This window comes from Watersipora subatra, chromosome 9, assembly GCF_963576615.1.
Source record: "Watersipora subatra chromosome 9, tzWatSuba1.1, whole genome shotgun sequence".
NCBI classification, from domain to species: Eukaryota; Metazoa; Bryozoa; class Gymnolaemata; order Cheilostomatida; family Watersiporidae; genus Watersipora; species Watersipora subatra.
Window position 1 is genome coordinate 25,772,332 of NC_088716.1, and position 133,573 is coordinate 25,905,904.

At 34.6% G+C, this 133,573-nt stretch overlaps 4 protein-coding genes across 6 annotated transcripts; 1 reads left to right on the forward strand and 3 right to left on the reverse strand.

The window, feature by feature from the left end:
• The first annotated feature begins 2,341 nt into the window (after positions 1–2,341).
• LOC137403793 (aquaporin-5-like) lies at positions 2,342–21,761 on the forward strand. The gene is made up of 7 exons (XM_068089840.1): positions 2,342–2,433; positions 11,324–11,589; positions 14,216–14,363; positions 17,869–18,044; positions 20,152–20,232; positions 20,956–21,022; positions 21,239–21,761. The coding sequence occupies exons 2-7, from the start codon at positions 11,335–11,337 to the stop codon at positions 21,361–21,363; spliced, it is 852 nt and encodes a 283-aa protein (XP_067945941.1). The 5' UTR covers positions 2,342–2,433; positions 11,324–11,334; the 3' UTR covers positions 21,364–21,761.
• A 2,471-nt stretch (positions 21,762–24,232) lies between these two features.
• On the reverse strand, positions 24,233–77,980 carry LOC137404280 (aquaporin-5-like). 2 transcript variants are annotated; one of them, XM_068090464.1, is made up of 7 exons: positions 77,930–77,980; positions 34,277–34,561; positions 33,132–33,279; positions 31,005–31,180; positions 30,319–30,399; positions 29,331–29,397; positions 24,233–24,701 (listed from the first exon to the last, which is right to left on the reverse strand). In XM_068090464.1, exons 2-7 carry the CDS (start codon positions 34,541–34,543, stop codon positions 24,577–24,579), a joined length of 864 nt encoding a protein of 287 aa, XP_067946565.1. In that variant the 5' UTR covers positions 34,544–34,561; positions 77,930–77,980; the 3' UTR covers positions 24,233–24,576. The 2 variants fall into 2 exon arrangements, with proteins under 2 accessions (XP_067946565.1, XP_067946564.1); XM_068090463.1 differs by lacking the exon at positions 77,930–77,980 and adding an exon at positions 36,537–36,679.
• Positions 66,714–77,201, reverse strand: LOC137405428 (aquaporin-5-like). The gene is made up of 7 exons (XM_068091685.1): positions 77,066–77,201; positions 75,156–75,440; positions 74,151–74,298; positions 72,065–72,240; positions 71,383–71,463; positions 70,407–70,473; positions 66,714–66,885 (listed from the first exon to the last, which is right to left on the reverse strand). Exons 1-7 carry the CDS (start codon positions 77,129–77,131, stop codon positions 66,761–66,763), a joined length of 948 nt encoding a protein of 315 aa, XP_067947786.1. The 5' UTR covers positions 77,132–77,201; the 3' UTR covers positions 66,714–66,760.
• A 39,347-nt stretch (positions 77,981–117,327) lies between the features above and the next one.
• LOC137404279 (aquaporin-5-like) lies at positions 117,328–133,135 on the reverse strand. Of its 2 annotated transcripts, none has more exons than XM_068090462.1 (7): positions 133,079–133,135; positions 130,241–130,525; positions 128,819–128,966; positions 126,943–127,118; positions 124,905–124,985; positions 124,034–124,100; positions 117,328–117,739 (listed from the first exon to the last, which is right to left on the reverse strand). In XM_068090462.1, exons 2-7 carry the CDS (start codon positions 130,505–130,507, stop codon positions 117,615–117,617), a joined length of 864 nt encoding a protein of 287 aa, XP_067946563.1. In that variant the 5' UTR covers positions 130,508–130,525; positions 133,079–133,135; the 3' UTR covers positions 117,328–117,614. The 2 variants fall into 2 exon arrangements, with proteins under 2 accessions (XP_067946563.1, XP_067946562.1); XM_068090461.1 differs by lacking the exon at positions 133,079–133,135 and adding an exon at positions 131,445–131,548.
• Between the last annotated feature and the right edge of the window lie 438 nt (positions 133,136–133,573).

Sequence of the window (133,573 nt, forward strand, 5' to 3'; positions counted from 1 at the left end):
TTTGATAACCTTTAAAAAATTGCATATCTGCCTTTCAGGAACATCTTAACAAAGTAGCGGATTCTAAAAGTCTATTTTAGTTGCTATTAGTAAACCAGCGGAAAACTTTGCAGCTATAACTCGAAATTGAATAACAGCAAATATATTTATAGCAGAGATATCGCCAGGATGATATCATATTGGTGTCCTGTAGATAACACGAAGGTTCAATGAAGATGGTAGTTTTTGTAGGCTACTAAACTTCCTAGATAATTTTTTTGCTAGTGAAGTCGTAGATTTTATTTTTGCAGAGAACTATTTTTGTCATGTGCGCAAGGCAAATCTAATTCTAAATATATTTTTGCATTTCGTTAAATATCTAACATGCTGGGCAAAAAATGGTATTATATGGCCTGTCAATGAATCACATCATGGAATTGGTTTTCGAAATAAAGTTTTGAGTCGAAATGCATTACAAAAGTTGCTAAAATTTACAATTATGCTGTTAGGTACAATATAATACATGATAGCATCATTTTGGACAGCTAAAACCCATTAACTGCAGCTATATTGTATGTCAGGGTAGTAATATAAATTATATAAATCTATATATATATAAATCTCACAGTTTGTCATTCATCTGAATCTGTACAAATGCATACCACAGAAGATTTGATCTCTGGAAGATTTACTAAATCAGAAAAGTGAAATGAGTTTGTATGTAAGGATATGTAAAGAAGGTCACTTATACATCTAGATGATATATATATACATCTAGATGGTGTGTATATACATCTAGATGGTATATATATACATCTAGATGGTATGTATATACATCTAGATGGTATGTATATACATCTAGATGGTGTGTATATACATATCATCTAGATGTATATACATATCATCTAGATGTATATACACACCATCTAGATGTATATACATACCATCTAGATGTATATACATATCATCTAGATGTATATACATATTATCTAGATGTATATACATACCATCTAGATTCTGACTTCTCCTGTCAATCCTGAGGCTGTTACTAAAATTCAACATCTTGAATTTTAGTAGCAGCCAGATGATTGACAGGAGAAACCAGAAAACTGCCAGTAGCTGCAAAGTTAAAGGTTGATATGCAACAAAATTCACATTACAGTTATTTGATATCAAAAGATTTACACCATATCTTACTCTGCTGTGTTGTAGGTGCAAAATATGTGGAAATGTGCTTCCAAGCTCTTAAAAGCTAACAAGCGAACAGTTAATCGCAGCCACAGGAGACTGCCATAGTTTGGATTCTCTTTCCAAAACCGCTCAAATGTGACGTAGTTGTGGGAGATGGTTTCTGTTTACACTTTCATGCAACCTTGTTTGCCGAAATATTTTCACAAATATACTTCACGCATTCAATAAAACCATGTCTATTGTTCTTACGCGTCTATTTTATTGTCAGTGTAATGCTGTCATTTTTAGCAGTGATATCTTATAACTCACTTGAAAAATGCATTTAATTTTTTAACCTTACCTCGAAGGAGTACATATCATTGTATGATAATCACGACGAGCCTGTTGGTCACCTGTGATAGTCAAAAAGTGCTGCAAAAATTATTTGCGAAGTATTGGGTCACATGATCAGATTACGACTTGACGATTAGATAAAGCCGAAACAAAACTGTAAAGTAGCGAGCATCTATATTTGATACGGGATCTCCGGTAAAACCCGAAGTGTTTGTCATAAACTAGCGCTACGATAAGTTTTATATTGAGCTTTTTATTGGCCTTTCAATTCACGTGAGAACATCACGTGACAAGACGATAACCAAACTGTAATGACTACGTCAGAGAAATAAACAGATTCCAATCTACCGCGACTTTTTGTTTTTGAGCTTTTAAGAGCTTGTAATCACATTTCCACACATTTTGCACTTACAACACAACAGAATAAGACATGGTGAATCTTTTGATACCAAATAACTGTAATGTGAATTTTTTTGCAAGTCAACCTTTAAGTAAAACTATTTTCCATGCCTAGAAATATATATACAAATATTATATACAAACGTTCATACGCAGGTATTTGTCTGTGTGCATACGTGTGTTTCTGTACAGATATATATTAGTGTGCTTATAAATGTTTTTGCACATGAATATGACTTTGAACCTATATATCAATGTGTAGATGCATGTATGTGTACACGTTTCTTTTCATGTACATATATGTTTCTATGTGCATCTTCAGCAACAGCCAAGGTAACTAACATTACCTTCAGCATTGTTATTGATTGGCTGACCCAATGACCAATCACAGCCTAGAGATATCTAATTGGCATCAGATAAGCTGCTGCTCTCATGTTGGTTAATACACAATAATCAAAGGCAGTACAGCCATCAACATATTAGTCCACATCACTGTCCCTTGCTCTGTCTAGCTCCGCTCAATCTGTACAGGTTAGTAGGTTTTTCACTAGTTTAATGTTTTGTGTTGTTTTGTTCACTTGCTGTAACTTGTCAAGTCAGTTGTCACTTGTCGGCACTTGTTGAAAACAAGCTCAGCTTCAAAACTCTAATAAATCTACCATTTCGAGAGAACTGGCGATTTGAATACCAGCAAAGTACCGTATGAGTGAAGACAAAACAATTTTATGAATGGATAAAAATGCATCTCGTATATACAACTAATCACGAAATCCTGCTGTCTCGCTGCAATAAGACGGCCAACCAGCTAATTGCATTTTGGTTTTATGGTGATCATACCGCTTGTTTATCAGCGTTACCGTCTGCCAATTACTGCTAGATCGAATTTTTTAGCTTTAATGCTTGATTACGACGGCTACCGTAGGAGCTGACTGTGCCGTAAGAAATCGCCAGGCATAATACGACTTGTACAGCTGCTCCTAAATACAACCTGGTTGATTGCTGTAAGTGTTAGAGCGTTGGTCTACCAAGCTGAATGTTGGAAGATCAAATCTTGTAGGATGTACTTTTTTTCTCAACATTTAATCGTAGATTTGGTCAGATGGACAACACGGCTCTTATTATAGTAAAGATTAGCTAAAGATTAAACAGATATGAAAAGAAGGCTCTGTGAATGAGTGCATCACTCAACCATCTGAGTCATGGTCTTCTCAAGTAATTTGAACGCCATAGCTGTACAGTCAGTCTTGATTTGTGAACATTTTAGGGCTTGAAGAGGTCAGAGTTTAAACAAAAGTTCAGATTTTATAGCTTTGAATGCCGAACAAAAATTTAAAACTCAGTTGGCCCTGAGACACTCCTGTGACACCTCTAAAACACATCTGAGACAGTACTACAGCAATAAGATGCCTCTCAGACACAGCTGAGACACCCCTAAGACGCACTTGAGATACCTCTGAGTCACATCTGAGACACCCCTAAATACAATACAATAACACCCCTGAGTCATCCCTTAGACACCCCTGAGATGCCTCTGAAACACATTTGAGTCAGTACTACGGCAGTACTAAGACACCTCTCAGACATGTCTGAGACATATCTGAGACACCTCTAAGACACCCTTGAGACACCGAGTCACATCTGAGTAATATCTGAGACACACCTAAGACACTTCAGAGTCATTTCTTAGACACCCCTAAGACACCCTTGAGACACCCCTGAGACACCCTTGAAACACATCTGAGACACATCTGAGACGCTCATATGACACACCTTAAATACCTGGAATAAGTTGAGCAAAGCTGCAACCCCTGTTACATACTCTCCCATTATCTGTATTACTCACAATTGGATGCATAGATTTTCATTGTGATTTACAAGACTGAATGATTTTTGGGTTTTGCGGAGAGTATTGATATGTCATTTTATTTTCTTATCTTTTATGGTAATGAAACCAATATATTTCGACACGTTTTCATGTTGCAGTAAAGTCTAAGGAAATGAGGCTAGGGTATGAGCTACCACAGATATGACAATACATTTCCCAGCCTAACTGTTTCTATATGTAGAGTATTTATAAAAACTCAGTCTGTCTACTGCTATTTCTTATTGAATAGTTTCAAATAAAATTACTTCAAAAATTAATGAGAAAATCGTTTTTATGTATAGAATGGATAAAATTATTTGTTGCAGGCAAACTTGTTTTAAAATTCGAAAAGTCATTTTTCGAATAGCTTTCTGGAAGGGATTGTGGTCAAAAACTGAGGTTAACCTATATTTACAAATTTCTAAGCATGACTCTTCGCACTTACAATATTTATATGAGCCAATATATCACATTTGAAATATATTATTTGCTATAATATGCAAGCCGCGTTCATTCATTCAAAGTCACGCTAAGAGGGTTAGGAAAAACACATTCGAGAAGAATTGGACATGGGTACCCATGTTTTGCAGCCAAGAGTATTACCAACGGCTCCACTGGACCACCTTGCAGCACCATGGAATAGTTGTACACATAGTTATTACACATGACACTCTCTCATGGCTCATGGAACTGCCAGCACACTAGTTTTTATGAGTCTACTTGGCAGCATTAAGTTAAACCGTTTCTTAGTAAAGCAAACAAAAATAAGACAGCAGCGCAAGTACTTATTTTACCATTCATCAAGGTGCTGCCTTTCATCAAGGTGCTGCCTTAGGTAACTTTGATTACAATGAAAGCCGAGATTGATTTTTCAACAACTCTAGAAACATTGTGTATGTGTCAGCCTTTTGATTTGTTTTGACTTGTTTGCATCAGCTTTCAGCGGAAGGGTCAACATAAGGACCTTCCAGCTTCTCTGCCTGGCTACAACAGAATAATTGACAGTTCTAGTGATGTGTAGAGCTACTACCAAGCTATCAGCTACAGTAAATACGAAAATCAATTTTAATAATGTCTGAAGCCTTGGTAACAGAATTAGCAAAAAATTGCTTCATTTGAGAATTGAACTCTGACCCCCATGTTACAAACCGGTGCCCTAACCACTAAACTACTTGGCCACCTTACTGCTTCTGGTGCGCAAGACAAACCATCATACTAGTGAATAGCAATAAATCAGAAATGTTGATGTGGTTCAACTTGGTGGCCTGGATACAAATGCATGTAAAAATGCTTTATGGACTGTGTCATGTTATTACCTCATATTATGCTATACTAAATTATATCATATTATATTATCCTGGTATACATTATTTTTATTGTATTATTATATTATTTTTATTGTATTATTATATTAATTTTTATTGTATTATTATATTATTTTTTATTGTATTATATTATGCTATATTAAATTATATTACAGTGCATTATATAATACTAACATGCTTGGCAGTTCAGTGCACAGTTAATTCATGTGGTGGATAGTTGGATGAGTGGTGTAGTGATGTTGCACGCCGGCCTATAAACTGGAGTATCTGAGTTCAATTCTTGTGCGAGGCATTTTCTTTTCTAATGCTTTTCGCTTGGCTTTGGACAGATGGACAGACATTATATTATAGTGAAAATTATGATATAGTATATTACATTATATTGTGTGATAGTATATTATGTAATTTCTATACAAACTATGTTGTATTATTTTATAATACTGTACATCAAATTATATGGTACAAGTTTAACGTATCATACAGTGTCACATCATATTATGTTGTGCTATGTTATAAAAAGTTTTATTATAATATGCTAATATATTTTAAAATAATATTATATATACAATAATATCATTATATAAAAATATTATTACATAATACTATAATATATATTATAAAATATAATATTATAATATAATATGCCCAACTATATTATATTATGATTTATTATATTATATGTTATTATGATAATAATACATAATAACACAATAAATTATATTATATTGTATTCAATTATTTTAAAGATATATTTTATTGATTTTATACTATTCCATATTATGTTGTATTAGACTATACTTTGCTCTATTTTTTGTATCATAACATATTTATGTCACATTTTATGTCACATTTTGTGTCACATTTTATGTCACATTTTGTGTCACATTTTATGTCACATTTTATGTCACATTTTGTGTCACTTTTTGTGTCACATTTTATGTCACATTTTGTGTCACATTTTGTGTCACCTTTTATGTCACATTTCGTGTCACTTTTTGTGTCACCTTTTATGTCACATTTCGTGTCACTTTTTGTGTCACCTTTTATGTCACATTTCGTGTCACCACTGTAATCAGATAATACTTTTCTGGTAATTGAACCTCAACTTGTTGTGTGCAGGTCAGAAGTCCTCGGCCAGTTGGTCATAGCTGCTCTGCATGCCAGGGACCATGTGAAGAACTGACTATCACAACACGCAAACTCTCTGTAGAAATTTTTAATTTGATTGTTGGCTAATATAGATTGAGCTAAGATGACAAAAAACTTCCTACCGTCTAATAAACCTAAATTATCACGAAAATATTTAGTTTATGATACAATGTAAGTTTACTTTACTATGCAAAACTTTAATTAGGCAGAAGCTGGCTGTGATAACCAAACCTGTTTTCTGTGACAGCCCTCCAGTTGTTAAAAGATAGTTACACTCGTCTAATGTTTGAATATAGCTTCAAGTTACTGATATTTTACAATACATTACTCACTCCTTTCATTGAAAGGTTATCCAACATTTGTGGTTTAAGGATAATGATATATTACAATGTGCTGTGACATGAAATGAAATGTGACATAAAAGGTGACACAAAATGTGACACAAAATGTGACATAAAATGTGACACAAAAAGTGACACAAAATGTGACATAAAATGTGACATAAAATGTGACACAAAATGTGACATAAAATGTGACACAAAATGTGACATAAAATGTGACATAAAATGTGACATAAAATGTGACATAAAATGTGACATCCAACATTAAATTGCTTTCTGCAACTGAGTGTATCTCCAGTCATTGAGGTTTCCTTGCCACTGGTCTCAGACATGTCCAGACAAGTTCTTGCAAGTCCTCTACTTGCATTAAGAAGACCTCATACACTGATATGTTACATGAGACGCTTTCTGCTTTCTAGACCAACAAATTTAAAGATGAGCTAGCACAAAACTTTAGTATATTTGATCAGAAAGCATCGATATTTTTATTTTTTATTTTTTTGAAGTTCAAAGAGATTTTACTGCCAGAATGTATCAAGATTAAAATCAACAAAACTTCATCACGAGAAAAACGATCAGAAGAAAATACGCCAGAATTCTTTTTGATGTTTGAAATAATCTGACCGCTGGGATGTTTCAAAATTAAAATCGATAAAATTTGATAGTGGTTAAAACACTCAGATCAAGAGGAAGTGTGATTATGACATCTATAGTTGCAAAGAGACCGATAGAATAGAGACTTGTAATACTGCAACTTGAACATAATGGCTGATATCAAGTAAAGCAACCATAACAACTAGTCACCTCATTTCGCAGGAATTCTTCTTCTGAGCGTTTTATTGCGATTAAGTTTTGTCAATTTTAATCTTAAAACATTCTGGCAGTCAGAGCAACTCAAAGAATAAACAATTGTAAATAATAAAACATACTAATACTTTTAAATAGCAACTATGAAAATGCCGTGTTGAGTTCATATGTAAACGGTTGATTGAGTTATATTCATATATGAGTATGAGCTTATTCAAAATCACCCCCAGTTCAGTTTTGAAGTGAGTGAATTTTATGTAGCTCTCTATACAATTGATCTTGTGTCGTTACTGTATGTTACCACTTGAAGTTTAACAGACTTCATGCTTATATATAATTATTATCTAAAGTCAAGCACGTCTTAGTGTCAGGTTCTTCATCCGCTATTAGGCAACATTTCTAAAGCCCGAACAGATTTAAAAGAACTGAGTTTACATCAGAAGCAAAGCATTCAGACTTTTGTTTGGCGGTTGCTAAGGTAAACAATCTGTGATTTAAAGTAAGTAATACTTAGTGAACTATATTTCTGAATGAAGATTTGAGACAATATTTTAATGCGCATGATGGTCAGATCATTACATGATCTTCGCTGTCGTGAGAGTTGTGTCCATTCGAAACCATTTCAAGAGCATGTGAAGAAAAGATTGCACTGCAATGTTTGGCGCAATTCTAGATATGCTTCAATATCTGGAATTGATGCCAGATATTCAGATTTCCAGCCGAGTGCGCTACCATCCGCGCGACTCGACCCCAATTACATATCTTAGAATATCTATGCACATAGCTATTACACATGATGATCTCTCAAGGCACACAGGATTGCCAGTATAATAGTAGTATGATATGGAATTGCAACTTATAATTGCATTTAACAGGCCTTTCAAGCAAAGTGGCTAAATTTTCCTAATCAATCATCCTCATTACGAATACTCAGTAATGTGTATGTCTAAGCTCTATGTGTGCGCAAAACAATTACACAGCGCTGTATCCATCATAATTTCTATTTAATGAGTACAAAAGAATTTTCTCGCCTTTTTAATATTTTTAAGAAACCCATTAGTTGACCCGCTTTAATTACTAACTGAAAGTTATTGATTTGTCTGCATCCCAGTCACATGCATGGGGGAAAAATCCGACTTATGAAAAATACTTTTAGCATGTGGGACTGTAAACTCATTTTATACAACTATTCCATTGTGCTTATTTTTAGCATTCACATATTTTTTCGCTTACTCTGAATGTGTAACAAAATGAACGCATGTGATACACTTGATGTTGTAGCGATAAAGATTATAGAGTAAAAATTAATTCATTATTGTTTTCGCTTTTTAGTTTATGTATAAGTTACATCAAAATGTTATCTTTTGACTGAGTAGAACAAAAACTAATGATGCTGACTATCATTATTAATATTACTATTAATATTACTATTAATATTACTATTAATATTACTATTAATATTATTATTATTATTGTTATAAAAGTTTTTCTTCACAGTCGTGTGGTGGTAGGTGACTGGTTGTAGTCCATGTTGAGTCCGGGTCTTAACAAAAGGCCAAAGGATCCAACATCTTCCTCAACTCCACTAAGAGAGGACTTTCCTCAAAATGTGAGCTGTTCCTAAGATGGCCGTTTTCTGTATAGTCTCAAAAGACATGTTCACTCCCACCTCGGCCAAGTATGCTATTATGCCTCATTGATATTGTTCCGAGTGCACCAATTACTATTGGTATCACTTCATTCTTCACCTTCCACAGTCTGTTTATCTCGAACCCAAGCTCTTTGTATTTACCAATCTTCTCATCTTCCTTCTGTACTACCCTTGTGTCTCCAGGTATTGCTATGTCTACGAACTGACACTGTTTGGTTTCTTTATTTATTAGTATCAGGTCTGGTCTTCTAGCTTCAACAACCCTGTCTGTCTGCACGTTGAAGTCCCATAGCAGTTTCACTGTCTCATTCTCCAATACAGCTTCTGCGCGGTGGTCGTACAAATTTTTGTGTGGGGCAACTCATGTTTCTTGCATATGCTCCAGTGCACTGCACTTGCCACTTTGTCATGCCGCCCTTTATATTCTGTCTGTGCGATCTTACTGCATTAGCTGACTATGTGGGACAATGTTTCATCTTTCTGCTTGCACAATCTGCATTTCGGATCGTTTGTTGACTTTTCTATCTTGGCCTTCCTATAGTTGGTTCTTAATGCTTGATACTGGGCAGCAATGATCAGGCTTTCAGTCTCTCGTTTGAGACATCCCCTCTTCATCCATTGCCATGTCTCCTTTGCTGCTTGATTCTCTGTCTGTCTTAGATGTTGTCCGTTCATTGGCTTATCAAGCCAGTTTTGATTTCGTTCAGTTTTCTGATGGTTTCTATACTCTTGTCTTCCATCTTCACTATTGGTATTTATGATCTTACCTGCTGTTCTTATAAATTTGACTGGGCTGTCTTCTGTGTACTTTTTCAGACTGTGACTTTCGTAATTCACAGTTTCCTCAACACTCATTAATCCCCTTCCTCCTTGGTCTCTTTCAACATATACTCTATCTACATCAGATCTTGGATGAAGACCTTTATGCATTGTCATCAGTTTCCGCGTCCTTCTGTCCAGTTGCTGTAACTCAGCCTTCGTCCACTGAATAATCCCTGCTCCGTATCTGTACAAGGACACAGCCCATGTATTAATAGCGGTAATGAGATTTCCAGCAGTCAGCTTTGACTTCAGCACTTTCATAAGCCTGTGAATGTATTCCTTCTTGATCTTAGCTTTCATTTCAGATTGTTTTATGTCGTCTGCCTCCATTATTATTATTATTATCATTACTATTATTATTAATATTATTATTATTAGTATTATTAACATTATTATTATTATTATTGTTGTAAAAGTTTTTCTTCACAGTCGTGTGGTGGTAGGTGACTGGTTGTTGTCCATGTTGAATCCGGGTCTTAACAAAAGGCCAAAGGATCCAACATCTTCCTCAACTCCACTAAGAGAGGACCTTCCTCAAAATGAGAGCTGTTCTTAAGCTGTTCCATAATATTTTTATTATTAATATAATTATTATCATTACTATTATTATTAGTATTATTATTATTATTAATATTATTATTAATATTATTAATATCATTATTATTTTTGTTCTTGTTGATTTTCTCAGCTCTTCCGCCGGTGGCACATTGGCATCTGGCTAGGGCCCCTTAACCTAGGAAATCCAACACCTTTCTCAGTATCCTCGCTGATCCTAGTAGGGCAAAGAATCATACTCTATCTACCTCCTTTTTCTCTATGTCCAGCAGCTGCATTTGCCCGTGCAGGTTTGCCACTGCTCCTTGTGCCCCCACTATGATTGGTACTATCGTCGCTGATGTTTTCCATATTCTTCTTATCTCTCTTGACAGGCCTTGATGCTTCTCCACTTTCTCTTTTTCTGTTACTCTTGCTCTTTGGGCACGGCCAGGAGATGTAAGGGATTACATAATTACTATTATACATAATTATTATGAGTATTATTACTATTATTCGTATAATAATAATGATTGTTATCATTATATAATAATAATAATTATTATTATTACTAGTATTATTATTATTGCTGATAGCTATCACAGCAGGGTGTTAAGCTGGTGATGGGATCTTTGGAACTCAGGTCAGAACAATTAACCTGGAGATCTAATACCTTCCTTAGTATTCTAGCTGGTTCTAGCACTGCAGAAAATTGCACTTTTGAGATTTCCTTCCTGTCGATATCCAGTTTGATCAGCTTCCCTTCCAGATTCTCAACTGCACCTAATGCCCCAACCACAATAGAGACAACTGTCACAGATGTCCTCCAGATCTTCCTCAACTCCATTGCCAAATCTTAATAATTTTCCACCTTATTCTGTTTTTTGTTTTATTATTCTGTTTAATTATTATTTGATTTATTCATTAGCAAAAATCGAAATGGACTGTATTACAAGTAACACTGATGACCTCAAAGATGCTAAATTCTACCGAGCGCTTATCGGTGAAATGCTTGGAGTTATGTTCCTTGTATTCGTTGGCTGCAACAGTCCATATGGAGCCACAGAACTAGATCACACAAGAGTCAGCCTATCATTTGGTCTCTCCGTTGCGACTCTTGTCTGGATTCTAGCGGATGTTTCAGGAGGTCACATAAATCCAGCAGTTTCCATTGGCATGCTTGCCGCTCGCAAGGTAAGACTGCACATATGCCAGATGTTTTTATTTGAAGCAAGGGTTCAAATGTTGGATTTTTTCAAAAAGTCAGCATTTGCAACTTTTTAACAAACCTAAAGTTAACTATAATAAGAGCAATGCTTGTTTGTCCGAAGCCACCCTGAGAGCGCTAGAAAAAAGGATTGCACCAAGCAGGAATTGAACATGGATACTCAGATTCCCAACTATGCGCACTACCATCTGCACCACTTGACCAACTTTCTATACCTCTGAATAAGTGTGCACACACTTATTATAAACATAATGATCTCTCATGGCACAGGACACGACCAGCATACTAGCAAATAGCAAATAATCTTTTTGTGTTTGTCTCCTCTGATCACTCTCCCATTCTGATATTGATTATCTCCCTTGAACCAACATTGTGAGGAAAGCAAAGCAAAACAGCGAAAACTACTTGAAAATACTTCCAATTTTGTTGTTCACATTGTTCGTGGGCAAATATAAGCAATATCACAAAAGTGCTTTACAATTAATTGCTTGCAAAGTGTGTTCTATATCAGTGGCAGTAGATCGAATACTTCTAGTATGCCAACTAAACATTCATGTTGCTGAGTAGGAAATGACGAACTCATTTACTTTTGAGCTATTGTATGTGTTTAGACTGTGTTCTTCAAGCAAGAGTTGTTATATAACTTAGCTGAAAAAAGCTAATTAGTTAATAGTACATCACGCTTGTAAATATCCCGGCACAGTACTGAAAGCTCTAACAAGCTCTGATTGCAAGCACAGGTCACTTGTCAAGCCTGACCATTCCAACAAAGATGTTTTTTTTATTAAACCATCTATTTTATCAGTCATGTTGAAACCACACGACAAAACACTGAAGTCACATCTAAAAGCACCTTTTCAACGTGACCAAGCAGCATTGGCAGCTCATTATTTGCAAACAAAACTATTTGGCTAATTGCATGTCATGCTGCCAAAAGTCAAGGTCAAACATAGCAATTGTTACTTCAACTTTCAATTGTAATCAGTCACTGACTACCATAGAGCATACATGTAGATGAAAACTCATAGTCAGGGATATGGATGAAAAAGCTTAATCATCCTTGACCTATATATATATTTGAATGTTTGTCTGTTGTTTGTGTATCCAGTTATAGTAATAAGTTATTAGGAAATTTCTACTTCGAAGAGGATTTGAACTCAGAACCTCCAGGTCTGCAGACAGACGAGCCAACCCATTAGACTATGTGTCCAATTGGCCACAACGATTAATAACCGTGGACATATTCATTACATCAGTTAAAATAGGCATTTGGAACATACTATTGGTTTTAATATTAACTAGCATGTTTGATCATTATGTGTAACATAGCGTGACAAGCTAGCTTCAGATGTACGGCACGGCTCTTATTATAGTATGTCACAAACTTTACTAGCTTAAGTTACTCAAAATCATGCGGTAATTATTTCATTGCTCATGCAATGTCGGGCATTCAGTAGTTTATACATATACTACTGAATGCCTGGCATTGCAGTATAATACACACATATATATATATATATATATATATATATATATATATATATATATATATATATATATATATATACTGCAATGCTAGGCATTCTCATATATATATATATACTAGCTGTGCTACCGGCATTGCCTGGGTATTAAAAATCAGCTTATAAACAATGAGAGGTAATGAGAGTTGCCTGCTACTTGCTATTAGCCTGGCACATTGCCAATGAATAATTTGAGTAAGCTTACTAATAAGGGCTACCGCTTCTCATGGTGTTGCGCCATCACCTTGCATCGTGATCCAAATATACTTGCTCTCATATAGCGACATATATTGCCCAAGAAAGTTTATCAAGCTTGTGTGGTGTAGTTAGTAAGGTGGTGAACTGGCAAACTGAAGGTTGCAAGATCTAATCTTCTGCTTTGTAGATTCTTTGTGCAAAGATTTTAATAGCTATAGATGGACATATACAACAACCGATGACCAACTATGAGAATATATATATAGATATGTACATATATTTTAAATTTAGTAAGAAATTTATGCCGACTTTTAACCTATACCTTTAGAAATATATATATCTACATATATATAAATCAGCATTGCAGGAACACAATCTTACAGCTACTATTGTACTATTTCCTACAAGCTTATGCAATGAGAAGTTAAAAAGGTAGGTGGTAATATTGTCAATGCGATTAAAACTGAGGATTTGTATAACTTTTATTTTTTTAACATTTAACTAATAAAACATTGCAAATAATTGTAACATTGTGAAATATTGCAATAATGGAGCACTTGATTATGTAACCATTGTGAACACACTGAGAAGCTGAAACAGAGTAACTTAACAATTCATTTTTTCTTTAGACTTCTTAACAACTTTTGTAATTTTGGTTACATAAAGGGATGTTTTGGGGAAGACATTAGAACAAAATTAAACTTTTCGGTGCAAGCAAGGCTAAAATGTTATTCATATAATACTCTAGATTAAAGATTGCTGACTGACTTGTAATTATTTTTAAAGAAGGGTTCAAGCCTGGCACCCTTCCAATATCTGCAAAACTACTTTTTGTAATAGTGTTTATAGCATAGATATTGTTTATTCACAGATAAGCATGGCACGCTTCTTTGGGTATGTGATAGTCCAGTGTGTTGGTGCTATCCTGGGCTCGTTACTACAGAAAGGATTGACATGCAATTGGCAAGTAGCATATGCTGCTGACTCGCTGTCGGAGATGAACTCAACATGTGGTCTGGGTAAGTCATCATTATCATCTATTATTACCAGTTCGATGACAATGGATATAAACTTGTATCAAAGCCTGTTCTTTGTATGTTGTCAACCAACTGGGATGCTATTACTGAAGCACAGCTAATTTGTTCAATATTTTATACCTTTCATTTACAAATATAATTACAGTTATATTATAATTGTATTATATTAGAATTACTAATTACAAGATCAATTTATTTAAAATCTGTTATCTCTTATTGTTCCTTTTAATAAACAGTTTGGGTTGGTTTCTCATCAAAGATGATTACAAGTTCGACATAATTTAAGCCAATAAATTAAACTCAATATCAATAGAAATATATAAATATGAGGGCAACAAATGCTGAGTCTATGTCTATGTATGTGTATATCTCTGTCTAAACAGTTGTAGTTCAGTTTTCTGTGTCTGCAACGGATGTCGGTGTTCGCAACTGATGTCTGTGTCTGCAACTGATGTCTGTGTCTGCAACTGATGTCTGTGTCTGCAACTGATGTCTGTGTCTGTGTCTGCAACTGATGTCTTTGTCTGCAACTGATGTCTGTGTGTGCAACTGATGTCTGTGTATGCAACTGATGTCTGTGTCAGCAACTGGTTTCTGTGTGTGCAACTGATGTCTGTGTGTGCAACTGATGTCTGTGTCTGCAACTGATATCTGTGGGTGCAACTGATGTCTGTGTGTGGAACTGATGTCTGTGTGTGCAACTGATGCCTGCCTGTGCAGCCGATGTCTGTGTCTGCAATTGATGTCTGTGTGTGCAACTGATGTCTGTGTGTGCAACTGATGTCTGTGTGTGCAACTGATGTCTGTGTCTGCAACTTATGTTTGTGTCTGTAACTGATGTCTGTGTGTGCAACTGATGTCTGTGTGTGCAAGTGATGTCTGTGTCTGTAACTGATGTCTGTGTCTGCAACTGATGTCTGTGTGTGGAACTGATGTCTGTGTGTGGAACTGATGTCTGTGTGTGGAACTGATGTCTGTGTGTGCAGCTGATGTCTGTGTGTGCAACTGATGTTTCTGTGTGCAACTGATGCCTGTCTGTGCAGCTGATGTCTGTGTCAGCAACTGATGTATGTGTGTGCTGCACGAGTGTGTGCGCATTTTATTTCATCAATTAGTAAAAATATAACATAGGATATAGTTACAATACTGATTATGTTAAATGAAATAAATGAAAGCTTAGTTCCTACTAGGGTTGCATGATAGCTCGATAGTCGATTGCGATAGTCGATAGTTGTGTTCTAGATATGAATATGGTTGCCTATTTTTAGCCTATCAAAACATCCGAAACTAATATATCGTTATCGAAAAATAAAAAATAATATAACCCGATAATTATCGCCCTGGGATAGCTCGAACGCATGGTTAACTCGAACGGATTTGTTTGGTCCGTTTCTCACGCAATGACAAATTGCTTCAGATAACGCGACCTCAACTTGGTTAACTCGAACAGTTTTTTGCCCAACGGCTACTGCGACGGTTGTTATTGCTTTTGAATATAACTTTATTCCAAGCCATAGAGGTAAACTTCAACTTTTAGTAGTTCTCAGGCGTCGTTATTACCATCATCGGCAAAACATTTTCGTTAACGACTTTTCTAAAGGTTTTCAAAATCAAATTTTGCCAAACATTCGCTTAGCGATGGCCCTCCGAAAGATAAGAAAAGTGAGCTAACCTTCGAATAAACTTAAAGAAAAATCGGCAAACTTGATCTTGGTTAAAACGTTTAAAAGAACAAGATGTCGTTTCTTCTGAGCATTTCAACAGCGATCAAGTTTTGTCAATTTTAATCTGAAAACGTCCTGGCAATCACATCACCTAAAACAAAAACCAATCTCAAGTGATAGAAAAATCTATACGTTCTGATGAAATTTTTTTTAGACTTTACACTACAAGCCTTTTAATTTGCAGCAAGCCATCTGTGCGTTTAAATTATATAGAGTTTGTATATGTACATTTATCTACTAATAAATACATGGACTTGTGACAGTGCTCTGATAACTTGAACGCTCTGATAACTCGAACACCTTTTCTTATCCCTTCCCACAATCCTCGATCTTTTCAGTCACGATAATTCAATAGTTTTACCAGCTGCGAAGTCACGCGATAACTATCGGTGAAGTCTGTCTGCTCATTGATAATTCGATACTATCGATATCGGTGGGAAAACTCCAACGATAGTCGATAACAACTTTTCAAATGACGAATGCCATCCCTAGTTGCTACTTGTTAAGGCATGATGAGGCCCACTGCAGCTAGTTGAGGTGCTGGGCCCTCAGGAACTGGTAAACTCAAGCAGCAGGTCTGAATTAATCTAGGCTTAACAAAAGGCTTTTAACATTAACTCTAAAACTAGTAAATGCAGAGGTTTTGGGTAAGTCTATTGGAAGACTGTTCCATTATGATGGTACTCGGCATTTGATTTGTTTTTGACCTGAAGCAGTATAAAATAATGGTAAAGGTAGATTGTTTTCTAGAAATTTGGTGTTATAGTGTGAATCTTTCTATGTGTCTATGTGGATGTCTACGTTTATGTATGTCTATGCATATGTCTATGTCTGTCCATGTCTATGTCTAAACCTGATTCTGTGTCAATGTTTATGTTTATGTGTATGCTTACGCATATATCTATGAATGTGTCTGTCTAAGTCTAAGCATGAATCTATGTGTATGTCTACGTACAAGTTATAAAATACAAAACGTAAAGCATGAAATGCCCTCCAGTTTTAATACCTAACAAACAAACTGCCACAAACAGAAAACACACAACCTCAAAGTTGACTTTAAAATGCGATCTGAGAACACAACTTCAGAGAAGGAGTTATCTTACTACTGACATGCAACTTTGAATCAAAGTTGTTTATATCATGAATGAGTGGCATGCAGTAATTCCACTAATGCACTAATCAGAAATAGTTTCTACCCCAGTTCTCCCATAGAAATAGAAAAGGCAAAATGGAAATTAATGAAATCATATCTAAAAAACCCCTTTTTCATGAATCATAAGCATTTTTGTCTTAGGTTCACTAGATCTTCATTTAAAAGGTCAAGGACATTTAAAAGGCATGATGAAGAGTGTCACAAGCGGTTTGCATTTTTACATTCACTAAACGTAGCAGGAAAACAATGAACAGTGATGGCTGCTAGTGCGATGATACTCAGGATGGGATCTCACTAGGTCAGAGTATGAGATATTTTAATAAATATCTTTACTCTGTGAAGTACTGAAGGCGGAAAAGTTGAATTGCGAAGTAGCGAATGATTACTGTAATAAAAATACTAAAGATTAATGTGACAACTCCCACTTATTTAGTTTGATCAGTATGTTTGGTAATATAAGGTTCAAATCATCTAGCCTTGTAGAGGTCATGTTTAAGAACTTATCACATTCATAAAAGATTACATAACAATTAAATATTAATCCTTGCTCACTTCACATTCGACATAACAGTTCTTCAATGTATGTTGTTTTTTTTAAATGAATATACAGGGCTAACCACTCTTGGAGAGGGCGTGTCACCAGGTCAAGGTTTTGTGATTGAGATGTTGATTACATATGTCCTTGTTACCACTGTCTTTGCAACCTGTGACGTAAATCGGACAGACCTAAATGGTTCAGGACCTCTGGCTATTGGTCTATCTGTAACCATGTGCCATCTTGGATTTGTGAGTTCAACTCAAGTATACTTCCTTGCCCTATACAACTGTTACTAGCGGTTAAAATAAAATATTACCTATTATATAATATATAGTATATATATTATTTATACTTATATATACTATATTATGTTGTAGTAATATAAAATATAATTACTAATTATAATATATACTAGAAATTCTGCTGTCATACAGCCCACGACCAAAGAGATGGCCAGAGATATTGGCAAAAAAATAAAGGGTACTGATGGTTGAGAAATGCAATATTAGCAATCAAATGGCTCTGCAGTGCAATAGGATAACTGCAATGGTAGCTGTAATGTACTGGGTGTGGGTGTTATTATATACAACAAATAGCAATAATGAATGAAAAAGATGTTTATATTTTCCCCCTGCAACAGGAGAAATGCAATGTTGGCCAATATTAGAAGTAAAATGCACTGATATTCTTAGAATAATCAATTTTATTAATATAGTAATAATAGAAAACCAATACACATTTTTGTTTACATTTCAAAACGTAATAAGTAGCAATATTGAGCAGTTGTGGTATTTATATAGGTTTTTAGAAAATTTATTTAAAAAGTGTTTGGTCATGACAAACAACAACAATGAAAGAAAAATATTATACGTTTATATCTCTCCCTTGCAATAGGAGAAATGCAATGTTGGCCAATATTATAAGTAAAATGCACTGATATTATTAAAATAACCAATATTGTTGATATAGTAATACAGCAATAATAGAAAACCTATGAGCGTTAACGCGTCTGGAAGATTTCTGCAAACTGCAGCAAAATAAAAGCTGTTATAAGTGTTATAAAGCTGTAGGCCTAATTTACTGTAATGTATGTAATTCAACAACAATAAAGAAATATGTTTATTAACAATAAAGAAATATGTTTATTATAACTCTGAAATGCAAAATTAGAAGTAAAATGGCAAGCTACTGTGTACTATACACAGTTTGAAAGTTAGTTGCGTTGAATGTAGAATGGTTTTGATAAGCAATCTTTAACAGAAAGCGGGTAGGAGCATTCACTCGTATAAAAATGTAGCAAAATAAAAAATGTTCTCGTCATGAAGGGGCGTTGTAGTTTGGCCCTAGCTTGTACGTAAGTTGTAAAGAATTTTGGCTAACGTTTTAAATAATGAAACCTTCGGTGATTGGACAAAAAACATAGGCTGATAAACGGTGTACCACAATTTCGTACCTGTAAATCGGTCTACGCCTCAAACGGTCTACATTTATTACAAAAACCTTCGGATAAATTCGATTACAAGTAAACAGCACCATAGACTAGTAAAATGAACATGGTTTTCTCGTGAAATACGCACTACTAAATAATTCTACAATCGGTCGCACGGCTTTATTGGCGTTTCAATTTTCGGTCTTAACTTTTATTAAACCGAGCTTTTCAAGCTTTTTGTGGCAATTTTCGTTCAAATAAATCTGTCTATTTGTGTATAATCCGATCAGATGGGTAAGTTTAAAAATAATACCGACAATTTACAAAGACTTGGTAACATATTCAAATAGGCTTATATGTGTTTTGTATCGTTATTATACTTTAACGACTTTACATTCCGATGCTTAAATTTCTTGATGAAATTTCTAGCCAAGGGTTCGTCTCATTGTTGATGAATAATTTTCGTAAGTTGTGTGCACATGCATTTATCATAAAAACTCCAACACATCGCTCCGCTCGTTTGCTCGTGGGATTATTATTTATATTACTAATATACATATACATGCATATAATATATATGTATCTTATTATTATATTTTATTAATAGTGATATAACATATTATTAGTATTTTGTATTATTAATATAATATATATAATTACATGTATATTGTTAATTATACCAATTGTATAACTATAATTATTATAATTAATTATTGGCTTGAGTAATTATGATACTATCTGTTTTAAGGCTAATATTTGTGCTTACTGCATGTGCAAACTGTACCCATTGCTAAAATTTATCTTCTTTACGTGAAAACTGTTCAACTTCAAAGCATGACCCATCTCTACCAGCTCCAAATACCTGATTGTCTAATAAGCTTTTTATTGATACAATCTCTTGCATATCTCTTCTGATATGTTTACAGATCCGACTTACAGGGTCTAGTATGAACACAGCAAGGTCTTTTGGTCCGGCTGTAGTTCTTGGACAGTGGCAAGACCATTGGGTGAGCGATAAAGTTACTTTTAAGTTTTAGAACTACTCCGTTATCACTGATATATTGCTTGTAAGTAGGCTATTCGTAAATTGTATTTAGGTCACTTGTAAATTGTATCTAGGTCACTTGTAAATTTTATCTAGCTCACTTGTAAATTGGATCTAGGTCACGTGTAAATTGTATCTAGGTCATCTTTAAATTGTATCTAGGTCACTTGTAAATTGGATTTAGGTCACTTGTAAATTGGATCTAGGTCAGGTGTAACATTTATTTAGGTCAATTTAAAAAATTTTAAAAACTATTTTCATATTACTGTATTTTATTGTTGCCACCTCTCAATTACAATGTTTGGAATTTTATTTTACATATCTTATTGAAATGTGTCAAGCTTGTTGACATGTGTCAATCTCAATTATGTACACAAGTATCAAGCTTGTTGAAATACATGTATGTTAACCTTAATGACATACATATGTGTCAAGCTTGTTGACAAGTGCTTATAGAATTGACGAACATCAAGCTCTCTTGCAAGTTTCTTCTAATTAGATCATCAGTTGAAATATGCTCAACAATATTTAGAACTGATATTAGAAATAAACCTTTTGCTTACTTTTGGCACATTGGAGCTTCTAAAGTAGGTATTTAAACAGCTGGTAAACTGACAGTAAGTTGTCTCCTTTTGCTTCTCTAAAATTATCAACTTTATGATTTGAGGCTCTGATCTCTTGCCAGGTTTACTGGGTCGGACCACTTACAGGAGGAGTTCTTGCAGCTCTCATCTATGAATTTGCATTTGCTGGTAGGTTTATCTTGTTTTCTATGTTCGTTTTAATAAATTTGTAAAGGTTGACTTTCATCATTTTGACTGCATGCACTCTAGTAGCACCTAAATCCTTATGTTCTTACCAACTTTGTTGCCAACAGCGTACATATTTGCTTAATCCTGGAAGGGGTCACATAGTTTATCTTGAAATATTCAAGTATGTCTGTTGATCACTGTTGTTGCTTATTTCAGCCGATGCTAGCCTCACCAAACTTTTGTCGTGTCTCAAAAACAGAAAGTACGGCAATAATATAAAAGCAGATGTTTCTACATCACCCCGACCTTCACCCCGACCTTCACAAGTCTCCAACCACTAGCATAAACTGAAACTGAGGTTGTGTTTTTGCAGTGTTAGAAATTATCTACTCATATATATGAAGTGATTGAAACATTTAAACTAGGTCAAGCCTAACCTCCTGTTGGCTTGACCGAGTTTACCTTGTTTACCTAGTACTTAACCTCAGTACTGTGATTTTCCATTTATTTGTTGCATATTGTAAGAAGCCTAATATGTGTTATTATGTTGAATGCTTTTAGCCAACAAGACCTGAGCAGTAAATTTGTATCGATTCCCTGAAAATTATCTGTTGACCCTCTTTGTGAAGCGAGTGACATTTTAGTCATGTTTATGTGTCTAATAATTGATATACCATATACTGATGTGGCATATTTCATCATACAATACATGATATACTGCAATAAAGTTGGCATAAATCCAGAAGCTCCAACATTGTTTCTCCAGAGTAGAGTGTTATCCACCTTGTCGTAGGCAGCTCTTTACTGTATTTATCAAATAGTGATAATTATGAAGACGATAGGAAGACTACATAACCTTATGTTAGAGTGACGATTTCTAATGTGGATTACTAGATGAATGCCCGATGTTGCACGAATAATAAAAACTACTTATAAACAGTGGCAGGTAATGTAGTTGCCATTGGCTAAGCTTTACCATGTCTTCTCAAATTAGCAAATTGGCTCATTTAAGTAAATTAAACTAGCATATTGCAAAACTTACATATATTAAAAGACTTACAGCCCAATATATATTTATACATATAGATTATGACCACCAAGTTGTGGCCCTTGGGTCAAATGAACTTTCAGTATTTCTGAATCTCTGCTGTCTAACATACTTTAACAGACTATCACGTATACCCAACCACCCGCTGCATAGCTATACTCATCAGCAAAAACCCCTGAGCATATCAGACATAAACAACTTGTCTTACTTAGAACATCATTATATCATTAAATTTTTTTTCTAAATACAAATAACAAATGCAACTAGCAAATGCAATTAGCAAATGCAACTAGCAAATGCAACTAGCAAATGCAACTAGCAAATACAACTAGCAAGCTGACAGTCCTGTGCATCCGGAGAGATCATTGTGTGTGTGAAATATCTGAACCAATACTATATAGCAAGCATACTATTTGCAGGACAGTGGATGAGTTGCAAAGATGCTAGTGTGCTTGGCTGGGGAACCAAATATCTGGGTTTGATTCCTGTGCAGTGCAATCTTTTTTCCTAAAGCTCATTCTAAAAGACAGGCGGGCAGACACTGCTCTGATAATAGTAAATATTGATATCCCATGCTATTATTTTTTCCACATGGCTGGTAAAATAAGTTAGGATCAAATCAATACAAAAGGTATTTTTTAATAGAACCGTGTGATATGGAATGTGATTGACATGGAACTTCGTAACAGAATGGGAAAAGCAAGCGGTGCTTTTGGCAGATTCCGAGATAGGTTGTGGAATAACACCCATGCTTCCATAAAGGCAAAGTATGAAGCCTACAGAGCAGTCACACTACCAACATTACTCTATGGATGAGAACGTTGGTTAGTATACAGAACTCGGGTAAAGAAACTACATGCGTACATGGTGTGACAACTGAGGGAAATTATGAGAATAAAGTGGTACCACAAAGTTACAAACGACCAAGTCTTTTGCTGTGATAGCCTGTCTTAAGTGGCTGAGAAGAACCTTCGATGGCTTGGAACCTTTGATGGATGAAGAAAGACAGACTCCCCAGACAACTGCTCTACTTATAGCTTTGTGAAGGAAAGAGAAATCGGGAAAGGCCTAGACTCAAATTCAAGGTTGTAGGGAAATAGAATATGTCCCAGAGAAACATCCAGACAACATGTTGGTGAACAACCGCAGACAATAGACTGTTTTGGAGAGCCGCAATCAGAAAAAAGCCATAGCCAGCCAAAGTCTTAGTCGCTTTGACTGGCTGAGAGAGAGAGAGAGAGTATGGAATGTAATGTGGGATTGTCTTAGCACAGTTTTTACATTAATTACAATACGATACACAAAAATCTAATACAAAGTTAGATGTTACTCTTTATATATCTCAGAGAGTAAGGGTGTAAAATTTGGACAAAATCAGCCTAAAAATTTGGATATGCATAGCGTGTATGGTGAGTGACAGACAGACACAACACACGCATGGGTTAATTAAAATTATATATTTATATAATACATAATAATGTATTACATATTTATATATTATAAGTATATAATAGTATAATACACTACACATATACTATCACAAAATTGTTCTCTTCAGCCATAGTGGCCAGACAGACGTTTACCTCAAGTCTGTTCTAGTGCAAAACAATACTTTTTGTCATATTCACTGATGTTTTTTTTATTTGTGATCTCTAGTAATTTTGCATTTTTTGTTGTAATAACTGATGTTGATAAACTTACATTAATAAGGCTAATACAGTTCATATAAAATACGCAGAAATGAAAAATGAAACACACTACGTAAAGGAATTAATTTTAAATACATAATCTTCTTGTACCCTACCTCATAAAAAAACTTAATAACTGTAGAATGAAGAGGTAGAATATAAACATTTCATATTAGGTTCTGTGCAAAGAAGTTGCTTAAAATCTGCTCCTTACCTGCATATACAATGTAAGGTTTTTACTGTCTTCCACGCACACAACGTGGAAAAAATGTTATGATATAGATGCACTTCTATCAACATCGCACAACAAGAGCTATTATCTCACTTTATATAGATTAAATGCCCAAAAGTTTCAAACATCTGCAAGTTGGCAGTTTCTGGTACTCTGATGAAAGTTTTTATGTCAAAAAGAATGATTGAGCACATCTAGATGTCACTGTCAGATTATATCATAATTTGTAGTTTTCATTAACTGTGTAGGTTTGAAGTATATTTACATTGATGTTATTAAATACTTTAGGAATATTGTTAAAAGTTGTTAGAGAAATAAAACAATCAGTAAACCATATTTGGTCATTTTGAATAATGATTGAAAATAATTACATAAAAATATATCTAAAAGTTAGAACTGAATATTGATGACATCACTGGCCAGCATGCTTTATAAGCAAAACATCACTTTTACTTGTTCTCTACAAAATTAGAACTGTCAGGAAACCAAACGTGGTGCCAACTGCTGAACTTGGTCTCCGTGGTGTCTGATGGAAACAGAATTCATGTTGATAAAAAGTAAGTTGTTTTTGGTAATTGAGCAATGTCTACACGCTGCCTTGACTTGATCCTTTCATTTCTAGTGAGGAAGTGACATCAAAGCAGGAATCATCATCCTTTTCATAATTTTCCTCCACCAGCCATGAATATAGCTTGGATACGCTTGCATTACCTGTGGGAATTAGTGAAACATTAGCATTCCGTTGGCATGGTAACTACTGAAAATACTCAACTAGGTCCTCAAAGTGTGTCTGTTGTACATAAATAGGGATTTATTCACTGACGACAGCTTAGATAAATAATCTTATTGAAGTGAGATTTATTTAAGAGAAGTTTTTGTGACATGATAGCACAACTCCAAACTTTCACATAATAAAGCGCAACAATAAACATAAGATGTACTATATTATCAATTTGTCTACATGTGAAAACACTAACAATAGATGTTACTCGTACTCTTACTTTTTATGAAATATTTTCAAGTGAGTAAATATTTGAAATATAATACTATATTATGAAATATAATACTATATTATGAAATATAATACTATATTATGAAATATAGTACTATATTATGAAATATAATACTATATTATGAAATATAGTACTATATTATGAAATATAATACTATATTATGAAATTTAATACTATATTATGAAATATAGTACTATATTATGAAATATAATACTATATTATGAAATATAATACTATATTATGAAATGTAGTACTATATTATGAAATATAATACTATATTATGAAATTTAATACTATATTATGAAATATAGTACTATATTATGAAATATAATACTATATTATGAAATATAATACTATATTATGAAATGTAGTACTATATTATGAAATATAATACTATATTATGAAATATAATACTATATTATGAAATATAATACTATATTATGAAATATAATACTATATTATGAAATATAGTACTATATTATGAAATATAATACGATATTATGAAATTTAATACTATATTATGAAATATAGTACTATATTATGAAATATAATACTATATTATGAAATGTAGTACTATATTATGAAATATAATACTATATTATGAAATATAATACTATATTATGAAATATAATACTATATTATGAAATATAATACTATATTATGAAATATAATACTATATTATGAAATATAGTACTATATTATGAAATATAATACTATATTATGAAATATAATACTATATTATGAAATATAATATCTACATGTATGTGCTACTAAATATTAGCAAACAAACTGAAAGAATAAAATGCGGATGTTATGTTAACCACTACTAATTTTACTTACTTGATATGTCAAAATCAAAAATACTTAGCTACTCATTCAATTATTACTCTTTTGTAATTCTGTTTTCAAAATTATAAAACTTTGTGAGTAGCTAAATTTATAATATGAAGGTCACTCATAAAGAAAATTTAAATGTGTTTAATATGTACCAATTGCTGCTAGAATAGTGCTAGATTAGACTAAATCCTAAAAGAGTCATTGTTTAATACCGAAAAAATTATGAAAATCCTTTCATCAGACAGACCTATAAAACTGTGTATCGGAATTAAAGAGAAGACAACTCTCGATTGAATTATCTACTACACTTTTGTATATAAGAAGATGCCAATAACTGCGTGCGTTACTGCTATTTTAGTGCGTTAGTACTTTACCAATGTTGCTAAGCAATGATATGACAACAATACCATAATGATAGTAATAATAGATTTGGATGTTTTTGTGAAAATTCCTAGCCTAGAGGAACTAGGCTAATGACAGAAAATAACACCAGCTTAATAACGTGCTCTGATAAAACCAATAATAATAATAATAATAATATTAATAATAATGATAGTAATATTAATAATAATAATAATACCATCACAGTCTCTGGAGTAATTAAAGTTAGTCAGTATATTGATAGTGCGGAGCTCGAAATATATAAGATCCTCCAACTAGGTTTGGAATAAAACAAAAGGGCAGTTAGTAAACAGATCTTCTCTTTATTCTTTTAATGAAATGAAAAAACTAATGGGCAAGCCTTCCATGAGAAACTACACTGACAAAAAAGTTGAAATACAATCCCACGGATGTCAAGCCCACAAGCATTGGCAAAGGCCTCAGGTGTTGCAGTGCCGCATATGAGCGGGTACAAAGGTCACAAGCAGACAACCTATGACAGCTACATTGCGACACAATTAATGATAAACTGCCATCAGATGCATCAACAGCACCATTGACACCCCCTAACAAGTGGTTTCTTATCTGACAAAGTTGTATCAATTCTCATAAATTGACCAACACCTGCTATGTTATGTCAACTCTGATAGCTCTTGAACCACCCACTAAGCATAGCTAAAGCACTTACAATGACATTTCAACTTTGAGTTCCTAGACCTACCACAAAGCATAGCTAAAGGAACCGCCGTAGGATTAGACCCTAATGCTGCCTTTGGTATGCAAAGTTATTACAGAGTTTAAAGATAACAAAGATTTGAGCTAAGTTTGGCAAAAAATGTACAATATCATGTTAAAATATATCCCAAACACTTATCATCAATAATTTTTCTTTTTCTGAAAATAGTCTTTTTTATTTGAATGAAAGCAAAAAAATGAAATCTTTTTCATTCGAGTCTTAAAATAAAGTTTTTTATTTTAAGCAAAGTGTTTCTATTTAGAAAGCCCACTACTGTAGACATTAACTGATCCAGCCACGGCAATCACCTGCCCCTCATAACAGCAAATAAATATAAAACTATGGTTAGTACTGGTTGTAAACAATTTGCAGTTAAAATTAACTACTTGCACCTTTTGAATGTCATGCGGACTTATAAAAACCAAGTAGCAGATAACCTTGAGCTAATTTGTATAACTGAATGAATTTTATGGCGGAGTTAGTGAAAAGCACGGAGCAACGGCCATTTGAGGTCATCAAAACCAAAGCTGAAGGTGATCATGTCTCAATCTAAACAGCGCTGCCCACCCTTTCTTAGTGATGATATATAGATAATCGTACAGCGCTGCCGACCTTTCTACATGCCAATTTTAGTATCGATGATTTTAATTTGTCGAAGTGTAATTTATTTGCTCTAAATTAATTAAATAGCAGTGCTTTTGCTAGGTCACTCATCATGCTTCAACACAACCATAGCTGATTAAAACATTTTATGCTCTGCGATAAATTTCAGACCTAGGATAAAACAACAAACATAATCTGCGATTTAAATTAAGCAGTGAAAAGGTTGTCTGCTAGTGTAACAATTGAAATAATGAACTCACATCTCTGAACATAAAGCACTATGCTCTACATTTACAGATGCAAGTAAAAAATTTTGTAAAACTGTTTTAAAAACCTATCTTAGGCAAGAAATAAAACCCGACACGGTAAAGATGCAATAATTCAGCGTATAGTTTACCTTTACTACATATGCATGTTTAGTTGAACATGGAATTGGCATTAAATGTTGATTGTCAAAGCCAACAGAGTTTCAAGGTTAATAGTTTTAATTGATCAATGAATCATTGCAAATTTAATTAATTAAAAGAAACCTTTGAATCTTCTTTTTGAGAAAGCAACTCCAAAGAACAGAATACATAGCCCAGATAGCTATCTTTGATACTATGAAAGCACAGGATTCAAATTTTGCAGTTAGTGCAGACTAATTTTACGATTTAGCCTTTTTAAAGATTATAAACCTGCAAAAGTATGCCCAAGAATTAAGAGGATAGGATTTAAGAGGTGTATGAAGCCCTGGTCTATCAATGTTATCTGAAACCTCACTAAGGAATGGCATCCAGCCGGCATTGCGTTATCTACTGTGATAAAACCCTGAATAGGAGCTCGCGAATCTCACATTACAGAAGATATGCTCAACAAAAACTTCTCTGACAGCAGACTGTTTCTAAGGCTAAAGAGAAGAGATGCAAGTCATTATGTAAATCTTTATGCTAGCAGACGGCCTTTTAATGCTTGGTTTAAACCACAGATTTCATCCGTTGTTTAATCCTTTTTCTAAAATTTCGTTTGGTTTTTTCTTTTGATCTGAAAATGTCATTGTTAACGCCTTAATGTCATTGTTAACACTCTTGTTACATCGTCACATGTTCCGGATTTGTCACATTCCACTATGTATTTAGGCGATGAGCCAATAGGAAAGAACGTTTTGCAACTTTTAGCTATCTAATGGAATGGCAACTAAATTTCTTTTTTTGAAATTGCATTCTACTTAGTCATGACATGCGTTTCACTAAATTATTTTGTGAACTTGTGAATTTTGTGATGTTCTTCAAACCTTTCACCTCTCTAGTTAGTTGATTATCTAATTTTACCCCTTTTTCTAACCTTATATACTTACCAACAGCGAATTTTTAATTAGGTAATCGTTTAGGTAATTAAATACTTATTAAATTAAAAAATATTTAAATTTTAATTCAATGCATTAGCAGTATAATAATAGTGATAGCACAAAGGATAACAATAGTAATATAATAAACTGCTCAACTGGGTTCAGGAAATACTTAAAAGTCTAAATGTAATGGTATCCAGTAGAAATTGTGCAATAATTTAATAATAATATTAATAATAATAATGATAACATAAATTATAATAAGAATAGCGATACTAATAATAATCTTAAAGCTATGCAATAATTCATTATTACTATTGGCTGATTTACAATGAATTACATCTGCCGATGTAAATTTGATTGTAAGATGTTATGCGAATACAGCTTCATTTCAACCTAACTGCTGCCACAGGCATTGAATGGAGTTAGTTTATACTACTCACCAGCGAAGAAGAACTCGTATACGAGGCCGGCCAAGATTCCACCAGAGATTGGTCCAACCCAGTAAACCTGAAGCCAATTTTAACAGTTTAGTAATATAATCACTCAAGTATAATCCCGATAGAAATTAACATATTAAGTGAGGCTGCGTCTTATCGTCTAGTGCGTGTTATAGTCTAAAAATTATGGTGATTAAGTAGATTTTTGACTCTTGCAAGTTCTCTTCCTGTATTCTACTGATGGATTAAATACCACAAAATTTGTTAAATAATATGATTTCTCCTTACAGAGATATTGATTTTGCAAATTGGTTCTCTCACATACTCAAAGTATTGAGTACCTGAAAAAACCTTTTGAGGTTAAAATGTGAGACAAACAAGGGAGCATTATACATGATATTCATTGTGTGCAATGTAAGGTTATTCACCATTATGCACAACTAGCTTAATGTCCGGTATTACGTGGGTAATAAAGATGATTTTTGCACAAAAATATTATTTTTAATCAACATATATTTACCATTCTAACTTTTAAGTGAAGGGGTTTGTTTATTTCTGTGTGTGATATAAGTTTAATTAAGTTTATGCTATTTATACATATATTTATAGCATTTTGAAGAAGTCTGGGCATGTAATTTTTTCTACTAGCAAGTTTCTTTTAGCTGTTAACGTTAAAAGAAGGATTTAGCCATTGAAGATTGGCAGGCATAATAAGTATGTACGCAATTATTCTATAGTATGGCTAGTAGGCTGTGTAGTGTAGAGGATAGCACGGTGGTGATGGTGTGCAGAGACAAAAACGAGTTTTGAAGTTCAATTCCGGTGGGAAGTAGTTTTTTCATTCATAAAACTTGATCGGCGTAACTGGACATACGACAAACAAACCAAGAAACGCTTAGATTTATAAATACAGACTAAATCCAAAACGCAAAGCTATTAGCTATTTCTAAAATCAAGTGATAATGAGCTGGAATAGACAGGCTCTGCTCACCCATTGGTTGTCCCATTCACCAAGGATAGCAGCTGGTCCAAAAGTTCTTGCGGTGTTCATGCTGGAACCAGTCATTCTTATCTGTCAAAGTCAATAAAAGATTTCAAAAATTTGTTCATAAGAATGGTTCTGCAGCGGATAAGCTGGACTACATTCAAGTCGTGTGTTGTTAGAAGACTGACGGATAAACTAGAGTATAATAACTGACTCTTTGATTGTTCTGAGGTCTGGTCAAACAAATGTGGAAACTAATAGTGGGCATTAGAAAGGAGAATCAGACTGCTCGCAGCGCCGGCATCGATGGCTACAAGCGATGGTTCACTGTGCAAGTCGTCAATGACTCTAGTCCTGCATAACAGTTGCTAGTCATAACGTAACGTGAAGGCAAAAATGTGAACAAGTATTACTATAAATTAGGAAATCTTTGAGAGGCAACCTAAAATTTTTGACAGTTTATTACTAGACCCTAAATCTCTTTCATTATTAGAATACTTCAAGCGCAGTTTTTATTAAAATATGCCATTGTATTTTAAACACATTAACTAAAGTTATCATTGAGATCCAAATTAATTCAACTTTTGCAATAGATCTCATATTACAAGCTCTAAACTTGACAAAAATCATTGATGCAGTCAATATGTCATGATTTCATTTATTATTACGCAAAGGTGATTGTTATTACTTACAAATCCAAGATGGCACATGGTTACTGAAAGACCAATAGCCAGAGGACCTGAGCCATTGAGGTCGCTGCGGGAACAATCACAGGTAGCGAAGACTGTGGTAACCAGAACAAAGGTGACGAGCAGCTCTATCACACATCCTTGACCAGGTGTGACACCTGGTCCCAAATTGGTCACACCTAAAATATTGGCAGAGCGTGAATATGGATTGAAAAAATACTTTAAAAGAATATAAATTCTTATTTTCCTTCTGTTATTTAAGACTTACGGTAAGTTTTTACACATTGAAAATCAACGATTGGTAAGGCGTCTACAGTCACACCGAAATCAGAACTTTTATCTATCCAACTGATAGTTGTACTTTCCACCAGTGACCTTCTTTCCAGTGACCTGTGGCATAGTGCTCCAAGAGGTCTGACCTGGAAGCAACTGGTTGAGGCTCAAGTCGCAAAAAGGCCTCTAGTGATGACAGAAATGACACCCAACTGGACATGCCTCCAGTCATCGAGGTTCCCTTGTCACTGGACTCAAACATGTTCAGCCAAGATCACAGAACTATTGTTTGTGCAGCGATGCTTTTAAAAACACACACAGCCTCTGCTTGCAGTAAGCTAGGCAGACGCCTTACTCCATCTTCAGGGTCACACACGCTCCCCCAACACATTGTTGATGCGCTCCCCCAACACATTGTTGATGCGCTCCCCCAACACATTGTTGATGCGCTCCTCCAACACATTGTTGATGCGCTCCTCCAACACATTGTTGATGCGCTCCTCCAACACATTGTTGATGCGCTCCCCCAACACATTGTTGATGCGCTCCCCCAACACATTGTTGATGCGCTCCTCCAACACATTGTTGATGCACTCCTCCAACACATTGTTGATGCGCTCCTCCAACACATTGTTGATGCGCTCCCCCAACACATTGTTGATGCGCTCCCCCAACACATTGTTGATGCGCTCCCCCAACACATTGTTGATGCACTCCCCAACACATTGTTGATGCGCTCCTCCAACACATTGTTGATGCGCTCCCCCAACACATTGTTGATGCGCTCCTCCAACACATTGTTGATGCGCTCCCCCAACACATTGTTGGTGCACTCCCCCAACACATTGTTGATGCGCTCCCCCAACACATTGTTGATGTGTCTATATTGGTATATTTATTACCAACTATGAGAAAATCTATAACTTTTTTGCACATGTACCAAGATGCTGTGTAAACATGCAACAACCATTGATGCAAACACAGAAGAGAGATCTTACTGTACCAGGCAATTGGCAGCTGTTGTCAGTTGCTTCCCTATAGCAAGTTGTACTAAACTGTTCCAATAATTCATCCAATGCTATTTCAAGAAGGTAAACCTTTCAATTATGATGACATATTGATTGTATTGATGACATAACACTCAACAGATGTTCGTTGTTGACCCTTCCAAGGCATGCGATTTTCAGAATCTATTTTAAGAAAACTCCAATATGCATTCAAGAAATTACACAGCTTTTGATAAATGTCTATCTTAGGGAGCGGCTGACCGATGTATGTGAAAAGGCATAATGATGCCATGGCGACCATGCAAGCGTGCATACTCAAGTGTTTTTGTGATGTTTTCTACATAGTTATTAATTGGCCAATTGGATGTGCTCAATCATATACGGATCAATGACATTTCAAGTTAAAACCTATTTATAAAGGTCGTGTTATATTTTCATGACTTCTAAAAAAGAGTCGTAAACTTATAAGAGGTATCATGGCATTATTAAATGAGATATGATGACATTATGTGTTTAACATGGTAGAACTAGTGAGATCTCATTCAGTAATGAGAAATATTATCAATCGTTCGGTACTTTTGCGCTCACCTTGTGTAACGCTACGTCATCTTGTAGAAGGTCCAACGAGTACACTACCGGTAATTAAAGGACAGATAAACAGCTACCGAAGGAAAATAATTTTGCTCATGTTGTTCTGGATTGAGTAAATCTTACAATGATTTACTAATTACTGTATCTAACATTTCTGTTGGTGTATGCACCTTTTTTATGAGTCCTTTTTACTTGTACCGTAAATTGCTATCTATCTATCTTCTATTATAGCCAATGCCGGCTCGACAGTAATACATACCGAGACCGCAAGTAGCATTGGCTGCTTGTAGGGCAGTGTCAGCGTAGGTGGTCTGCCAATTGCATGTCAAGCTCTGCATGATAGCAGCTCCCATCACAGCTCCAGTGCATTGGAAGAAAACGTAGAGTAGGAATCTCATTAGACTGATCTACAAATATGGAATGTTCTAGATATAAACATAAACTATTATCAGAAATGAGGTATTCCAACAAGGAATCACTACTAGTAAACAACTCCAAATAACTACAAATGTGGAATATTTCAGAATATTTCCACCAAAGTTAGCTAACAACTGGTTAACAGATACAATATTAACAGAAATGAGGTATTCCAACAAGGAGTCACTACGAGTAATTAACTCCAAATAACTAAAAATATAGAATGTTCCAGAATATTTCTACTGAGGTTCAGAGTACTTTCTAGGTTAATTGATAGCCAAAGCTAGCTAACGACTGGTTAACAGATAAACTACTATCAGAAATTAGGTATTCCAACAAGGAGTTGTGATGAGTAAATAACTCCAGAGTGTCTAGAGAGGTCTGAGAAATTTTAAACAGGAAGCATAAACATACAGTCTGGATAGGCACTGCTTGAGTCTCAGGCGTTTTAGACAATTTTTTGTGTTCAAAAATAAAATAGATCTTTGAACATGACAACAAGCATACAACATCATTTATTTCCTTGTTTCTTTTATTGCATCATCAAACTGTTTACCATGTTGAGATTTCTTTCTTTTGACATGTAGCAGAAAACATTTTGTAGATTATAGATTGTAGTTTATAGATTGTAGCTTATAGATTATAGATTGTAGATTGTAGACTATAGATTATAGATGATTACCAATGGCAAATAAAAACCTATACACACATTGAGATAAATATGCTGGTGGCACTATAAAATTTTCTGAAAAGACAGTTAGCATGAAACTTTAGGAATGGTTGCGCAAAAATTGTCTTTATCATTGGCCATGTATTGGAATAACCTTCGTTTGACCTCACGCCAAGTTTGACACAGCTACATTTTCTTAGTCTATGTGTGTGGTATATATATATATATATATATACATATATATATATATATATATATATATATATCATGGTATTGTTAGAAATAATCTACGGTATATTTTGGACAATCCATCATACCTTGCGAGCACAAAGCATGCCTGCAGAAACTGCTGGATTTATGTGACCTCCTGAAACATCTGCTAGGAACCAAACAAGGGTAGCAACAGAGAGACCAAATGATAGGCTGACTCTAGTGAGGTCTAGTTCTGGCGCTCCATACGGACTGTTGCAGCCAACAAACACAAGGAACATAACTCCAAGCATTTCACCAATAAGCGCTCGGTAGAATTTAGCATCTTTGAGGTCTTTGACTGAGCTGGCAAAAAATCTAGCGTAGAAATTCATTTTGTCTCCTCTGTTTTTCTGCAAATAAATAAGAAAGAAAGTAATAATTTTGTCTATTAATAATACTAATAAATAACCTATAATATAAAATAATATGAAATAATAGATTACATGAATACAACTAAATAACATAACAAAAAGACAGAATTATATGTGTTGGCATGAATTTAAAACATGGAATCAAATACAAATGTTTTTGTATTGCGTATTTAATCTGAATTTTTTGTTACAATTGTTTATGAAAGTGATATTTGTTTTTGTTGTATCAATCATATACACATAATAGGCATTGTATACTTTAAAACTTTTTTGAGAAAGGCCAGTTCGCGGAGACCCTGGGAAGCCTTCACAAAAATATTATCATCCATTGCTATTTTTATCAGAATCCTTTACATTAGGCGACCTATTGACCTTTGTTGCAGTCAGCAAAGTTTGGCAATGTTATTGTAGCCTAACACTTCCTATGTCTAGTCTACATTTGTTCATGTGTGTGTGCTGTATACTTCCTGGGCTGCTCTATACTGGGTCTCTGAAGTTATTTAGCAAACACAACCAAGGGAGACAACTGCTAACTTACAGTTACTTGTTTACATCAAGAGCTATTCATGATTTTTTATTTGAATAGATATGTCATCCATAGAGTGTGATGATCACATAATGATATGCTCCATTGCACACCCGTCTAAACATGGTAGTATTGTTCCAACTGAGTAAATTAGAGACACTTATAACAGGTTAAACGCCTTTTAAGGCGTGGTCACACGAGCGCCAAACCGACATAGGTTTGGTTTGGTTTGGAGGCTGTTTTACTTCGGTTCGGCTAAGCCACATGTCACACGGCATCCGAAGTCACTTCGCTTCCTAGATACCATACGCCTGGAAACAGGACACTGTTTCATTGGTAGTTTTTATGTATTTGAGCTAAATATTTCTATTGTAAACAAAAAACTTTGAGGAACAAGTATTAATTACAATTACGCGGCAGATTTATCAGAAGATCGTTCAGCTGCTCAAAATAAATCACTCGATACAAAGATTTTTCCAACCCTTCCCATCAACAAAATTATATTTTTTGTTAACATAGGAATGTTTTTCTATGCTGAGTACATAACAAACAAAAAACAGTCTTTATCATAGTACTGTGGTTTTACATAAATAAATCAGTCAACGATTGTTCATCAGGATGAGTTTGACACATTACTTCTATTCTACACAAAAGAAAACCATAACCATTCTCTTACATTTATGCAAAATTTAAGTGCAACATCTTACATTTATGCAACACAATCACAAGTCTGGGTGAGCTTTGTCATAAATTGCTTCATGTTGTTTATTTAACGAAATAAAAAGATCGTCCCATTTCTTTTTTAATTTTGCTCACGCCCACGTAAGGAGAAATGTGACGCGTGCTCGCTAGAATTTTAACCAGCCAATAAGAGCAAGGGTTCGGCCACGAAATTTCGAGCAGGATCGAAATCGTTCATTTCGGCCAGAAATGTCTTTGGCCGAACAGTTGAGCCATCAATAGATAGCTTGGCTTCTTACAAATACAATCACAGTTAAATAACAACAGCGTTAAACAACTGAAATGGCAACTGAGCTAAAAACTCAGTTTTAAACGCCGAAGAAATGTTGTTTACAACCGATAAGGGTTTTAAATCAGTGTTTGACACTAGGCGCGGTCAAATATTCTCGATTGCCTTATGTTAACCAAAAAGGTAGCGTTTTAAATAGACAGACAGTCAATAAATTTTGTGTTTTTTGAAAACCTGCAAAACATTTTACAGAGCTATCATCCAGTCGGGCGTGAACCACTTCTAGTGCTACTTGACAGATACGTACTCAGTTAGCAAGCAGAAGATAAAGATAGCTTGGGAAGTCAAGAAGATAAGCAATTGCTGTTAAGGGTACCAGAAGTGCTCTGCAAAAGCTAGCCAACCTAGAATGCATAGCATAAGCTTTGATACAGAAGTCTCACTATAAAGTCAGTCACCTCATGTTTTGCGCTGTCTTTGAGAAATGCCTCTGTCTCTGTAGTTGGTTCACATAAATCAGCCATGCTATGGAATTCTATCTACCAGAGAAATACACTTCAGCTACGGCTCAAAATATACTGTACACGTTCTCACCACACAACACAACTAAAAGCAACTGTCAGCTACTTTCTGCTAAATAAATGATATCAGTGGTCCCAGGGATGATAGCCTAACTGTGAGCAGGCAAGCGTGTAATAGAGTTACCAGAAGCAAGAAACGAGCGTTAATTAGCGGTTGGTTTAGAGAAAAAAGCCAGCTAGACATAAATTTCTTGTCAAGTATATTTGATGTTTTGATCTAAAATGTTATATTTAAAATAGAAAGTTATTATCACAGTGGTTAGTGTAGCAGAAACCAGCAGAAATGGTGGCAATGGTACATAAAATAATTAAAAAAAATACTTTACGATTAAAAATAAATGATAATTTTATCTCAGCAAAAGCTGCCAACTAGTTGAAAGATTCATCCAGTTATTTTTCTCGTTTGAGGAACACAAACTAGAAATATTTTCAACAGCTGTAAAATTCGCATAACCTGTTTATTTCTGCTGCCACCAGCTAGTCACTTCAAACCTCATTTTGTAATTTTTATTTTTAATATGATAAGCATGTGATATCCCAATTGTAAGACAACACATTTAATTTGTCATTCGACTTTTTCTAAACATATGGTGTGTACATAAATAGAATTGTTTCGCCAAAAAATCTATTCATAGATTTGCTTTCCTAAGCAAAATGGCACTCCACATAGCATAATCTCACAAAAAAGTAATAATGTAGAGGGATCATGCCTTATGTCACTTACGTAAACTGGTCAATCAGATGAGTGCAGGATTCTCTACCCAGATGCTGAGTTCCACAGTCAGACTGGAGTGGATTAGCTGAGAATGCATTATATAGTCTAGTATAGACTACGTCATGCTATGACCTCTGAACTTGACTTACTAAGCCTCAATGCTAACTGAAGTGTTTAATCAGTCTGGTCATTTCTGTTCTTATCTGATGGGTTCATTCAGAGATGTTTATTACCTGTTGTGGTAGACTTGACTATTTTATCAACTTTTTAGGACACAACTATTATGAAATTTGTATCATTGCTTGATACAAGTTATAAACTGCTATATCATGAGTTGAGCCTAACAGGACAGCTCTGTGTTATAAATAACAAGTGTTTGATTGCATCCAACAAAGTCCTATAGAAGTTTTCAGAATGTCACGTATTTATGTGTATCTGTTTTACTGGCATTGTAATTATCAACAATAGGATGTTTTTTATTACATACCAGAAAACAAAAAAGGAAAATGAAAAAAGAAATGTTGAACAGATGTGTTTTAAAAGTCAGTTATCAAAAAGTATTGCTGAAGAGTCGGGATAGTTAATTGAAGGTTGTAGCAAGAGAAAGTTCATAAACTGAACTATATAATGGTGGATGTAGTATGTTTGTGTCACTGTAATATTTGTCACTATACAGTTTGTGTCACTGAATAGAAACAATGTTTGTCACATGTATGGAAAGATAAATACAAATATTAAGGGTATAGTTTATGCAGGGTTTTGTAACCTGTAACACAAATGCAGACATGAGCAAGTTTGGGATAAGGCAATACGCTTGAAGATTTTAGGATATGATTGGTGGAGGTGTGGTAAGCTGGAATAGGTGATCTGTAGTAGACAAGTCTTAATTAGCAAGGATAGGCAATCTCAGACTTTTTTAAACTTTGTGGACCTACTTTTGAGAGATTTGGATGTCTATGTTTAGGTATTATTTAACCATTTATAAAATAGAATAGGAGAAAACAAGTTACCTAGTAGCCAAAAGCTATAAAATACAATTTCATAAGGAATAATATTGTGCTAAAGTTGTTTTGATAGGTCTGGTAATGCAGTAAGACACTAACAATGAAGAGGTCTTTCTATCCCGTCTAAAGCACACCAAGCCCAGAAAAAATAATAACTGCATCGGGTATCTTGGAAAACTCTATTAGATGCAAACACTAACTCAGTCGGATTAGAAAAACATTGTTTTGAGTTTTTAACTATACAGTGAAAAGTCACAAACAAAAAACAGACTAGAGTGGTGACAGAAAGTATTTACCCGCCTCAAACCTCGCAGGCCATTTTAGACAAATTTGTTGCGGTAGTCATGCAGTGGGATTAAACCATGACAAATCATACATTGTTTAAAAGGAAGTTATCTGTAGATCTTGTTGACACTATCAGTAATGAGATTAGTGTTAATCAGGGATCAATAATCAATTTTAAACCAATCATGTCAATCAGAGCGCATTAACTCATTTTATAAAGATGAGGTTTTCAATTTTAAATGGGTTATCATGACAAAAATGGAGAGGCTGTTGGACAGCTAAAGCAGCTATGGCCAAATGATTTTGGCCATGATCCACTACAGCCAAATCTGGCAAATTTAAGATCCTCAACGAGCTGAAGATGTGCATGTTTCTTTTTTACTAAACAAACGCATGCAATTATTTGTGTATATCTTAAAACAAAGTGTCAAATACCATTTAAAAAGTTTTCATTTACATACATATCTGACACAACCAAATTACAGATTACTTTAATGTGCCAGATTTACAGCCAAATCTGACACATTAAAAATTCACAATGACCTGAAAGTGCACATTTTTCTTTTTTACCATACATAAATTTGCAACTGTTTGTGTATATCTTAAACAAGGGGTCAGATATGATGTTTAAAAGCTTTGTTTATATACATAATTTGACTAAAAACCACTGAATGAATGTGCTGTAATAAATATGTCTGATATCAGTGAGAAAAATGATGAGTGGGCTTTGATTCCACAATACTATCAAAACGTGGTTTTCTGCTACTGATAGCAACTCTTACAAGTTCATTAAAATGAGTATTTGTAAATCATTTTCTTTGATCATTTTTTACAAAATTTATGGCTGAAAACAATGATCTATACATAGGTAAGTGGAGGCAAAGCTAATAAGTAGTCTTCCAGCTAAACTAGTAGTTATTGGGTACTTTTCTAAGCTTTCAGGTGATGACAAAATAAATGATCTGAAAAAACTTACCAAAAAAAATTTTTAAACCATATTTTAAAATGAATACTTCAAATTTCTTTTTTACAACCAACTTGAAAGATTCACCGAAAATGCTAGAAATATTTGGCTCCGGATCTAAATTCGCCATTTGGCCATCACTGAGCTAGAGATTCCGGAACTCATTCTTATGTCAACATCGACCATGGATTGGAAAAGTGTCAACGAAGTTATCCTTCACCTGCATACGATGGACAATCTGAGCAATAGAAAAATGGCTGTAAACCGTAACTGTTGCGAGAGGTAAACCCGTCCAACCTACATTTTAGTAGCTCAAACTATGCCTGTGATCTGGGCTTGGCTATTTTTTAAATTTGTAAACAGTTCATAGGTTCAGCAAAGCCTATTTGATGACAAGTTTTCCCCTAAAGTTGTGACCATTTTTCCTTCTTCTTGAGCTCACTGCATCCTGGGATAATCTGGGCTACTACACCCTGAAACCAAACAAACATTGCCTTTTAGCCATGCCTACTGTTTCACACCATCCTGACTTCTTCCAGAGATCTATCTGATTAATCTACCTTTTTTATTATACTATCCATTGATCTCTTCTGTAATACGACCTTCAACATTGTCAACTCACTTGAGTATTGCGGTATGTTTACACCATTCCGTGGTAACCAAGTATTCTTCTGATATTAGAGACTGCTTATTTATCTGAATAATTAAATCACAGTAATACAGAGTTCTATTTAAACAAAAGTATTTGGAATATAATTTTAATCCACATTACCAAAATTGAGTGATTATATTATTTGGAAGGTACTATTTTATATAAAGAAGGCTTTATTTAAATGTTTTATTATAATAAGTATGAGGCTGCATAATTATAGAACATAGATCTAATTCAATTTAAGACTCCATGTATCATTTGATAGAGTAAAGATTTCAGACACAAGCGAAGACTGAATAATGGAAAAGATTTCACTTTCCAAAAATGATTGATAATAAATTTTGTGAGACATCAAGTAATAAAATAGAGCGTTGAATAGATTTTTTGCTTCAGTAAAAAATATTATTTTTTTGAAAGAGCAACAAGGATGAATATGACTAAAGATTGTTGCATATTTTCCTGTTACAGTTGCTGAAGATAAACTTGCACAACATTTTAGTAAATTCTATCAGAAGGTATCGTTATTTTTCTAAATAACGATATTTTTCTAAGGTTTAAATGCTCAGATCAAGCAAAAATGATATTAAGGTGTTGATAGTCAAGACGTGACTGACAGCTTAGAAAAGGGTAACGCTGCAATTTGAGCTCAATGACCGATATCGACTATTGCAACGATAGCAACTAGTAACATCTATTTGCACGTGTTATTATTCTGAGAGTTTCAACCATTAGCAAGTTTGTTGATTTTAATTGTGAAACATCCTGACAGTCAGATCACGTTAAACACCAAAAATAATCACAAATGATAAAAGAATACTGATACTTTAACATACAATCTACTGAAACTTTATGTAAGTTTATTTTTCAACTTACATACATACATACTTTGCCGCTTGTAACTGTAGTTTGAATTGAAAGAAACAACAACTCCAAACTGGCTTTCAGGATAGTGAATATTTATTTTAGTTCTACAGTGGTCATAAAGATGTGAGATTGTTACAAGGTTAAAAGGTTGTTAATAAACACTGCAAAATACGACAAAAAACTCTTTAAGCGGATGTAAATACTGAGCTTGGCAAAAACAGGATTTGCATCAGTTTACACCGATTTTGCAATAATAATAATAATAATAATAATAACGCGCAAAATCTCATATTTGCACATCTGAGGTGCGCAAAAACCCAATTGTCACTACAACAAGATTTTTACAAACCAGTAAAATGTGAAAACGCACATAACAAGGCAGAATTAAAACAGCTTTCCTTATACTTAGCGGTGGTTTTAATTTGTTGTCACTTTAACAGCAGTTTGGAGTAACACAATGTATGTTTTGGAGTAACATAACGTATGCCTAACGTCAGATGAAAGTATATAAAGCAGGCAATGTAACCATCTTTTCATTTTATTATGTCTAAAAATGTCCTTGAAACTAAAGTAAACTGTTTAAAGTGCTGTTAATTCATAGTAATTATAATAATTCATTATATTTATTTAGTTAAGTCAGTCTAATTGATTTACAATATTTACATTTTGTAGCAGGTAAACTATTAAACAAAGCTGAGCTTGCGGTCTGTCGTTCCACTTTAATTGCCTCTTTGCATCTCAAGGCTATATTATTACAGAATAACAGATATTGTAGATTGTTGAAGTTTGCAAAAATCAGATAATGGCAGACTGTGTAACATAAGGCTCTACACAGAGAGAAATTTTGAAGGAATTTTAAATCATTATTAAATCTAAATTCAGGGTGACAAAACTGTACTCAAAATTGATTTAATTTGCATTTAATAATGATTCACCTATGCCAACGCATACTGTGGCTATTAAATCATATTATGATTGATAGCTGAGCTTTTGTACAGCTTTGCTAGTGCCTTTTCAATCATATAATGATTGATGGTTGAGCTTTTGTACAGCTTTGCTAGTGCTTGTTCAATCATATAATGATTGAAAGTTGAGCTTTTTGTACAGGTATGCTAGTGCTTTTTCAATCATATTATGATTGATAATTGAGCTAATGTACAGGTATGCTAGGGTATCTATAGCTTTGAGCGTAAATAAACTTGTATAATCTGTAGTAAAACTTACAAAAAATGTTAGTAAATTTTATTGGAAGGTATCGATGCTTTTTAACATATTTCTGATTGTTTTTGATGTTTGAGGTGATCTGACTGCTAGAATGTTTCAAAATTAAAATCGATCAATTTTGTCACAGTTAAAATGTTCCCGTAATGCTGCAACTTAAACGCACTAGCCGATATCAATAACGAAACAGACAAGTCATGACAAGTTGACGCAGCATATTTCGCGCAGAGTCATAAATAAACTTACTTCAAGAAAAGATTATAAAGATGACTTCAAGAAATAATATATAGATATAGAATATATGCAGTGTCATCGTTTCACGCATACAATAGATTGCGTGGATCCGTGATCCTATACATCCGTGATCCCCATGGCTTAATCTGCCGCTCTAATTATATGCACTATTCTACTACCAACTAGTAAAATGCGCTGCTACTACTCTCAGATGGGACAACAAAGTCAATAAGACATTTCACAATACAGACAGATGTTCTTCTTTGGTGAGCAGAAGTGAATATACAGAGTCAAGCATGTTATTAGTAATCACCGATGACACAACAAGCAACGGCACATGTCATATTACTTATAGACTTATTTCAATAGATTGCTTATTGACATAATTATAGCGAAGCCTCAATTTTCTGACGTAAAATGATCAACAGTGGTGGATTTTTACATTGTGGTGGGGTTAGTGTAGTTAGAGCTTCAAGATTTCCAAAAATCATCAACAGATTCGATATTGTAAATTTGCATTATCGAATCGCAATATATCGCGAATCGTCTATTTATAGACGATTCGCAATAGATTCGTCTATTTATAGACGATTCGCAATATATCGCGGTATAATTATTATGTAGAAACAACTTGTGAGTTTTTGTCAAGATTTATTTGTGACTTAAAAAATTGAGCTTTTAAGCGTTTTTGAGTTTTTAAGAGCTTGTAATCACATTTCCACATATTTTGAACCTACAACACAACGGAGTAAGACGTAGTGAATCTTTTGATACCAAATAACTGTTATGTGAATTTTGTTGCAAGTCAACCTTTAAAAAAACTATTTTATGTTCATAATAATTAGAAAGATTTACTTCATGAGGATCATGCGTGTGGAAGGTCATGGAATAAGCTTAGCATAAGACTAGAAGGCCTTATTAATACTCTTCATTTTAGTTCCAGTATCGCTCACTCTAAACATCGTTAAGTGTGAGATAATTCGCCGTTACACAATTACATCATTTATACGATTGGCGATGCCTTTGTAACTGGTGGTGATTTTTATATGTCACCCTTCAATGCAGCCCCTAAGCTATTAAATTGCTGTATGGCAAAGATCTAATTGTAACGCGCCTTCACAGTGTAAAAATTTCTGGAAAACAACTTAATGATTCTTATCACTGTTTTTGGCTATTTGTGGTGAGTGCGCAACGCATTCAATACTAATTTTATTTGTCTAGTTTATCCGAGTAGTTGAGATTACTAAAGTGGGATAAGAAGGTATTAACCTTATCAATCGGATATAGTTTGCCATAATCTACTTTGACATTTAGTTAGCTGTAACAATATGACAGAATATTGCTTATGTAAACAGAAAGTTGAACATTTATCTTCGAAAGTATCACGACACGAATAGCAAAATGTCAAAAAGGACAGAGATGGCCATGATCATCTTCATAGCCATTTTGTTAAGAGCCATTTTGTTAAGAGCCATTTTGTTAAGAGAATAGCCTTATTTGATTCAATACAGTAATATTTTTGGATTAAGATTTTATTTCAAGGTTATAAATGTTAAAATTTTTGAGGTAATTGTTAAACTCAACACTGTAGTTCACTTTTAGAGTTAATTTCTTTAATGTTTTGAATAAACTGCTACTACTAACTATTGCTATAACAATAGCCGTATCAGTCTGCCTGAAGCATTGGTTGCAATTAGGGTACAAAGATTGCATCAGACACGATACAAACCCATGACATCCAACTTACCAGTTAAGCACACTGCTGCCTACACTAATTATTTGTACTCCATGAATTTGGAATTGTTGTGCACATACCTATTCTCTGTACCTTTTCAGAACACCTCATGACCTCTCATGGCACATTAGACTGCCATGGTACTAGGCTCTATAAAAATTGTGAACCCTTTTGACCTATGCTTTTAACCCTATGACCTACCATTTAACCCTATGACCTACCATTTAACCCTATGACCTACCCTTTAACCTTTTAAACCTATCTACCCTTAAACCCTTCTAACCTACCCTTTAACCTTTTAGACTCTATGCTTCTTTCTAAAGCTCAAATCCTAAGTATATCAATGGTATATTAATTGCTTTGTCTGTGTGTCGGTGTGTCTGTGTGTCTGTCTGTCCATCTGTCCATTTGTCTGAAGCCACGGTCAGAGGTTGGAATAAAAGATTTCTTCAGGCAGGGCTAGAACCTATGACATTCATTTTATCAGCTTAACACTCAAATTATTGGGCTGATCATTCACTATTCAATGAATCAGAGCATTTGTGCACATAGTTATTACACCTGATGGTTTCTTACTGCACACGACACTTTCAGAGTACAATAATACTGCCAGGGTACAATAATACTGTCAGGGTACAATAATACTGCCAGGGTACAATAATACTGTCAGGGTACAATAATACTGCCAGGGTACATGCACATAATTAGAATCTGAGGTTTGTGAAGAGAGTATTGTTTAATAAAAGTTACCAGTATTTTATATGATCTAACACCATAATATTCTCTCATCAAACCTCAATCAATTCCCTACAAACACGACGAATTGCGAACATCCTTTATCATTTAAAGATGAACTCACACTTGGTAGACTTGATCAAAAATTATCACTGTTAATATTTGCGATTGTTTTTTCATGTTCCAAGTGACCTGACTGCCACGATGTTTTAAGATTAAAACTGGCAAACTTGGTCAAGCTTAAAACGCTTGAAGAATACATGCGAATGATATTACTAGTTGCTATCATTGCTATAAAGTTGTGTTCAAGTTGCAGTATTACAAGTCTGTATTCTGTCAGTCTCTTTGCAGCTATATACGTAATAATCAAACTTTTGCTTGATACGTACCTTTTAATCACGATCGAGTTTTTGCCGATTCTAATATACACATTTTGGCCATCAGATCACCTCAAACAACAAAACAATCGCAAATGATAGAAAAATACTGATACCTTCTGATAGAATTTACTAAAATGCTGTGCAAATTAATCATCTAAAATAAACTCCACTTGTGATCAACATGATCCATCACCATAATGACAATGGCTGGCGAGTCCGGGTGTGGATTGTGTGACACATTTCTTGCAAGATTCAAATTTGAAATAATGACAAATCTATGAGAGTTAAACAACACGTGAACTTAGGAGAGCTTTACAAAACACTCTGTTTTTTTTTATAAAAACAGTACAGACAAAGCAATTGAAATTTAGGTGCATTTTGCATGATTCTTTATAAAGACTATTTTATATTTAGAAGCGTTAGTCAATAAAATGTTGCTATATAATCTTATTTCTTCAATTACAAGTAAAGGAATTATTATTATTATTATTATTAACTTTATTCAGTTTCTTTGATAATTTATTGTCAATAATTTTGTTATGTACCAAATTTTTTCCAAATTATGCCATACAAGAATTATAAAGAATCACTTAAGGTCAAAAGCTCATTTAAACAAAATACAAGGCAGCAGCATAGAATTAACCTAAATTACATTACAAGATCTAATTCAGAGATTAAACAGCTAGCTACTTAACTTCTTCAGTTGATGTGATAATTGTCAAGGTAACTTTGTTGTGTAAAATAATACGATCTAACAGTAAGTGTAACGATGATGACGTTCTGCCGAGTCAAAGTCGGCTGTTTTAGTTTTCAACACATTTTAGATCTGTAAATTAAGATAGTTATTAATCATAATGCAAGCCACCATGATTCACAGAATTCCAGTTATTAATTCTTAATGTGTCGCCTTTATGGTTACTTGTACTGCTTCTGATTATTTCTCACTGAGATCTTATTCTCTTTTGACTGAGTTGATCTATGGTTTTGACTGAGTTGTTCTATAGTTTTGACTGAGTTGCTCTATGGTTTCTACTGAGTTACTCTATGGTTTTGACTGAGTTTCTCTATGGTTTTGACTGAGTTGCTCTATAGTTTTAACTGAGTTACTCTATGGTTTTGACTGAGTTGCTGTATGATTTTGACTGAGTTGCTGTATGGTTTTGACTGAGTTGCTCTATGGTTTTGACCAAGTTGTTCTACGGTGTTCACCGAGTTGCTCTATAGTTTTGGCTGAGTTGCTCTGTGATTTTCACTAAAATTTTATATGGTTTTGACTGAGTTGCTTTATGGTTTTAACAGAGTTGCTCTATGGTTTTTACTGAGGTGCTATAGTTTGAAATTTTTGTAAAACCAAGAAGTTAACAGAGCTATTTGTTCTGGAAAGGCAGAAAAACAGGGTATATTACACAGTTTTAATTTAAAAAAAGGGTGTTTTTTCATACTAATAAAAAAACACATCCTTTGAGAGCAATGAACAACAGCGAAAAAACAGTCATTTGTAAAATATAGATATTGAAGAACAGTATTATGGTACCATTGGACTAAAAAAAACTTTAGTAAATTGTACAGTCATACAAAACAGTAAAAATATTTGAAGTTGCTCATTATAAAACATGTGTTGTTATATATTAGGGTAATATTAAAATAGAACCATCTGAGACTATAATAAAATATTATAATTATTTTAATAATAAACATTATAATAACTGACTTATTTTTTCAAAATCAACTTGCAGTAACCAATTTTAATACAGACTTGGAAACATCGCATGAATTACTTTTCGGTAGTGCGAGAACGTGAACGATTAATAAGTGGTAAAAACAGATGAGATGTTATGATAAACAAACTTATCTAACAACAGATTAAATGAGTTCTATATGCTCTATGATTCACTTGGAGCCAAGTGAATCATCGAGTTAAACATTTATAAACTAAGTGAATCATAGAGTTTTACATCTACATGTAAAACTCTATGATTCACTATGAGTCAGCTATGTGACCAAAGCAAACACATTTCCAACATACAATTTGTGCAAATGCTTAACTGCTTAGTAATTTTCAATATAAGACTTTTGAGACTTCTTGAAGCATTGCGATTTGGTTAGATGAAGGTGCAAAGGTTGGTATAAATTGAAAATTTATTGCAAGAAAATATAAAAACAACAAAAATGATAATAAAAAATAGGTCTGTGCAGATTTTACCAAAACTAATTTTAAACAAAATGATGCTAAGAGAGATGGAAGCAGTAATAGAGATACTTGTTATCTAACAACCAATTTTATCAAATATCCTTTGATAAAATTTACTAAAAACTCTGTGCAAGTTCACCTTCAACAAGAACATTTCAAAGGAAACAAACATCCTTATCATCAACAAACCTCCGGATTCAGCGCTTGTTGTGTGGCGAGTTAATTCCACCACGCGCATATCAGATAATGATAATGGGTTCGCCAATGATGTAAATCAGCTCGCGTTGGCAAGGCAACCATTTAATCCACCTGGTCAGAATCTGACTGCCTCGTCATAGCTGTGTTTCAGTAGACCCATTTGTTCAGTTACTTTCACTCACTTCATAGAGTTGACACACTTGTTTTGCTAACTCATGCTCTCTACATCAAAGGAGACACGGTCGACATCATTTATCGTCAAAAATTTGTCTGTCCTCGAGATCTTTGTTATGGTATGAAACTATTAGTAATAACGTAAGGAATACCGAGCTCATCCGGTTATTTGCCGCGGAATTAATAAGTACCATGGCAGTTATAAATGAGAAATTTCTGTTATTAAAATGGTTCGTTTCAATCCCCATTTTTCATTGCACGGATGATGTGGATTGGGAGTTGTGTGCACATTGAGTTATCATGTAATAGATGTTTCAATGGATATTCGTATGTTGCGGATTTACGATGGCACTTGGTTAAAAAAGATAAGAAATTCTATATCAGATGTCATAGCTGTGATGTCATAGCTGTGATATCATAGCTGTGCACCGCTGTTTTACTGAGCAGCACTCTTTCAAAATAGAATTGACCAAAGTGCGGAAAATGTTTGAAATGGAATCGCTTGCGAGGCATTTTCTTGCGCATCATTGGCAAGTGCTGCTTTTATCTTTGGCAAGCATGAACCATCCGATAGAAATTTTCCGGTAAGAAAACAGACTTGAATTGCAGGTTTTTGCTGTTTCCGTTTTGTGAATTAGCTTTCATTAATTGCGTAATAAAAACAGTGATCGTTGAATTAAAAAAAATTGATAAGTTTGGTTGCTTATCTTTTCTTGTTGCAAGTTTTTCCCTTTCTTATTGAGGGCATCTTCTGATTTTATTAATTATCTTAGTGGATCCTATCCTTAGCGGATTTACTCTTAGCCTTAGCACTCTACTCTATAGGTCAAGGAAAGTTCAAGGAAACCTTTTTTGCAAGAAATCGTTCTGTTGCTTTTTTAAAAGTAGTACAGATGTCTGAAGGATGGCTAATTTGTCTATATGATTAATGTTAGACATTAATCATATAAATAAATCATAAAACAATTAATCATAGGACATCTATATGTATATAATTATTAAAACATTAATCATATAGAATTTTCATCAATATGGCTAACATTTGTTAGAATTTCTTCGTCACTTCTTACCATGACAGCTACAAAAATTAAACTACTTCTACAGATCTCAGGCTGCAATCTTTCACTGTTTGACGACTCACGTCTGCTCATCTACGGTCCATGAATTCTAGCTTGAAAAACCCTAGCTTTGTATCAAAAAAGTTAAAAAAAGAATGCTTCCCAATATGCACTAGTGATGATACTTGTAGCCTTTCTTGATTGTAGGGTGCATGTTTCTAGCAAACACAGTCATTAGATGTTTAGAAAATAGTCTTTTTATAGGTAGTTTTCCATTGACTAAATCATGCCAGCAAGTTTGTAAACATTCAGAGATACCAGTAATTATGGAAAACCAAAATTTACCAATTCTAACAGATGGCAGTATCAGAGCCAAAGTAGGTTGACAAGGTGATAAACTATTGAGAGCATTTTTGACTATAGTCTATGTATTGTAAACTATAATCTATAGCCTATGTCACTATAGGCTATATAGATTATAAACTATAGATTAGAGACTATAGACTATAGATTATAGATTATAGACTATATATTGTAAACTATAGACCATAAACTATAGACTGCATCGTGCAGACTATAGTCTATAGACTTCAGTTTTTGGATTTTTTATTTTAGACTCAAAACTATAGACTATATACTATAGAGTATAGACCATAAACTTTAGACCATACGCTCTAGGTTATAAACTGTAGACAAAAGACTATAAACTATAAACTATAGACATTAGTTATGTTACTCCTGATTATAGTTGTTACAATACAAGCTGAGTGAAAAAGAGGTCTTTAGAGTAGCAGTCGTGTAACATTTTGTTCCTTTGCAAAAACGCTTGCCAAGCTTCTAGCATTTTTGTTTTTACGTTTTCACCAAATCATGTACTTTTGCATTTTTGAGGTTCACCAAGTACTGTAATAGCAAGAAAATTTTTCACGCTTCTAAGTATTTTGAAAACAATTTATTTTTGAAATAAATTTATGCCTAATTAGCTGATGATTGATTTGATATCTGATGCTTAGTGATGAGGGGGATATTAGTGAGAGTCGTATTCATCCAACTGATTACGTATGTTTGTCTTTGCTTTCATTGGTAGAAGATGTCATCACAACGAAACCCCACGCCTGCCAAAAAAGAAGGAACTCAAAATTGCTCGTGTTGAGCTTATCAACAACAACTCTCGCTTCTAGAGAGTAAAAAGATGATATTTAGATTAAGCATTTTTTGAAAAGATAACTACTTTCACTTCAAAATACTACTGCATTCCTTCCTTTTTTATCCTATTAACTGACAAAGTTATAGGTTCTATATTACCATAGGTCAGGGCTTTGATGATTCAAGTTATCATTTTGCTGCTGAGCTCGCTTTGTTCGTAGATTTGTTGGTTTGATTAGCTCGGCATGTATGACTCACCCGGTGATTCTAGTTGACATAACACTAATCTGTTTTTATTTAATATTGCCAATTGTTCTCAGAGCTGTGATTCATTTTCAAGCTTTTTGCAAAACTCAAATTTAACGAGAGCATTCTGAGTGGTAACCCAATGTGAAACTCATAAAGTTGACCTTGTAAAAACCTTTAGTAGATATTTATCAGAGAGTATCGGCATTTTATGTTTGAGGTGATCTGAATGTCATGATGCTTCAAGATTAAAATCAACAAAACTTGATCACAGTTAAAACGCTCCGATCAAGCGAAAGTGCGATTATGATGTCTATAGTTACAAAGAGATCGACAGAATAGAGACGCGTAATGCTGCAACCTGAACGTAATAGCTGATATTAGCTATAGCAATGATAGCAACTAGTGATGTCATTCCAACGTATCTTTTTTCTAAGCGCTTAAACTGCGATCAAATTTTGTTGATTTTAATCATAAAACATCCTGGCAATCAGATCACCTTAAACATCAAAAACAATTGCCAATGATAGTAAAATACTGTTACTTTCTGATAAAATATATTAAAGTTTTGTGTTAAGTTCATTTTTAAGAATTTGATAGGATTCTTTGAAAGCAAAATTTCTTCGACAACAAGAGTTTAATCTCTACCTGAAGTTTTGTTAAATTAGACTATGGCAACTGTTGTGCCAGAGCATTGGATAGAAGTCATATAAACTATTGTGTAAACCGGTATAGAATGTTGATATGGATCTAGATAACATGATAAAACAGTCAATTCTAAAAGACTTAGCTTTGAATCCATATACATGTATAGTACAGTTGACACTTGGCAATCCCAAAAAGCCAGCTATGTCAGGGACAGTTCAGTAAGTACTCAATGTGTTGAACTGCATGAATTTTGTAAAGGCTTCGTGTCTAGGGGTACCTCTCTCTTGGTACTAAGTTTTGTGAGGACATGTGTGATCATATTTCTTTTCCAACTTTCTATAACCATGACTGTTCTTGGCAGGTTTCAACAGTCGTTTGCCAGTGCCTTCTGTTGGGGTTTGTACTGAGACACCACCTCTATCAAGCTTGCAGTTGGCTCGTAGAGGAGCTCCTCCGCTCTTTGTCAGGTTTTGTTACTTCTGCAGGGTTACTAGCCATCTTCTTCATTCATAGAGCCGGTTTAGTCACAGACAACTCAACCATTTGCTCACTATGTTTTTTTAAAATCTTTATTTGAAAACTTTTAGTAGTTGGATTTTTCTCAAAGTCTTTACAGCAAAATATTATATTACCAACAGGTATGTACTTTGTTTATTTTTAATAAGTGAAACTATGACATCAGCGAACCAATTGCATTCTAGATGGATTCATGAACCTGTGCTTTGTCTCGGTACAATAGCTCACATCTAGGTCATATACTGTACTGTCAGATATTACGAAACTACCCAAAAATTCATGTCTGTGTTTATTTTGGCATCCTTTTTTAAAGCTATTTAATTACCACATGTTGGGCACCGATGCAGAAATTTCTGTTTTTTTTAGCAAAATAAAGCAGAAGCTTTTCTGTCTGATTTCATAGCGCATGTGATAGAACAATTCTCATCAGGTTACATCAATACTAATGGCAATTCAGTCTATTTACACACTCTACTGGCTCTTTTCAAGGCCACCTAGTTATTACAAGAGTTGTTCAAGTTTTATTGCAATAGTATCGCAAAATTAATCAGTTGAGAATACAATAAACAAATAACTAGATTATCCATTGTTTTTTTGTCAAGGCTAGTCGCATATGAATTTTTATCAGGCCTGTATTCCCTGGTTGCAAGTTGGGGCTGCAAATGTTAGGTGACTAGTTATGATCACCTGGGGTTTGGGGGCGGTGTAAGCCCCTAATGGGGTTCGGGGCAATGGCCTGGAGCTCTGGACTTTTTAAAGGTTGACTTGCAAAAAAATTCACTTTACAGTTATTTGGTATCAAAAGATTCACCATGTCTTACTCTGTTGTGTTGTAGGTGCCAAATATGTGGAAATGTGATTACAAGCTCTTAAAAGCTCAAAAACGAAAAGCCGCCGTAGATTGGAATCTTTTTATTTCGATGACGTAGCCATGAAATTTGGTTATTATCTTGTCACGTATGTTCTCACATGAATTGAAAGGCCAATAAAAAGCTCAATATAAAACTTATCGTAGCACTAGTTTATGACAAACACTTCGGGTTTTACCGAAGACCCTGTATCAAATATAGATGCTCGCTACTTTACAGTCTTGTTTCGGCCTAGTCTAATCAGTAAGTCGTAATCTGATCATGTGACCCAATACTTCGCAAATAATTTTTGCAGCACTTTTCGATCAGCACAGGTGACCAACAGGCTCGTCATGATTATCAGACAATAATATGAACTCCTTCGAGGTAAGGTTAAAAAATTAAATGAATTTTTACGGTAAGTTATAAGATATCACTGCTAAAAGTGACAGCATTACAATGACGATAAAACAGACGCGTAAGAAAAATAGACATGATTTTATTGAATGCGTGAAGTATATTTGTGAAAATGTTTCGACGAATAAGGTTGCATGAAAGTGTAAACAGAAACCATCTCTCACAACTACGTCACATTTGAGCCGTTTTGGAAAGAGAATCCAAACTACGGCTGTCTCGTGTGGCTGCGATTAACTGTTCGTTTTTTAACTTTTAAGAGTTTGTAATCACATTTCCACATATTTTGCACCTACAACACAACAGAGTAAGACATGGTGAATCTTTTGACACCAAATAACTGTAATGTGAATGTTGTTGCAAGTCAACCTTTAAGCATCAACAACCCTCAAGGTGTGCCTAAATGCAATCAATTATAAGCATCAAAATCTACATAAGTATATTCTTTATGGTTCATAAAAGCAAAACCTTTTCTTTATTCAACGAAAAATATAGAACTCGTGACACTACAGATTCTTGCAAAGGTCATTGACAGAACAAGAGCTATTACATCTTTATTGCAATAGCTCTAGTTCTGTCAATGTGTCCATGACAGAAATCTTTCACAACTGATTCTGTATCTGTTTCAACATCTTTCTATATGTGTAATATTAGAAGATTATTTAACCGAGCCTGCTCCATAGTGCTCCTCGTCGATGTATTGATTCGCTTCAATACAGAAAAGGATCTCTTACTCATTGCATTACTGGCAGGGAAAACCATTACTAGATTAGTGAGCCTGAAAACTAGTGAAAAATGCAAGTTTGGGGTCTTCTTTTCACTCCCACTATAAGCAATAAAGTTCAGTTTGCAAGTCTTAACAAAGACTCACTCACTCATTTGGCGAGATCACCACAGAGACGATATAGAACGCTAGTAGCTAATAGATTAGTTGTTGGAATTTCCAACTTGGAAATTTCAAATTTCCAACTTGGAAATTTCAAGTGGATGAGCTTAGATCGATATTCTTAGTATGTAGCCGCCGAAAATTACTAAAAAGTTGGGGCGGCTCAGCCGCCCAGCCGCCCCAGGGAATACGGGCCTGATTTTTATGCACAAAAATTAATAGGTATCTGATGCTTATTAAAAACTTACTCCGTATTAATCGTTGGAAGATTCTGCATCTAATGGTATATGGTTTGTGATAGCTGTTAGCAAAATTAAGGCAGCACATCCTCACAACCAGCAAATGTCTCTTATAATGTGGGTAGTCTCATAATTCCTGATGACACTGTACATGTCAAGGGCTGTCAATAAATTAAATTAAGCTAGGGCACACAAAATCGCTTGCTGACGCTGTTACTATTAATACAAGATTGTCAAAAACTACTTGTAGTAACCCCTTGGCATACTATACGTGAGAGACAATCAGCTAGGTCTGTTGAATGACTCATAGTTACTGAATACAAAAAAATAATGCTGGCCTTGGCTTATAATGTTAACAACAAAGACAGTGGTTTTATGAAGTTAAGCCTTAGATTATAACATTAACTTTGCGGCGGGTGATTTCATGTGTTATTGATGGAGTTATCCACTGTGACTCAATCAATAGCGCATCAGTGCTATAATATATACTACGAGTGTTATAATAAATATATTGCATATATATATTAAATATATATGTAATACATATATATGTAATACATATATATATATATATATATATATATATATATATATATACATATATATACACATGTTATATATATATACACAAGCTACACAGTACTGTTTCAGCCATTGAAGCCTTATCAGTGCAGCTCAAAGCTCAGGCAAGGGACACAAATCTCATTACCAATGAGAGTTGACCTCCTGCCATGAAACAACTAGGTTGCCTCACAGACTATAAGAAAGTCAATGTGCTGACACCAGAGTGCTCAAATCACAAAAGTGATGAGCTTTGCACAAAGGCTAATAGTGTCGCACCTCTCACAGAGTGCTCAACCAAACCGAAGTGAGGGAGCATATACTCATGCTACAGACAGTACTGTTTTGGCTATTGAAGCCTCATCAGTGCAGCTCAGAGCTTAGGCAAGGGACACAAATCCCATTACCAATGAGAGTTGACTTCCTGCCACGAAACAACTAAGTTGCCTCACAGACTTTAAGAAAGTCAATGTGCTGACACCAGAGTATATATATATATATATATATATATATATATATATATATATATATATATATATATATATATATATAAATATATATAAATATATATATACATATAGTATATATACACATATGTATATATATACTAGCTGTACCACTCGGCGTTGCCCGTGTAATAGAAGAGTATTTGGACAGAAAATTGATTTGTATTTAATATATAACAACATTTGCCATTCTAACTTTTAAACTACATGTCATGAGAAAAATAAAAACAACTGTAAAGGTTTTAAAACTTTGTCAAACAACTGTACCTTTGGCATATATATATATATATATATATATATATATATATATATATATATATATATATATATATGTCAATAGAAAACTCCACTAAGCTAGTTAATAAGGTTAGGCTTCCAATGACGGTAAGCCATGACTTTGAGTCTGTATTGTTGTCCAGCTCAACTGTTCTAGTAATAGCTATAGCCGGATTTCCAACAGATGACACACGGACTTTGAGAAATATATATTAATATATATATATAATATATATATTTAACATTCATATTGCTAATTATGAATGTGTCATTTTTAAAGCAAAACAAGGAAACAACTTCAGTATCTTTAAGGCCCAATAGATAAATTACAGAAAATAAGTTAGAGCAACTTTGAAAGGAATGAGGTCAAGGTTTATATAAACATAATTTAGCTCGCGTTGTGATCCAACTTGGTTAATCTGACTAACACAAAAGTTCAGTGTTGATGTTTACTGGAGAGTGCAGGCTTTGAACATAACCCAGATGCCAAACAGAACATCGCCATCATTTATAATCGGCTTAAAACAATCAATTTAGCAGCTCGACTCAATTAACAAACGTTGCCGCTCCCTTGAAACTGAAATGCCAAGTCATCAAGTGACTAATAACTCATACAGCTTAGTCTAGATCATTCAGTGTCTGTAGATTAGTAATTCCTCTTTTAGCAAAGTCATGCAAAGTCATATATATCATCTATGTAATTCACAGCATTCCTAAATCATACGAGAGATGATTTCTTGACAGCAAAATGTGCTTATGATAAAGAGAGGGTGCTGCAGTGCACATTTCTTCAACAAACACTTTGCAGAATGATGTGATAACATCATTCTGCAACACCAGGCTCCTTTATACTTTCAGTAGCTTTTAAGACATAATACCTGCAGCACTAGAAGTCTGGCAAACTAGGTTTCTTTGAGCCGAAGTAGGTACCTACAATATCAGGTTCCTACAAAAGTAGTTATCTGAGAGAGTTGATTTCTGCAGCAGCAAACTCAAGGAACACTAGGTTTTTCTAACAATAGGTAGCAAGCTACTTGTAATATTAGGTAATTGTTGAATTGAACTTCTACAATGCCAGATTCTTACAGCACTAAGTCGTGGACAGCTCATGACCATTTGATGCTGTGATGATCGCGAGATCAAGCCAATTTAGAAAACTTTTGGTATAAATTTTTTTGTTTACAGATTTATAAGTACACATATTTTATAATATTTATCATATTATAATATATATTACAATATAACATGTTCAGAAAAATAAGTCATATGAAATGGCTCAAATACATAGTATTCTATTCAAATATTAGACTTGGTAATTATTGACTCAGCACATTTGTTGTACTGTTGTATTATACGTTGTTTGCTTAGAATGTCTGGTCATCTACCTGGTCTCTATCTACCGTCTGGTAATAAAGACGGTCTAGTGTAGCACAACATTTTACATTTTTAGACAAGTTATTTCTAGTAGAATTGACAAGGAAGAAACAAGGAAAAACAGCTTACATAATCTTTAGTAGATGTACTTTTTGAGTGCAGAGTTGAACACTTTTTCCTAGTGCAACGTAAACCCCAGTTTTAACACTCTAGATTTTATGTCCAAGGGTTTAACCTGAATTCACAAAACTTCTGTTTGTAAGTTTACGCAACTAAATGATTGCGCGTTGCTAGCTGATTTTTTTTGGCATCACGGTTAATTCAGAAAATCCCAAAGCAAGTTAATACACGATTTATCAAAACAACTTTGTGGTTCCACTTTGTAAAATTTATTGTGAAGTGATCTATTTAGTTTTTTAATACCATAAATTTTTCATCACCAAAAGAAAAAAAATCATCTTACTAATGCAAACAGTTGAACTGCTTGCAAACTTCATTACAATGTCTTCAGATAAAGTTGACAACACTGTCTATCCCAGCTCAATCACCTTGTGTAAACACGTGTTTAAATACCATTCGTGGTTGTTGATGTGTTATGGTTCAGTTTACCTCTAAGACATCAACCTTCTTGAACACATGAGGTTTTTTGTAAGTTATGTTATGTGACAGTCATCAATAAAGGCAGCAGGTAAATGGGAATTTCATTCATATTGTGAATGTTATAGGTCTTGTTATCAACACTCTTAATATGGTTGTTCAAGTTTCATGAAAGAACTAGTTATTTAATATGCTGAAGGCTTCTACTAGCCAATTTAGATAAGAAATCTTACAGTAAATCTTGTTTAGTGATGACAAGCTTTTCCGTCTCTCCTAACATTGATATACTATGGTTTATCTATATATCAATCCCAATGTTTGTTGGTCTGTCTGTCGTCTGTCTGTCATTTGTGTGTCCAATTATAGCAATACAGTTATAGGAACAAAAAATCTGCTTCACCTCAAAATTGAACTCGCTACCTCCGCTTGTTCTAGGAGATGGTCAGGAGATGTAAGGGATTACATAATTACTATTATACTTAATTATTATGAGTATATTATTACTATTATTCTTATAATAATAATGGTATCATTATATTATATTATTATATCATTATCATTATATTATATTATATATATAATAATATATAATATATCATTATCATTATATAACAATAATTATTTTTATTAAAATTAAAAATAATAATAAAAATAATAATTATTATTATTAGTACTAGTGTTATTATTATTATTATTATTATTATTGATGGCTATCACAGCAGGGTGTTAAGCTGGTGATGGGATCTTTTGAACTCAGGTCAGAACAATTAACTTGGAGATCTAAAACCTTCCATAGTATTCTAGCTGATTCTAGCACTGCAGCAAATTGCACTTTTGAGATTTCCTTCCTGTCAATATCCAGTAAGATCAGCTTCCCTTCCAGATTCTTGACTGCACATAATGCCCAACCACAATAGAGACAACTGTCACAGATATCCTCCAGACCTACCTCAACTCCGTTGCCAAATCTTAATAATCTTTTACCCTTTTCTGTTCTTTGTCTTATTATTCTGTTTATTTATTATTTGATTTATTCCTTAGCAAAGACTGAAATTGACTGTATTACAAGTAACACTGATGATCTCAAAGATGCTAAATTCTACCAAGCACTTATCGGGGAAATTCTTGGAGTTATTTTCCTTGTATCCGTTGGCTGCAACAGTCCATATGGAGCCACAGAACTAGATCACACGAGAGTCAGCCTATCAATTGGTCTATCTGTTGCGACTCTTGTCTGGATTCTAGCGGATGTTTCAGAGGTCCCATAAATCCAGCAGTTTCCATTGGCATGCTTGCTGCTCGCAAGGTAAGACTGCACATATGCCAGATGTTTTTATTTGAAACAAGGGTTCAAATGTTGAATTTTTCTCAAAAAGTCAGTACTTTCGACTTTTTAACAAACCCAAAGTTTGCTATAATAGGAGCAATGCTTGTTTGTCCGAAACCACCTTGAGAGCGTTAGAAAAAATAATTGCACTACACAGGAATTGAACCTGGAATACTCAGATTCTCAGCCAAGCGCACTACCATCTGCACCACCTGACTAACTTTCTACACCTCCGAATAATTGTGGACACATTTATTATAAACATAGTGATCTCTCATGGCACAGGACACAGCCAGCATACTAGCAAATAGCAATTATCTTGTTTGTGTTTGTCTCCTCTGATCACTCTCCCATTCTGATATTGATTATCTCCCTAGAACCAACATTGTGAGGAAAGCAAAGCAAAACAGCGAAAACTACTTGAAAATACTTCCAATTTTGTTGTTCACATTGTTCGTGGGCAAATATAAGCAATATCACAAAAGTGCTTTACAATTCATTGCTTGCAAAGTGTGTTCTATATCAGTGGCAGTAGATCGAAATCTTCTGGTATGCCAACTAAACATTCATGTAGCTGAGTAGGAAATGACGACTCATTTACTATTGAGCTAACATATGTGTTTAGACTACTTTTTCCAAGCAAGAGTTATTATATAACTTAGTTGAAAAAAGCTAATTAGTTAACAGTACATCACGCTTGTAAATATCCCGGCACAGTAATGAAAGCTATAACAAGCTCTGATTGCAAGCACAGTTCACTTGTCAAGCCTGACCATTCCAACAAAGATGGTTTTCTTAATAAACCACCTATTTTCTCAGTCATGTTGAAACCACACGACAAAACACTGAAGCCCCATTTAAACCTTCGCAACATGACCAAGCGGCAGTGGCAGCTCATGAGTTGCAAACAAAACTAATTGGCTAATTGCATGTCACGCTGCCAAAAGCCAAGGTCAAACATAGCAATTGTTACTTCAACTTTCAATTGCATTCAGTTAATGACTAGCATAGATGAAAACTCATAGTCAGGGATGTGAATGAAAAAACTTAATCTTCCTTGACCTATATAGATATTTGAATGTTTGTCTGTTGTTTGTGTGTCCAGGTATAGTAATAAGTTATAAGGAAAAGTCTGCTTCGACTTTTCTTTGCTTTTCTTCGACTTTTTTTCGCAGAAGATTTGAACTCAGAACCTCTAGGTCTGCAGACAGACGAGCCAACCCATTAGACCAATTGGCCTTATTGATTAATAATCATGTACATATGCATTACATCAGTTAAATAGGCATATGCGTTGGGGAAAATACTATTGGTTTTAATATTAACTAGCATGTGTGGCCATGATGGGTAAAATAGCGTCACAAGCTGGTTTCAGATGTAGGGCTAGATATATATCTATAGATATATATCTATAGATATCTATCTATAGATATCCATATTCAGCGTGGTAACATTAACCTACCTTTGTGCAGCTTTGTGTATACATATATATCTTAACATTCTTACATTTACAAGTTTAACTGTTTGAGTATTTATTATTTGTAACTCATTTCAGCATTACGCTTGATTGTAGTTAATTGTATCTAATTGTTCTATCTTTTCATGCTTATAGAGCTTGTGTGAGTAAAAAGCCATACTCTTTCACCGGTCACCTTGCTTGCAACAATTACAGTTGTGCATGAGAGCTATTCCTCATTTGGTATAAGACAACTTGCACGCAGAACCCACTTGTTACCTAGAGGTGGAACGAGACACGAGACGTCTCGAGTATCGACCTGTCTCGTCTCGTATCGGTCTCGTCTCGACTTAACTATTGCCAAACTCGAGACAGGAAATAGAACTAAAGCGCCTGCGCACAGTTGTTAAAACATGACTTCTTACGGTAGCGACAACTCCATATATTGTAATGGATTGCGGGCAACTGCCTTTAAAGTTATACCCGGTCTGTTACTACCTGTTGCTATTGATTATGTGGGCCACCGAGTCTAATCATGTAGTCCGGACAACGGCCCTGTTATATTTTAGTTCGGTTCTGTGTCCTTAAAACAGATACCGGGTCGTATCTAATTACTCTTCGGATAACCCAATTTAATAAATAAGACTTTTGCGGGTAAAATGTCTGTATTTTATCGTATCGTGTCTAAACACCAACTGCCCTTCATAAAGTTCGGGCCTCTTTTACGTATATACTACCAATCGCGGGTAAAACTTTCCCGGACACGGAGAAACGAACGTAAGGCCGTGTCGACCATAGTCCGTGTTCGGTTAACAATGACATTTTGTTAGCTCAATATAAGAATATACATGTGCATGTATACAGTAATTAATATAATTTCATGAGTACAATTTAAATATAATTCGCATACTACAATTAATACACAAACAACACTTAACATTAATGAAACGATAAGAATGAAAGTATTATCAAGTGTTCTTTTAGTTGCGGTATTTCTTTGTAGAGCGACGGCTATCGGTTTCATTACATTAAAAAGTAAGAACTATTCAATAGATGGTAAAAATATACATGTACAAAGCAATATGTTTATAATAATTATGATCAATCAAGCTCAAAATTCTTAGAATATATAACTTCGGTATTTTAGAGCTGTTTGTGTCACTTTTGTTTACAAAAACTACATGCATATCACTATTAAAATGTTGTCTTTAAATCGTTTACACCAGGCAAAAATTCAATTTAAAAATAGTTTTATTAATTTTATATATACCAAGTAGCTAGTAGCTTACTTGTGTAGTGAAATCATCACTCCAAATGCTCATTATTTTACTGTCTCGTGTCTCGAGTCTCGAATTTTTACAAGAGAGTGTCTCGAGTCTCGTCTCGAACTTAAAAAACCTGTCTCGTTCCACCTCTATTGTTACCATCTTTCAATTTCAATGTTACAAATTTTATTTCACATATCTTATTGACATGTGTCAAGCTTGTTGACATGTGTCAATCTCAATTATGTACACAAATATCAAGCTTGTTGAAATACATGTATGTTAACCTTAATGACATTCATATGTGTCAAGCTTGTTGACACATGTCAATCTTGGTGACATATGTCAAACTATATAGACATATGTCAACATAGTTTGACATTTGTCTCTAAGTTGACAAGTGCCTATGAAGTTGACGAACATCAAGCTTTCTGCAAATTTCTTTTAATCAGATCAGTAGTTGGAGTATGCACAAAGGTATTTAAAAAAAAACCTTAAAGTTGCTTACTTTTGGCAAATTGGAGCTTTTAAAATAGTTCTTTAAACATCAATTAAACTGACAGTAAGTTGTCATACTTGTCATACTCACTTTGCTTCTCTAAAATTATCAACTTTATGATTTGATGTTCTGATCTCTTGCCAGGTTTACTGGGTCGGACCACTTACAGGAGAAGTTCTTGCAGCTCTCATCTACGAATTTGCATTTGCTGGTAGGTTTATCTTGTTTTCTATAATTGTTTTAATAAATTTATAAAGAGTGCATTTTATCATTCGGACTCCATGCACTCTAGCAGTACCTAAACCCTTAAGTGTTTACCAACTTTTACACCAACAGTTTTCATATCTGCTTAACCCTGGAAAGGATCATATAACTTATCTTGAAATATTCAAGTATGTCTATTGGTAACTCTGGATGCTTATTCCAGCCGATGCTAGCCTCATCAAACTTTCGTCGTGTCTCAAAGACAGAAAGTACGGCAATAACATAAAAGGAGACATTTCTACATCACCCCAACCTTCACCCCGACCTTCACAAGTCTCCAACCACTAACATATACTGAATCTGAGGCAGTGTTTTTGCAGTGTTAGAAATTATCTACTCATATATATGAAGTGATTGAAACATTTAAACTAGGTCAGGCCTAACCTTTTGTTTGCTTGACATCAGTACTGTGATTTTTCCTTTATTGGTTGCATATTGTAAGAAGCCTAATATGTGTTATTATTTTGAATGCTTCTAGCCAACAAGACCTGAGCAGTAAATTTCTATCGATTCCCTGAAAATTATCTGTTGATCCTCTTTGTCAAGCGAGTGACACTTTAGTCATGTTTATGTGTCTAATAATTGATATACCATATACTGATGTAGCATATTTCATCATACACTACATGATATACTGCAATAAAGTTACCATAAAACCAGAAGCTCCAACATTGTTTCGCCAGAGTAGAGTGTTATCCACCTTGTCGTAGGAAGCTCTTTACTGTATTTATCAGATAGTGATATAAAGATGATAGGAAGACTACAAAACTTTAGCAACAGTTTGCCACTAAAATCGAATAAATAGTTTGACAAATAGTGTTTAAAATGCCTTTCTCTGCTAAGGGAACGGATATTAGGTGGAAGATTGTTAAAGCAGCTGGCAATGATATTTTCAAAATAATTGGTTGTGGTTGAAATGAGTTGGGAACCTGTAACCGTCATGTAAAAAACGAGGACACAAACATGCAAAATCTTGAAACCTTGAATTGAAGTAGAATAAACAATTAGCTTAGACAGAATAAGAAGATGCAAAGATTTGGAAAGATCTTTTATTAGAATAATATATGCAGGAATATGATGTAGATTTGCAATTAGTTGAAATGCTCTTTTTTGCCACAAATATAAATCCTTTGTGACATATCTCAGTGCTAGATTATAATAAATGTGTATATCATAAATAATATGGAAAAATATATACTGATAATAAAATGCAATGGCAGATTTTGAGTTAATGTATGGCCTGAAAAAACTGAAGCAGAGTCAATGACTTCGTAACCTTATCACAAATAGTGTCAATATGATTGCTTCAAGAGAGCCGATCTGTCGATTTGAGTTTTCAGTGCACTGAATATATTATTGAGTCAAATGAATTTTCATGAAACCAAATTCTAAGCCGATCGTAAGAAAATTCCAATAGTAATCTGATATACTTGCAAAATTGAAAAGTAGATAATATCCGTAAAATTTGTTGTTAAAAGTAATTGGGGTTTTTTCTTAATTTTTCAAATACTCTCAAATACTTTTTGCTATTATTGATTATTGATCCTGATGATGCCGAAAATTTCTTTTACTTTTAATCAGATAAATTATAGGGGACTTAAAAGGCAGCTCAGGAACTAGATGGAGTTCTGAGACCAAATATTTTTACTAGCTGGCTGAAGGCACAAAAAATATGAGTGTAAAGGTTGGCCAAAATCAGCCTAAAAATGAAGCAAGCATAGCATAGCATTTATGGTGACTAACACATACACACGCATGCACACATGCGTGGGTGTATGTGTTAGTTGCCATAAACGCACACACACGCACACGCGCACACGCATGCACATGTGTGTGGGTGTGTGTGTTAGTTGCCATAAAAGCACATACGCACACGCACACACGCACACACACTCACGCACACACGCACATACACACATGCACACACACACGCGCACACACACGCACATACATGCCCGCACACACACGCACGCACACTCACACACACGTACACACGCATGCACACTCACACACACGTACATGCACACGCACACCCGCTTGCTCACAAACACATACGCGCACGCGCGTAGGCTAATTATAATTATATATTTATATAATATCTATATATATATTTTTCAAAGTTTGTCATCGTTGTATATACCCAGCTATAGCTATTATTTTAGCATTGCGCCTGCGCATTACGATGCCCCTGTTAAGAAATATCCTGGACCTAAGTATATGCAACACGATGCCTCTTCGTAATTTGTTCCACTCCCCGATATCGACAATAATTTATCTCGAACTTAAAATTTGGCGATTTGTGTACTGATTATATACGCTATTAAAAGATATACGTTGCTCGCCATGGCAAATTCAGCGTTATCCATTATGGTAACTTTTTTTTAGCTTCTATTTTCAGGTTTTTGTAAGGTTCAATTGCCATATCTAGGTCAAAGCCAATTCACGCGGACAATTGTATTATCTTCGTAGGAAGAGCATTCTCGACATTCTCTCACCGTTCGTTCAGACAAATACAGTGTGATATCTCATTTGTACATTTGTACATTTGTACCAGTATCGAGAGGGACCAGTATTCAAAATTTTGAAAAGATTTGACAAAGTTTTGACCAGTATCGTTGTATTCAAAGTTTTGATGGGTAGCTTCTGGCGGAACAGTAACCTTTTTTATACACACACGCACACTTCTATGCAAGAATTGTTATTATTAATTCAACATATTCAAGATTTTTTTGTTTTCTCAGTTCGTATTAATTGTATCATTACCGAATGATCTTTTATTGTAATCGTAGCAAAACAGACTTAATTTAGCTATTACTTGCTAATTATTTCATGTTTACATCTAAACCCTTTTATAGTTGTTTTATTTTTTTTTTAATTCATTTGACTTGCACAAAACATTTTCCTCATGATATGACATTTAAAAGTTACAGTTGTTTGACCAAGTTTAAAAATCTTTACAGTTGTTTTTATTTTTTATTTAAATTTATTTCAACTAGACAAAACACAACTACACATAAGAAGACACATAAGCTACACACGAGAAGCTGCCAGGCTAATAACGAGCAACTCCTATTACTTCTTATCGTCGTATTCAGAGTTTTGATGGATAGCTGTTGGTGGAACAGTAACTTTTTATACACACACTTCTATGCAAGAATTGTTATTATTAATTCAACATATTCACAAATTTTATTTTGTTTTCTCAGTTCGTATTAATTGTATCATTATCGAATCATCTCATACTGTAATCGGAGCACAACAGACTCAATTTAGCTATTACTTGCTAATTATTTCACTGTTACATCTAAACCCTTTTATAGTCGTTTTATTTTTAAAATTTATTTGACTTGCAGGAAACATTTTTCTCATGATATGAAGTTTAAAGTTGTTTGACAAAGTTTGAAAACCTTTACAGTTGTTTTATTTTCTCTCTTAATTTATTCCAACTACACAAAACACTTCTTTCATGATACGTAGTTTGAAAGTTAGAATGGCAAATGTTGTTATATGTTAAATACAAATCAATTTTCTGTCCAAAGACCTTTTTATTACCCGGGCAATGCCGGGTAGCACAGCTAGTGTAGTTATATATTATATTTTATATATTATAAGTATATAATAATATGACACATACACTATACATATACTATCACAAAATTGTTCTCTTCAGCCATAGTGGCCAGACAGACGTTTACATGTATCTTAAGTTTGTTTGAGTGCAAAACGATACTTTTTGTCATATTCACCAACTGATGTAATATTTTATTTTTGATTTCCAGCTTTTTTATTGTTATAGCTAATGTTGATAAACGTGCATTAGTAAGGCTGGCACATATATAAAATACAAAAAATGAAAGATGAAACACACTATATAAAGGAATTTATTCTAAATATGTAATCTTTTTGCACCCTACCTCGCAAAAAAAATTGTAGAACCAAGAGGTAAAATACAAACATTTCATATTGAGTTCTATAGAAAGAAATTGCTTGAAATCTGTTCCTTACTTTCATATAAAACTTGTACTACCCTCTACGCACTCAAAGTTGAGAAAAAAGTTATGATATTGATGTACTTCTATCAACATCGCACCACACAAGCTATTATCCTACTTTGTATAGATTACATGACCAAAAGTTTCAAACACCTGCAAGTTGGCAGTTTCTGGTACTCTGATGAAAGTTTTTATGTCAAAAAGAATGATTGAGCACATCTAGATGTCACTGTCAGGTTATATCATAATTTGTGGTTTTCATTAACTGTGTAGGTTTGAAGTATATTTACATTGATGTTATTAAATACTTTATGAATATTGTTAAAAGTTGTTAGAGAAATAAAACAATCAGTAAACCATATTTGATCATTTTGAACAATGATTGAAAAGAAGTACATAAAAATATATCTAAAAGTTAGAACTGAATATTGATGACATCACTGGCCAACGCGCTTTATAAAACAAAGCTGTAAAAATGATATTGATGATATCACTGGCCAGCATGCTTTATAAACAAAACATCACTTTTACTTGTTCTCTACAATAATTAGAACTGACAGGAAACCAAACGTGGTGCCAACCAGAATTCATGTTGATAAAAAGTGAGTTATTTTTTGTAATTGAGCAATGTCTACTCGCTGCCTTGAATTGATCCTTTCATTTCTAGTGAGGAAGTGACATCAAAGCAGGAATCATCATCCTTTTCGTAATTTTTCTTCACCAGCCATGAATGTAGCTTAGATACACTTGCATTACCTGTGGGAATAAGTGGAAACATTAGCATTCAGTTGGCATGGTAACCGCTGTGAATACTCAACTAGGTCCTCAAAGTGTGTCTGTTGTACATAAGTGAGGATTTATTCACTGACAGCAGCTTAGATAAATAATCTTATTGAAGTGAGATTTACTTAGAAGTTTTTGTGACATGAAAACACAACTCCAAACTTTCACATAATAATGCGCAACAACAAACATAAGCTGTACTATATTATCAATTTGTCTACATGTGAAAACACTAACGATAGATGTTACTCGTACTCTTACTTTTTATGAAATATTTTCAAGTGAGTAAATATTTGAAATATAATACGATATTATGAAATATAATACGGTATTATGAAATATAATACTATATTATGAAATATAATACTATATTATGAAATATAATACTATATTATGAAATATAATACTATATTATAAAATATAATACTATATTATGAAATATAATACTATATTATGAAATATAATATTTATGTGCTACTAAATATTAGCAAATAAACTAAAAAAATAAAATGCGGATGTTGTGTTAACCACTACTAATTTTACTTACTTGAAATCAAAACTGTCAATAATAGAACTGTCATTAAACTGTCAATTAATAGTGATAAAAATATAATCAAAATAATAATACCATAACAATAGTAATAATAATAGCATCACAATCTCTGAAGTTTCTAAAGTTTGTCAGTATATTGATATACTCCTAGTGTGTAGCTTGAAATATGTAAGATTCCCTAATTATTCTTGAAATAAAACAAAAGGGCAGTTAGTAAACAGATCTCTTTATTCCTTTAATGAAATGAGAAAACTAATGGGCCAGCCTTCCATGAGAAACTTCATTGACAAAAAAGTTGAAATACAATCCCACGGATGTCAAGCCAACAGGCATTGGCAAAGGCCGCAGGTATTGCAGTGTCGCATATGAGTGGGTACAAAGGTCACAAGCAGACAACCTATGACAGCTACATTGCGACACAATTAATAATAAACTGTCATCAGATGCATCTACAGCATCATTGACACCCCCTAACAAGTGGTTTCTTATCTTACAAAGTTGTATCAATTCTCATATATTGACTAGCACCTGCTATGTCATATCAACTCTGATAGCTCTTGAACCACCCACTAAGCATAGCTAAAGCACTTACAATGACATTTCAACTTTGGGTTCTCAGACCTACCGCAAAGCATAGCTAAAGGACGTGTAGTAGGATTATGCTGAATGGCTTTGGTATGCAAAGTTATTACAGAGTTTAAAGATTACAAAAATTTGAGCTAAGTTTGGCAAAGAATATGCAAAATTGTGTCATTCCAGTTATGATACATACCAAACACTTATCATCAATAATTTTTCTTTTTCTGAAACTAATCTTTTTTATTTGAAGGAGAGCAAGAAAATGAAATCTTTTTCATTTGAGTCTGAAAATAAAGTTTTTTATTTTAAGCAAAGTGTTTCTATTTAGAAAGCCCACTACTGTAGACATCAACTGATCCAGCCACGTCAATCACCAGCTTCTCATAACAGCAAATAAATACAGAACTGTGGTTAGTACTGGTTGTAAACAATTTGCAGTTAAAATTAATTACTTGCACCTTTTGAATGTCATGTGGACTTATAAAAACCAAGTAGCAGATAACCTTGAGCTAATTTGTATAACCGAACGAACTTTATGTAGGAGTTAGTGAAAAGCATGGAGCAACGGCCATTTGAGGTCATCAAAACCAAAGCTGAAGATGATCATGTGTCAATCTGAACAGCGCTGCCCACCCTTTCTTAGTAATATAATTACTTAGATATAATTATAGCTAATAGTACAACACTGCCCGCCTTTCTACATGCCAATTTTAGTATCTATGAATTTAATTTTCAGAAGTGTAATTTTATTTGCTCTAAATTAATTAAATTGCAGTGCTCTTTCTAAGTCACTGGTCATGCTGCAGCACAACCATAGCTGATTAAAGCATTTTATGCTCTGCGATAAATTTCAGAACTAGGATAAAACAACAAACATAATCTGCGATTTAAATTAAGCAGTGAAAAGGCTGTATGCTAGCGTAACAACTGAGATAATAGACTCACATCTCTCAACATAAAGCACTATGCTCTACATTTAGAGATGCAATCTAATTTTTGTAAAGCCGTTTTAAAAAACTATCTTAGGCAAGAAATAAAACCCGACATGGTAAACATGCAATAATGCAGCGTATAGTTTATCTTTACTACATATGCATGTTTAGTTGAACATGGAATTGGCATTAAATTTTGATTGCCAAGGCCGACAGAGTTTCAAGGTTAATAGTTTTAATTGAGCAATGAATCATTGCGAATTTTCTTAACTTTCTAATTAAAAGAAACCTTTGAATCTTCTTTTTGAAAAAGCAACTCCAAAAAACAGAATACATAGCCCAGATATATATCTACCGTTGATAATATGAAAGCAGAAGATTCAGATTTTGCAGTTAGTGCAGACTAAATTTACGATTTAGCCTTTTTAAAGAGTATAAATCTGCAAAAGTATGCCCAGGACAAAAGAGGATAGGATTTAAGTGGCGCATTAAGCCCTGGCCTATCAATGTTATCTGAAACCTCACTAAGGAATGGCATCCAGCAGGCATTGTGTTATATCCTGTGATAAAACCCTGAATTGGAGCTCGCGAATCTCACATTACTGAAGATATGCTCAACAAAAACCTCTCTGACAGCAGACTGTTTCTAAGGCTAAAGAGAAGAGATGCAAGTCATTATGTAAATCCTTATGCTAGCAGACGGTCTTTTTAATGCCTGATTTAAACCACAGACTTTATCCGATGTTTAATCCTATTTCTAAAATTTCGTTTAGTCTTTTCTTTTGATCTGAAAATGTCATTGTTAACACCTTAATGTCATTGTTAACACCCTTGTTACATCGTCACATATTTCGGATTTGTCACATTCCGCTATGTATTTAGGCGATGAGCCAATAGGAAAGAACATTTTGCAACTTTTAGCTATCTAATGGAACAGCAACTAGATCTCTTTTTTGAAATTGCATTCTACTCAGTCATGACATGCGTTTCACTAAATGATTTTGTGAACTTGTGAATTTTGAGATGTTCTTCAGACCTTTCACCTCTCTAGTTAGTTGATTATCTAATTTTACCCCTTTTTCTAACCTTATATACTTACCAACAGCAAATCTTTAATTAGGTAATCATTTAGGTAATTAAATACTTATTAAATTAAAAATTATTTAATTTTTAATTCAATGCATTAGCAGTATAATAATAGTGATAGTACAGATGGTAACAATAGTAACATAATAAACTGCTCTACTAAGTTCAGGAAATACTTATTCAATATTTCAGGCAATAATTCATTATTACTATTGGCTGATATACAATGAATTACATCTGCCAATTTAAATTCTATTGTAAGAATCTCATGTTATGCTAACACAGCTTCATTTCACCCTAACTGCTGCCACAGGCATGGAATTGAGTTAGTTTATTCTACTCACCAGCAAAGAAGAACTCGTATATGAGGCCAGCCAAGATTCCACCAGAGATTGGTCCAACCCAGTAAACCTGAAGCCAATTTTAACAGTTTATAACTATAATCACTCAAGTATAATCCTGATAGAAATTAACATATTAAGTGAGGCTGCGCCTTATAATCTAGTGCGTGTTATAGTCTAAAAAATTATGGAAATTAAGTAGATTTTTAACTCTTGCAAGTTCTCTTCCTGTATTATACTGATGGATTAAATACCACAAAATTGATTAAATAATATGATTTCTCCTTACAGAGATATTGATTTTGCAAATTGGTTCTCTCACATACTCAAAGTATTGGGTACGTGAAAAAACCTTTTGAGGTTAAAATTTGAGACGAACAAGGGAACATTATACATGGTATTCATTGTGTGCAATGTAAGGTTATTCACCATTAAGCTCAACTAGCTTAATGTCCGGTATTACGTGGGTAATAAAAAAGATTTTTGCACAAAAATATTATTTTTAATCAACATACATTTACCATTCTAACTTTTAAGTGAAGATGTTTGTTTATTTCTGTGTGCTATAAGTTTAATTAAGTTTATGATATATATACATACATTTATAACATTTTGGGGAAGTCTGGGCATGTATTTTTTTCTAGTAGCAAGTTTCTTTTAGCTGTTAACGGTAAAATAAAGCCATTAAAGATTGGCAGGCATAATAAGTATGTATGCTATTATTCTATAGTATGGCTAGTAGACTGTGTAGTGTAGAGGATAGCATAGTGGTGATGGTCTGCAGAGACAGGGTTTCCGAGTTCATTTCCGGTGCAAAGCCGTTTTTTTGCTCCTAAAACTTTATAGCTTTAGCTGGACATACGATAAACAAATCAACAAACGCTTAGATTTATAAATACAGACTAAATCCAAAACGCAAAGCTATTAGCTATTTCTAAAATCAAGTGATAATGAGCTGGAATAGACAGGCTATACTCACCCATTGGTTGTCCCATTCACCAAGGACAGCAGCTGGTCCAAAAGTTCTTGCAGTGTTCATGCTGGAACCAGTCATTCCGATCTGTCAAGGTTAATAGAAATTTTCAAAACATTGTTCACGAGAATGGTTCTATAGTGAATAAGCATGACTAAGTTCAAGTCATGTATTGTTAGAGGACTGACGAATAAGCTAGATTGTAGCAACTGGTTCCTTGACTGTCTGCGATTTGATCAAACAAATGTGAAAACTAGTAGCTGACATTAGAAAGGAAGAATCAGGCTGTTCACAGTACTGGCATCGATGGTAACATACAATGGTTTGCTTGTATAAGTCGTCAGTGACTCTAGTCCTATATAGCAGTCGTTAGTCGTAACGGGAAGGCAAAAATAAGAGGAAGTATTACTATAAATCATGAAATTTTTGAGTGTCAACCTAAAATTTTTGACAGTTTATTACTAAACCATAAATACCTTTTGTTACTAGAATACTTCGAAGGCAGTTTTTATTAAAATATGTCATAGTACTTTCAAGACAATAAATAAAGTTATTTCTGAAATCCAAATTAATTCCACCTTTACAATCAATCTCACATTAAAAGCTCTAAACTTGGCAAAAGTCATTGATACAGTCAATACGCCATAATTCCATTTATCATTACACAAAGGTGATTGTTGTTACTTACAAATCCAAGATGGCACATGGTTACTGAAAGACCGATAGCCAGAGGACCTGAACCATTGAGGTCGCTGCGGGAACCATCACAGGTAGCAAAGACTGTGGTGACCAGAACAAAGGTAATGAGCAACTCTATCACACATCCTTGACCAGGTGTGACACCAGGTCCCAAATTGGTCACACCTAAAATATTGGCTGAGCGTGAATATGGGTTGAAAAAAACACTTTCTAAATATAAAAACATATATTTTTCTTCGGTTACCGGTATTTAGGACTAACGGTAAGTTTTTACACATTGAAAATCAATGATTGGTAATTTCTCTACAGCCACACCGAAATCAGAACTTTTATCTATCCGACTGATAGATTAACTTCCTACCAGTTGCACTACTGTGGCAGATGTAGCATAATGGTCTAGAAGGCCTGACCTGATAGCAACTGGTTGGGGTTCAAATCCCAAAAAGGGCCACTGGTGGTGACAAGAATGACATCCAACTGGGCATGTCTTCATTCATCGAGGTTCGCTTGCCACTGAACTGAGACATGTCCAGCCAAGATCACAGAACTATTGTTTGTGCAGCAACGCTTTTAAAAACACAAACAGCCTCTGCTTGCAGACAGCTAAGCAAACATGGTACTCGGTCTTTGAGGTCACACACACTCCCCCCAACATATTATTGATGCTTCTTTATCAGTATATTACCATAGTATCAGTATATTACCAATTATGAGACAATCCATAATTTTTTGCAAATGTATCGAGATGCTGTGTAAACACACAACCACCATTGTTGTGAACACAGAAGAGAGATCTTACTGTATAAGGCAATTGGCAGCTGTTGTCAGGTGCTTCCCTATAACAAGTTGTACTAAACTGTTCCAATAATTCATCCAATGCTATTTCAAGAAGGTAAACCTTTCAAATATGGTGACATATTGATGGTATTGATGACATAACAGTCAACAGTTGTTCGTGGTTGACCCTTTCAAAGCACGTAATTTCCAGCATCTATTCTAAGAACACTCCAATACACATTCAAAATGCAAAAAATTTTACAGCTTTTGAAAAATGTTTATCTTAAGGAGTGGCTGACTGACATTTGTGATCAGGCAGCATAATGATGCCATAGCGACCATGCAAGCATATATATACTCATAGCTATAGCACATAGCTATAGCTATAGCTATAGCGCATAGCTATCAATTTGCTAGTTGAATATGCTAAATCATATACGAATCAATGAAATTTTAAGTTAAAAGCTACTTTGAATGGTCATGTTATATTTTCATGAGTTCTAAAAAAGAATTGTAAAATTATAAGAGATATCATGACACCAGCAAACGAGATACGGTAGAATTATATTTTAACATGGTACACATCCAGCCCAGGGTTGACACTCTCCCCCAAAAGGCCCATTAGGCTCGGTCAAAATCACGTTTTAGGGGGGGTTTCAGACCATGGGGCAATGTCAGTGAATTTGCTACTTTTAGGGGGTTTCCACAGCCAAGCCAGTGAAAGGGCCCAAATTTCCCATAGCTTTCTTCACACTGTTCAATGATGATTTTAAGGTAAAACAAGGTAAATTTACCAGCAGGAAATTATTTTTATAGCTTCTGAATCATATTGGATGTTTAGCGGGGCGTGGAACCTGGACGCCCCTACGGAACACCCAGTGTTTAGGGGGTGTATTTCAAATTGACCAACCAGGTGTTTGGGGTACAATATCCAAGTCTGGGCCTAGCCAGGTGGGTGTCTCTTTCAGAGTATCAACCCTGGGACATCCAGTGAGATTTCATTCTGTAATGTGAAATGTCACCAATACTTGGCACTTACGCACTCGCCTTGCGTAACATAACGTCGTCTCATAGAAGGTCCAATGAGTACACTACCTAATAAAAACACCGATAAACAGCTACCGAAGGAAAATACTTTCGCTTACGTTGTTCCGGATCGAGTAAATCATACTACGATTTACTCAATTTACTGTATTTTTCAAACATTTCTGTTGGTAAACGTATATTTTTTATGCGTATCTTTTCTTGTAAATGTATATATATCTTCTATAGCCAATGCCGGCTGCAGTAATACATACCGAGACCACAAGTAGCATTGGCTGCTTGTAGGGCAGTTTCAGCATAAGTGGTCTGCCAATTGCAAGTCAAGCTCTGCATGATAGCAGCTCCCATCACAGCTCCAGTGCATTGGAAGAAAACATAGAGTAGAAATCTCATGAGACTGATCTACAAATATGGAATGTTCTAGATAAAAACTACATGTATAAAGTATAAGAAATCAGGTGTTCCAACAAGAAGTCGCTATAAGTAAATAGCTCCAAATAACTACAAATATAGAATGTTCTAGAATGTTTCCACAAAAGTTCAAGACACTTTTTAGGTTATTTGATAGCCAAAGTTAACTAATAACTAGTTAAGAGATAAACTAGTATAAGGAATGAGGTTCAACAAAGAGTCGCGATAAGTAAATAACTCCAGAGCATCTAGAGAGATCCTAAGAAATTTTAGACAGGAAGCATAAACATAGACATATAGTCTGTATAGACATAAAGTCTGCATGGACACTGCTTGAGCCTCGGCAGCGTGTTTAAAAATGTATTCTTGTCTTCAAAAACGAAATGGGTCTTTGAACATGACAACAAGCAGATAACACCATTTATTTTTTATTTTTTATCGAATCATTTGCCCAAACTTTTTACCATATTATGATTTCTTTCTTTTGACATGTAGCAGAAGACATTTTGTAGATTATAGATTGTAGATTATGGATTGTAGATTATAGATTGTAGATTATATATTGTACATTATAGATTATTACTAATGCCAACTAAAAAGCTATACACACATTGGGATAAATACCTTGGTGGCACTGTAAAATTTTCTGAAAGGACAGCCAGCACAAAACTTTAGCAAAGGTTTCGCAAAGAATTGTCTTCATCAATGGTCGTGGATCAAAATAACCTTCTTTTGACCTCAAGCTGAGGTAAACGCAGCTACCTTTTCTTAGTCTATGTGTGTGGTATATATACTATCATGGTATGGTTAGAACTAATCTACAGTATATTCTGGACAATCCATCATACCTTGCGAGCACAAAGCATGCCTGCAGAAACTGCTGGATTTATGTGACCTCCTGAAACATCTGCCAGGAACCAAACAAGGGTAGCGACAGAGAGACCAAATGATAAGCTGACTCTAGTGAGGTCTAGTTCTGGCGATCCATATGGACTGTTGCAGCCAACAAACACAAGGAACATAACTCCAAGCATTTCACCGATAAGAGCTCGGTAAAATTTAGCATCCTTGAGGTCTTCGACTGAGCTGGCAAAAAATCTAGCGTAAAAATTCATTTTGCCTCCTCTGTTTTTCTGCAAATAAATAAGGAGAATAATTATTTTGTCTATTAATAATACTAATAAATATAATATGAAATAAAATGAAATAACAGATAACATGAATACAGCTAATAACAGAACAAAAAGACTCAATTATATATGTTGGCATGAATTTAAAACATGGATTCAAATACATATTTATTTTTTATTGCATTTTCAATCTGAATTTTTCGCTACAATTATTTATAAAATTGATATTTATTTTTTGTTGTATCAATCATATACACATAATAGGCAATGTATACTTTAAAACTTTTTGGAAAAAGGACAGTTTGCTAAGAGTCTGAGCCTTCACAAAAGTATAATCATTCGCTGCTATTGTCATCAGAATCCTTTACATTAGGTGACCTATTGGCCTTTGTTGCAGCCAGCAAAGTTTAGCAACGCTGTTGTAGCCTTAGACTCCTATGTCTAGTTTACATTTGTTCATGTGTGTGTGCGGTATACTTCTTGGGCTGCTCTATACTGGGTCTCTGAAGTTATTTAGCAAACACAACCAAGGAAGACAACTGCTAAATTATAGTTATTTGTTTACATCAAGAGCCATTAAGGACCGAGTTGAATAGATTCGACATCGATGGAGTGTGACGATCACATAATGATATGCTCTGTTGCACACAAGTCTAAACATGGTAGTATTGTTCCAACTGAGTAAATTAGAGACACTTATAATAGGTTAAACGCCTTTTAATGTGTCATTAATCTAATTAATGTTGTTAATTTCATTGGTAGTGGATTGGCAATAAATTTACATTATTTGAACAAAGGCTGCAAGATTCTATGCTATGTCAGAGCATATTGATCAACACAATTGACTAATTACTACTTCCCGTTTACAATAATAAACATCCTTGCCAAGAAACGTATAAGTTAAAATGCATATAAAACTAATTAAATAGTATATATAATATATATATAATATAAAACTAATTAAATAGTATGCAAGTATATGCATAAAATGTTATTATTTTGTAAAGTAAAACAAGTTTGTTTTCAGTGTTGATAGAAGTATTGAGTTTCGTGATAGACGTTGAATGCCTCAGGAAAAAAACTCATCACGTATTCGCTATGTTTTTATCAGTTAGTCCTGTAGTAAGCATAATAAACCTTCAGTAGATAGCATGGCTTCTTGTAAATACAATCACAGTTGAATAACAACAGCGGGAAACAACTGAAATTGCAACTGAACTAAAAACTCAGTTTTAAACATTGAAGAAATGGTTAGCTTTTGTTTACAATCAATGCTCATTTTAAATCAGTGTTTGACACTAGACGCTACCAAATATTCTTGACTACATCCTTATGTTAACCAAGGAGGTAATGTTTTAAATAGACAAAAAGTCAATAAATTTTTTGATTTTTTGGAAAACCTGCAAATAGTTTAGATCATTCAGTCGGGCGTGAACCACTTTTAGTGCTACTTGACAGATACGTACTCAGCTGGTAATCAGCTGCCAAGCAGAAGATAAAGATAGTTTGGGAAGTCAAGAAGATAAGCAATTGCTGTTAAGGATACCAGAAGTGCTCTGCAAAAGCTAGCCAACCCAGAATGCTTAGCATAAGCTTTGATAAAAAAATTTGACTATAAAGTCAGTCACCTTGTGTTTCACGCTGTCTTCGAGAAACGCCTCTGTTTCTGTAGTTGGTTCGCATAAATCAGCCATGCTACGGAATTCTACCTATCAGACAAATACGTTTCAGCTATGGCTCAAATAGATTGTACACGTCCTCACCACACAACCCAACTAAAAGCAACTGTCAGCTACTTTCTGTTAATAAGAGATATCAGGGGTCTCAGGGATGATAGCCTGTGAGCAGGCAAGCGTGTAATTAGGTTAACAGAAAGAAGAAAGCGAGTGTTGGTAAGCGGTTTAGAGAGAGAAGGCAACTAGACACATAAACTTCTTGTCTATTTTTTTTTGATTTTTTGATCAAAAATGTTATCTTTAAAATGGAAAGTTGTTATCACAGTGGTTAGTGTAACAAAAACCAGCAGAAATGGTGGCAATGGCAAATGTACATAAAATAGTTGAATAAAAATGCTTGACAATTAAAAATAAATAATCATTTTTATCTCAGCAGATGTTGTTATTTAGCTAAAAGATTCACCTAGATTTTTTTCTCGTCTGAGGAATGCGAGCTGGGAATATTTTGAGCAGCTGTAAAATGTGCATAACGTATTTCTTTCTGCTGCTAATTTTAGATCTGCTTTCTAAAACCCGTTTCAAATGTTTTTTTGTAATTTTTATTTTCTAATATGATAAGTATGTGATATCCCAATTTTAAGACAAGACATTTAATTTGCGATTCAACTTTTTTTTAAACAAATGGTGTGTACATAAATAGAATTTTTTTGCCAAAAAATCAATTTATAGATTTGCTTTCTTAAACAAAATACTACTCCACATAGCATAATCACAAAAAAGTAATAATGTAGAGGGGTCATGCCTTATGTCACTTACGTAAACTGGCCAATCAGATGAGTGCAGGATTCTCTACGCAGATGCTGAGTTCCACAGTCAGACTGAAAAGGATTAGCTGAGAATGCATTATATAGTCTAGTATAGACTACGTCATGCTATGACCTCTGAACTTGACTTACTAAGCCTCAATGCTAACTGAAGTGTTTAATCAGTCTGGTCATTTCTGTTCTTATCTAATGGGTTCATTCAGAGATGTTTATTACCTGTTGTGGAAGACTTGACTATTTTATCAACTTTTTAGGAAACGAACTGTCATGAAATTTGTATCACTCCTTGATACAAATTACAAGCTGCTTTATCACGAGTTGAGCCTAACGGGACAGCTCTGTGTTATAGATAACAAGTGTTTGAGTTCATCCAACAAAATCCAACAGAAATTCTAAGAATGTCACGTATTTATGTGTATATGTTTTATTGGCGTTGGTGATCATCAACAAAATGATGCTTTTTATTACATACCACAAAACAACAAAGACAATGTGAGAAGAAAAAAATCGGAAAGTGTACCTTGAAATGAACAAACGTGTTTTAAAAGTCAGTAATCTAATAGTATTAGGGAGGAGTCGGAATAGTGAATTGAAGGCTGTAGTAGCAGTAAGTTCATAAACTGAAACATACGATGGTGTCACGGAATAGAAAACAATGTTTATCTTGTGTGGAAGGATAAATATAAATATTCTAGGCATAATTTACGCAGGATTTTGAGACTTGTGACACGAAGCCAGAATTGAGCAAGTTTAGGATAGGTCAATATGTTCAAAGATTTTATGATATGATTGATGGAAATGAGTTAAGCCGAAATATGTGATCGATAGTAGACAAGTTTTAATATAGATTTAGTAAATAAACCACGTTAGTAAATTTTCATCAAATGTTACAGTCGGCAGTTAATCCCCTAGTGGCTTTGAGTAATATAAATCTATACAACTTCTATGAGAGCTGTTGATTATATATTCATGACTTAGTTTAAGGATGTACGGTTGAATTACCACCGCTGAGTTGGAGTACAAACTCATGTTTTGTAGTGAATTTCTAAGGGTAGGCAATTTCGAACTTTCATAAACTTTGTGGATCTACTTTTGAGAGATTTGTATTTGGATGTCTATGTTTAGGTATAATTTAACCATTTATAAAATAGAATAGGAGGCAAAAAGTGCAGAATGTCATTGTTATCTAGCAACACAAAGCTACATAATACAATTTAAAGGGAATAATATTGTGCTAAAGCTATTTTGATAGGTCTGATAATGCAGTGAGACACTAACAATGAAGAGGTCTTTATATCCCAAGTCTAAAGCACACCAAGCCCAGGAGAAATCAAAACTGCATCAGGTATCTTTAAAAACTATTAGATGCAAACACTAACTCAATTGGATTAAAAAAAATTATTTTTGAGTTTTTTACTATACAGTGAGAAATCATAAACAAAAAACAGACTACAGTGGTGTCTGAAAGTCTTTGTCCGCCTTTTAGAAAAATTTGTTGTGGTAGTCATGCAGTGGGATTAAATCTTGACAAATCATGCGTCGTTTAAAAAGAAATTATTTAGAGATTTTGTTGACACTATCAGTGATGAAATTAGTGTCAGTTAGGGAACAATAATCAATTTTAAACCAATCAATGTCAATCATTCAGCATTAACTCGATCTCAAATAAATGATGACATTTTCAATTTTAAGTGGATTATTATCACAACAATGTAGAGGCTGTTGGACAGCATGTGTGGTCTTGCTCATTATAAGAGGAACAGCTAGAGCAGATATGGCCAAATGGCGGATCTAGATCCTGATCTTTGTATTTTTTGGGCATCTTTCAAGTTGGCTGTCAAAAACAATTTTAAAGTTTTTTTTTTCAATTCGGTTTAAAAAATATTTTTGTAAACTTTTCATAAAAATTTTGTAAATTCTTTGTTTTTAGCAATGAATTTTGTAAAAATCATAGAACACGACTCACAAAAACTCATCCTCATGAACTTTAAGAGTCGCTGTAAGTAGCAGGAAACCGTGTTTTGATAGTATTGTGAAGTCAAAGCCCACTCATCATTTTTCTCACTGATATCAGACATATTTATTGCAGCACATTCATTCAGTGATTTTTAGTCAAATCATGTATGTGAATAAAGTTTTTAAAAACTGTATTTGATGCTTTGTTTTAAGATATACACAAATAATTGCATGTATATGTATGGTAAAAAAGAAAAATGCACATCTTCAGCCCGTTGTGGATCTTAAAGGTTGACTTGCAACAAAATTCACATTACTGTTATTTGGTATCATAAGATTCATCATGTCTTTCTCTGTTGTATTGTAGGTGCAAAATATATGGGAATTTGATTACAAGCTTTTTTAAAACAAAAAAGCGACCATTTAATTGCAGCCATACGAGACCGCCGTAGTTTGGATTCGCTTTCCAAAACGGCTCAAATGGGACGTAGTTGTTACAGGATGGTTTCTGTTTACACTTTCATGCAACCTCATTCGCCGAAATATTTTTACAAATATACTTCACGCATTCAATAAAACCATGTCTATTGTTCTTACGCGTTTGTTTTATTGTCATTGTAATGCTGTCACTTTTAGCACTCATATCTTATAACTTACCGTAAAAAACCGCTAAACTTTTTAACCTTAGCTCGAAGGAGTACATATCATTGTCTAATAATTATGACGAGCCTGTTGGTCACCTGTGATAATCAAAAAGTGCTGCAAAAATTATTTGCGAAGTGTTGGGTCACATGATCAGATTACGACTTGACGATTGATTAATGCCGAAACAAAACTGTAAAGCAGCGAGCATCTGTATTTGATATGGGGTCTTCGGTAAAACCCGAAGTGTTTGTCATAAACTAGTGCTACAATAAGTTTTATATTGAGCTTTTTATTGGCCTTTCAATTCACGTGAGAACATCACGTGACAAGCCGATAACCAAACTATAAGGAATACGTCAGAGAAATAAAGAGATTCCAATCTACGGCGGCTTTTCATTTTTGAGCTTTTAAGAGCTTGTAATCACATTTCCACATATTTGGCACCTACAACACAACAGAGTAAGACATGGTGAATCTTTTGATACCAAATAACTGTAATGTGCATTTTGTTGCAAGTCAACCTTTAAATTTGTCAGATTTGGCTGTAACGGATCATGGCCAAAATCATTTGGCCATCCCTGAGCTAGAGATTCCAGAACTCATTCCCACGTCAACATCAACCATGGATAGGAAAAGTGTCAACGACATTGTAATTTACCTGCATCTGATGGACAAGCTGAGCAATAGAAAGATGGCTGTAAACTGTAGCTGTGGCGAGAGGTAAACACACCCAACCTACACCTCAGTAGCTCAAACTACGCGTATAATCTGTGCTTAGCTAATTCTTTTAATTTGTAAACAGTTTATAGGTTCAGTAGAGCCTATTTGATGACAAGTTCTCTCCTAAAGTTGTGACCATTTTTCCTTTTTCTCTTTGAATTCACTGCATCCTGGGATAAGCTGGGCTACTGCATCCTGAAATCAAACAAACATTGCCTTTTAGCCATGCCTACTGTCTCACACCATCCTGACTTCTTCCAGAGATCTATCTGATTAATCTACCTTTTCTCTTATACACCATATGTACTATCCAGTGATCTCTTCTGTAATACGACCTTCAACATTGTCAACTCACATGAGTATTGTGGTATGTTCACACCATTCCGTGGTAACCAAGTACTTCTGATATTAGAGACTGTTTGTTCATCTGAATAATTAAATCACAGTAACACAGAGTTTTATTTAACCAAAAGTATTTGGAATAATTTTAATCCACATTACTGAATGAAACTTTACACTTACAACTTTACAACTCCACATTACAAACTGAATGTATATATTATTAGAAAAAAACTATTATATAAGAAGGCTTTATTTAAATGTTTTATTCTAAAAAGTATGAGGTTGCATAATTATAGAATACAGACCTTATTTGAGACTCGTTGTATCATAAAGATTTCAGACCTAAGAGAAGACTGAATAATGGAGAAGACTTCATTTTCCAAAGAGTCTCGATAATAATTTTGGTTAAGACATCAAGTATTGAAACAGAGTGTTGAATAGATTTTTTGCTTCAGCAAAAAATGTAACTTTTAAAAGAGCAACAAGAAAGAATATGACTAAAGATTGTTGCATATTTTCCTGTTAAAGTTACTGAAGATAAAATTGCACAAAATTTTAGCAGTTTTTGTCGGAAGGTATCGTAATTTTTCTATCATTTGCGGTTGTTTTTGACGCTTCAGGTGCTCTGACTGCCAGGATGTTTTATGATTAAAATTGACAAACTATGATCGTGGTTAAAATGCTCAGATCAAGCAAAAGTGCAATTATGGTTTCTATAGTCATGAAGTGACTGAGAGATAGAGAGATAAAGAGATAGAGAGAGAGAGAGAGAGAGAGATAGATAGAGAGATAGAGAGATAGAGAGATAGAGAGATAGAGATATAGAGAGATAGAGAGATAGAGAGATAGAGTGAGAGAGAGAGATAGAGAGATAGAGAGATAGAGAGATGGAGAGATAGAGAGATAGAGAGATAGAGAGAGATAGAGAGAGATAGAGAGATAGAGAAATAGAAAGAGAAAGAGAGAGAGAGAGAGAGAGAGAGAGAGAGAGAGAGATAGAAAGATAGAGATATAGAGATAGAGAGATAGAGAGATAAAGAGATAGATAGATAGAAAGAGAGAGATATATAGAGAGATAAAGAGATAGAGAGATAGAGAAATAGAGAGATAGAGAGAGAGAGATAGAGAGATAGAGAGATAGAGAGATAGAGAGATAGAGAGATAGGGAGATAGGGAGATAGAGAGATAGAGAGATAGAGAGATAGAGAGATAGAGAGATAGAGAGATAGAGAGATAGAAAGATAAAGAGATAGAGAGATAGAGATAGAGAGATAGAGAGATAGAGAGATAGAGAGATAGAGAGATAGAGAGATAGAGAGATAGAGAGATAGAGAGATAGAGAGATAGGGAGATAGGGAGATAGAGAGATAGAGAGATAGAGAGATAGAGAGATAGAGAGATAGAGAGATAGAGAGATAGAGAGATAGAGAGATAGAAAGATAAAGAGATAGAGAGATAGAGATAGAGAGATAGAGAGATAGAGAGATAGAGAGATAGAGAGATAGAGAGATAGAGAGATAGAAAGATAAAGAGATAGAGAGATAGAGATAGAGAGATAGAGAGATAGAGAGATAGAGAGATAGAGAGATAGAGAGATAGAGAGATAGAGAGATAGAGAGATAGGGAGATAGGGAGATAGAGAGATAGAGAGATAGAGAGATAGAGAGATAGAGAGATAGAGAGATAGAGAGATAGAGAGATAGAGAGATAGAAAGATAAAGAGATAGAGAGATAGAGATAGAGAGATAGAGAGATAGAGAGATAGAGAGATAGAGAGATAGAGAGATAGAGAGATAGAGAGATAGAGAGATAGAGAGATAGAGAGATAGAGAGATAGAGAGATAGGGAGATAGGGAGATAGGGAGATAGAGAGATAGAGAGATAGAGAGATAGAGAGATAGGGAGATAGGGAGATAGAGAGATAGAGAGATAGAGAGATAGAGAGATAGAGAGATAGAGAGATAGAGAGATAGAAAGATAAAGAGATAGAGAGATAGAGATAGAGAGATAGAGAGATAGAGAGATAGAGAGATAGAGAGATAGAGAGATAGAGAGATAGAGAGATAGAGAGATAGAGAGATAGAGAGATAGAGAGATAGAGAGATAGGGAGATAGGGAGATAGAGAGATAGAGAGATAGAGAGATAGAGAGATAGAGAGATAGAGAGATAGAGAGATAGAGAGATAGAAAGATAAAGAGATAGAGAGATAGAGATAGAGAGATAGAGAGATAGAGATAGAGAGATAGAGAGATAGAGAGATAGAGAGAGAGAGAGATAGAGAGATAGAGAGATAAAGAGATAGGGAGATAGAGAGATAGGGAGATAGGGAGATAGAGAGATAGAGAGATAGAGAGATAGAGAGATAGAGAGATAGAGAGATAGGGAGATAGGGAGATAGAGAGATAGAGAGATAGAGAGATAGAGAGATAGAGAGATAGAGAGATAGAGAGATAGAGAGATACAGAGATAGAGAGATAGAGAGATAGAGAGATAGAGAGATAGAGAGATAGAGAGATAGAGAGATAGAGAGATAGAGAGATAGAAAGATAGAGAGATAGAGATAAGATATCTCACTATATTCATAATTTTTGGCAAGTCTCAGCACTTTTTTTTCTGAGCGTTTTTGCCGCGATCAAGTTTTGTCGACTTTAATCGTCAAATAACTTGACAGTGAAATCGCGTTAAACCCCAAACAACATCTCAAATGATAGAAAAAAATCAATACTTTCTGCTAAAATCAACAAAATTTTTACGCAATCACATCTTGAAATGGACATCAAGTTAAAACCACAGTGTGGTAAGTATGAAGAAGCGTTTCCCTGTTCTAAGCTGTCAGATGTCAGCACGCGGTGTCTACGAATAACCATAATAGATCTAAAACCAACCATCCCATCCCCCAGAAATTATCCGTATTTTTCAATTATTTGCGATGCTTTTGATACCGGAGGTGATCTTACTGCCAGGATGTTTCAAAATTAAATTGGACCAACTACGATCGCGGTTAAAATGCTCAAATCACGCAAAAGTGCAATTATGGCGTCGATAGTGACGGCGTGACTGACAGCTTAGAAAAGGATAATGCTGCAATTTGAGCTCAATGACCATTATCGACTATTGCAACGATAGCAACTAGTAACATCTATTTGCACGTGTTATTCTTCTGAGAGTTTCAACCGCTAGCAAGTTTGCTGATTTTAATTGTGAAACATCCTGACAGTCAGGTCACGTTAAACATCAAAAATAATCACAAATGATAAAAGAATACTGATACTTTAAGATAAAATGTACTGAAATTTTGTTTCAGTTCATTTTTAAACTAATGCAGCTTGTAACTTTGGTTTGAATTGAAGGAAACAACAACTCCAAACTGGCTTTCAGGATAGTGAATATTTATATTTAGTTTTATAGTGGCCACTAAGATGTGAGATTGTTACAAGGTTGAAAAGTTGTTAATAAATACTGCAAAATAAGACAAAAAACTCTTTAAGCGAATGTAAATACTGAGATTTTCATCAAAAGGATTTGCATCAGTACAAATGCACCACATTTGCACTAATGTGCAAGCTTTTAGGTTTGCGCATCTGAGGTGTACAATCACCGATTTTAGGAAAACAATATTTTTCACAAACCACTAAAATGTGGAAATGCACATAGCAAGGCAGAATTAAAACAGCTTTCTTCATACTTACCACACAGTGGTTTTAACTTGTTGTTCATTTCAAGGTGTGATTGCGTAAAATTCTAGTTGATTTTAGCAGAAAGTATTGATTTTTTTTTATAATTTGAGATGTTGTTTTACGCGATTTCACTGTAAAGATATTTGACGATTAAAGTCGACAAAAACTGATCGCGGTAAAAACACTCAGAAAAAGAATGTGCCCGGACTTGCCCAAAATTGTGAATATAGTGAAACAGCCTGTCTCTACCTCTCGTATTCACATCGGTTATTGCGATAAAAGTCCAGTCCTACACGGCTTTATTGGCATATAGTTTATTTTGTATTTGCTCACGGTTGCTAGAATAAAATGTTAAATCTAGCTACAGATACTTTATTATAAAAGTCTCAAACACCTCAAATAAGGACAATTAAAAACTGGTCATATTAGTTTCCTCTAAATGCTGTGTAAACATTTGAGTACCGACTACGATTCTGCCAGTTTTCGGTAATTAGGTCATCGAGTTAACTATTTCATTGAGTCTTTTGTAGCAGCAAAGTTCTGTTGCTACTCACACCAGAAACTAGTTACTAGATAAAATAAGCAAGCAACATCTTGGAAAAAAATATTCTCAAATATATGGTGAAACAAACTGCATCCCTAAAAAGTCATGTATAGTCAATGTTATCTAGTCATTATTAGTATCAATTTGTGAAAAGAAGTTTACTGGTTTCATTTGATTAGTTGATTCAAGTACAAAACAAATGTTTTTGTTTAATTGACCAAAATAGTTAATGCAAAACAACATCAATTTCTTTAAAATCAATTAACCTATTGATTCTGGCAAAAGGTTAAAAGGTTAAAAGGTTAATAGCCATTTTTGCACCTGGTTGGCGGTTTGTGATGTGGACTCACCTATTTTCACTTAGTAGCGTGGAGCATTAAGTCTTTTTGAGTAGCCCTTAATATTTAGTCCGTTGGAATTGAGTTGAGCTACTCAAAAGTACCTGTCAGTACAGCTCTGATTACACTTCATAAATCCATCTATCAGACAAGATTTCAGCACAGGTGGCAACTGGGCTATGATGTATTCAAAATGTTCGGCAAGTCATGTTTTGCATTATCTTCAACATTAATATTTTATTATATAATTTTTACAAGCCAAAAAATTCTCATCTCAGTGAAAAGTTTTTATCAAAAAAATTCATCCAAGTCGGGGCCACTCAAATAAATTTAGCTCATATAACTGGACCAATTACTCTACTGCAGTAAACTTGAACAAAACATATCATGGTTTGTGCAGCACACATTCATGTCTTTCTTTCCCGTGTATGGCAGTTTCTACACTGACACAACTGCCCGACTGGTGACGCCACATAAACATCCTGTAATCAATAAAACAAGTGTAATAAATATATGTCATTCATTGATATGTCACTCTAACGTGTATCTACTGAAAACTTTCAATTTGGGAGTTGAATAGATTGAGGTTGTAAATTTACTAAATGAACAAATGTTTAACAAAAGCATAAGTACACCAAGCCAACAATTCAAAGCTTGGTTTTTAGGAGTTAAAGATGAGCATTGATCAATCCATTTTTCACACTTTTTACAAGTGAGAAGTGAGCGTAACCTCTAATCATAAATCTAATTTACTAGCTAAAACTGCCAAAGAAAATTTGAAACAAATATTTGTGAGATGACCGTTTCTCGACATAACATTCACACATCAGTTACAATTTTATTTGTTATACAACTGAGTTACTCATCTACATAATAGTATACAACAAATTTACATGGAATAGTTTCATGTGGTTGTACTATATAACTGCTGCATACTGATTTACACCATCGATATCACCACTGGGTTAACCACCACTGTCATCCAGCTGACTAACGCTGTAAGAGCTTTGTTTTTATGCCAATCCATGCTACTGTTAGGCAACTGATCTGTTCCATTTGACTTGAGCAATCTCTGACTGTTCCTGTAATGAAAATATTATAATATTATATCTGATATGTTACCTTTTTGTATCTTGCGCTTGGCTCATTAGATATTACTACTTCCTATCAATTATGCGTATGAACATATATAAGTGAATGTTGCTTTTACAATAAGTGTGTGCTTTTAACTGAGGGAGTTTTTTAGCCTGGAGTCTCGCTAAGGAGCTGCTGAATAAAGTTGATGAGAAACTGTAAATTCTTGTTGGCTTATATTGAAAAACCCCCCTTAGAACAGCGAGTCCACGGGGACTATGCTGTTACATTGGTGTGACGGTGTCAGAAGTGTAAATTGGCATAACACAGGACGGCAATGGGAGATAGTGAAGATAATTTGTGAATGAGCCACCAAGATCCGATAGATCGGATAAATTTGCTGCTATGGAAGATGCAGTAGATCAGCAGCGTGTGCCGTGTGTTGATGTAACTTAAAGATTGTTTGTATAGTCACTTCTGAACTGACTGTATTGTAACTACACTCAGATGTAGTAGATCGCAAAGTGGAAGGTATAGCAAAAGTGATTTGAACACTTACTCAGAACGTGTCAGATTTGATTGACAGAAAATTAGAGATGAAAGGAGAGAGTCACTTGTTGCCACAACCAAGTCATGAAGTAAGTTATTTTAGACAAATACCAGAACAAGACAGTTGTGAGCTACAAAAATCTTACAAGAGTAACTGGGTAAAGTTTGGTCTCAGTTTTACGGGTCGTAGTGATGACGATTTTGAAGGATTTGCCAAGCAGTTCGAAACTTGCTGTCTTTTGAATGATGTTCCAAGATCTTCATATGTTAGAGTGTTACAACATTATCTCAAAGATCTAGCAGTAGCATATCTGAGAGAAATAATAAAGGCTGAGGGCAGTGCAGTGAGCTACGATAAAGTAAAAGTACTCTTGAGATCGAAATTAAATGCTGTAAAAGGCGAAGAACAGGTAGCAATGGAAGTCTCAGCAGTAAAACAAGGTAGCGCATAAAAAGTTTGTAACTACTACAAATGTTTTCAAAAAATTGTGGCCCGTTGGAGTGCTGGGGAAGAAAGCCCCTATATTCTATTGCATTTTAGATCTGGTTTACACCCAATTATCAAAGAGAAAATTATGGACATTCCTTCTAAAAACTTGTCTGAAATTTTGCCTGCTGCATTTGGTGTAGAAACTGCCCTCCTGGCCGATAAAACAATATCTGATGTTACAGCAAATTTTCAAAGCGGCCGAATACGCCCAAATCAAAACAAAAGGTTCTACAGGCCTCAACATGTGATAAATTGTTTTATATATATGCATGTCAGAAAAACATTTGGCTCGATTTTATGATAAGCGACGGCTAGCCGAGAAAACAAATCAAATTTAGTTAATAAAAGTAGGTTTGTGGCTTACCAACAGTCTGAATATAGACCCAGCTATAACAGCAGCAGAAACAACATGAGGTGCCACCGATGGTTTAAGGACTGGTTGACCAGTAAAAAGCCTCAAGCTGTTCAACAGCAAGGCGAATATCAGCCACCAGTAGCATATGCTTCGGCAGCAGTGCCTACAGCAGCTACTGAGAAGCAATCGGCTATGGTAGGAGTAGCACCCTGCCAAGTGAAAGACAACATTGATATGCCTGTTGAGAAGGCTGCAGTCAAAATAGTAAAAATACATTTGTAGTACCTTTTAAGGTGGCCACTGTAATGCCAGCTGTCAATTTTAAAGTAGCCAGGAATTCTCAGGTAAGTGCGGAGGCAAGGGAAGTTAGTATTACCTTGGAGAAGGTTGAGCCGGCTAGCAATAGTGGAGTGGTCCCAGCTGTTGCACCATTGTCAGGGAAACCTAAAACAGACACGATTTTGTTTCATTGGATGAGGCCATTAACAATAAGCAATTAGCAAGCGATGGCGAAGCAAGTTTAAGCAAAGTGACTACTGATTTGAATCACTTGAATAGACAAGAAAATGATGCCAACAACAATCATTATCAACCTTCAAGGTCACCAAATGTAAATAGGAGAACATGCGGTGGAATTGGAATGTCGTGGGCAACATTTTTCTTGTTGTCATTCTTTGCACTGTTGGCTGTGGGCCAAGATCAGTCTCCTATGCTTTGTCGGACTGGGCATACAGTGGCTAATTTTCAACTGCCCAAGCTTCCATTCCACCGTATATACATGTACATGCCATGGGTATTGCGGGAGCACCTGTAGGAGTTGAGTTCATTGAGGATGTTCAACGGCTCAAAAAGTGCAAACCCTCTTTTCTAGAGGAAACAGTCATACCTTAATATGAAGTCAGCAAAATCAGAAAATTGACTACACCTCTAACTCAGACATTAAACAGCCTAAATCCACATCAAAGTTGCAATCTCGAGCCTACCTTGACACTGGGCATATGGACACTTGCTAACGTACTAGGTCACAAAAACTACATATCTTATAGTAATAATGGCTTTTGCTTGATGTGAAAGACTTAGCATGCTTGTATTGTCAATACAGTTTATTCAAAATATGCATAGGTATGTAAATGGTTATTAGTTAGAAGTTAAGTAATAGACTTGTAGTGAACAAGTATGCTGTTAGAAATAGAGCTAAATGCTATTTAATCATTATGTTCGGAATGAAAACGAAAAATTAAGCTGTTGGATTAGAGTCATGGCCTCGCTGTCACTTATTGCAGAAACATCTGATAACTACTCAAATGTGATTAATTGATTAGTTGTAAGCTTTTGGTTGCTATTTTACCTTCTTGCATAGATTCGATAGATAAATATGATAGCAGTAACTATGATTTAGAGAGAAAAATAGCTATTGACAGCTCAAGAATTAGGGATGAACTAGTCGGTGTATTGGTAGTGGAGTTGATTGCTAAAGTAGTGGATACATTTTTAGTAGTAAGGTTGCTCATGGTGTTCATAATTTTATGCTGGTACGATCAGCCAGAGTGGTTGTAGGGGTAAACATAGAATCAACAGGAGAATCAGCTAAAAATAAAACAAATTTGCTTACTACTACTTACCAGTTATGCTAAGGTTTCATTATATCCTTACTAGCTGTGTTGCCCGGGCAATAGAAACGTCTTTGGATAGAAAATTGATATTTAACATATAACAACATTTGCCATTCTAACTTTCAAACTACATATCATGAGAAAAAATTTTTGTCTTATAAACCATGCGAAGTAATAGGAGTTGCTCGTTATTAGCCTGGCAGCTTCTCGTAACGTTATGCTATGACCCTGCGTTGTACGCAAAGCCGTTGGGTATTCACTCCAATATGACTGACATATATGGCATAGTGAGTCAATCAATCTTGTTGGTCTAATAGGTATGGTGTCTGACTGATCAACTGTGGGGTCTGAGATCAAATCTTTTTCGGTACAGATTCTTTTATTCCAAGATTTTAAGATCTATAGCCGGAACGCGTATCGATCCACATACGACGACAGAAGACAGACGACAGATGGACATACTTTGAGAAATATATATAGATAGATTATAACTCACATATTTATCCACAACGGTGAGCCAATGTGGCCTTTACTTATAATCATTATTTCTGCAGGAATAGGATGTGGCTAATACCGATCTGTAATTTATTGTGAGTCAAAGTAAACAGAACTTTTGAATCACGAGATTGAGCGCATTTGTCATAGACTTGTTATGTGCAATTGGTGATTATGCAATAGCTAGGTACACATACATGTACAGTACATAGCTTGTGTAATAATTAGCCGTGGATTACCGGAAATTATATCACTTAGAATAATTGCTATCTTGGTTAGATTGAGATTTCCATTGAGATTGATAGATAAATAGGGTTTATAAAAATCTGGGGTAAGAGTGAGATCGGGTAAGTAAGATTTTTATTAGAGCAATAAATTATTAGCAAAGTAAGGGAGCAGCAGCATAAAACTAGAAAAGGGCAGAACATGATTAAATATATAAAACTTAACTTTAGCAATTAAGGAAAATATTTTGAAAAAATTTGAAGAAAGTAAAGTCAATATAACTGCCTGCAGAGATATGGATTGGAGTCTTACAGATTGGCTTATTTGAGATTAATTATTTGAGTGATGTAATAATCTGAGGTAAATCTCAGTCTAAAATGGTCCTCAAAAATTCAGGTGTGTAGAGAGCACACAACTCCTAATGTCAGCTGAATTCGCTGTCAGTTTCGGTTCCCCACCTTCAACAACAAGATCTAAGATACCAACCTACAGATGCAGATAAATTCCAAGCTACCTGACCAATACCAGTGAACTCTCAGCCCTCTATTAAAACAGACGACAATAAATTCCATGCGTCAAGACTACTCCAAACTGAGTTAAGTTAATTTATTCAAAGGATTACATGACTGATCTTGACATTCTCTCTGGATACTGCATGTAGATAAATGATAAATTGCTTCTTTCATTGAGTTGTGTAGCAACTAGCATTGTATTTGTCAACTACTTGACCTATGAGTAGTTTCATGCTATACCTATTCACTTGCCATATGCCATTTTTATTGTTGTATAAACAATTTTTATTTTATTTTATTTTTAAACAGCATTTTTATTGTTGCAAACTATTGAGTAAATAGAACTAACTGAGACATATGCTTAATTTTGTTGTTTTGTTTAACCTTAGACAAGAAGCCTGACTAGTAGAGGGCTTCACTTAGCTAAGATATTATTTACAGTATATATTATTTGTTCTCTTTATAGTTCTCATTTTATTGTGGTTTTGGTATACTGCCATTCTTTTTTATTCCTAGGAACTGCAAAGATATATACAAGATACTGACAGCACATAGCAGTTCGTGACCCATTGACAAGATACATCAAGGCACATCCAGTAACATACAAGTTTGCGTATTTGCGAAAATTACGGTACAAGGTCAGACATTGCAACAGACAGACAGTTATAATACAGTCAGTTCAGAAGTGACTATACAAACAATCCACAAGTTACATCAACACACGATATCTACGAATAATAACAATAATAGATCTCCAACCAACCATTTCATCCCCCAGAAAGTATCCGTGTTTTTTTATTATTTGTAATGTTTTTGATGTGATCTGACTGCCAGGATAATTCAAGATTAAAATCATTAAATTTTGTCACGGTTAAAATTTTCAGATTCAAGCAAAAGTACAATTATGTCGTCACACTTTAGCAAAGAGACCGACAGAATAGAGACGTGTAACGCTGCAACCTAAAAGCAATAGCCAATATCAATAACGAGACAGACAGGTAGACACAAAACTAGTAATGTCGTTTTGGCATGTATTTTTCTTCTGAGCATTTTAACCGTGATCAAGTTTTGTCAATATGAATCTTGAAACATCCTGGCAGTCAGATGACCTCAAACATTAAAAACAGTCGCAAATGATAAAAAAACATCGAAAATTTCTGATAAAATCTACAAAGATTTTGTGTAAGTTCATCGTTAATACCTTTTCTATACCATAAAACCAAACTTTCTCTAATTTTTAAAGCCCGCATGACTGATACGGACTATTTGTTATATATTTCATAGTCATGACAAGTTGACATAGCATATTTTGCGCATAGCCATAAATAAACTTATAAATGACTTCAAGAAATAATATATGGATATAGAATATATGCAGTGTCATCATTTCACGCAATCGATAGATTGCGTGGATCCGTGATCCTATACATCAGTGATCTCCATGGCTTAATCTGTCGCTCTGATTAAATGCATTATGATTCTATTATCAACTAGTGAAATGCGTTGCTACTACTCTCAGATGGGACAAGTAAGTCAATAAAACATTTTACAATGCAGGCAGATGCTGTTCTTTGGTGAGCAGAAGTGAATATACAGATTCAAATAAGCTATTAGTAATCACCGATGACACAACAAGCGACGGCACATGTCATATTACTTATAGACTTATTTCAATAGATTTCTTGTTGACATATAGCGACGCTTCAACTTTCTGATGTAAAATGATCAACAGTGGTGGATTTTTTAATTGTGGTAGGGGTAGTGTAGTTAGAGCTTCGAGATTTCCAAAAATCATCAAAATATTCGATATTGTAAACTTGCAATATCGAGTCGGGATATATCGCGATTCGTCTATTCATAGACGATTCGCAATACATCGCGGTATAACTATTATGTAAAAACAACTTGTAAATTTTTGTTAAGATATATAAGATGTTAGGATGTTACATAATATGTTAAGATATACTTAAAAAACTGTTATATGTGTTCATGATAATTACAAACATTTATTTCATGGGGACCATGCGTGTGGAAGGTCATGGAGTGAGCTTATTATAAGACTAGAAGGCCTTTTTTAGTTTTTAGAAGGCCTTTTTAATAATCCTCATTTTAGTTCTACTATTGCCCACTCTGAACATCATTAAGTGTGAGATAGTTCACCATTACACAATTATATCGTTTATACGATTGGCGATGCCTTTGTAACTGGTGGTGATTTTATATGTCACCCTTCAAATAGCCCCTAAGCTATTAAATTGCTGTATCTCAAAGTTCTAATCGTAACACATTAGCCTTCACAGTTTGCAAAATTTCTGGAAAACAACTTTGCGATTTTTATCACTGTTTTTGGCTATTCTGTGGTGAGTGTGCAACGCATTCAATACTAATTCTATCTGCTTAGCCCATGCGAGTAGTCAAGATTACTAAAGTGGGATAAAAAGGTATTAACCTTATCAATCGGATATAGTTTGCCACAATCTACTTAGACATTTAGTCACACTGTAACAATATGACAGAATGTTGCTTATGTAAGCAGAAAGCTGAACATTTATTCTCAAAGGTTGCCACAAAACGACCAGACAAATGTCAGAAAAGGACAGAGATGGGTATGCTTGGCTTCATACTCATCTTCAATGATATTTTTGGGTTAAAATTTTATTTAAAGTTAATTAATATTAAAATTTTTGAGTTAATTGTTAAACTTAACACTGTAGAAAAAGTTCACTTTTAGAGTTAATTTATTTAATGTTTTGAAGAAACTGCTACTACTAACTATTGCTATAACAATAGCCGTGTCAGCCTGTCTGAAGCCATGGCTGCAATTAGGGTACAAAGATTGCATCAGACACGATACATACCCATCACATCCTACTTACCAGCCAAGCACACTACTGCCTACACTAATTCTTTGTATTCCAGGAATTTAGAATTGCTGTGCACATAGTTATTCTCTGCACTTTTTCAGCACACCTCATGATCTCTCATGGCACATTAGACTGCCTTGATACTAGTATACATAATACCAGCTGCATTACCCGCCTACAGGGACAGATTCACGTGCAGCATAAGGTTTATTGAGAGTTGTCTTTCATACTGTAAAACAACTCTAAATATGCAGTCTACTGAAATTGTTGTCCTGATCAGAGTATGCATGCACATATACATGTCAATGTTGGGGAGAACAATGGAAATCTGCAATGTGTTTCACAGCTAGATGCGTGCAAAATCTAGTAAATATTCTAGATTCATGTGTCTAGATTCATGCATCCGTTCATACCCGTCTATATTTGCAGTTGACGATCGCGCACTTCTGCCGCTGAGCCCCCGCCTCGGCTGACCAGTTTTTACCCGCCGAGCAGTTGACAATCACGCTCTTGCACTCGCCTCGCAATCAATCGCTTCGCACTTGCCTTGCAATCAATCACCTTGCACTCGCAACCAATCTCTCGCAACCAATCGCCTCGCACTTGCAATCAATCGCCTAGCACTCAATCGCTTTGCAATCAATCGCCTCGCACTCGCCAACACATTCATCTGGAAAGCCGTGCCTAGAGACTCTCGCTGTACTCGGGGCGACAAAGGTCTCCCGCGCATCCCCGAGTGATGCCACGGCCCCAAGCCTAGCTGTGCTACCCAGCGTGGCCCGGGTAGTAAAAAAAGTCTTTGCACAGAAAATTGATTTGTATTTAACATATAACAACATTTGCCATTCTAACTTTCAAACTACATATCATGAAAGAAATGTTTTGTGTAGTTGAAATAAATTAAGAGAGAAAATAAAAACAACTGTAAAGGTTTTAAAACATATTTTTTTCAAACAACTTTTAAACTTCATATCATGAGAAAAATGTTTCGTGCAGGTCAAATAAATTTTAAAAATAAAACGACTATAAAAGGGTTTAGATGTAACAGTGAAATAATTAGCAAGTAATAGCTAAATTGAGTCTGTTGTGCTACGATTACAATATGAGATGATTCAATAATGATACAATTAATACGAACTGAGAAAACAAAATAAAATTTGTGAATATGTTGAATTAATAATAACAATTCTTACATAAAAGTGTGTGTATAAAAAAGTTACTGTTCTACCAACAGCTATCCATCAAAACTCTGAATACGACGATAATGGTACGATGATATGTTATGTAAAAATATAATATTGTAGTGTCTTTGTCTGATCGAAGGTGAGAGAATCTAGATGCTATTCCTACTCGAGGTAATACAATTGTCCGCTTGAAATGTAGTGACCTTAACAGCGATTTAGCAATTGAACCTTAAGAAAAGCCAGAAATAGAAGTTATCAAAAATGGCATCGTGTTTCATAGAGTTAATAAAATTTAATCGCCAAATTCTAATATCAAGAGAGTCTATTTGTCGATATCGTTTTGCTGAAAACAAATTAGCCCTAATACGTCAAGGACAAAAAAGCATCGCGTGTCATGGAGCTAAAAGAAAGCCATAGAGTTGTAATTATTACGTCATTTTTGTGTGAAAATGGCAAACGACGAATAGGTTATGTATAGAGGCGCACTAACCGGAGATTCTCGTTAATGCGCTCTAGATACCTAGTAGCGGCTAATAGTCCGAAAAGTACGGTACTCTATAAGGCGGACAGACAGATAGACAGATAGACAGACAACAATTGCCGTTTATACGAGGTCTGTTAATTATGTAATGAGACTTTTATTGCAGTGCCAAATATTTACAATTTATTCACAATTTGACTCTATCCCCTTCAAAGTAGTTGCCTTGGCTAGCCACAAATCGCATGAATCGAAGTTTCCACTCCTCATAGCAGTGCTAGAACTCAGAAACCGTTAGCGCCTTTAGTTGATCCGTCACAGCTGCCTTTATGGTGTTCAAGTCACCAAAATTCTGTCCCTTGAGGTGTTTCTTGACTTTGGGGAATAGAATAAAGTCACAGGGACTTAAATCTGGAGAGTATGGAGGATGTGGTACAACTGGTATGCTTTTCTGAGCAAAGAATTCTCTTACAGAGATTGCGGTGTTGGAAGGCACATTGTCATGATGCAGCATCCAGTTGTCGTTGATGGCTGGCCTTGCACGAGCAACTCGTTTTCGTAACCTTTCCAGGACTGTTTGGTAGAATAGGGCATTGACAGTTTGTCCTTCAGGTACAAACTCTTTATGGATGATACCTTTGCTGTCAAAGAAGCAGATGAGCATGGTCTTCACTCTTGATTTGCTCATTCTTGCTTTTTTGGGTCGAGGTGAAGCTGAAGTGTGCCATTCGAGACTTTGACGTTTTGTTTCAGGATCATACTCAAAAATCCATGATTCATCCCCCAGTAACAACATTGGAGAAAAAATTTGGGTCAGTGTCAATTCTCTCTAGAAGATCAGAGCATTTGTGCACATAGTTATTACACCTGATGGTTTCTCACCGTACACTACACTGCCAGGGTACAATAATGCTGCCAGGGAACAATAATACTGTCAGAGTGGAATACAACTACCAGGGTACAATAATGCTGCCAGAGTACAATAATACTGCCAGGGTACAATAATACTGCCAGGGTACAATAATACTGCCAGGGTACAATAATACTTCCAGGGTACATTAATAATGCCAGGGTACAATAATACTGCCAGGGTACAATAATACTGCCAGAGTACAATAATACTGCCAGAGTACAATAATACTGTCAGAGTACAATAATACTGCCAGAGTACAATAACACTACCAGGGTACAATAATACTGCCAGGGTACAATAATACTGCCAGAGTACAATAATACTGTCAGGGTACAATAATACTGCCAGGGTACAATAATACTGCCAGGGTTTACTTGATACCGACTATTGCGTTCAAGTTGCAGAATTACGCGTCTCTATTCTGTCCATCTCTTTGCAACTATATACATTATGTATATAGTTGCAAATCATCGCACTTTTGCTTGATAAGTGGCTTTTAATCACGATCCCGTTTTGTTGATTCTAATATACACATTTTGGCCATCAGATCACCTCAAACAACAATCGCAAATGATAGACAATACCGATGTTTTTTAACAAAACCTACTAAAGTTTTGTGCCAGGTCATCATCTAAAATTAACTCCACTGATTAAACTAATCCATTACCATAATAACAATGACTGAGAGTTTGGGTGTGGATTGTGTGACACATTACTTGCAGGATTCAAATTTGAAATAATGGCAAATCTATGAGAGTTAAATAACATGTGAACCTAGGAGAGCTTTACAAAGCACAGTGTCGTTATGAAAATAATACAGACAAAACAATTACAATTTAAGTGCATTTATAAAAACGTGATTCTTTAAAAAAACTATTTTATATTTGGAAGCGTTAATCAATAAAAAGTGACTATATAATCTTATTTTTTAAATTACAAGTAAAGGAATGTATTTATTCAGTTTTCTTAATACTTTATTGTCAATAATTTTATTACAAACCAAATGTTTTTTCAAATAATGCCATACAAGAATTATGACGAATCGTTTGAGGTCAAAAATGCGCATAAACAAAATACAAGGCAGCATAGAATTAACCTAAATTACAAGATCTAAGACAGAGATCAAACAGCTTTGTTACTAAACCTCTTCAGTTGGTGTAATAATTGCCAAGGTAACTTTGTTGTACGTTCTGCCTACTCAAACTCGGCTGTTTTTGTTTTCAACACAATTTAGATTTGCAATCTACCTTAGTTATTAATCATAATGCAAGTCACCATGATTTACAGCATCCCAGTTATTGTTGTGTCGTCTTAATGGTTACTTTTACAGCTTCTGTTTATTTCTCACTGAGATCTTATATTGTTTTGACTGAGTTGCTCTATGGTTTTGACTGAGTTGCTCTATGGTTTTGACTGAGTTGCTCTATGGTTTTGACTGAGTTGCTCTATTGTTTTGACTGAGTTGATCTATGGTTTTGACTGAGTTGCTCTATGGTTTTGACTGAGTTGCTCTATGGTTTTGACTGAGTTGTTCTATGTTTGGAATTTTTATAGGTTTGAAATTTATAGTAAAACCAAAGAGTTAACAGAGCTAATTGTTTTGGAAAATCAGAAAAGCAGGGTATATTAAACAGTTTTTAATTTAAAAAAGGGTGTGTCTTTTCATATTAATATAAAAGCACATCTTTCGAAAGCAATGAACAACAGCGAAAAAAACAGTCTTCCGTGTTATATAGATATTGAAGAACAGTATTATGGCGCCAGTGTACTGTAAAAACTTTAGTGAATTGTACAGCCATACAGAACAGCAAAAATATTGGAAGTTGCTAATTATTAAACATGTATTGTAATAAATTAGTGTAAGATTGACATAAAACAATCTGGGATTAGAATAAAATATTATAATAACAAACATTAAAACTGACTTTTTTTTCAAAATCAATTCGCAGAAACCAATTTTAATACAGATTTGGAAACTTCTCATGAACCACTTTCCGATATTTTGAGAACATGAGAGACTATAAAGTGGTAAAAAGTGATAAAGAATTTTCAATAAATTATAGTTGTGCTGGTGTAACATGTATATGATCGATGCCCTACATAGAGTGATTGAAAATCGGTAAACGACAAAGTCTTCAGACATCTGCACTACTTTTAATAAGACAACAGAGCAATTTCTTGCAAAAACGGATTCCTTGAACTTTCCTTGACCTATGAAGTAGAGTACTATGGCTAAAAGTTAGTCCACTAAGGCTATGAGATAATTAATAAATTTGGAGCAAGCTAACCTCATTGCGCTCTCAAACACAACACTGCTTGAGAGCGCAATGAGCCTATAATTATTGGCGTGTAAGTTATTTTTAGGCTGAGCTAAAAAACTGCAACAATATTGCAGTTTGTTTTACTTCTGAGATAAGCATAAACAAACACTCTGGATAGTATTTGCTAGCATTTTAGAATTAAACAGGTGTACTAAGCACAGTACGAAAATCTTCATTTAAACAGACTTTGGACGAGGTAAACGTGATTTAACTTAAATCCAATCAATCAGTCGTTCATCTGCTGTAGATGGCCTGCGCTTGTGAGCAGGTACGTCAGCGTCTCTTTTGCTCTGCTTTGCAGTACGTTTCAAGAGAAAACCACAAAACAGTACGAAATACACTATTGAAATAGTTATTACAAAATTAAGCAGTAAAATATTATAAATGAGTCTAACGAATAAAATAAAATGTGACTACTTTGTTCAATTTTATCGATTTCCAATATTGCAGTAGAGCAAAATATACCGGCTTACCATTTTCTCCTCTGAGTGTGTTAGCAAAGTTTGCTTAGCTGTAAAACTTTTAAAAAGTATTTTCCAAAATTGGTTAACCGGCATATATAAACCTGTAAATCATAGAGTTAACCGGCATATATAAACCTGTAAATCATAGAGTTAACCGGCATATATAAACCTGTAAATCATAGAGTTAACCGGCATATATAAACCTGTAAATCATAGAGTTAACCGGCATATATAAACCTGTAAATCATAGAGTTAACTGACATATATAAACCTGTAAATCATAGAGTTAACCGGCATATATAAACCTGTAAATCATAGAGTTAACCGACATATATAAACCTGTAAATCATAGAGTTAACCGGCATATATAAACCAAGTAAATCATAGAGTTAACCGGCATATATAAACCTGTAAATCTTTTTGACAAACTTTTTAATATAAATTTGTTGCAGTTTTTACATATTTCTCCTATATGGTATGATAAGAACGTAATTTGTTAAATTATGTTATACTACTGTACATCAAAGTTTTCTATTGCATAATAGTATATTAGAGTATATATTTATGTTGCAATATATTATAGTACAAACTCAGATACCTTTACATGACTTTCTCTCCATCTATATATATAGCGAAGTTGACAGCGAACAAGCAATAATGAATAGTTATATTGATTATGTTTACTGAAAGAGTTTTTAGTGTTTATCTTAATTAAAACTTTGGCAGCTTCAACAAGCGCGATAGCTTTTAAATTTAAGCTGAAATACTGTAAGAATTTTTAAATCTTTAAATTGATGCTATAAACCAAGTAAATCATAGAGTTAACCATCTATAAACCAAGTAAATCATAGAGTTAACCATCTATAAACCAAGTAAATCATGGAGTTAACCGTCTATAAACCAAGTAAATCATGGAGTTAGCCATCTATAAACCAAGTAAATCATAGAGTTAACCGTCTATAAACCAAGTAAATCATGGAGTTAACCATCTATAAACCAAGTAAATCATAGAGTTAACCATCTATAAACCAAGTAAATCATAGAGTTAACCATCTATAAACCAAGTAAATCATAGAGTTAACCATCTATAAACCAAGTAAATCATATAGTTAACCATCTACAAACCAAGTGAATCAAAAAGTTATACATCTACTTGTGGGGACCAAAACAAACATATTTCCAACACAAAATTTTTTCAAATACTTAACTGCTTAGTAGGTTCCAATGCACGACTGGAGACTGTGGAGATTTCTTGAAACATTGCAATTTGGTTAGGTGCAAAAGCTAGTAAAAATTAAAAATATTTTGCAAAAAAGTATAAACACAACAAAAAGATAATAGAAAGTAGGTCTGTTCAGATTTTACCAAAACTAATTTTGAACAAGTATTTCTATTGCTGCTTCCCTTTCTCTTAGGATCTTTATGTGGAGATGAAGAGTTTGATTAAAAGATAAAAATTGAGATAAAAAGGATGATGAACATGAAGATGAACTTGCACAAAGGTTTTGGTAAATCTCATCAAAAAGTATCAGTATTTTTCTATCATTTGCAATTGTTTTTAATGTTTGAGGTCATCTGATTGCCAGAATGTTTCAAGAATAAAATTGGTAAAATTTGATCGCCGTTAAAATGCTCAGAAAAAAAATGACATCACTAGTTGGTATCATTGCTATATAGTCGATATCAGCTATTATGTTCAAGTTGCAGCTTTACAAGTCTCTATTCTGTCTGTCTCTTTGCAACTATAGATGTCATATTCATACTTTCACTTGATCTGATTGTTTTAACCGTGATCAAGATTTGATGATTTTAATGTTGAAACATTCTGGCAGTCAGATCACCTCAGACGTCTAAAACGATCTCAAATGATAGAAAAATACGGATACCTGTTGATAAAGCTTGGCAAAGATTCTGTACACTTTTATCCTCAACAAGAACATTTGAAAGGAAACAAACATCCTTAGCATCAACACACAACACAGGATCTAGCGCTTGTCGTGTGGCAGGTTAATTCCACCACATGTAGTTCAGATAATGATAATGGATTTGTTGATGATGTAAATCAGCTCGCGTTGGCAAGGCGATCACTTGATTCGCTTGGTCAGAATCTGAGTGCCTCGTCCTTGCTGTGTCTCAGTAGGCCTATTTCAGAGTTGTATTCACTCAAATCATAGAATTGATACTCTGGTTTTGCTAACTCATGCTCTCCACATGAAAGGAGACACGACTGACATCATTATTCATTGACAATTTATCTGTCTTAAAGAGCTTTGTTATGGTATGGAGCTATTAGTAATGCCGTAAGGAATACCAAGCTCATCCGGTTTTCTGCCACGGAATTAATAAGTAGCAAGACGATTATAAAAGAGAGGTTTCTGTTATTAAAACGATTTGTTTTAATCACAGTTTTTACATAGTGCAGAAAATGCAAATTTAAAATTGTGCACATGTTGATTTGGAGTTGTGCACACATGTGGAGTTACTGTAATAAATATTTCAATAGAAATTCGTGTGTTGCGAATTTACGTTAGCACTTTGTGAAAAAGAATCAATGCCAGATGTCATAGCTGTGATGTCATAGCTGTGATGTCATAGCTGTGATGTCATAGCTGTGATGTCATAGCTATGATGTTATAGCTGTGATGTAATTGTGGCGCACCGCTGTTTTGCTTAGCAGCACTCTTCAAAATAGAAATGACTGAAGTGCGGAAAATGTTTAAAATGGAATAGCTTGCGTGGCAGTTTCTTAAGCATCATTTGCAAGTGCTGTTCAAGCATGAATCGTTCAATAAAAATTTGCCAGTAACAATTCTTTTTTGACTTGCAGGTTTTTGCTGTTTCCATTTTGCGAATTAACAGAGGATTAACAGATTAACAGAGCAATGAAAACAGTGATCGTTCAATAGAAAAAAATTAATAGATTTGGTTGTTTATCTTTCCTTGTTGCAGGTCTTTCTTTCTCTTGTTGAAGGGGTTTTCTTAGTTCCTCTGCGCGGTAAAACATATATGAATATCTATCGCTGAGATACACATTTGCTTAGGCCTACATTTTTCATCATTTTGGTGTTATCCAAGCCAGATATGACCCACATGATAATTACTTCATTGATGCCCAGCAAATGATTAAAAATAACTTTATATGCCGAACTTGTTTTTTATGAATCTATTGCTCGCTAGTGTGTTTATATTGATACAAAAAGTGAACAAACTTACATATTACATATTAAACAGTGCCGTGTTTGTTATTTAGCTTGCTCCAGTTTTATTAATTATCTCATGCCTTAGTCAATTTATTCTTGGCACTCTACTCTATAGGTCAAGGAAAGTTCAAGGAATCCTTTTTTGCAAAAAATCGTTCTGTTGCCGTATTAAAACTAGTACAGATGTCTAAAACACCTGGCTAATTTATTATATTATTAATGTAAGACATTAATCATATGATAAATCATAAAACAATTAATCATATGACATCTATATGTATATAATTATTAAGACATTAATCATATCATATTCATATGTTTCATGAATACAGTTAACATTTGTTGAAATTTCTTCATCACGTTTTACCATGACATTTACAAAAATTAAACTACTTCTATAGATCTCAGGCCGCGATCTTTCACTATTTGTCGACACTTGTCTGCTCATCTACTGTCCATGAATTCTAGCTTGAAAAATCCTAGCTTTGTATCATAAAGTTAAAAATAATGCTTCCCAACATGCACTAGTGTTCCCAACATGCACTAGTGTTCCTAACATGCACTAGCAATGACACTTGTAACTCTTCTTGATTGTAGGGTGTGTTTCTAGCAATCACAGTCATTAGATGTGTAGAAAATAGTATTTTTATAGGTTGTTTTCCGTTGACTAAATCATGCCGGCAAGTTTTTAAACATTCAGAGATACCAGTAATTATGGAAAAACAAATTTTACAAATTTTATCAGGTTGCAGTACCAGAGCCAAAGTAGGTTGACAAGGTGATAAACTATAGAGAGCATTTTTGACCATAGACTATATGGTCTATATTAGTGTTGGGCCGGTATTTAGTTATCCGCTCTTACCAATACCTAGGGATTCTCGGTATCCGAGGAAACCAATCATTTTCGGTGACAGCTAGTTATCCACGGCCGGCTTGATATGATCGGTATTTATCCGTAAAAGGTTATCGGTAAATGGTTATACGAATATCCGGATAGATTTTTAAAACGCCTCTTTGATGAACATGCTAATCTCAGCGCGCATTGGCGAATGAATTCAATGAACATTTCCACGCTTACTGTATCTACTATTATATTACGTTACATTGATAATGCCACCAGCCTCGAAGTTTGGGAGTTCTTCTCCAAAGATGGGAGGATGTATAAAGACTCTAACGGGACTGGACTCTAATTGGACTGCGTATAATTATGTGATTACATTACCTGATTACAATATGTGATAGTAAGATTTCTGTAAACTGTTTCATTATATTTAACAAAAAGAGCCCCTTGCCATTATTTATCTGTTCTCTATTATACATAACGTTTGTATTAATAACTATATTTTTTAATAGAATAAACAATAAAAACATCTATCATGAAACTTATATTTCCATCTTTCTTTTCTTTTTTGACTTGCTAAAACAAGGAGTCTTCTTGCCGTAACATTATACTGCTGACTAAAGAATGTTTTTTGCACAGGCTACTAAATGTTATTCCAAACTTTTGATTAGGTTTCTGGTTAGTTCTCTAGTTTAAATATTCGGTTCAGTCATTGAGTGAGTAAAAAGTTTTTAGTTTCTGTCTGAAGTATCCCTCACAGGTAGGACATGGTCTCAATCAACCTCCACGCATAGATATGTGTTGAGAGTATTTCTGGAGCCAGATTGCAGAAGCGGGTGGATTCTGTAATCAGTGTACTCAAACAGGGTGGTTTGATGCCTTAACCTAGCTTTTTAGTAACAGAAATTGGAGATATTTAGTCCGATTTAGAATGATAAAGATGAGTGTCTTAAAACACATTTTTATCTAAGTTTAGCCTTGAAAATCTTCTCAGTCTTTGTGAAAGATAGATAAAACATTAAAACAATTTAAAAGCTCAAAAAAGCGTGATTTTATCACAGACTAGCGTTGCTATCGTGCTTTTTTGAGCTCATTTTTCTCGGCGTTCAGCCCATTAAACAGTCTGTAACAAGATACGAGCCATTTTAAACAGGTAATCTACCTTTCAAAAAATACTGAGATTATTTTCAGACTGGATTTAGAGAATGATGGGTTTTAAGACACCCATCGCTATCGTTCTAAATCGGACTAAACATTCCCAACTTCCGTTTCTACAGAAGCTAGGACACGTCACATATCTATGGGCGGAGCTTGTTGTGCAGACCGTGTTGTTTTTGAGACGGAAATTAAAACGCTGTAAAAAAGCCTTCGTAAATTTGAAAGTTAGTAGACGAATCTTTATTTTGAGTATAAAATCGGAATCAGCGTGTCTGATTTACCTAACAACAACAATAAAAGTTGTTTGAGACAGTTATAGTTTAAAGTTTAAACCATTAAACTTTAAACCATTTAAAGTTTGAACACACACTGAAAACCATATACCGAACGACAATACTGACAATACTGAACTTTCTTAGTTGGCAAAGGATACCGAAGATGGTAAATACCGAGGATACCGATACCGGGAAAACCGATAAAAAAGTGCAAGGATATCCGATCCGGCACTGAATTAGATACCGGCTCAACACTAGTCTATATATTGTGAACTATAATCTATAGTCTATGTAACTATAGGCTATAGATTAAAGACTATAGATGATAGACTATAAACCATAGACTATAGATTGCAGACTATAAACTATAGCCTTTATTTTTTAAATTTTTTATTTTAGACTCAAAACTATAGACTATATACTATAGAGTATAAACTGTAGATAAAATACTATAGACTATAGACATTAGTTATGTTACCCCTGATTATAGTACATGTAGTTACAATCTGTGATACAAGAAGCTGAGTGAATGAATAGATCTTTAGAGTAGCAGCTATGTAACATTTTATCCCTTGCCTTTCTTTGTAAAAACAGTTTGCCAAGCTTCTAGCATTCTTGTTTTCACATGTTCACTAAATCATGTACCTTCGCATTTTTGAGGTTCAGCAAATAAAAGCAAAATGTTTTCGGGCACTTCTAAGTATTTTGAAAACAAATGAATTTATGCCTCATTGACTGACGATTGATTGATTTGCTTTCTTATGCTGATTAGTGACAAGGAGATATTAGTGATAATCATATTCATCCAACTGATTACGTATGTTTGTCTTTGCTTTTGTTGGTAGAAGATGTCATCACAACGAAAACCCACGCGTGCCAAAAAGGAAAAATTCAAAATCGCTTATGTTGATCTTATCAATAAGAATTCTTGCTTCTAGAAAGCCAAAGAAATAACATTTAAATTTTTAAGCATTTTTTTAAATATAAAACTGCCTTCACTTCAAAATATTATTGCATTCCTTCCTTTTTTTAGCAGACGAAATAACAGGGTTATGGGTTCTATATTACTATATATCAGGGCTTTCATGATTCAAATTAACTTTTGCTGCTGAATTTGCTTTGTTCGTAGATTTGTTGATTTTATTAGCCCGGCATGTATGACTCACCAGATGACTCTATTTGAATTAACACTAATCTGTTTTTATTTAATGGTGCCAATTGTTCTCAGAGCTGTGATTCATTTTTAAGCTTTTTGCACATTCCAAACCTAACAAGATTATTCTGAGTAATAACCCAATGTGGAAGTTGGGGCGGCTCAGCCGCCTAGTCGCCCTAGGGAATACGGGCCTAGGTGGAACTCATCAAGGTGAACTTCTAAAAACCTTTAGTAGATTTTATCAGAAAGTATCGGTATGTTATGTTTGAGGTGATCTGAATGTCAGGTTGTTTCAAGATTAAAATCAACAAAACTTGAGCACAGTTAAAATGCTCAGATCAAGTGAAAGTGTGATTATGACATCTATAGTTGCAAAGAGACCGACAGAATAGAGACTTGTAATGCTGCAACTTGAACATAATAACTGATATCAACTAAAGCAATGATAACAACTAAGCGCTTTAACCGCAACCAAATTTTGTCGATTTTAATCATAAAACATCCTGGCAATCAGATCACCTTAAACATCAAAAACAATTGCCAATGATAGTAAAACACTGTTACTTTCTGCTAAAATCTACTTCAGTTTTGTGTTAATTTCATTTTTAAGAATTTCATAGGATTCTTTGAAAGCAAAATTGTTTTGACAACAAGAGTTTAATCTCTACCTGAAATTCTGTAAAATTGGAGTATGGAAACTGGTGTGCCAGAAAATCGAACAGAAGTTATGTAAGCTATTGTGTAAACTGATATTGAATATTGATGTTGATATAGGTAACATAATAAAACAGACAATTATAATTGACTTAGCTTGCAGTCCAGTAGTCAACTATTATAGTATAGTTGACACTTGGCAATCCCAAAGAGCAAGCTATGTTAGGGACAGTTCAGTAAGTAATCAATGTTTTGGACTGCAAGAATTTTGTAAAGGTTTCGTGTCTCTGGATACCTCTCTATTGGGACCATATTTTGTGAGGACATTGGTGGGCATGGTTCTTCTCCACTTCCTATAACCATGTCTGTTTTAGCAGGTTTCTGCAGTGGTTTGTCAATGCCTCCTGTTGGAGCTTTTATTAAAACACCATCTCTATCTAGCTGGCAGTTGGCTCGCAGAAGAGCTCTTTCACCCTTTGCCAGGTTTTTTACTCTTGCAGGGTTACTAGCCATCTTCTTCATTCACGCTGGAGCGTAGACAGAAGAGCCGGTTTAGTCACTGACAACACTACCATTCGCTCACCGTGTTTCTTAAAAATCTTTGTTTGAAAAACTTTTAGCAGCTTGATTTTTCTTAGTCTTTGCAGCAAAATATTATATTAATGTACCAACAGGAACGTACTCTGTTTATTTTTAATAAGTGAAACTACGACATCAGCAAACCAATTAAATTCTAGATGATTCTAGAACAGCAGCTCACATCTAGGTCACATACTGTCAGAAATTACGATCCCACCCAATAATTCATGTCTGTGTTTATTTTGGCATCCTTCCTAAAGTCATATACATGTAATTGCCACATACAGGTAGCCGTCAACTTACGACTTATGTGACATACGTCCACCCGAATTTATGACTATGTCTGTGGGAAGGTCAGGCAGTTCAGTGAGAAGCGTAGCGTACGCCGTTCTTCATTATTTTCGTTAAGCTTTTTCGTTAGAGCGATATTTTTTCTGCCACACGATATCAGCAAGATGTTCTCTCGAAATCAAATTTTGGCGAATTGTGTACTGATTACATACGTTATTAAGAGATACACGTAGCTCGCCATGACGAGTTCAGCGTTATCCGCTATGGTAAAAACGGATTCGCAAACAGATAAAGGATAAAATCTTAGTTAAAAGTTGAAAGTTTACTAAAATACATATTAAAACTTCCTTCAAGTATGCATTTAGTAAGCTAAATTCATTCAAGTTACAACAGAATCAGCAGATTATACAGAATCGATTTACGACTGGCTGAAACCAAACGCGGTTGTAAGTTGGCGACTACCTGTATTGGGCACCTTTCGATGCCAAAATTTTGGTTTTTTTCTCGTAAAATAAAGCAGAATCCTTTCTGTCTGATTTCATAGCGGATTTGATAGAATTATTCTCATTTGTGGTAGCTCATTCTCATGGTTTGTGGTAGCTTCTAGCAAAATTAAGGTAGTACATTATCACTACCAGCAAATGTCTCTTAAAATGTGAGGTCTCATAATTCCTGATGACACTGTACATTTCAAGTGCTGTCAATAAATTAAATTAAGATAGGACACACAAAATCGCTTGCTGACGCTGTTATTATTGATACAAGTATACCTAAAAACTACTTGTAGTAACCCCTTGGCATACTATGTGTGCGAGACAGTCAGCTATATTTGTTGAATGACTCATAGTTACTGAACACAAAAGGAGAATAATGCTGGCCTTGGCTCATAATGTTAACAACAAAGCCGTGGTTTTTTGAAGTTTAGCCTTAGATTTTAACACTCATCTTTGCAGCGGGTGATTCCATGCGTTATTGATGGAGTCAACCACTGTGACTCAATCAATAGCGCATGAGTGTTATAATATATATTATGAGTGTTGTAATAAATATATTAAATGTATATATGTATTAAATATATATAATTATATTATATTATATATGCTTATAATATATATAATGATATATATAAAATATTACATATATTATACATTTATATATTATATATACCTATATTTAATGTATGTATTATACATATATGTATATGTATATATACGTGTATACTAGCTGTGCTAACCAGAATTGCCCGGGTATTAAAAATCAGCTTATAAACAATGAGAGATAATGAGAGTTGGCTGCCATTTGCTATTAGCCTGGCATATTTCCAATTCGGCAATATGCCAGGCTAATGGATAACTTGAGTAAGCTTACTAATAAGAGCTATCCCTCTCCATGACGTTACGCCATCACGCTACGTAGCACAGAAAAGCGGTAGCGTATTTGCTCTTATATATTGACAAATATCGCCTTGCAAATCTATGAATCTCGTGTGGTTGAATTGGTAAGGCGTTGGACTGGTGGTTCAGGAGAGTCCGAGATCAAATCTATTGCGGTACAGATTAATTATTCCAAAATTTTAATAGTTAAAGCTAGAACTACACACATACATAAACACAAACTTTGAGAATTATTATACATGTATATACATATATTTAACATTCTTATTTTTAATTATGAATGTGTCATTTTTAAAGAAAAACAAGGAAACAACTTCAGTATCTTTAAGGCCCAATAGATAAATTACAGAAAAGAAGTTAGAGCAACTTTGAAAGGAATGAGGTCAAGGTTTACATAAACATAATTTATCTCATGTTTCGATCCAACTTGATTAGCCTGACTAACACAAAAGTTCAGCTTTGATGTTTACTGGAGAGTGCAGGCTTTGAACATAACCCAGATGCCAAACAGAACATCGCCATCATTTATAATCTGCTTAAAACAGTCAATTTAGCAGCTAGACTCAATGCTAAAAAACGCTGCTGCGGCGCCCTTGAAACTGAAATGCCAAGTCATCAAGTGACTAATAACTTATACAGCTTAGTCTAGATCAGTCAGTGCCTGTAGATTAGTAATTCCTCTTTTAGCAAAGTCATGCAGTCATATATCATTTATGTAATTTACAGCATTCTTAAATGGTACTGGAGTTGAATTCTCGACAGCAAAGTGTGCTTATGACAAAGAGGGTTGGTGCTTTAATACACATTTTTTCAACCAACACGTTATAGGTGTGATAACATCATTCTTCAACACCAGGTTTCTTTATACTTACAGTAGCTTTTAAGACATAATTCCTGCAGCACTAGACACCAGGCAAACTAGGTTTCTTTGAGCCGAAGTAGTAGGTACCTGCAATATCAGGTTCCTACAAAGTAGTTATCTGAGACAGCTGATTTCTACAGCAGCAGACTGCTAGAACACTAGGTTTCTCTAACAATAGGTAGCAAGCTACTTGTAATATTAGGTAGGTGTTGAATTGAATTTCTACAATGCCAGATTCTTACAGCCCTAAGTCGTGGACAGCTCATGATAATTTGATGCTGTGATGATCACGAGATCAAGCCAATTTAGAAAACCTTTAGGTACAAATTTTTCTGTCAACAGATTTCAAAATATACATAATTTATAATGTATTCATATATTATAATTTATATTCCAATATAATAGGTTAAACAAAATAGGCCCTATGAAATTGCTCAAATATATAATATTCCATTAGAATATTAACATTAGTAATTATTGACTCAGTACAAGTGTTGTACTGTTGTACTATCCGTCGTCTGTTTACAGCGTTTGGGCATCAAACAGAGGCAGCCTAGCGTAGCACAATGTTTTACATTTTCAGACAAGTTCTTTCTAGTAGAATTGACAAAGCAGAAACAGGGAGAAACAGCTTATGTAATCTTTTAGCAGATGTACTTTTTGAGTGCAGAGTTGAACACTTTTTCCTACAGCAACGTAAACACCAGTTTTAACACTCTAGTTTTTATGTACTGAATTAAAAACTTCAAAAATCCTGAATTTTTTTTAACATGAATTCAAAAAACTTCTGTTTGTAAATTTAATCAACTAAATTATTTTGTGTTGCCAGCTGATTTTTTTTGGCATCACGGTTAATTCAGAAAATCCCAAAGCAAGTTAATACACGATTTATCAAAACAACTTTGTGGTTCCACTTTGTAAAATTAATTGGGAAGTGATCTATGTAGTTTTTTAATACCATAAATTTTTTCATCATCAAAAGAAAAAAAATCATCTTACTAATGCAAGCAATTGAATTGCTGGCAAACTTCATTACAATGTCTTCAGATAAAGTTGACCACACTGCCTATCCCAGCTCAATCACCTTGTGTGAACACGTGTTTAAATACCATTAGTGGTTGTTGATGTGTTATGGTTCAGTTTACCTCTAAGGTATCAACCTTCCTGATCACATGAGAAGTGTTTTGTAAGTTATGTTATGTGACAGTCATCAATAAAGGCAGCAGGTAAATGGGAATTTCATTTTTATTGTGAATGTTATAGCTCTTGTTATCAACACTCTTAATATGGTTGTTCAAGTTTCAAGAAGGGACTAGTTATTTAATATGCTGAAGGCTTCTACTAGCCAATTTAGATAAGAAATCTTACAGTGAATATTGTTTAGTGATGACAGGTTTTTCCATCTCTCCTAACATTGATATACCATTGTTTATCTATATATAAAACTCAATGTTTGTTGGTCTGTCTGTCTGTCGTCTGTCTGTCGTTTGTGTGTCCAATTATAGCAATGAAGTTATAGGAACAAAAAATCCGCTTCACCCTAGAATTGAACTCACCACCTCCGCTCGTTCAATCAGGCATGCTATTCACTAGGCCAAGCAGCTATATTATTATACATTGAAATAATTCTGTTCATACTCATTACACCTGTCAATCTGATTGGTTAAAGTAGCATTATTCATACCTCGGCTAGCATCTTGAAGGTCATAGTTATGTGAGAGATCATGACGAAATATTTTTCTTAACTGGCTTCAAAGGGATGGTTCTTATTACAGTAAAGCTTATGTTACCCATGCAAAGCTGGGCATTCAGCTAGTATAATATAACAAATATGAGAATACAGTAGAGTGTGATGCAATGACGAGTTTTTCCGTCTCCCTCGACATTCACTATGCTATTGCCTTGATTCACAATCTATATATATTCTATAATCTATATTCTATATATAATCTATATTCTATATATAATCTATATATATTCTATAATCTATATTCTATATATAATCTATATATATATATATTCTATAATCTATATTCTCTATATAATCTATATATATACAGTGCACCCTCGAGATACGATGTTAATCTGTTCCAAAGCTAGCATCGTATGGCGAAAAAATCGTATGTCGGGGTATAGAAACCATTGTAATTATACAATGGAAAATGCAAGGTAAAAATCGTCCAAAATTTTATAAAAATGCGGTACATATTGAAAATTAGTAACAAAATAGTATGTTAATTTATGTTTTAGTATGTATTTTGAACTAGTTTACTGAATTTCAACTTATTATCACGAAATTTTATCCTTCATAAGTTTCTGTCTTCACTTTCATTATAAAATTTAGCGTGTCTGGTTGAAACCTTTTTCAACCAGAATTCAATAAGAAAGGCCGAGCGATGCAGTTACCGAAAGCGACCTCGCACAGACCTGACCATTTAATGGCTACCGAAAAGAAAAATGAAATTTTATTTACAATTATACAGGACGTACATACCTTTGGAGTAACGTGACTTGAGCTGGTACATGTTGCGAATAAAGCAGAGAGGAGGTAAAAACGTATCAATGTTAATTATGTTGCTGTACACTTGAAGGTTAATTTAATACGTAATGAAATGGAATTTTTAGCAGGCGAAAGAAAGTTGTCTAGTCCTGTCCAATTTTTCTTCTGATTTAAAAGAAAAAATGCTGGTGCAATGCAGAAAACTGCTAGCTAGCTAACGCTTGTAGAAGGATCCAAAGAAGGTGCTACAGTAGTTTTTCTTGTATGAAACGTGCACAAGAATCAATGTAACCATACGTACAAAGTTTGTACGTATTTATACACTAGAGGACAAGGCTTTAACAAGTTTCAGAAAGTAATGAGTAAGCATCAACTATCTTGAGTAGCTAGTTCTATGAGTTACATACATACGATGAATTGTATTCACGTAGTAGATAACAAGCCCATCTGCAAAAACATGGTTAAACAAGAAAATAAAACAAAATCAAAAGGAAACAAATAAAATGAATAAAATATGAAAAACGTGCCACACAAGAGATAAATAATATATATTATACATGTATTGTTTTAGTGCACCATTGCACATCACTAAATTAAACACTTGAAATATTTCTGCAAATGTTGGGGTTTTCTGCATCTTCTACCTCCTCGCCCTTACTAATTGGTTGCTCCTTTTGAATGCTGATCGCGTGCATGGCCTTCTAACTCCTTCAAATCTTCAGTCGTAAGCTTTTTCTTGTGCTTGCTTTAATAGAGTTCTTGTTTAAAAAAATAATTGCAAATGCTGATTGGTTGCAATCATATTCCTTGACAATGTTAATAATACGGATGCCTTCTTCTTATTTACGACCACAGGTGTCCTTTAGCGGGGATATTGCCGAAGCCGAGACCGGGCCATAGTCTACACACACTAAAAAACAACAAAGGTCCACGTAGTTATTAGCAAAAACAAAAGTATCCACCCAAATATCTCACCAATCCGATGAGCAGTACACACAAAAATTAAACCAATCGACTGAGCCACCCATCATGTCAAAATATTCCAAGTTTCAAGTCATGTCTTGCACAACTCACCTTATGGTTTGTCAAAACTTGTCCCAAAGTCCCTATTAATTTGAGACTGTCCAATATCTGTTTTAGAAATGGCCGCCGCTAGCCTAGCCTAATGTCCTGATTCAACATCTTAGTAACCATCGGGGCATTGCTGAGTGCTCCCGATCCTTTTGAGTGCCTCAAAAGTGAGACTCAGAAAGATCGGGAGCACTCAGCAATGCCCCGATAGTTACTAAGATGTTGAATCAGGACGTAAGGCTAGGCTAGCAGCGACCATTTCTAAAACATATTGGACAGTCTCAAATTAATAGGGACTTTGGGACAAGTTTTGACAAACCATAAGGTGAGTTGTGCAAGACATGACTCGAAACTTGGAATATTTTGACATGATGGGTGGCTCAGTCGATTGGTTTAGTTTTTGTGTGTGCTGCTCATCGGATTGGTGAGATATTTGGGTGGATACTTTTGTTTTTGCTCATAACTACGTGGACCTTTGTTGTTTTTTGTGTGTGTAGACTACGGCCCAGTCTCGGCTTCGGCAATATCCCCACTAAAGGACACCTGTGTTTACGATATCCAACTTTGTTGACATAGAAAACATTTTTCCTTCGTTTTGTATCAGTCTCAGATTCCATAGCTAACGAATTAAATGTAGATACTCGTAGTTATATACGTATGCTGACTAAAAGTTTATAGTAAAAGATATTATAACGCTACAAATGAATATTTTCTCTGCCTTCAGTATTTTACACGAAATTTTCCACGCGGAATTCTGACATGAGAGAAGTCGATCATCGTGTCTCTTCTAAACGTTCTGAAAATGTTTTCGGCGTACTATATTTCGGTGTCCTTTTTTATCTTGACGTGCGTTATGAGCACACTGGCCGCCAAATTTTAACTCAGGCAAAACTTTTCTCACAATCGTATGGTGAAATAAAATTCGTATAGCGAGGTGAAGATCTCACAATGTTTGACTTCGTAAGGTGAAAAAATTGTATATCAGGGTAATCGTATCTAGAGGGTGCACTGTATATATATATATATATATATATATATATATATATATATATATATACAGTGTGCTAAAATAGAAGTTCAAGAAAATTCGTAAAAGCATCGTATTTCATAGTTAATAGAACTCATAGTTTCAAATAATACATCATTTAACTTTATACGCCTTGCATAGCTCAGTGGTAGAGAGTGTGAATCCAAAACTTGAGTGGCAATATTCGTGAGTTCAAATCCATCATAATGTGTAATTTTAAATTCCACAATTTTAATAACTATTGCTACACATACATGTACATATGCCAACTCTGAGAAATATATATATATATATATGACCTATATATGCTTTGTGTGACCTTTTCAATTCATAAGCGGAAGTGACATCAAAGCTAGTTTTATCCTCCTGTTCGTAATCGTCATCGTTTTTACCCACGATCAATTTTGCCGATTTTTCTTGAAGTTTATGCAAAGATTACCTCACTTTACCTTGCTTCCGAGGGGCGATCGCGAAGCGGGGGTTTGGTATAAATCAAATTTCACCAAAATTTTGCCGATGGTGGTAATAACGACGCCTATGAATTACGAAAAGTTGAGGTTTACCTCTATGGCTTGGAATAAACCGATTTTCTAAAGCGATAACAACCGTTCCGGTAGCCGTTGGGCAAAAAACAGTTCGAGTTAAAAGTGTTGAGTTCGAGTTATCTATAGCAATTTATCATTACGTGGGAACGGACCAAAGAAACCGTTCGAATTAACCATGTGTTCGAGCTATCCGTGGGCGAGTTATCCATGTTTGACTGTATGTACAATCAAGTTAGTTCATGTGCTTTCCATTTCCTCTGAATAAATTAGTATTCTAAGATTGAGAGGATAACTCTGTATCTGTACATCACAATGACAGTAAAATATTTGTAGCAATGTATGTAGCAGCAGTAATAAATGTAAGTAAATACATTTTACTACCTCCAGCCCTCTATTTTTGTTACGCAGTGGCATATGACTTACCAGTGTTTGTAAGAAAAATATTTTATGTTGAGTATCTTCTTTATGTTGAATAATCATCTTAAATCAAACCTTCACGATTGTCCCACGACCAAACGAGCGGAGCGAAGTTTGAGAGTTTTTATGATAAATGCATGTGCACACAACTTACGAAAATTATTCATCAATAACGTCGCAAACCCTTGTTTCGAAATCTCATCAAAAGATTTAACCATCGTTTTGTAGAGTCGTTAAAGTACAATAATGATACAAAACACATATAAGCCTATTTAAATATGTTACCAAGTATTTGTAAATTGTTGACAGTATCTTAAAACTTACCCATCTGATCGGATTATACACAAATAGACAGATTAATTTGGCCAAAAATCGCCACAAAATGCTTAAAAAGCTTGGTTTAATAAAAGTTAAGACCGGCCTATGATACACAAATAAAGCCGTGCGACAGATAGTAGAACTATTTAGCAACGCGCATTTCACGAGAAAACCATGCTCATTTCACCAGTCTATGGCATTGTTTACTTGTAATCAAATTTATCCGAAGGTTTTTGTAATAAACGTAGACCGTTTGAGGCGTAGACCGATTTACAGGTACGAAATTGTGGTACACAGTTTATCAGCCTATGTTCTTGTGTCCAATCACCGAAGGTTTCATTAAATTATTTAAAACGTTAGCCGAAATTCTTTACAACTTATGTACAAGCTAGGGCCAAACTACAATGCCCCTTGATGACGAGGACATTTTTTTATTTTGCTGCAGTTTACAGAAAACTTCCAGATGCGTGAACGCTCATACTTGCTTTCTGATCGCTATCAAAACCATCCTACATTCAACACAACCAACTTTCAAACTGTGTATAGTACACAGTAGCTTGCCATTTTACTTCTAATTTTGCACTTCAGAGTTATAATAAACATATTTCCTTATTGTTGTTGTTAAATTACATACATTACAGTAGGTTAGACCTACAGCTTTAATTAATATTTATTTGATTGTTGTAAAACATAGTTTTGAGATAGTAGTAGATTAGGTGTGATTTTTTGTGTGATTAGGTTTGATTTATTGTTGTAAAACATAGTTTTGAGATAGTAGTAGATTAGGTGTGATTTTTTTACAACCTTTTGTTTTGCATAATTGACTTTTTGAATTTAATTTCAAGACAACTTGACAACTACCATGGACATACAACTTCCCAGAACACCACGTCGTGGCCGACGCAGTGGCCGTCCACGTGTCTTTCAATTGTTACAGCACAATAGGAGGATAAATAGGTCCTCACAGCAACCATCTACATCAACGTACAATGTAAAATCCTACAACGTAAAAGAGAGGAGACTAGATTGCGTGACCTTTAACAGAACGTTGAACTTATTTAACTTTTCTATATTTGTTGAAATTGTTATTTGCACCTTTTTGAAGTTGTGCTCCCTCAAATTTAATTTATGTCATCTCGAACAACTTTCATTTACACTATACTCTGCCAATTCCTGCTGACAACTACTTTTTCAACAACCAGCACTGCCATTTTTTCTTTACGTTATCACTTATTCCATTATCAGGTCGTGGGCTGTATGACAGGGGAATTTCTAGTTCTAAAATAGGAATTTAATCTGCACTTGATCGGTATTATGATTAGCTAGTGAGTTTTTAGTATATGTACATTTTATATTTATGCTAGTAGATGTAACATCAACATTCTTAAAAATCTTTACACAAGCAAAACAATTGGTTTGCCATTTTTGGTGATTTCAGAGTAGCAAAAGAGCTGCTTGATCAAATAGGTAATATGTTTGTAAAAAGCATTAGTTTTCTACTCTATGTACAATAAATTATTTCATATAATCAAGCGCCACATAAACTTTGTAATCAGGAGTTGGCTGTTCTTGCGGAACCTATAATTTAGTCGGTACAAATGCTCTGCTGTCTTTGTCGTGGAATATAAATTATACGTTTGCTTCATGTGACCTTTTCAATTCATGAGCGGAAGTGACATCAAAGCTAGTTTCATCCTCCTGTTCGTAATCGTCATCGGCCAACCATGAGGCCAGCTTTGATAAGCCTGCATTACCTGCAGGAATAAGTTAAATATTAGCATTTCGTTGACATGGAAACCATGGCAACTAAGCTCTGGCTATGATAACAGCTTATCAGTATTCCATAATTTTTGAATCACATTTCAAAGAAGTATATTCAACTTCAAAGGAATTATGCAATTTGTATGCGGGTGAAGTCAGTGTTGTCTGCTCGTGCATATCTGGTTCTCAACCTAATACTTGTGATAATAATGGCAAATAATTAGTAGTTGCATTAAAGTTTTTTGAATATGATTTTGCTAAAAAGCGGAATCGTTTTAGAAAAAAACTTTAGAAAATAAAAGTTGATCCAGCACTACATGGAAGACATGGCAGATGTGAAATAAACTCATTTTACTAGCAAGATGACACAACTCCTAACACATATACGTATTACCTCGCACAGTGATGGCAAAACAAAAAAAAGGTTAGCAACAAACCTTTTAAATATTGAAAACTACGGTTTTTGCGGCTTCAATTTTACTTGGTATGCAGTATGTAACACAAATAGTCTACCACATGTAAGTGCGCAATGTGAGAAATAGTTAAAATACAGATACTTCCTAGCAGTACTAAAAATAAAGCTAAAGTGTACCCCTCCACAAATGCCTAAGGCTCCGCAATGGTGGGCTACTGCTCCGCAATGCTTAAGGCTAAGGTGTATCACCCCACAATGGCTAAGGCTAAGGTGTATCACCCTACAATGCTTAAGGCTAAGGTGTATCTCCCTACAATGCCTAAGGCTAAGGTGTATCGCCCTACAATGACTAAAATTTACAAACATGTCTATGAAGTTCCATAAGCTTACTCGAAATATTTATATGTGCAGCTGCTTCAGATAGGATTGTATTTATTATTGGCTTGTCTGAGAACATGGAGCCTTGTAAAAATTTGAATTCTCCTTTTGCGATATAACGGTGTCTGAGGAAGGGAATGCAGAAGAATGTTAACCAGTTTATCTCTATTATAACAGATTTAATAGATTAATAATCTATTAAATCGATTCTAATCTACTATATACATAATAGATATATAATATATAATCTATATACATAATATGACATAAGAATGTTAACCACTTTGCTTCTATTATAACAAATATGATAAATTATATATATAATCTATTTGTATATCTATATTTATTATCTAAATACTTCTCAAACTTTGTGTCTGTGTATGTCTAGCTATAGCTATTAAAATATTGAAATAAATAATTCATATCACAGAATATTTGATCTCCAACCTTCCCATTCACCAGTCCAATTTCTTACCAATTAAGCCTACAGGCTTGATAGGTTCAATAGGCAATATATGTCGTTAAGTCAGGGCAAATACGCTATCACCCTCGGTTACAGCGCAACGTCATAGAGAGCAGGAGTGTATTTTATGCATGATCAACCATGAGAGCAAGTAGTTAGCTCTTATTAGCAAGCTTGCTCAAATTATCCATTGACAATGTGCTGGGCTAATGGCACGTGGCAGGCGACTCCATTACCTCTCATTGTTTATAAGCTGATTTTTAACACCCGTGTTACGCCGGACATTCCGTTAAGTAATAAATATGTACGAAATATATAATATATAATTCCAATATATAATATAAGAATTTTAGCCACTTCATTTTTATTATAAAATGTGAAAAACTAACAGACAAGCTTCTTGCTGGCAAATATTATTGCAATGTCATCAGATGAATGTCAACCACGAGATGCTTGCGCATCCTTAAAAGGCAATTTTCTCATACAAGGAGGTGAAAAGGTCACGAGAAGCCTGCTTATGACAGCTGAAACATGAGCATTTAATGATAGTGCGTCATCAGATGTATCAACTGCAGGATGGTCGACATCCTCCGGCAGGTGCTATCTTATCTTAAGCAGCTTTATGAATTCTCATAAACCCCTCAAGTGGTGGATTTTTATTTAATCTCTGATAACCCCCAGACTACCCTCACAGCAAGCCTGAAGCACTTGCTACTGTTCTTCAACTCTAATAGCCCTCAGACCAACCACATAGCTAGCCTAAAGCACTTCCTGCTATATTCATAGGTTATAGCCTTTTGCTTTGGACCACCCATACAACTAACCTGAAGTAATCGCAACTGTGTGTCAGCTCTGATAGCCTCAGACCAACTGCAATAGCATGATGGAATGCAAACAAGTATATCTAAGGAAATTCCCAAGAATGTCAAAAATGCTAAATCCGATTTGGCAAAGAATGTGGGATATTATGGGTTTCTCACGGTTTCCCATCAGCTTTTGCACTTCTGACTTTTAGCCTTCGCACCATGTACATATCTCAGTCACAGTATTGCTAAAACTTTCAGATTTTTAAGGAAAATAAAGTAGGCTTTAATGTAAAAAACATGACTATTAATATTATAATAACAAGGTTATTCAACTTTTTCAAGTTCCTAGTATGAACTTGAAATTGTTTTATATATTATACAAAATTATTATTTCAGAAACTTTTGGATTTTTTTTATAGTTTATGATGCCAATTCTATGCATATCTATGATACTTGTGACATCTGTGTCTTCTCATGTCTCATAACAATTCATTTGTTAATGCAATATTTGTGTAATATAATAATAGGGAAATCATGTTTTGCATATTTTTGATCATTTCAAGTTTGACTTTCTAGCAAATAAAAAGCATAAAAAATGAGCTATATATCCCAAAATCAATCACGACAATAGTTTTGGTAAAAAAAATGAATATCAAGGAAACTTATAAATAAATAAAATAATATTATATATATAAATATTTATAATATAAATATTTCATTTATATATCATTTGGGTTACACAAACAGTTAGCAGTTCAGTGAAGAACAAAAACAGATTTCACTTCCAAGACAGCATTATTTTTATAATGTTGTCTTGGAAGTGTAGTATTTATAATATAGATATTTTACTTCCTAGACAATATTACAAAAATAATGTTGTATAGGAAGTGAAATCTGTTTTTGTTCTTCACTGAACTGCCGTTTGTGTAACCCAAATGGTTATAGTGAATGGATATAAAGTGGCTACAGCCAATGTCTGCTACTTAGTTGGTCTGTAATAATTATCGGAGCTGTATACAAGTTTAAAGGGGATACAGGAGTTATCAGAATTTCACAGAATTTCTGTATCAGATACAAACCAGACCAATCACACGATTTTATAGCCTGAGTTCAAACAGAGCATTCATTATTCCTAGTAATGGTGGCCATCCAGCTCATGAGAGTATTATAGTGTTTTTAGTATAGTTTTTATAGTATTTTCACTTGGCAGCTTATAAAGATTTTGGTTGAACTCATCAGAATAATGATTGAAGTCTTTTTTTATGAAACTCTGAACCGCAAGGCGCTATGGAAAGTTGGTTAATCGTTTTAGCAATAATTAGCCTTTTGAAATAACAAAAATCAAGTCACTTTTTTCAACTCAAAACTTTTCTTCATTCTGATCATAAGTATGAAATATAAAGCTGTAGGAAACATGCTAGAGCTATGTTGAAGTCAATGCCATAAACTGTCAAACTTCAATGTAGTCCATTTTTGTCATACTTGGTAAGTTTTTAGTTTTGTCATTGATAAAACAATTTTAAGAGTTGAAAGTGGCTTAATGCATTGCAGTATTTTGACTCCTTTTTGACAGAGTTAAATTTTTATAAGCCACATTTTACTAAAATAATTGACCTTAAAAAGTGTCTCTGTTTAAAATTTGTCTTGAAAACTTGTTGAAAACTTTTTTCATTAACATATTTTGACAAAATTTTAATATCCTGAATTTTTAGTAACCAAATTAGGTCATTGACAGTCGCTCTTTCAAGGAATTTACGTGTTGAATGAATGACGATGCTATCAATTTTATCAAAGACTTAACTATGGAGTGGCGTCCAGTAGGCTATATATTATCTTTTACGATATCACTGAGAATCTATGAATCTCAGGCTATATCCAAACTATATTAATAAAAGTTATCTCTGATTATAGACTCTGAGGCTATAAAGGAGGAGTTGTAGCTAAGGATTGAGGTCTCTATCAGAGTGCATTCTTCACTGCTTAAGATAACCTTATCTCTTTAACAAAATCGTTCTTTGAGTTCAGCATATGCGGATTAAGACATTTTTTCGCTGAGAATGAAACAAAATCGGGCTAGGCCTGGTTTATGCTGACTTTAGCCTGAACCAATATGGTTGTGAGCGGCGCGAGTCTGTCACACAATGCGAATGACAGCTCATGGCCTGATCAAGTTATTGTGCCTAGTTGTTAGTATAAACACTGGTGATATCTAATATTATCTTATGCAAGCAGATCTCCACTGTATTCGCTGATTTTGACCTAATTTTATTTGTTAAAAATGTTTTAAATTGTATTAGTAAAAAGTTACTGGCATTTTAACCACTTAATTGTTTCCTTATTGGTTACTTTACCAAAGCTTAGCAGACTATGTAAATAATTTAGAGGTAGAAAGTATTATCTGTATAATATGTAACTGAGCAGATATCTCTCTCTCTCTCTCTCACTCTCTCTCTCACTCTCTCTCTCACTCTCACTCTCTCTCACTCTCCCTCTCTCATTCTCTCTCACCCTCACACTCTCTCTCTCTCTCACCCTCTCTCTCTCACTCTCTTTCACCCTCTCACTCTCTCTCTCTCTCTCTCTCTCTCTCTCTCTCACCCTTTCTCACGCTCTCTCACTCTTTTACGCTCTCACTCTCTCTCTCCCTCTCATTCTCTCTCACTTTCTTTCTCATTGTTTCTTTCTTTCTCTCTCTCTCTCTCTCTCACTTTCCCACACTCTCTCTCACACTATCTCTTTCCCTCTCTTTATCGCTCTCTCAATCTTTCATGCTTGCACTCTCTTTTTCTCTCTCCCTTTTTCAGTCTCTCTCACTCTCTTTCATCTCTCTCTCTTTCTTTTTCTCTCTCTCTCACTCTCTCTCTCTCTCTCTCTCTCTCTCTCTCACTCACTCTATTTCACTCTCTCTCTCTCTCACTCTCTCTGTCTCTCTCTCTCTCACTCTCTCTCTCTCTCTCTCACTCTCTCTCTCTCTCTCACTTTCTCTTTTTCTCACTTTCTCTCATGCGCTCTCACTATAGTGTCTCATAGCTAGATACGTTTAGGTTGTGGCAAAGGCTAGCCAGTTGTAAGAAGCCTTTGTATCCTTATATATGAACATAACTTCCGGATTACACAATTGGCAGCACATATTGAAGAGGTTTCACAGTCCACTGTGAACCAGGCAATGTCTTAACCAAAAGAGGATACGAAATAATTTATCGTTCTTTTTTGCTTTTTCAATAGCATTATTTCAAGTTGTAATACGTGTAAACAAAGCTTTCTAACTAAACTCGCTAACATCATTGCCCATGAACATACAGTAGGCGCTCCTATAACGTATACGTCTTATAACGTAGCTTCCACATAATATATATAATTTATGTAAAGTTTTTGCTTTGTACTTCTCAAAGAATTTTATATAATGTAGTGTCAAGTCGGTACAAGCTCTCCAATTCTAGTTGAATAACAAGAACTGCATAGTTAGCCTTAAAAATATTGCTAGGAGTCTAGTGTTAGACATTTAGGGTTATCTATTGTATATACTAAAACCCTGGCAGTCTATTGTGAAATGAGCAATGGTCAGGTGTGTCGATAAAGGGTACAAGTACTTTCTGTCTCGTTATGAACTGGCAGTGGATAGGATAAACCTAAAAAAAACTCTAAAGGTCTGTGCACACTATCAAAATCAGCATTTAGCTGTGCGATGGACAGCAAAGATTAGTTGTTTTTTGTCATCACCAACGATAAGGTGTACACACTATAAGCGATTAGCTATAGGTGATCCCTAATCAACAACCAATTAGAAAATACGCAACTGCATTGGTGATATCGCCGGATCCTTTTGTTATCTTTTAATTATCTGATTATGCAACTCATCACGAGCGTAGTTATTCGCTATGCTTTGGAATATGAATTGACACCAATCTTCAAAACTGTTGAAATTGGATCAGATGCGGTTTAACAAACAGCCAATCAAGATACTAACAGTTGCAATCGTCGGTGTGAAAGTTTGACATGTTGAAAGTCCATCGCATCATTGCTAGCAACGGTAACGTTGGCCGCTCATCGCAAAATGATATCATAACAGCCCGTCGTTGCGGTCAATCGCACAGCTAATTGTCGATTTGAGCGATAGTCTTGCACGAGCCTTAAATAAATGCATCGAAACTAGCCTATGTCCTTTCTTTCACTTAACCTTAGCTTCCACCAGTGCCCTGTGTAAACCTGATCATTCGCTACTCACCAGCAAATAAGAACTCGTATAACAGACCCGCCAGGATTCCACCGAAGATTGGTCCAACCCAGTAAACCTGTAACCAGAGTTGTACAATGTAGTCACCTTACTGGCTAAATCATCGGTAATCTGTCAAAGGTTCAGTTTGCATATGCCAAAGGATCTTTGCTAAACTATTACAACTAGTACCGTGAGAGATCATGATCTGTGATGAATATACCGTATGCACAATTATTCCAAAAATGCGCAAATGGTTGTGTGATGCAGTGATTAGCATGTTGGCCTACCATAGGCCTACTGAATATTTGGGTTTGATCTCTGAGTGCTCTTAGTGTGGTTTCAGACAAACAGACAGACGAGCGCGACTGTTATTATAGTAAAGATTTTATGACTGAGCTAGGTTGAAAACTGTTGCTGTACAAATTCAGATTTTGGTGAACTCCCACAAAACATAGAAACAACGAGAAATTTGAATAGACATTGAAATCGTTATCCCATCAATAAGGCCTCAACTGCAAACTGAGTAACATTTGTGTTTAGAAAGCCGTTCTGTTTAAAACACGCTATTGTATGACCACATCTTGGACACACCATCGCCTAATGGAAAATTGGTGACAGTGACCAGTTCCTCTGACAGAGAAACACTTGTCCATGCTTAACACTTCAGTGTTCTACGTAGAATATATTTACTAAAATAGACATCTTCCTTCATAATGTGTAGCTATTAAATATCATAGACATCAGCCTGCACAATGTGTAGCTATTAAATACCATAGACATCAGCCTGTACAATGTGTAGCTATGTAATATCATAGACATCTACCAACACAATTTGTAGCTATGATAGGACACCTTTGTATCAACCATTCAGTGTACTCACCCATTGGTTATCCCAAGCACCAAGAATAGCAGCTGGTCCAAAGGTTCTAGCAGTGTTCATGCTGGAACCAGTCATTCTGATCTGTCAAGGTCAGTAAATAATGCAATGAGTAGAGCATAAAAATGCCGGCAGCCATTTTGTTGATCGTTGCATAGAAGGTTTGACTTACCAATAATGAAAGAATATGAGAAAGAAGTAGCAGTTTGCTATAATATGTTTATAGAGCAAGAAAGGCCAAATGTTTGGGTCTAATGAAATTAGCTATCAGGGTTGAATAATCATCCCTTTCTGCGCTTGAGCTGATAATAATATTGGAGGTCAGCTAAGCGGTGAAAGATGTTTTTTGTCAACCAGTAGTGCTTAGGTTTCACATAAAAAGCCATTTATAATCAAAATCCAATATAAATTATTTATTATATACGAGTACCCTGACAGTCTCGAATGAAGCAAGAGATAGTCAGATGTTTTAATAAAGCAAAAGGACTAAGTATGTGCACAATAATTCATTCTTATTTAGAAGATGAATTATTTGTGCAAGTCATGATGCTGAATGTTGTGGGTTCGAATCCTGTAAGATGCATTCTTTTTTCTTAACCTATAACCTCCAGCTATGGCTTTGGACATCGGGCTGGCACAGCTCTTATTATAGGAAAGATTATTTTATACAAAATAAGAACTTTTACAATTATTGTTCACATTGGACGGAATCTTGGAGGTATCTGTAGAGAAAAGCCTATTTTTTTAAATGCTTGAAAAAGTTCAAAATTTTTAAAAGGCTATTTGAAAAGTTCCTATAGTGAATAGTAAAAAGTTAATAACTGACCAATTGGAGCAACAGAATGATTTGTGAGAGCCAATCATTAAACAGTCTCAATCATAATAAATGTATCTGTTTTAATTTATAAATCCAGGTAAATAAATATTTTATTTAAAAATCGGTTGTTGACCAAATGTTACAGCTTCACTCGCATCTAATAGTTGCAAGTGAGTTCAACCAATTTCCTAATACTAAACAAGTTATAGAATTTTCAAAATGACAAGCTGGTCGAATCAGAACATAGCACCTGTCAAGAAATGTCAAAAAAATGTCACCAGCCCCTTTCCAATCCACATTATAGGACAGTGTTATACAAAGAGAGCTTTTTTCCAATACAGATAATTTTACTTTACTCCTTATTTTACTAGGTGAATGCCCAGCGTTGCACCAGTAATAAAGAAAGTGTTTGCACAAAAAGTTTATTTTTAATCAACATGTACAACCTTTACCATTATTGTTCTTAAATAAAAGTGTTTTATTTATTTCTATGTGCTATAAGTTTAATTAAGTTTACGCTATACATGTACATACATATATTTATAGCATTTTGGGCACATATTTTTTTCTAGTAGTTCAAAAGTGCTAGATGAAGTATGAAGTGTGCGAATTTTAACCAATCACCAATAAAGATTGACAGGTGTAATAAGTATATCCACAATTATTCCATAGTATGGCAAGGTGGCCGCGGGGCGTAGTGGTTAGTGTGAGTGTCTGCAAAACCGGTTTTGTCCGAGTTCAATTACAATGCAAAATGTTTTTCCATGCGTATTTTATCGCTACAAATGGACATACGACAGACAAACCAACAAACAATTAAATTTATATGTCCTTTTTGTCTTTTTTATATATATAGATTTTAGGTTGCTTAAATTAATTAAATTTTCAAATTTAATTAATTTATATTTAAAGTTGTGGGTTTAAAATTAATTATCCAGTAGTAATAAAATTCATATCTATCAATCTGTCTCTCTATCTGTTTATCTGGCCAACAACATGACACTTTGGCTTTATGCCAAATTCCTGAACTATGTGTACTTTTGTATATGCCTTTGGAATGGCCTCAGTAAGCCTAACACTACAGTGGTGCTGTAGCTATATCTGCATGTTGTAGATGCTGCATATGTTTGTAAAAGCAACTTTAAAAACCACCAATTATAACAATTCCACTTATGGTATTATGAGAGATTTCTCTTTTCTAAAAAGGTGATTGTTGTTACTTACAAATCCAAGATGGCACATGGTTACTGAAAGACCGATAGCCAGGGGACCTGAACCATTTAGGTCGTTGCGGGAGCCATCACAGGTAGCGAAGACTGTTATGACCAGAACAAAGGTAATGAGCAACTCTATCACACATCCTTGACCAGGTGTGACACCAGGTCCCAAATTAGTTGCACCTAAAATATTGACAGAGCATGAATATGGATTAATCAGCATCGCTTCAGTGAAAACATATTTGTAATTGTTTCTTTTATATAAAGATATTTACCATTACAGAGATTAGGAACTGTGGAGAACTAGAAATTTACATAGAAGACATAATGCACATTCTTCTAGCTCAGGGGTAAAAGGGGCTAATGTCAAAAAACCGCCCTCATTGGGACTCGAACTCACAACCAAGCAATCCGCATACGCTCATCTCCTATTCACTAATTCATACGAGTACCCTGGTAGTCCAATGCGCCATGGGAAAACTTACGATGTAATAAGTAACTGCACAATTATTCCTACTTGTGACAAGGTACTCAATCGGTGCAGGTGGTAGCATGATGGGTAGACATGCCAAATGTTGTGGGTTCAAGTCCCATTTGAAGAAATCTTTTTCGAGCCTCCAATTATAGGTAGTAAAGATTGACACCTCATTATGATGTTGCTAGAGGTCTTCATCCGCTAGTATTGAGTAGTTTCCATCAACAAGCAATGATGATGGTGTACTTGTTATATAATGACTTCACTGAATACAATTATGTGACACCGAGATGCTCCTGCTGGTGGTGATTGACCACAACAACTCGCAATAGAGGGCCTGGGATTAAACCTAATAGGTGCAGAGCTATACAGTTTCGGTGTACAGATTTAAGAGGTATCATGTAAACGCGGTTTGTTCTTTGTGTTGATGACATAACCAGAAATTTTTTCGATTGGTCCATGACCTTTCTATACTGAAGTTATAGTCTCTCATATGTATTATTTAGCTTGAGTTCTGAGAGAATGTTTCTTTTATCGCACTTTACCAATTCAAAAATCTTTGACGTAGGAGGCGATTTGTTACTATAGTTATTTATTAATAAACGGTTTTCTGGCTACAGAGTGATCATTTTTATGAGAGCAGCCGTAGTCTAGTGGTCTAGCGCACTTGACATACAAACAACAGGTTGGGGTTTCAATTCCTACATAAGGCTACGGGAGGTGATAGGAATGACATCCAACTGTAAATTGCTTTCTACAATTGGCATGTCTCCAGTCATAGACATTCCCTTGCCACTGACTCAAAAACAATCAGCCATGCTCTGAAAAACATGCGCAGCCTTGGCTTGCAGTAAGCTATGCGGACATCACCAGCCTTTGAGGTATTGCTCATACATCATTTTAATCCAATTGAATAGACCTTGTTGGCATGTCAAAAATGACTAAAAGTTTGTAAAATGTACTAAAAGTAAAAAGAAGATACTAGGTCATAGTAGTACATACCGAGGCCACAAGGAGTACATACCAGGTCATAGTAATACATACCAGATCATAGTAGTACACACCGAGGCCACAAGGAGTACATACCAGGTCATAGTAGTACATACCAGGTCATAGTAGTACATGCCAGGTCATAGTAGTACATACCAGGTCATAGTAGTACATACCGAGGCCACAAGTAGTACATACCAGGTCATAGTAGTGCATACCAGGTCATAGTAGTACATACCAGGTCATAGTAGTACAGACCAGGTCATAGTATTACATACCAGGTAATAGTAGTACATACCAGGTCATAGTAGTGCATACCAGGTCATAGTAGTGCATACCAGGTCATAGTAGTACATACCAGGTCATAGTAGTACATACCAGGTCATAGTAGTACATACCAGGTCATAGTAGTACATACCGAGGCCACAAGTAGCATTAATAGCCTGCAAATCCGAAGCAGCATATGAGATCTGCCAATTGCAAGTCAAGCTCTGCATGATAGCAGCTCCCATCACAGCTCCAGTGCATTGGAAGACAACATAGAGTAGGAATCTTATTAGACTGATCTAAAAATATAGAATGTTCTAGATATAAACATAAACTAGCATAAGATATTAGTTATTCCAACAAGGAGGCGCTACGAGTAAATAACTCCAAATAATTACACATATGGAATGTTCTAGACTGTTTCCACAAAAGTTTAGGACACTTTTTAGGTTATTTGATAGCCAAAGTTAACTAACAACTGGTTAAGAGGTAAACTAGTATAAGAATGAGGTATTTCAACAAGGAGTTGCTACGAGTAAACAACTCCAAATGATTACAAATATGGAATGTTCTAGAATGTTTCCACTAAGGTTCCAGGATCTTTTTAGGTTATTTGATAGCCTAAGCTAGCTAACCACTGGCTAACTGATATACTAGTATCAGCTATCCCCAAAGTTCGGAGTCATTTTACTCAAGGTTACAACTTGTATCTCTATTGGATGCTAATTTTTAAAAATCAGATCATGTGTGACAGTGTTGTTGAAGGTCGTTTTGGGTTTCATCAGTCATTCTATTGAATCCAAAACAGGAAATTAAGAGAAACTTGAACCTAAGAGTTCAATCTTATTGTCACTCAGTGTGTACAGGGGTGATGAAACATATTTAATAGTTGCCTTTGTCATTCCCTAAGCTTAATAAAGAAGTGTAAAGCTCATGAACAAGAGAGATAATTCCTATGTCGTGAAAATATTTGGAATTAACCAATCAATGTTTGATTAAGGGGTTCCATTTCATGAGCTAGCTATCAAATGCAGCTAGCTAGTATGCAGGCAGTCCCGTGAGCTGGGATAGATCATCCTGTGTAATAACTAGGTGTACAATTATTCTCCAATGCAGCAAGGTGGCTGAGTGGTACAGCTGGTAGTGCTTTTAGATAGGAAGCTGAATGTCTGAGTTTTATTCCTGTGAAGTGTGAGCTTTTTGTCTTGAACTACCTCAGTGTGGCTTCAGACGAATGGACAGACACGACTCTTATTATAGTAAAATTTTGTAAAAAGTTGATCGAGGGAAATAAATCCTAGTAATCAGTGAATTATTTACATTGAAAAAATTTGATAAATTGTTACCAAACCTATCAATTACCAATGTTTTTTAATTGTTTCTTGAACTATTTGTAAACAATCCTTTAACAAGGGAGTTAAATCCATCTCCAATTTAAACTGGTAAAAGTATCTGTGGTATGAAACTGCTCGCAATACTGACACCTCCAAGACTTCAAATTAAAACCTGCTATTAGTTTAATAGTTGGAACTTTTTCTACATATAACCGGATTTTGGACATTCAAAACCTCACCTTGCGGGTGAAAAGCATGCCTGCAGACACGGCAGGATTTATATGACCTCCTGAAACATCTGCTAGAAGCCATACAAGGGTGGCAACAGAGAGACCAAACGATAGGCTGACTCTTGGGTGGTCTAATTCCTTGGCTCCGTACGGACTGTTGCAGGCAACAAATACAAGGAACATAACTCCAAGCATTTCACCGATAAGTGCTCGGTAGAATTTAGCATCTTTGAGGTCTTTGGCTGAGCTGGCAAGAAATCTAGCGTAGAAATTCATTTCGCCTCCTTTTTTTCTCTGCAATTCAAAATAAATAAGCATCATAGAAAAAGAAAGTAAATCTATAAATATATAAAAAAAATTCAGTATACACTGAACATGGTTGTGAAAATACATATGTGTGATTATTATAGCCTAGAAACATTAAAATAGGTATAAAGATCTCAGACTAAGGGTCTTGCTGACCTATGCATGCCCTTATCCACGGTGAACAGATTCAACTCAAGTACCATGAACCATCTCGTACCCCACTCAAAGCAAAAACTGTTGTATTTCTTTTAAAATTTTGATGATTATGCAAACGGACTCCAAAAGCCTCATGTACTCTATCGCACCCTCTACGCATAAAAAAATCTGAAAGCTTCTACAAAAGCTCTTACGTTTGCTGAAACAAAAAAGTGATCACAATCTTTTGTATTATTTGATAGCTACAGACCCAAATTACATGTTGCCGAATTGCCCAATTGACATTTTAACTGAGCACACGTACTTAATGTCATCTTTGTCTCTCCAAGAGGTTAGAGTTCACCAAAGATCTAAAGCGACACTATTCTGAACATGAATTGGGGAACGATATATTAATCAACACAATTCTTGAAGGTACGTTGATGGAATAACTATTGTACATTTACAAGCAAATCTTTGATGTACACACTGATTTCCAAACATTAACTATCTAAATCTTAGCTGCAAACTTATCTCTTTAAAGCTTTGTAAAACTAAATGGATGTACTTTTTGTGTGGATGGTTCTCTAAAGGTCACAGGGGTCAATGGTGTTTCAGCTTTGCCTAAACTATATGCACCCAATGAGAAGTCATATTGCCACATTGACATGCAACCAAAGATAATATAATACTATAAATACTATCATAGAATACAGGAAGCAGTCTGAGCACCCAGAATGCTTCGTAAGTAAAGTTTACTATAGCAAATCACCTTAGTATTCACTCCGTCGTCAAGAAATGACTCCATTTCTGCAGGTAGTTTGTCTAAATCAGCCATGCTACAGAATTCTACCTACCAGACAAATACAGTTTAACTATCAGCGGGAAGTTTACCCTATGAAGGGCTTAACCATTAGGAATGCCAGAGTATAGTGATAGTAGCTAACAACTTTCACTGATAATTCTACGTGAGCATGCAAGCATGACAGTGGTCATAGATAAAAGAAGTCAGGTGTTCAATAGCTTATCTACTGGTTGCCGAGTGCTGTCTACATTCAAAGAACATATTTCAGTATAGTTTGTGCCAAATGTGTCATAATTAGTGTGAATTGAAGTGACAATAATATTTATCATTGCAGAAACGATGATTTAGTAAACTGAAGAAAAATACAGCAGTAATAGATGGTGGCTACATGTATTTTAGTTTGGCACCTTTTTAAATATTTTTTTGATTCATAAAAAAATAAAATATTGTAAAAATATTGATAAACTGGTTACAAATAGATGAAGTATTGTATTAATGTCTTACAAAATCAACATTGATAAAGTAATAATAATAAACTGACAACAATCAAAATAATAATAATAAAAAGGATAATAATAATTGCAACAACAATTATAGTAATATAGTAATAACAAAAATAATAATAAAAATGGTAATAATAATAATATTAATAATAATAATATTAATAATAATAAGGTATAGACTAAAATTTACATCGAAAGTCAAATGTTTCTGCACTTCAAAAATGTTTTGCGTGTTGCTCGTCAGCTGTATTTGTTCGAACAAAAACACCTGATTGATGTCACCATAAATTAGATTTGCAGTGAAGAAAATGTCGATTTTTCAGATAAGTTTTAGTCTAAACAATTACTCCACTTGTTACTATTAGTAAAGAGTTCTTTTGTGGTTCTAAATTTCACATTATTTTATTTGTTTAGTTGTAGAATTACTTTCAAACATAAGTGTAGGATAATCAACTATTTCTACATATAATAAACTATATAAGTTTATTACATCTATAAATAAATCTATAAGTTATCTATAGATAAACTATCTATAAGTTTATAATAAACTATAGATATTTTAGAAGCTACTTGAGGATTAATAGTAATAAACTAGCAGTATAATGCAATTAGAAAATTATCAGATAAATTAACTTTCTTCAAAAACATCTCTCATCACTCTATGGAATGTGGAGCAAGTGGTTTTTAATATTCTCTTTAGCTTGCAATTCCGTTACTAGCTAATAAACCTTAGCTAATTCCATAGCTAATAAACCGTATTATATAAATAAGTTTAAATACTTGTAGTTTTTTGTAATAATTTATTTAATAATCTGCAATTATTATATAAATTTTTGTATTAGTATAAAACTAATTAAAGTATTATAATAAATCAAATACGTAATTTGTTTTATTTTAGGGAAATTAAACATTTTGAGCTAGAACTATAGAGAGTACATTTGTCCTAAACAAAACCAATTTTTATTCGTTAGGCAAAATCGAGTTCAGCGACTATAATTTACTTTTTTAAATATAAATAAATTATTATTTGTTTTCAAGTTGCTTTAACCGATGAAGCAGCAAGGCATGTAACTAAATATATCATCGTGTCTCACTTACAGAAGCAGCCAATTAAAAGATTCCCAGTGTGTCTATGCAGCTGCCAGCTCCAACGTAAGACTGATGTAGGGTGGATAAGGAGCACATATTATATAGCCAACTGAATAGTGTGGCACTTTGACCTATTGCCTTATCTGTCAGAATAGGAGCTCCCCGTGTCTAGCTACTGTGTCATAACATTCTAACAACTCCTATCCCTGCCTTATTTATCGAGATACCATTGTGATAGTATACACCGGGAAACTGAGCCACAGCTCCGTTTTCTGGCTTCCAGCATGGCAAACTGAAAGAAGGGCATGTGTGAGGAGCCCACAGCCTGTGTTTTTCTTGTATGAATGTGACTCACTTCTGGCTAAAACCAATTGTGGCATGATATCAAATGTTTTTCCGCCCTTAGTTGTACTCTCATGAGCTGAGCCAATAGGAGCCAACTGATGCCAGAGACAAAAAGTGCATAATTGGAGGAATGGGCTGATCACAGAGATATCTCCCTTG

What these genes read in the sequence shown, in the direction of transcription:
- LOC137405428 (XM_068091685.1), bottom strand. Translation starts at nt 77,131, where the DNA reads ATGGCTGATTTATGCGAACCAACTACAGAAACAGAGGCGTTTCTCGAA. An exon ending in GTGAATGGGACAACCAATGG is followed by an intron (nt 70,474 to 71,382) that starts GTGAGTATAGCC and finishes AATTGGCTTCAG; the next exon opens with GTTTACTGGGTTGGACCAAT. An exon ending in ATACGAGTTCTTCTTTGCTG is followed by an intron (nt 66,886 to 70,406) that starts GTGAGTAGAATA and finishes TTATTCCCACAG; the next exon opens with GTAATGCAAGTGTATCTAAG.
- LOC137404279 (XM_068090461.1), bottom strand. Translation starts at nt 131,510, where the DNA reads ATGGCTGATTTAGACAAACTACCTGCAGAAATGGAGTCATTTCTTGAC. An exon ending in CCATGTGCCATCTTGGATTT is followed by an intron (nt 124,986 to 126,942) that starts GTAAGTAACAAC and finishes TGACCTTGACAG; the next exon opens with ATCAGAATGACTGGTTCCAG. An exon ending in GTGCTTGGGATAACCAATGG is followed by an intron (nt 124,101 to 124,904) that starts GTGAGTACACTG and finishes CTCTGGTTACAG; the next exon opens with GTTTACTGGGTTGGACCAAT.
- LOC137403793 (XM_068089840.1), top strand. Translation starts at nt 11,335, where the DNA reads ATGGACTGTATTACAAGTAACACTGATGACCTCAAAGATGCTAAATTC. An exon ending in GACAGTGGCAAGACCATTGG is followed by an intron (nt 20,233 to 20,955) that starts GTGAGCGATAAA and finishes ATCTCTTGCCAG; the next exon opens with GTTTACTGGGTCGGACCACT. An exon ending in CTATGAATTTGCATTTGCTG is followed by an intron (nt 21,023 to 21,238) that starts GTAGGTTTATCT and finishes TGCTTATTTCAG; the next exon opens with CCGATGCTAGCCTCACCAAA.
- LOC137404280 (XM_068090463.1), bottom strand. Translation starts at nt 36,602, where the DNA reads ATGGCTGATTTATGTGAACCAACTACAGAGACAGAGGCATTTCTCAAA. An exon ending in GCATGCTTTGTGCTCGCAAG is followed by an intron (nt 33,280 to 34,276) that starts GTATGATGGATT and finishes CCATATTTGTAG; the next exon opens with ATCAGTCTAATGAGATTCCT. An exon ending in ATACGAGTTCTTCTTCGCTG is followed by an intron (nt 24,702 to 29,330) that starts GTGAGTAGTATA and finishes TAATTCCCACAG; the next exon opens with GTAATGCAAGCGTATCCAAG.